The sequence below is a fragment of the Dendrobates tinctorius genome, unplaced genomic scaffold (assembly GCF_039654945.1).
Source record: "Dendrobates tinctorius isolate UK_male_01 unplaced genomic scaffold, ASM3965494v1 ptg000029l, whole genome shotgun sequence".
Lineage (NCBI taxonomy): Eukaryota > Metazoa > Chordata > Amphibia > Anura > Dendrobatidae > Dendrobates > Dendrobates tinctorius.
This window is the reverse complement of record NW_027361697.1, coordinates 13,281,380-13,425,558: the sequence shown is the minus strand read 5'-3', so window position 1 is coordinate 13,425,558 and position 144,179 is coordinate 13,281,380. Positions and strand designations below refer to the sequence as shown.

Here is a 144,179-nt window from a genome sequence, read left to right as displayed (position 1 = left end):
TGCAGCGGTTCCACAGTGGATTTTACCGCGCAGAAACGTTGCATATCCGCATTGTGATGTACAGTAGCCTTAAAATCAATGTAAAAAAAAACCCGCTGTGCAGACGCTGCAGATTTTTCCGCGCGGTTTTCCCGCGGTACAAAATCCGCAGCATGTTACTTCTTTTGTGCGGTTTTCCATCTCCCCTGTCACCAAATCCGCAGGGGGAAAACCGCGATGGAAAACCGCACAAAAACCGCATGAAAACTGCATGAAAAATGGAAGAAATCCGCAGGAAAAATGCAGGTCATTTGACCTGCGGATTTCTTCCATTCTGCGCGGAAAAATCCGCAGGGCCAAAAAGTACGTCTGCACTCAGCCTTATCCTTAATGACTTATGTTTACTGATATGCTAATTATGAATTGTCTAGGCCAGATAGTTTGTTGATTTATAAAATAGAGGAAAATTTATGCAAATAGATTACACAATCAAACAAGGTGACTTGGTATTCACCATTCTTCCTCTTATCTGTGATACTAGATTGAAGGACACTTGCTAAACATAAAAAGAGGTGATATGCCTCTATGAGACAGAGAGAGCCAGAGATTCAGCCAAGACATCCAGACATCAAAAGAAAAGAGAGAGAACAGCAGCCACAACATCATGGCTCCATCCTGAAGGACACAGATTTATTATTCTACAGGATACCAGTTTAGTGGATTTATGACCCAGTTAGAAGAATACAGATCTGCTCCATTGACCATCGCTGAACCATGGATACATTTGGAGAAAGCCAGGATTGGGACCCAGGGATCACCTGGCTGCATGGAGATGTTTGGAGAAGGCAGGTTGTGACCCTTGGGTCAACTGGCCTTGCACCTCAATGGACTTTCATCTTCCTAAGCTTGTCTTTACCTCCTTTCTGTGTGCATGCTACAGGTGGGGTAATGACCCTAGAGGATGAAACCAGGTTGTGACCCTCCAAATGTAATGTCACTGCCGGCATCACTGCATGGGTTTCCATCTCCCATCAGACAGATGCACCATCTTACTTACCACCCCGGGCCATGCTGTGAGTTCTGTCCTCTGCCTGCTCCATGCTGTGGGCCTCATGTCCTTGCTTGCTGCATACTTCCTAGCTGTATGCTTAGGGCGGCAACGCTGGCGCTTCCTGAGTCTCATAGAGACAGTGTGAATGCCCCTAATTTGGCCCCAGCCTATTGCCAAGAGGTATTGGGTACTTAAGACATCTCCACCCATAGGGAGATGCCTGAGCAAAACAAACTCTGTCAGTCTGTACTTTGCTGCTGATTTGCCAGGTCCTTTCCTGTGTTCTGCCTCTCTGGGGGTTGCATACACAGCACCACACAGATCAGTCAACCCATGACCAGGCACTGCACATCCCTTATTGATTTGAATAGTGGAAGGATATGCAGTACCCAACACAGCCACCATTCCGTAGTCAGATCTGTGTTGCACAGGTCTGCAACTCAGCACATCTGGCTGCTGCCAGCATCTGGGGCAGCTTATTGGTGGGAGTGCTAGGTGTCTGTCCCCCACCAATCAGATGTTGATGAGCTATTCTAAGGATAGACTATTGATATAAAAAATGATAGGCCATCCATATTTAAATACATAAACTTAATGAGTGGTATAAATAAAAATGTTAAAATATCTAAAAAAAATAGTTAATGATAACTAGTCTCCAAAGTTTGAATCAAATTACAAAATGATAAAGTGACATGTGCTGCAATACATAAAGATAAAAAAGCCTCAGAATAAAATACATAAATATAAGATAATGAAATTACCAGGACAAAAGATAAAAAAGGTGACAAAAAAGTGATATGTGAATAGAATCTGTGAAGAAGTGTTAAAAAAGACTCATATGCAGTGATACATTTATATACTCTTTGTACACTCCTTTACCTAGTGTATTTACATGCATATGTGCACAAGTATGAAAAGTTCAAAATGTGAATCCACATACTGTATGTGTATGGGAAACAAAAGGGTAGTGGGATACGTGGCTAGACAGCAGTCAAGAATGTAATATAATATTAATTGTTATATTACTGGTTGTTCCCCATGGTGCTATTTGGTATACTTTTATTCAATTACATGGCTCTGTGACATTACTCAACTGTACGGCAGTTATTTATACAGAGTTACTTATTGCTAATATTACAAATGTCACTTTTCTGGTCCATCATGTGTCCTATTTTTTCAGTTATCTTGTTATTTTATGATTTGTTAGGAATTAGTGTTTTCATTACTTTGAAAGAAACTATTAAATTTAAAGGGATCATTTGTTTCGCTCTCTCTCTGCTTGAGTTAATTTTTACTCCAATGTGGTTTTGATATGTTATATATTCAGTCTGACATTTAAAGGACGTTTTCATGATGTAATAAATTAATTACAAGTGTAGATAACTTTTTGGACCACAGTGTTGCACTGAATATACGCCAGCCATGATGTAGGCAAGATTTAAATTCGTCTATCTGCATGGATTTTCCTGGGAAAGTCAATTAGCAGAGAAGATATTCTTGGTGAATTTAATGTCCCTTATTATGCTCCAATGTCGGTCCAGATCCCAGAATATAATAAACTTAAGAGGTTAAAAAAGGAAATCTTTATACTCACCGTAATGTTCAAATCTCTGGCCCTTCTGCTCATCACCGCCACCTGTCCGGTCTTCGCTGCATCTTCTTCCCAATGCCATAAGCACTGAAACACTGAAATCCTTGAGCCTCTCACTAGTTGGCTAGGATGATAATGTTCGGGGGGGGGGGGGGGTTCTACGTAAGAGCACAAAAGGTCATGCGCATAGTCTTCCTAGGCCAGGAATTTCAGAGTTTATAGCAGCAATCAGAAAATGTTACACAGACTGGATGGATGATGGATGATGGGTAAAGAAAAATACTTATACTCATCTTACTGCTCACCTAGTAGAGAGGTCAAAGAGGTTAGCAGTAAAGTGAGTATAAGTATTTTCTTTACCCATACAGTTCCAAAAAATAGCCAATGGCCGCCAATTTGCCGGATCTAAGAAGAAGCAAATTACAAAAAATCTGCATTTTGGTGAATATGGATTTTTGTAAAATTTAAGTAGATTCAATTCCACTCAAATATATTCACTGATCTCTATCAGCCATGAGTTGGTTTAGAAAAAAAAGTGAATAGTATGCTTTGTGCGCCACAACAACTCTACCATGCAGTACATCCTTCAACACTGTTGATGAACTTTTCCATTGCTTTGACACCAAGGGATTTACACCTTCTGCAGCTTTTTGACCTCTCTTGTAACAAAGAATAGAATATAAATTTTACCAACCTCACAAACACATTCCCTCACATGTGACTTTGTGATATCAGAGAGAATGCTCTATAAGTCTCATCATAATTTTGGCTCTCAGACAGAAATTTGTGTATACAAATTGAGTCAGTACATCATTCAGCGCCAGGGCTGCAGTGCAGTTTCTGCTTTGATCTCATGTATTATCCTGTTTTCTCTAACAACTGTACTCTGATTATCTTCCAACATCTACTTACTTAGTCTGTCATATTTGCCAGTTTTCTTGTCACCGGATTATTTAAGTCCCTTGTCACAAATTCAAGGTTCATTTTATTGCCACATCTTCTTACTAATCCTAATCAGCATAATATTTGCACCAATTTTTCATGTTCATTGTCTCTCATTTGATTAATAAAGAGTAAGCGCTTGGTTTAATACCTATCGAGGCAAGTTTTCTTTAACAGTTCACCTTGTATTTACCCACCACTCCCTGCAACACTGAGGAAATTCTACTACCCACACAATGCAGGTGCGGACATATGATTGGTGCAATCTGTGCAGCTGCACAGGGGCCCAAGAGCTAAGGAGGCTCACTTCTACCTACAGAGCAGGTGGAATTGTACTGTATAATGAGCTATTGGACAGAAAAGGGCCCATATATTGTTCTTGCACAGGAGATGTCTTTAGTCTATGTCTGCCACTAACACAATGGATGGACACAGGCCATGCATGTACCACTTAACCTCAAGATTTTTTCTTTTTAAAAGCCAGAGATCGTGCTCTCAATCAGAGTGCGCTAAAAAAGTCACTAAAGTTGCCACAATAGTGTGCACTTGGATGCTGGTCTCTTAAAACCCTCTCCAATAGGAAAACTGTCACCAAAACTATTTTCATCCCTCAAAAGCCAGAAGGCAGCATTAAGGGTTAGGGACTCAGTAGTCTCCCTCAGCCAAAGCAGTCTCAGTTGTGCTCCAGCTTCTGCCCAGGCTTCCACCTAAGCGAGAGTTGGGAACCTTTAACTGTCGACTCCCCTACCAAAAGAGGAGGATCAGTGACGAGTGGAACCTAATGGCCACACATTGCTCACCATGACCTATTAGAAGGGAACCCATAAGGGAACCGCATCCAACAAATCGAAGTGCCAGACTCGCGTGAAAAAGTGAACACACAAACAGTGAAAAATGAAATAAGTTGAGAGAAGGTTTCCACAGCGTAATGCTAGCCAGATCTTCCACCAAAAATGTAAAAATTACCCTCCCCTTGCCAGGAAGCCCGTACTAAGGGTATGTGCTTAAAAAGTAAGAAAAGTTGAAGTGCAGTGCAAAATGTGCTAGAACTCGTGGGTTTCCAAGGCCCAGTGAGTTAAAGCACCCCAGGGTCAACAGTCCCAGTGCACTACGTACCTTGGATTTTCAAACTTACCCGGCTCAATAGCATCGATCCTGAGGGGCTATGCTTTCCACCAGTTGACTATATGAGCCACTGGGCATACTAACAAACGCACCAAACACAGAGTGCATTGTATCAATCTACTAGGGCGGCCTCCTGCAAGTCGCCTTTTCAACAGATACTACACTTGATCTTAGCCAAAAGGCCGAAAAGCGACTCAACATCAAGATGCTGCACTCAAACACTGGACAACGCCACATATGCCATTGGTGAGTACCAATCACACACATATTGTACATGGTGTACACACACTATTCACAGCCTAGACACAAGCTTCTCATTTTAACGGGGTTGTCAACTACTCGGTCAACCCCTTAGCAATCCATATTTTGCCACCTTGTAAAAAATGGAATTAGACCTACCGGTAATTCTGTTTCCTGTAGTCCCTCAGGACAGCACCATGGAGGATGTCCTTCCTTGCCCTATAGTGGGACAGGATCAGAGAGAGGTTAAAAGGCCCCTCCCACCTCCACCCTCCAGTGTTTTTTCAAAGTACCACCGAGGATGGATGGAAATGGTATAAACACACCCTTACAAACGCGTATGTAAGACCCTTTAGCGGCTCCATCCCAATCTCGAGCCACGATGACCTGATGGATGAACAATATGCTGATCGATCCCATGCAGGCCTAAAGACAAACATAAGGGAGGGAACTAAGGGTGCTGTCCTGAGGGACTACAGGAAACAGAATTACCGGTAGGTCTAATTCCCTTTTTCCCTTACGTCCCTCCGGACAGCACCATGGAGTATACCAAAGCAAAGGTCTCAGGGTGGGTACAGAAGCCCCCGGATCAAAGTTCTAGGTAAGAACCAGGCTAGATCTAGAAATTATCTATAAGATGAGAATATAGATATCGAAAGGGATCTACAAAGGTGATCACCGTAGTGAGTGTCTGATATACAGTGGGGAAAAAAGTATTTAGTCAGTCAGCAATAGTGCAAGTTCCACCACTTAAAAAGATGAGAGGCGTCTGTAATTTACATCATAGGTAGACCTCAACTATGGGAGACAAACTGAGAAAAAAAAAATCCAGAAAATCACATTGTCTGTTTTTTTTTTATTTTATTTGCATATTATGGTGGAAAATAAGTATTTGGTCAGAAACAAAATTTCATCTCAATACTTTGTGATATATCCTTTGTTGGCAATGACAGAGGTCAAACGTTTTCTGTAAGTCTTCACAAGGTTGCCACACACTGTTTTTGGTATGTTGGCCCATTCCTCCATGCAGATCTCCTCTAGAGCAGTGATGTTTTTGGCTTTTCGCTTGGCAACACGGACTTTCAACTCCCTCCAAAGGTTTTCTATAGGGTTGAGATCTGGAGACTGGCTAGGCCACTCCAGGACCTTGAAATGCTTCTTACGAAGCCACTCCTTCGTTGCCCTGGCGGTGTGCTTTGGATCATTGTCATGTTGAAAGACCCAGCCACGTTTCATCTTCAATGCCCTTGCTGATGGAAGGAGGTTTGCACTCAAAATCTCACGATACATGGCCCCATTCATTCTTTCATGTACCCGGATCAGTCGTCCTGGCCCCTTTGCAGAGAAACAGCCCCAAAGCATGATGTTTCCACCACCATGCTTTACAGTAGGTATGGTGTTTGATGGATGCAACTCAGTATTCTTTTTCCTCCAAACACGACAAGTTGTGTTTCTACCAAACAGTTCCAGTTTGGTTTCATCAGACCATAGGACATTCTCCCAAAACTCCTCTGGATCATCCAAATGCTCTCTAGCAAACTTCAGACGGGCCCGGACATGTACAGGCTTAAGCAGTGGGACACGTCTGGCACTGCAGGATCTGAGTCCATGGTGGCGTAGTGTGTTACTTATGGTAGGCCTTGTTACATTGGTCCCAGCTCTCTGCAGTTCATTCACTAGGTCCCCCCGCATGGTTCTGGGATTTTTGCTCACCGTTCTTGTGATCATTCTGACCCCACGGGGTGGGATTTTGCGTGGAGCACCAGATCGAGGGAGATTATCAGTGGTCTTGTATGTCTTCCATTTTCTAATTATTGCTCCCACAGTTGATTTCTTCACTCCAAGCTGGTTGGCTATTGCAGATTCAGTCTTCCCAGCCTGGTGCAGGGCTACAATTTTGTTTCTGGTGTCCTTTGACAGCTCTTTGGTCTTCACCATAGTGGAGTTTGGAGTCAGACTGCTTGAGGGTGTGCACAGGTGTCTTTTTATACTGATAACAAGTTTAAACAGGTGTCATTACTACAGGTAATGAGTGGAGGAAAGAGGAGACTCTTAAAGAAGAAGTTACAGGTCTGTGAGAGCCAGAAATCTTGATTGCTTGTTTCTGACCAAATACTTATTTTCCACCATAATATGCAAATAAAATGAAAAAAAAACAGACAATGTGATTTTCTGGATTTTTTTTTCTCAGTTTGTCTCCCATAGTTGAGGTCTACCTATGATGTAAATTACAGACGCCTCTCATCTTTTTAAGTGGTGGAACTTGCACTATTGCTGACTGACTAAATACTTTTTTTCCCCACTGTATGTCTATAATGGTCAATTTCAGTATGAATGTGGCAAACAAGATTTGCAGTGGAACAACCTGTTGCACCCCAATACCACTAATGAACTGCAGTGAATTACAGTTATTGTGATAGATACTTATGAACACCGCAGTCACCGAATAGGTTTAAAACCTTATTGCCAAGCAAAAGGTATGGTGATAACCACAGCCATAATACAAAGAGGACTGTACAGACCATTAATTTGCTGTATGTGCTATAACACAGGATAGTTCCTTCGTCGGTCCTCCTGGGCTCGGCTTAAACCTTGGCTGGAGACCACCTTACCATACTACAAGGAAACCTGCAAGCCAGAGACCCTGCTCCGCTGGAAGATCAGAGCAATAACAGTACATGGAAAATAGCGGAGCATTGAGACGTATGTACCTTACTCATCCAGGAGATCATGTGTATTCTGAATCCTTTACGTGTCTAAACCTCAAGAAAGGGTTCGATACTATTTAAGACTAAGGAAATACTCCATCTGGCAGGTAACCTCTCCTGCCACTACCAACATTGGCTTTTCATTAGAAGCATTGAAAGGGAAATGTGGATCCTCACCCCTGTTTTACTGATGTTAGACACAGGGAGTCTGGACTTTGGAACTGAGGAGAGTAAGTGTGTGTGTGCTTCTATACAAGTCATTAACCCACTGTAAATGTGTCAACTTATTTATATGTTATATCCTAAAAGGCAATCTTCTTAGAGATATTTATACCCCTGACTGCTATGGTGGGAGGAACCACACTAACTAGAGGGAGGTAGGTTTCCTCCCATTGCAGAGGGGATTGACTACTGCGAGGCAGATGGACTATGGGTTCTCGACTGCAAGAGTCATGGATACAGCTTCTTTAACTTAGGAGCCCTGACTCCCGTAAGAGCAGCGAGTATGGGATCCTCTGCCCCCTGACGCAGAGCTGCTGAATCGCCATCAGGTACAAAAGTAGTGATGCCACCCCTGCTAAACATAATACAACGGATTCATGGGACAAGAATCTGTCTACCGGGTGTCTATCAAGGAAACTAGTCCGACTGCTCTATGTGGAGTCGGGAAGAATTGTTTTCTCCCACCTTATGGGATTTTCTGCACCCAGAATATGTCCGCTTAAAGGATGAACCCCAGAGACGTATGTCTCCCTTTAAAAGCTAACTATGAGAGGGACCTGCCTTTAGCCCTCAAGACAGTAACTCACTTGAGAGTTCTGTTCCAAATAGAAGAAATGCTAAGTTACTAGGCCAATTCAAGCATAACTGTTCGTCTGGCTAAGTCCAGTTGCCAAGAATGAAGCAACAGAAACTGGGTCTGGGCCCGAAACACAAAGACCAGAGTTGGGGCCTGAGACAAAATGTGAAGTGGTAGGCCGACCATACAAGGTGTGGCCCACAAAAATGCCAAAAAAGTCAGAAGGTCTAAGCCAGAGGCACAAAGCCATAGCGCCCGAGGTACTATGAAGCACAGAGGTATTAGGACCCATAAATGACCCCCTGAGGCGCAGGGGTACCAAAGCCTTATGACACCATATGATGCACAGAAGACTTATGCTGTACAGAAGCGCCATGACGCAATATGATGTGCCAAGACACTATGGGGCGCTATGAAGCAATATGATGCATAGAGCCACTATGAAGGCTTATGATGCAATATGATGCACCAAGGGACTATGAAGCTATATGATGCAGTATGACGCACGGACACAATAGAGCTCTATGATGCAGCACAAAGGCAACATGAAGCCACATAGTGGAATACGCTGCATAGAGGCCCCATGATGCCGCATGGTGAACAGAGGCACTATGCAGCCGCATGATGCAGTCTGATGCACAAGGGAACTATGAAGCCACATGATGTACAAAGGCACTATGAAGCCATATGATGACGTATGATGTACCAAAGTACTATGACGCCATATGATGCACAGAGGTACCATGAAGCACAATGATGCAACCTGAAGCACAATGATGCGACATGAAGCGCAATGATGCAATATGAGGCACAATGATGCAATATGAGGCACAATGATGCAATATGATGCAATATGAAGCACAATGATGCGATATGAAGCACAATGATGTGATATCATGCGATATGAAGCATAATGATGCAATATGAAGCACAATGATGCAATATGAGGCACAATGATGCAATATGATGCAATATGAAGCACAATGATGCAATATGAAGCACAATGATGCAATATGAGGCACAATGATGCAATATGATGCACAATGATGCACAATGATGCACAATGATGCAATATGATGCAATATGATGCAATATGAAGCACAGTGATGCAATTTGAAGCACAATGATGCAATATGAAGCACAATGATGCCATATGATGCACAATGATGCCATATGATGCACAATGATGCCATATGATGCACAATGATGCCATATGATGCACAGCGGCAGTATGGCGCACGGCGGCAATATATCGTGCGCAGCGGCCATAGCAGCGGCCATATATCGTGCGCAGCGGCCATATATCGTGCGCAGCGGCCATATATCGTGCACGGCAATATGATGATCAGTGATACGATGTTCAGCGGCGATATGATGCACAGAGACAAAACGATGCCCCTATGATGTAATATGATGCACAGACTACGGCCCTGCTTGAAGGTGCCAAACAAGAGGCCAGGTCCCCAGCTACCTCCAAGAGAGCAATCAGAGATCCGGATAAACCTCCGCTCTGAATAGTATATCTCAATTGTCAGACCAGCTCCACCTGAAGGAGCTAATTAATGAGACTCAGGTGGAGAGCAGTCTCCCTGGAGACCATGTGCTGCATTCCACCATGTGTCCAGCCATAAGGCTCTGTGCAGACCTGGTCTGCAACTAACTGAGGTCCCATTATGAGATGTAGCTTGGACAAATGGCCTTACTATAGCCTAGAGGTCCAACGCCTAGCTGCTTATATGTGAAGCACATCTCAGCACATGAGGCTCTAGGCCAAGCTTTGGCACCAAGGCATGAGGCTAGTATCAACCCAGAGGCCAGGCCCTGAACACAACATTCCAGCGTGCACTCACCTGTGCTTGCTCCACACCTGCTAGAAAGACAGGGGGAGCTGGTAATGCCGAGCCTACCATGGAGGGAAGTGACGTTCGGTCAGGAATGTTGTATTACTGCCAGTGATTTCCTTTCCTGTGCCCCACGAGATCCAAGAAACTAGGCTGTTGCCTGTCTTGTTCTGCACTTCCGCGTTCTGCCGTGGAACGCACGCCAACCTTATGCTGATGTTGCCGGAGGCGCGATGGCCTTCTCCACCGCATGTTTTCCGGAATTAGCAATGTTTTGCCGGCCGGCGTCCGAGCCGAGAGCCTCCCACCGGGTGGAGCGGCTCAACCCAGGAGCACGTCCGCTCGACTGGTCTCTGGGGCAGAGGGACTCCCCACTGGGGAGTGTCGGCCCTGGGCCCCTTGACAGGGTGAAGGCTTGGACGCGCCGCACGATCCCCCTGAGCCCATCATGCAGGCTGGCTGAGGAACTTCTCCAAAAGGTGTCAGCCACGGTCCACTTGACAGGGAGTAAGAGAGGGCTGAGACCCCCAATCCCGTCTGGTACAGCGAATGACGGCTGAGGGACCTCTCCCAGAGAGGAATCAGCCACAGACCGCCTGCCAGGGGAATGGAAAGCCATAAACGTCCACAGGCTATCTTCGCTCTAAAAGCAACCTCTCGTACAACCGTCCCCTGCCGGGACAGGAAAAACACTAGAGGGTGTAGGTGGGAGGGGCCTTTTAACCTCTCTCTGATCCTGTCCCACTATAGGGCAAGGAAGGACGTCCTCCATGGTGCTGTCCGGAGGGACGTAAGGGAAATAATAATAACGCTTACACTCCACTCTGGTGCAGGCGCCATTCTAGTGGTGTCGGTACTGGCTCTCCCGGGGGGATCCCATGACACTGTTATGTCACATGATCCCTGAGTCCAATCAACATTGGCTTTACTCTCCCCACCTTCAGATAAATTGCCTATATCTGAAGAAAGTGAGAGCTGCAGCTCTTTCATTACATTGGTAATGTGAACAACTGGTGTTCAGTATGACCTCGTTCTTACTGTGATGTTTTTTCGGATTTGATGTCCTTTTTTAGTGAATACGTTTTCATTTATACTTCGTCAAAGCTTTCCTAATAGGGTATGCAAAAGATTCTAAGACAGTAAGGCAACCAGCATATGTGAGTTGATAAAATCAATGTTTATTCCAAAATTATTAAAAACATCTTTATCGGTGTATATTCCATGAAAAGATTAGGCAAAAAGGTCTATAAGACATGGAAGTTAGACTATAATTACAAAAGCTATTCATACAAAATTGTGTCTTACACCCCCTAAGATCAAGGAAATTACCATGCTGGCCATAGAAATGGGCTCCTCTGCAGGGTCACATCTTGAGGTTGAAGGTCATTGCATCTTTGTTATCAGTTTCTGCACAATCTGAAATAAAGTGAGAGATGCAGAGCCAAAATACCAAAAGGGTGCTATAGCAAAAAGCAATATATAATGCACAAAAAAGGAAAGAGCTTAAGAAAGCAATAAGCCCACCTATGTATAGTATAACAATTTTATTAAATATCAAAGAACAGTTTAAAGACAATTAAAACTAAACCATTGTCCATAGCACTTGCATTAGTATCAAATTATGTATAGCCCATAAAAAATGAGTCCTGGGAAATAGGATCTGGAATTCAAGAAAAAATACATAACCATGCCAAATGGGCATATAGTGAAGAGGATTCCACGGTCAGTACATGAAGATGGTACTTAATATGTTACCATAGTAGTGATCTAGTGGAGACAACAATGACTTGCCCCCAATTGTGCAAATGCCCTGTTCATAATTCCAGCAGGCTCCTCAGGAGAATGCAGCTGCATAGAGCCACTTGATAAAACTGCTCCCAGGTAAGAAAATAGCAAAAAATGTAGACTTCTGTCACAGGGTCCTACTCAGGTATCACACAATCAACAGAGCAAGAGATGAGTGAACAGTCCCAAGAACCTTTATTACATGCAAAACGAAAGGTCCATGAAACAATCCACCACAAAGAGGATAATACAGATCGGTAATGGGATGAATGCCCCTTGAGAGAAGAGTCAAATCCTCCGCTTAGAGATCGATATGTCATTGCGGCTTCAGATACTACTCCGTAAAGGGCTACTCCAGCAGTATCTTCCTGGGTAATCTGCGTTTCTGCAAATCTCTCTGGGTTGCTGACCCTAGCATCTGCATCCCACAACAAAAGATCTATCTGAGGTTGTGTGCCCACGATGCGATTTTTAAGCATTTTTGCCGCAATTTTCAGCTCGAAAACGCTGCGAAAACGTTTAAAAATCTGGTACAGAATGCACCCCATGCATTCCTATGGCATTCCGCACATGCTGCGCTTTTTTTCCACGGCGGAATCGCATCGTGGAAAAAAATCGCAGCATGCTCATTCTTTTGTGCGGAATCGCAAAGAATTGCCGCGATTCTGCACCCATAGGAATGCATGAGAATCACTTACTTCCCGCATGTGGCTATGCCCACCATGCGCGAAGTTAAGCATCTCATGTGCGGTTGGTACCCACGGTGTGGAGGAGAGGAGACTGTCCTCCAGGCCCTGGGTACCATACCCCTGTAAAAAAAAGAATAAAAAATAAAAAAATCGGGGTAAATTTACCTTCTGACGTCCCGCGCTGCCTTCCCAGGCCACAGCGTTCCCAGTAATGCCTTGCGGCAAGGTCCTGTGATGACGTAGTCTCGCGTGACTCTAGCGGTCTCGTGAGATCGCTATAGCAACGCGAGACCAACATCATCACAGGTCTCGCAAGGCATCGCTGGGAGCGTCGCTGAGACTGCACGGGACGTCGGAAGGTAAATATACCCCGATTTTTTATTTTTTTATTATTTTTTACATTCTTTCTTTTACTATTGATGTCGCATAGGCAGCCTCAATAGTAAAAACCTGGTCACACTTGTCAAACACTATGTTTGACGAGTGTGACCAACCTGTCAATCACTTTCCAAGCGATGCTTCAAATCGCTTGGAAAGTGCTTGAATATCGCACGTGAAAATTGTGGCAAAATCGCGAACATAGTTGCGGTAAAATCGCGTGGAAAAAAACGCGCGATTTCTGGGAAGGAGTCCGGTTTTCAGTGTCCGGATTTAAACGCAACGTGGGCACATAGCCTTAAGGTCCCATTACATTTAGCGATGCACCAGCAATCCCGACAACGATACCACCCTGTTAGGATCGCTGGTGCATCGCTAAATGGTCGCTAGTGAGCTGCCAAACAGGCAGATCTCACCAGCGATGCAGCAGCGGTCAGCGGTCGTTACTTACCTGTCAGACAGCAGCTCTGCTGAAGACTTCCTCCCGCGTCCACGGAGTCGTTCGTCGGCACCAGCAGGAAGCCGACGACGAGAAATGGACCAGGACGATCTTGCGCGATCAACGATAGCCAGCGGGGGGGCCGGTTGGAGGTAAGTGTCACAAGTTGCGAGATAGCTAGCGATATCGCTGTTGCGTCACATAATCAGTGACGCTTTAGCGATATCGCTAGCGATCTCGCTATGTATGAAGGGAGGTTTACTTGTCCATCTGTCCTCCTCAGACCCCCACCTTATATCCAGTGTTAAGCAGACAGGATGGATGGTTTTCAGGCCACCTAGACCAGGAAATGGTGCCTCAGAGATCAAGTCACTACAGGGGGTGCTTTGCGGCATTTGGAGAGCATGAATGGACAGTCAGGAAATGTCAGCTGGGGTTCATCAAGACATATGGACACATTCAGGCTGCAGATGGTAACTGAGCTAATTTAATTATTGTACCTTTTGTAAGGTAATTAAGACTGTACACAGGATGAGGAATACACAGAATGATACAGAGAAACAAAACAACACTCCTAAAATCAGTACAAATATGAACATAGTCATATAAGTATGTCCATCCACCCAGCTCTCCTGCTGTCTGTCTATGAAGGGCACACAGTGCATCACCCAGCTTTGCACATAGACTTGCCTCTGCACCTAGCATTCACATGGTATGCCTTTCAGCTAACCCCAGCTTACCCCAGTGTTATTTATGACCTTGTTTGCTCTGGCTTGATCATATGCATCTGGTCCACTCTTAATTGTCTGACCAAGAAGAGTAGAGACCACTCCTCTCTGCTTCACACCTGACTGCACTTAGTTGTACATATATTGCAGAGCACAAGTCTGCATAAAGACTTCAGTCTGCAGTGTAATTTCTATAAGTGTGTTCTAGAAGTGTGAAGATTAATTTAAGAATTAAAACCAGAATTGAACCAGAAGGGAACTGAAGGTAACTGTACACAGTCACTGTAAACAATGTTTCTGTTTGTTTTCACCCCTATAATCCTTCACTTTCTGCTAATTCCCCTAATCCCTACTCTTAGTAAGGAACTGTTCATCTCTTCTTCAATCCTCCCCATCCACCTCATCTCCGCCTCAAAACTGTTCCTTAACATACAATCCTCTGTCTCCAAACACAGACAGCCCCCTCATTCCCTCTCCTGCTCCCACCTGCTAACACTTTCTCTGCTCCTTCTCACTGCTGGTGATATCTCCCCAAATCCTGGTCCTCCTCACCACATTCCCACAGTCATTTCTACCTCCCATCCACGCTCTATCACAACCTTCCGTAACCTCTCCAACCTTATACCCATTCACCCAGCCCCCGCTTCCCCAGTCCCACTAACAGGAGCTCTGTGGAACGCTCGCTCTGTCTGCAACAAGCTTTCCTACATCCATGATCTTTTTGTTACTACCAAACTTTCCTTCCTCGCCATCACCGAAACCTGGCTCACCCCTTCTGACACAGCCTCTCCTGCTGCATTTCATATGGTGGCTTCCACCTTTCTCACACCCCCCGCCCCAGCAGCAAACATGGCGGAGGAGTTGGTTTTCTCCTGTCAGATACCTGCTCCTTCACCCCAATCCCACTGCCACCCTCTGTTACCCTCCCTTCCTTTGAGGTGCACTCTGTGCGCATCTACTCCCCCTCCAACCTCCAACTGGCTGTCATCTACCGCCCCCAGGGCCAGCCACCACCTTCTTTGACCACTTCACCACCTGGTTACTTCATTTCCTTTCCGCCGACATCCCTACTATCATCATGGGCGACTTCAACATCCCCATTGACACTTCCCCCTCAGCTGCCACTAAACTCCTATCTCTCACTTCCTCCTTCGGCCTCACTCAATGGTCTTCTACAGCCACCCACAAAGATGGCCACACACTGGACCTCATCTTCACCTGCCTCTGCTCCCTATCTAACCTCTCTAACTCACCTCTTCCTCTCTCTGACCACAACCTTCTCACATTCTCTTCCCTCTTCACTCCATGCCTACAATCCCCACCCCACAAACTCTCACACCCTCACAGAAATCTTAAACACCTTGACCTACACTCATTCTCTGAATCCCTTCTCCCTCTCACAGATATAAGTTCCTTATACAATGCGGATGACGCTGCCGCTCTATATAACACCACAATAGCTGTAGCTTTGGAATCCGCTGCCCCACTTACACATACCAAAGCTCGCAAAATCAACAGACAGCCCTGGCACACCAGCCTGACCAAAGAGCTGAGGCGAGCTTCCAGGGCTGCTGAGTGCAGATGGATAAGATCCCACTCCAACGAGCACTTCATCGCATTCAAACAGTCCCTCACTACTTTCAAGACCACACTCGCCACAGCTAAACAAACCTACTTCTCATCTCTCATATCCTCCCTGTCTCACAACCCTAAACAGTTATTCAACACCTTCAATTCTCTCCTCCGCCCCCCAGCACCTTCTCCCTCCCCACTCATCTCAGCTGAAGACTTTGCCTCATTTTTCAAGCAGAAGATTGATAACATCAGAGAAAGTTTTGGTCAACAACCCCCAGAACCCTTCCTCCCGACTTCCCAGCCCTCCACCTTCAAAACCAACTTCTCCACCATTACAGAAGATCGACTCTCTACTCTACTCTCAAGATCACATCTCACCACCTGTGCACTCGACCCGATCCCATCCCACTTCATACCAAACCTCACCACAGTCTTCATCCCAACCCTAACCCATCTCTTCAACCTATCACTAACAACTGGTGTTTTCCCCTCAAGCTTTAAACATGCCTCCATCACACCTATCCTCAAAAAGCCCTCTCTTGACCCATCCTCTGTATCTAGCTATCGCCCTATATCACTTCTCCCCTACGCCTCCAAGCTACTGGAACAACACGTCTACCTTGAACTGTCCTCCCATCTCTTCTTGCTCCCTCTTCGACCACTTACAATCTGGCTTCCGGTAACACCACTCCACTGAAACTGCCCTTACTAAGGTCACCAATGACCTCTTAACTGCCAAGAGCAAGCGACACTACTCTATCCTCCTCCTCCTGGACCTGTCGGCTGCCTTTGACACAGTGGACCATTCCCTATTATTACAGACCCTATCATCCCTTGGCATCACAGACTTGGCCCTATCCTGGATCTCATCATACCTAACAGACCGGACATTCAGCGTCTCCCACTCACACACCACCTCCTCACCTCGCCGCCTATCTGTCGGAGTCCCACAAGGTTCAGTCCTTGGGCCCCTGCTGTTCTCTATTTACACCTTTGGCCTGGGACAGCTCATAGAATCTCATGGCTTTCAGTATCATCTCTACGCTGATGACACACAGATCTACATCTCTGGACCAGATATCACCTCCCTACTAACCAGAATCCCTAAATGTCTGTCCACTATTTCATCCTTCTTCTCCGCTAGATTTCTGAAACTCAACATGGACAAAACAGAATTCATCATCTTTCCCCCATCTCACGTGACCCCCCCCTACAAACCTATCAATTACAGTAAATGACTGCCCACTCTCCCCAGTCCCACAAGCTCGCTGCCTCAGAGTAATCCTTGATGCTAATCTCTCCTTCAAACCACATATCCAAGCCCTTTCCACTTTCTGCCGACTTCAACTCAAAAATATTTCACGAATCCGTTCATTCCTCACCCAAGAATCTGCAAAAACCCTAGTCCATGCCCTCATCATCTCTCGCCTTGACTACTGCAACCTCCTGCTCTGTGGCCGCCCCTCAAACACTCTCGCACCCCTCCAATCTATTCTAAACTCTGCTGCCCGACTAATCCACCTGTCCCCCCGCTATTCCCCAGCATCTCCCCTCTGTTAATCCCTTCACTGGCTCCCAATTGCCCAGAGACTCCATTACAAAACCCTAACCATGACATACAAAGCCATCCACAACCTGTCTCCTCCATACATCTGTGACCTCATCTCCCGGTACTTTCCTGCACGCAACCTCCGATCCTCACAAGATCTCCTTCTCTACTCCCCTCTTATCTCCTCTTCCCACAATCGCATACAAGATTTCTCTCGCGCATCACCCCTACTCTGGAACTCTCTACCACAACATATCAGACTCTCACCTACCATCGAAACCTTCAAAAAGAGCCTGAAGACCCACCTCTTCCGACAAGCCTACAACCTGCAGTAACCACTGATCGACCAAACCGCTGCACGACCAGCTCTACCCTCGCCTACTGTATTATCACCCATCCCTTGTAGATTGTGAGCCCTCGCGGGCAGGGTCCTCTCTCCTCCTGTACCAGTTATGATTTGTATTGTTTAAGATTATTGTACTTGTTTTTATGTATACCCCTCCTTACCTGTGAAGCGCCATGGAATAAATGGCGCTATAACAATAAATAATAATAATAATAACATAGACAGAATGACACCCCACACACCATATCACACCATCACAACTTCATCTTGGCAGTCCCGAGGGACTGTAGGCTTCCCTTCAGTATTGAAAACCACAGTGAGGCATATGGAGAGGTCTGAACTTTATATTAGGTAACTTTCTTCTTCATGGGTGTTGATCCTTCTCTATCTGTGGTGCCATCAGGGTATAGGGAAACAATCACCAGGGAGAAGGGTTCTACAAATCTTTTCGCTCCACTCTACTCACAGGTGATCTCTATTTTACCAATTATGTAATTTCCACAACCAATTGGCTGATCTGGGTATAATTTACAGTATGCATTGTTTACACAATTTGCTGGCATACCACATTTTAGCCCGCAAAATGATAATACATCTACAGGAATCTTATTTTCATTTTGGCACAAAAATAATCTTTATTATTTAACCTATTAAACAGCATTGTTAAAGCTTATCCACGTAGACCAGACATATTCCCAAAAACCAGAAAGGAAAAATACCCAATTCATAATCAATAATTGCTTTTACATAACATTATGTGATGATAACTTATTAATATAAAAATGTGCTGTTTTCAATTTTCCAGAGGACTGCGGTTAACTGTTAACTTATTGAGTTATCGTGAACAAAAGAAACAAATGAAACAAATGAAACAAAATCAATTCAATAAAAGCTGGAGATTCATAGATTGCCCACTATTGCTTGGCTCCAAAGATATTCTCTTAAAATGACTGGAAACACAGGGTTACCTAACAATACAGAAAGTGGAGTTAATGTTATACTACGGAAAGATTCAGCAATTCATCCCTCTTGGCCTTACTTTCTAATGCACTTGGCAAAACACAAAGTATTAATGCAACCGTTAAAAAGTCTCAAAACAATGAATAGGCTTACTAAAGCTAAACACAACACAGGCTATTGGCAATCAAATGCAATGTTCGCCAAAAGAATCATCATCATTTATTATGAATGCCAAGAGGCAACAGCTCGGTCACAATGCTTTTATTCTGTAGCTGGTCCAAATCCCACAACTGGTCAGATGTTCATCTCGGATTAATGGTTTGATTTTGGAAGATTGTGTTTCTAAATCAAAATCTTTATCTCCGTAGAAAGTGCTACTTTCTCCCAAGTAGATGCATTTTACATGAGCTGAATCAAGAGCAAAACTGTTCTACGATATCCCATCTATTGGAATAATTGTGTGAGAGAAACAGGACTAGACCGATGGAAATAGTCCACAACCCTGAGGAGCGATCTGAAGAATAAGAAAGTAAACTGTAATTAGTGCATGTCTTTATAAAATTAAATCTGAATATATACATGGGATGATTGTGTGCGAGATGCTTGTTTAATCAATAGTTATCTCTCCTGATAAACTCCATAAAACAAGTAAACAAATTTATTAAAATCTTCGAAGGAAGAAAGATCACTATGTTAAGGCCCTGATCATACATAATATTGGTGGGATCAAACAAACAATCTTCCCTCCCCACCTCTTTCCTTACGTAACAGATAAGCAGCTTGAATTAAAACACTAGACCCTTTTGTTTGCCACGAGATAAGTCACTACCAGTTAGCGGTTTTCTTAACTCTCCACAATGAAAGCTCAGTGGAGCATATTTGAAAGTCGAAAAACACATCAATTGTCCCTCCAAGTGACCATCGAGTATGGCCAGCTTTAGGTTTCGTGCAGCAGCTTACTTTACGACTCAGAACAAAAGATTTACAGGGCAGTCTGGAGGCTCCTAATCTCAACAGATTCATTTTGATGAAATCTGAAAGCAATCACAGAACATTGAACCTAAAAATCATGGTGTTGACTACTTGACATTCACTTTAACAGCGTTATGATCCTACCCGGCGCATGCACGCAGCCGAATGAAATGGGGCGAAAATGATCTTTATTCCCCCACCAGCATTCAATATTCAGTCATGGGGGAAGCGCCGTTCCAGTCACTCTCTGAGTATTCAGAGCGGCCAATGTAACTGTTCCCCCGACCCTGACTGACAGCCGGCCGTAATGTAGACTTGGTGTTAGGCAGGGTCGGAGGCGCAGTTACATTGGCTACTGTCACGCCGCTCTCACCTGGGGCCGGGAACTCGCAACCGACGTCACCACTTCCAATGCCGCAGCTGCTCTGGGGATCCCGTCAGGTGTGCACGTGCACCTCTCGCACCTAGTCCCATGGCTGCACAATGTTGCTAGTGCGCATGCGCGCTCTTCTCGGCTCTGAATGCAGCCACGTCATCTCTATGGTCCTGAAGGACCTGATCCGGAAGTCCCAGCGCTCATGCCCTATATCAGGCTACCTCTTCCTATGGGAGGTGCCTGATTATTATTATTGTGCTTCGTGGCTTGGTCTGTTTGGTCCTTGCTTGGCTGTGTGCTGTACTCAGGTCCTCTGCCTTGCGCTCTGTCATGCCTCCTGGCACATGCTCCATTCCTGCACTCTGCCTTGCCGTGCCACCTAGCACACGCTCCATTCCTGTACTCTGCCTTGACGTGCTTCCTAGCACATGCTCTGTTCCTGCACTCTGCTCTGCCGTGCTCCCTAGCACACCCTCGGCTCCTGTACTTTGCCATGACCCAGAGGGTCCACTCCAGGAGTTGTCACAGCCGCTCTGTATACTCAGAGTGTGGAGAGGACTCAAGAACTGAACTCTTTCCACACTTGGCAGATATTGTCTATATGGGTCGGCATCTTTCTAACAGCGGTGGAAGGAGTCGAGTTCTGTCCGTGGCTGCTAGCCATCTAAATGCTCTAAATGGATTGCACACTGGCTCCTATTGTCACCTTATGATGGGACTGCACTGTGTTGATGAGTTTTCTGAAAGTTTGTGTCCAAATTATTATGCAAATGCTATTTTTTCTGATTTTCCTAAATGGTCGATGCAAATAAGTCTGTAGCGCCCACATCTCTGCATGCAGTCCCGCTCTCCCTGCAGAGACATCAGGACATCAGCGTACTCACCGCCTGCTGCATCCGACAGTGCTTCCTTCAACGGAAGTTGAGTCTACTGCACCCATCAGTGCTTCCTTCAATGGCAGCTGAGCCAGCTGCACCTGCCAGTGCTCACCTTCAATGGCAGCCGAGCCTGCTGCACCCACCAGTGCGCACCTCAACAGCAAACGATTACTCTTCATGTCCTGTCTAGTCTCTATTATCCTCTACTTCTAGGTCTCCTGTGGCTGCAAAAACACGAACCTGTTCTGGACTGGAAGTCTGGACAAATGCTCCATTGGGGCTCAGGATGTAAAGAAATATGCCTTGCTCCCCTTCTTCTTGTCCGGTCTCCTATTTCTCCTGCTAAGTTGCCTGACCTGCCCATTGCATATTGGACATATGTGGACGTCTTCGACAAACAGGAGGCTGAGACCTTGCCACCTCATAGGCCATATGACTGCTCAATTGACCTTCTGCCGGGTACTCACCTCCACGAAACCAAATCTACCCCCTGTCCCAGGTCGAGACTCGCGCTATGTCTGAGTATATAGAAGAGAACCTAGCTGGGCAATTTATCCAGAAATCCTCATCTCCAGCCTGAGCTGGGTTTTACTTGGTGAAGAAGAACAGCTCTCTGCGACCCTGCATTGACTACAGGGGCCTTCACCAAATCACGGTAAAAAATAAGTACCCCCTACCCCTCATCTCTGAGCTGTTTGATTGCCTGAAGGGTTCCAGAGTCTTCACGAAGCTTGACCTACGAGGGGCATACAACCTGGTTCGAATTTGCCAGGGTGATGAGTGGAAGATGGCTTTAACACCCGAGATGGCCATTACAAGTATCAAGTTATGCCGTTTGGACTCTGTAATGCCACAGTCGTATTTCAAGAACTGGTGAACAACATCTTCCTTGACCTGCTCTATATGTGTGTGGTAGTATACCTGGATGACATATTGGTATTCTCTCCTGATCTGCCAACACACAGGAGGGACATTCGCCAAGCTCTACTAAGGTTTAGCACTAACTGTCACTACTAGAGAAGAGCGAATATGTCAATGTTCAGTTCGGATTAGGTTAGCCGAATTTGCAATATTCACCGATTAATTCATCGAATATTCACCAAACATAACCGAATGCCATTCACCTCAATGGGAGGCAAAAACAAACACATGCAAAACACCTTATAACGGCACCAAATGGTACCAAAACACACCAAATTAGGGGCAGACACCAGGAAAGTGGCCTCAATTCACCCACAGTACTAATTGTAGCATGGCACTGCAGCAATCAGCCAGACATGAGGTATCGGGGTCTGGGACAGTATTTACAGCTTTCAATTAAACGTCACAGTAAGACGAAGTGGTTGTGGGATCGGTGTAGGCCCCCTTTGCTGGGAGCCCTGATACCACATGCAACACCTTTACCTGCTTTCATGCTGAACCACTCTCAGGTAGCACAAATATCAGTTTTGTAGACTACCATTGTCAGAAAAATTTAAGGATAGTAACAAGAGTAGTTGAATCCAAGGAAGTGGAAGCCTGACGGTCTCGGAGGCCTACTGCTACAGGTAACGCGCATGAAGGAGATCAAACCGTTAGTGTTCACATTTCCAAAAATTATTGGCAGACACCACCAAAGTGGCATCAATTTCACCACGGTAGAAATAGTATAATAGGGACCGACAGGTCTTTCACTATACCCAATCCAGCAGATGGACACCCAACCAGAAGTGTTCACATTTCCAAAAATTATTGGCAGACACCAAATCTTTATGTTGCTGTCTTGGGGAAAAGTTCTCTTAAGGTTGTATAAAAGAATGTTTCGATACTCCATCATTCGCGGGTCCCTTTCTAGCGTGGAAATCATCTGGCAAAATTTGGTTTTATAATGTGGATCTCATAAAGTGGTAACCCAGTAGTCAGCATTATTCCAAATCATAACTATACGGGGATCATGCTGCAGATAATGCAGCAAGAAGTCACTCATATGTCGGACTCTACCATGAGGTCCAAACCCATGCTTTGTTGGTGGCTGGATAACAATGAGGCTCGTTTTCGCCGTCTCTTCCCGTCAACCACGAACAACAGAAATGTCTCAGATCTTGCACCTTTGTCAACAGTTTGTTATCACCAGCCCCCTCGATTGCAGTAATCCACCCTCCCTTGGCAGCCACCTTTGTGACGACAGTCTTGAACTGTTATCCCTTCCGCAGCCTCCTCCTCTTCTTCTGGGACCACCATCTCTTCCCGCAGGCTATTCAAAGTCTGCTCCAGCATATAGTTGACCGGAATAGTGATGCTGATGATTGCATCATCAGCACTAACCATCTTACTAGCCATTTCAAAACTGTGCAGAAGGGTGCAGAGGTCCTTAATCTGTGCCTACTCTGTAAACGTGATATGCGTCACGTCCATACTGCGTTGTCCCAGTCTATACGACCTGATCTACTGCATCAGGGCTCATTGCTGCTGCCACAGTCGCTGCAACATGTGCAGAGTGGAATTCCACCACGTCGGCATATCAACCTGTTAAATGGCATGGACAAAGACCTCTGTATTGATGCAAGTCGATGAGCCAAGTGGTGCGAACAGCGGAAATGAGCACACAGCTTACGTGCTTTCTGGAGCAGCTCATCCAGTGGCTAGGAAAAGCTTTACCACCAGGTTGAGGATGTGAGCAATGCAAGGCACGTGTGTGAGCTTGCCTCGCCATAGGGCCACCACCAGGTTCGCACCATTATCAGACACAGCCTTCCCTGGATGCAGGTTCAACGGAGACAGTCATTGATCAAGTTCAGCCTGGAGAGCTGTCCACAACTCTACAGCTGTATGACTGCAATCTCCAAGGCATATCAATTTTAAAACTGCATGATTGTGGTAAGCCCTGGCTACACAGTATGGTGATGGGGGGGTTGCTCTGCACTGTTAGAACACGTGTCTCATGAAGGCAGAGGTTGAGGGCATAGTTGAAGGCCATAGAGGAGATAGAGAAGGCAGAAGCAGTGGAGGAAGTGTTAAATGTAGAGGTTTGTCTTGCAAGCCTTGGGGATTCAAAAACTTGTGGAGCAGCCACCAGAGTCACACAGTGCCCAGTCCTCAAAATGTAACACCCTTGGCCATGCTTACTCGTCCAAGTGTCTGTGGTGAAATGCACCCTGGCAGACATTTTGTCAAGGAACAGGTGATGTCTGCAAAATGCTGGTATAGCACAAGCACAGCTTTCTTAGAAAAGTAATGGCGACTGGGTAATTGGTACTGGGGGACTGCGACGGCCATCAGCTTACAGAAACCATCTGCATCTACCAGGTGGAAAGGCTGCACCCGCCAGTGCTTCCTTAAATGGCAGCCGATCCAGCTGCACCACCAGTGCTCACTTCAACGGCAACCGAGCCAGCTGCACCCGCCAGTGCTCACCTCAATGGCAGCCAAGCCAGCTGCACCTTCCAGTGCTAACCTCAAAGGCTGCCGAGTCAGCTGCACCCGTCAGTGCCCAACTCTACGGCAGCCAAGCACTCCTACCTGGCACATGCGCCCTTTCCTTTGACACAAGAAATGTTTCTTCACTGCTAGCGTCTCTGCGGGAGACGTCACTTGCCCGCCTTTTAAGTCGATGTTGCCTGGTCTACTTTACACCGTGTCTCCAGATAATCTCATTTGTTTTCCTTTTCAGATGTCAGCTCCGTAAAAAAGGAAAAGGAAAACAAGGCATACTTTGGTCTGCCTGCAATCAACCTTTAAATTCAACAAAAATCCAGGGCAAATGTGCATATCAATTTAAAGTATACATATTGTGAAGTGGAGAATAGGGCTATCAGATTAGTGCACAAATGGACAAGGTCAAAAAAGAAAAGGACAGATCAGAGATTTAAATAAATCAACTACGAAAAAAACGAACAACATGTGTCCAATGATTGAAATAAAATAAATATTTTATTCACAAAATTTAATAACATACAAAAAATGGTGGGAACACAAATACCAAAAGGAGAGGGCAAAACTAGGAATCAATGTAGCACCTCTATATTGTACATGAGTATAGCAAGGATGATTGCAACCAAAGAAAATCAATAAATCAAAAATTGAACAAAGTAAAATTTGCAAATATAGCTATAATAATAAAGTACCAGAGTGCAAAAAGATATATTAAAACAATGACCAGGTAAAAGTAGACCAATTCACAAAAGATACTGATTCAGTAAGTGCAAATGCAAAAGTCAGCAAACTCAACAATTGAGGTACATGTGTACTTGTGAAGTGTCACTATAGTAAGAAGAGGACTGGAACATAACACTATGTACTGGTATATAAAGTGCAAATGCAAAAAAATCCCTTTAGGAAATACCATGAATAGTGCATATACATTATAGGCTTATATAGTATAGGCTCAATGGCCGCTTGAATGCCTATCTTAATGCATTGCGCTAGACATATATCAATATATGTTCAAAAGAAGTGCCCAATCAATACCTGGCGCCCGTGGTGCAGGATTCCTAGGATGCGCCCGACCCCGACGTGCGTTTCGTCATCTGCCTTCTCCAGTGCTCACCTCAACGGCAGCCAAGTCAGCTGCACCTTCCACTTCACACTACTTTACACCATGTCTCCAGATAATCTCATTTGTTTTCCTTTTCAGATGTCAGCTCCGTAAAAAAGGAAAAGGAAAACAAGGCACACTTTACTCTACCTGCAATCAACCTTTACCTGATGACTGGGCTCAGGATGCATGTTCCTTCTGTGTGGCCCATGAATTGGCACCCTCACTTTGGTCAGAAGCAGCTTATTTCCTCTGCTGACTTAAAGATCAACTGCAGAGACCTTTCGAGAGTTTTGGAGCTCTGAAAAAAGGGGGTCAAAGAAAAGTAAGGAACTCAACCTCCCAAGTAATGTTTTCTACATCATCTTCACAGTTTGAAAATGGTAGCTCAAATTAGAAGAGAAGAACGGTACTCCTTTGATGAATAGGTGCACGGAAAGGGTACCAACCCATATTACACAAAAATTAGTGGAATCCGGCACTCTAAAAGATGAATTTTATTGTATTCAAGGAATATAGTGTATAAAAGTTTTGTTGTTTTGTTCTAATCGACCTTCCTTAGATATACATTGAAACAACAAGAATTATGTACACGAATATTGGAGCGTCACAATCAGTAACTAAGAAAAATAATAAACCAAAACATTAATCGAGGGCACAAATCAGATCAGGTGCACAGACCTGTACAAAAGGATGCATAAAGTAATGCAGCAATATACATATTTACTTAGAGACATATAATTTTATTAATGTATGGAAATTAGACTCCGGCTGTATAAATTTCAAATAGCAGCTTACTAAAGAAAAAAAAGAATGGATGAGAACCAATGAATAGAGCTAGTATGCAAACACCCCTAGTAACAATAATTTAATGAGAGACCATGTAGCTCCATATGCAATGGGGAAAATGACTATTTGATACGCTGCCAATTTTTAAAGTTTTCCTACCTACAATGAATGGAGAAATCTGTAATTTTTATCGTAGGTACACTTCAACTGTGAGACAGAATCTAAAAATGAAAACCATAAAATCACAGTGAATGATTTTAAGGGTATGTGCACACGTTGCAGATTAGCCTGAGAATTTTCTGCAGAGAATCCGCATCTCTTGGCAGAAAACACAGGGCAAAACGCTTATGGATTTAATGCGAAATTGATGCGGTTTTCTTGTGGATTTTAATGTGTTTTTTGTTGCGCAGATTTGTTAGGTGGTACTGGGAATGGATCCGAACTGTGAAATTTCTCTCTTGTGCTTCCGAAGAAGAGAAAGAGAGAGAGAAAGAGAGAGAAAGAGAGAGGTGCCAGACTAGAAAACTCTGCTGCGGATCCACAAAAATAATTGACATGCTGCGGAAAAAAAACGCTGCAAATCTGCAAGGATTTTTCAGCAGCATGTGCACATCAATTCTTAATTTATCATTGACTAAAATTGGCTGTTCACTACACTGCAGATTTGATGAAATTCCGCGCATCCAAAAACACTGCGGATGTGCATCAAAATCAGCAAAGTGTGCATATTGCCTAAAATAATTACATTGCATTTTATTGCATGAAATAAGCATTTGATCCCCTACCAACCTGCAAGTTTCTCTTTAAGAAGCCCTCCTACTCTGCATCCATTACCTGTATTAATTGCACATGTTTGAACGCATTACCTGTTAAAACACACCTGTCCACACAGTCACATTCCAACCTCTCCAATATGGCCAAGACAAAAGAGCTGTCTAAGGACACCTGGGACAAAACTGTAGACCTGCACCAGGCTGGGATAGGCAACAGGACAATAGGCAAGCAGCTTGGTGAGAAGGCAATTGTTGGCTCAATTATTAGAAAATGGAAGAAACACAAGATCATAGAATGTTAAGAGTTGGAAGGGACCTCAAGAGTCATTGTGTCAACCATTCTCGGTCTGGGGGTCCATGTAAGATCTCGCCTTGTGGAGTAAGGATGATTTGGAGAAAGGTCAGGAATCATCTCAAAATTACATAGGAAGAGCTCGTCAATGACCTGAAAGAGCTGGGAGCAGTCTCAAACATGAACACTAGTAACACATTACGCAGTCATGGATTAAAATCCTTCAGGGCATATAAGATCCCATTGCTCATGCCAGCATGTGTCCAGGCCCATTTGAAGTTGACCATCTGGACGATCCAGAGGAGACATGGGACAAGGTCATGTGGTCAGATGAGACCAAAATAAAACTTTCTGGGATCTACTCCACTCGCTGTGTTTGGAAGAAGCAGTAATGTGGAGTCAGTAAGGCAATCCTCTGACTCAGACTCCTCAATTTCCATGACACCGATTCTGACTCCATGACTCCGACTACCTGATACATGTCTCATGTTTAAGTGATAAACTTACTGTAGTAAAATGGTAACATCAGGCTTTTAGTCATTATTATGATACAATAATTAAGCCATTTAGATAGAACATAAAATATATTTATTAGAATAGAACTTTAGAACAAAAAAACTTGCATATTTACAATTTATTATACAATATGCAGTAAGTAGGAAAAAAACAATTTTCAACAAAAAATGTACTGAATAACATTTGTGCAGTCTATGAATTTGTTCTGAGAAATAGTAGCGCCTCCATCAGATCCTCCTTCATAGATTACCTCAAATCTGACCTAATTATTTTAAGGCTAGAGAGCAACCTCTCTACACTGGGGTTGGTGGCAAAGCAGTAACCACATGGGCAACATCTATAACAATTTCAGGGTAAAAAGGAATTGCCTCGTTTTGATGAACGATTGAACTCTTCTACTCCTTTGAGACCAAGTGAAAAATGTTGCTGAAGTATGGTCATTCTGTCTCTATGGGAGTGGAATCTTTATCCCTGCGGCAATGTTTTGCCTCCTCCATGTCATCCAAATGCTTGTTGAAATCAAACTATTCATCTGATGAGGATGAAGAAATGGTAGCAGCAGCACTGGCAGGACCCGAGTTCTCTTGCTCTTGGCCGTCCTGTAGCCCACTCATCCTAACTGCTACCTCAATTAGAGCTTCTTCTACTTTAGTAAGCTGTTGATCGTCCAGCAATATACAATGACTCGGGTCCACATAAACAGCTGCCAGAATTATATTTTCTAATAGCAGTGTCTCTCTCCGTTTCATTGAAGCAGCAATGCCATCTGCGATTAAATCTACTCTTTGGGACAGGCAAAATAGCAAGTTCTTCCACTCCTTTATAAAAATGCCAGGAGTTACATCCTCAGCGTGTAACATTTTAGTCACTGTAAATGGGTGATGAAGCAATTCCTTCAATTCAGCCACCTGTGTCCATTGACCTTCATGTAGTGTTAAGGCCCTTTTACATTTAGCGATGCACCAGCGATCCAACCAGCGATCCGACCCGGTCAGGATCGCTGGTGCATCGCTAAATGATCGCTAGTGAGCTTTCATACAGAAAGATCTCACAGCGATGCAGCAGCGACGCAGCGCACGATACTTACCTTTCACACACAGCGATCCTGCGTCCTCCCGCCCGCATCCAGCGTCGCTCGTCGTCACAGCAGGAAGCCCAGCAGGAAGCAGACGACGAGAAATGGAGCCGGACATTCTCGCGCGATCAGCGATGGAAAGCGGGGGAGCCGGTCGCTGGTAAGTATCACACATAGCGATATCGCTAGCAATATCGCTATAACGTCACAAAACCAGTGACGTTTTAGCGATATTGCTAGCGATATTGCTTAGTGTAAAACCCCCTTTACCTGAGGGTTGGCGATATCTACAAGGAAGGGTTTCAGTTCAAGCAATCGCTCAATCATTAAATAGGTGCTGCCCCACCGAGTGGCTTAAACCACAATTGCCCCTTTTCCAGCACGTTTGTTCAAGATGGAATCAATTTTAGGGGTTCTGGCAGCAATAGTCAATTTCCTCACTTTGCTAATCAGAGTTTCAGCATGTCCCTCTTGCAGACTGTCTCTTATTGTCAGCTGCAGCGTGTGCACAACACAGTGCATGTGATGAATAGGAAAAAGGTGTGAAGCAGCTTCAACAAGATCATCTAATTGTAAAGAATCATTTTGCTGTTCTTCTGTAGTAATAATATCTGTTTGTCCCTTCGTGGCCTTCAGAGTGAATCTACAATTTTCACAGTCCCGCCGTGGCCTTCAGAGTGAATCTACAATTTTCATAGTCATGAAAATAAAGAAAACTCTTTGAATGAGGTGTGTCCAAACTTTTGATTTGTACTATATATATATATATATATATATATATATATATATATCTCCTCATTGATCCTGTTACTGTATTTCTGAATTTGAGATGTTAGAAAACAGTTTTCCCCTTATATTCTATAAGTGTAGTGTATATAAGTCTTAGTGTATATAAGTTTTCAGAGCAGCTAATTTCTCCAAACAGGAGCTAAGAGGAAAAACAGTCTAAAACATCAAGCATACAGAGAAAAGATATACTGGACTATTGATTTATGCAGTTTATTGAAAGTTTAGATATGCTTTAGGAAGTACTTACCTTCTTTAATCCTGCTTTCCTGTTCACTCCAGAAATTCTGAGATGAATGTAGGCTTTCCTTCCCTGTGTGTTTATTTTTCCCCATATCTGTAGAGGAGCCTCACTACTTATGAACATCAACTGTAGCACAGATTCATCTTAGCTAAAAGGCTAGACCTTAGATCAGGAATAGGACAGACATTTATAGGACATTCATAACTTTCCCAAATTTTTAAGAAAAAATCTTCAACACAAACTGCATTGAACTACTGTAGCCAATTTATTATATATTTTAGGAGTCGGAATCGATCCATTTTATACCGACTTCAACTCCACCAAAATGGGCTCCGACTTCGACTCCACAGCCCTGGGAAGAAGTATGAGTAAAATCCCAAGAACACCGTCCCAAGCGTGAAGCATGGTGGGGGAAACATACTTTGGGGCTGTTTTTCTGCAAAGGTGAACAGGATGAATGCACCATGTTGAAGGGAGGTTGGATGGGGTCATGTACACTAAGATTTTTATTTTATGCAATAAAATGCAAATTCATTATGTAAAAGTAATATAATGTTATTTTCTGGATTTTATTTTTAGATTCTGTCTCTCCCAGTTAAAGTGTACCAGTGAAAAATATTACAGACCTCTCAATTCTTTGAAGGTGGGAAAACTTGTAAAATAGGCAGTGTATCAAATACTTATTTTCTCCACTGTAGACGAGATTAATGTAGAGCCATCATACAATAAGGTATACACAGCATATCCTTTACGAAATTTACACATCCAAAGTTAAAGTAATTCTATTTATACACTATGTAGAGGCATTAGTAAGTGCTGAGTATTCTGCTGTTATGTTTTAATCTGCTAGTATATAAGTGTATAAGGGAGAGCAGAAACTGCATGGTTTTCCCCCAAAAATAAAATGCAGCTACTAGATAGGTGGATATGATAATCAAGGATAGCCAGATATAGTCCACAAACATGTTTTTTTCTTTAACAGTCTGCTATTTTAAATTTATACAGCCACAGTCTAATTTCCATACATTTATGAAATGTCACTAAGCAAATATGTATATTGTGGCATTACTTTATGAATCCTTTCATACAGGTCTGTATACATGATTTGTGCCCTCAATTTCCTTTTTGCTTTATTAATTTTTCTTAATTACTGATTGGCCAACTATGTCCAATATTCATATATACAATTTTTGTTGTTTCAGTGCATTTCTGACGAAGGTCAAAATGTCAAAACTTTTATAAACTATTGCTTGATTTCAATAAAAATTAATTGTGCCAGATTCCACTAATTTTTTAAAATGGTAGCTCCTCTGACAGCAGCAATGATTTTCCTATGAATGACCTATACTTCTTTAATGAGTCAGTCCTTTCTCTTATAAAGGCTGATAAATAAAGCTGTTAAATCAGTCAAAGTCACAGACCATAAAAGTAAGAAACAAATGGTTTTATTTTCTTCCACTGAAAGAGCTTTTTTGGTGCATCCAATTTTAACCAAATGCTTTAAAAGTGAGTTGGCGAAACCTGAGATTCAAAAACATCTAGAGTAGACCAAACAGTCCCTGATCTGGGAACACCCTCCTAAGGCTGTGTGCACACGCTGCGGATTTTGCTGCGGTTCCGCAGTGGTTTTGGCCGCTGCGGACCCGCAGCAGTTTTTGCTGCAGTGTACAGTACCATGATTCCCTATGGGAATCAAAAACCGCAGTGCAGACGGTGCGGAATTTTCCGCGCGGATTATCTGCGGTTTTCAATCCGCAGAAAGAATTGACATGTCAATTCTTTCTGCGGATTCTCCTGCGGTTTGCCATCTCCTCCATTGAGGAGATGAAAAACCGCAGGGCAAAACCGCAGAGCAATCCGCAGGTAAAACCGCAGGTCTTTTGACCTGCGGTTTCACCTGCGGATTTTACAAAATCCGCGCGGATGAATCCGCACATAATCCGCAGCGTGTGCACACAGCCTAAAGGTAGATCTTGCAGTTGCCAGATTAGCAAGGTCTTTTTTTTCCTACAGAGGAATCCTCCCTCCTTAACCCCTTCATAACCGGAGCTTTTTCGGTTTTGTGTTTTCGTTTTTCGCTCCCCTTCTTCCCAGAGACATACCTTTTTATTTTTCTGTCAATATGGCCATGTCAGGGCTTATTTTTTGCAGGACGAGTTGTACTTTTGAACAACATCATTGGTTTTACCATGCCATGTACTAGAAAATGTAAAAAAGACTCCAAGTGCGATGAAATTGCAAAAAAAGTGCAATCCCACACTTGTTTTTTGTTTGGCTTTTTTGCTACATTCACTAAATGCTAAAACTGACCTGCCATTTTGATTCTCTGGGTCATTACGTGTTCATAGACACCAAACATGTATTTCTAGAGCCATAACTTTTTTGTTTTTCCGTCAATATGGCCATGTGAGGGCTTATTTTTTGCAGGCTTGTACTCGAAAACGGGAAAAAAAAATTCCAAGTGCGGTGACATTGCGAAAAAAAAGTGCAATCCCACACTTGTTTTTGCTAGGTTCACTATTTGCCAAAACTGACCTGCCATTATGATTCTCCAGGTCATTGCGAGTTCATAGACACCAAACATGTCTAGGTTCTTTTTTAGCTCAGTGGTGAAAAAAATTCCAAACTTTTCTAAAAAAAAAAAAACAAAAAAAAAAAAAACTGCTCCATTTTCCCAAGACCCGAAGCGTCTCCAGTTTTCATGATCTCAGGTTGGGTGAGGGCTTATTTTTTGTGCGCCGAGCTGATGTTTTTAATTATACCATTTTGGTGCAGATACGATCTTTTGATCTCCCATTATTGCATTTTAATGTAATGTCGTCGCGACCAAAAAAAATGTAATTCTGGCAGTTTGATTTTTTTCCTGCTACGCCATTTAGCGATCAGGTTAATCCTTTTTTTAATTGATAGATCAAGCGATTCTGAATGCAGCAATACCAAATGTGTGTATGTTCGATTCTTATTGTTTTATTTTTAATGGGGCGAAAGGGGGGTGATTTGAACTTTTTTTTATACCTTTAAAACTATTTTTCTTTAACGTTTGGCATGCTTCAATAACCTCCATGGGAGGCTAGAAGTTGCGCCCAATCGGCTCTGCTACATAGAGGCAATGCTCAAATTGCCTCTCTGTAGCAGAATTACAGAGTCGCTATGAGCGCCGACCACCGGGTGGCGCTCATAGCAATCCGGCACCAACAGCAATAGAGGTCTCAAGGAGACCTCTGGTTGTCATGCCAACACACCGATGACCTGCGATCATGTGACGCAGGTCACCGTTGTGTGTATTTCCGTCTGGTTGGCCAGAAGCGCTGAGTTTAACAGCGGCATTTAACTAGTTAATAGCTGTGGGTGGATCACAATTCCGCCCATGGCTATTGCGGGCACATGTCAGCTGTTCAAAACAGCTGACATGTCCCAGCTTTGAGGTGGGCTTACCACCGGAGCCCACATCAAAGCGGGGGATACTGACATCGGCATATTAGTACATCCAATGTTAGTAAGGGGCTAAAGATCCCATGGAAAGAAAAGTGGATTCTCTGTTAAAAAAAAGAATTATGTACCAGCTGCCTCCATTTGTAAGATCACTTTGGTGTCTGTGCCAGTCACTAGAGCAGTAAAATTATGGCAGAGTTAGTTGTCCAACCACCTGGAACAGGGGTATCTCTGAAGGAAATTTTGGATAAGCTTCCACTCCTGAAAACAGCTGAAGACTTCTTATGGGACTCTTTGCTTGTTGTCATAAGATGCACCTCACAGTCTCTAGCCACCGTCAACTTGGCAAGAAGGGCACTATGGATCAAGCAATTGTCATGGGATGTCCCTTCAAATTTCTATTTTGCACCTTACCCTTTTGGCCATCTAGTCTGTTTGGTTCCTAATTAGAAGACATACTTAATGTCCTCGCTGAAGGCGTTCTATACCATCAGGCAGTAATTGTTGGCTCCAACAATCTGACTTCAGTTAATTACATCAACAAGCAAGGTGGGACCAGGAACTGTTTGCTAGCAGCAGAATGTCAGATCTTCATCTAGGCAGAAGAAAATCTCCACAGCATTACAACCGTCCATATTTGGAGGGTATGCAATTTCAGAGTATACTGGCTGAACCACAGCAAGATTTTTCCAGGGGAATGGAGGCGCAACACAACATTTTTCTTCAAATCCTCAGCAAGATGGAGTCTCTCGATTTGGATGCTATGGCTAAGCATCAGAATGTGAAGACCCTCCATTCATAGTCTCTGGACGGTCTCTGTTCATTGGACAGGCATGGTAGGCTATGTATTTCCACTGCTGCCATTGATTATGAGGGCTTTTATCAAGATCAAGAATGAGGGGGCAGAATTGATAGCAATCATTCCCTTAAGGCCTCGAAGAAATTGGTTTCCTCTCCTGTGGCATCTATCAAAAGGCAGATTGGAAGCTACATCTGTTGCCGAATCTCGAGCCAAGGAAACAACTTCCACTCAGACCCAACCAAGGTACAGTGGGGCAAAAAAGTATTTAGTCAGTCAGCAATAGTGCAAGTTCCACCACTTAAAAAGATGAGAGGCGTCTGTAATTTACATCATAGGTAGACCTCAACTATGGGAGACAAACTGAGAAAAAAAAATCCAGAAAATCACATTGTCTGTTTTTTTTTCCTTTTATTTGCATATTATGGTGGAAAATAAGTATTTGGTCAGAAACAAAATTTCATCTCAATACTTTGTGATATATCCTTTGTTGGCAATGACAGAGGTCAAATGTTTTCTGTAAGTCTTCACAAGGTTGCCACACACTGTTGTTGGTATGTTGGCCCATTTCTCCATGCAGATCTCCTCTAGAGCAGTGATGTTTTTGGCTTTTCGCTTGGCAACACGAACTTTCAACTTCCCCCAAAGGTTTTCTATAGGGTTGAGATCTGGAGACTGGCTAGGCCACTCCAGGACCTTGAAATGCTTCTTACGAAGCCACTCCTTCATTGCCCTGGCGGTGTGCTTTGGATCATTGTCATGTTGAAAGACCCAGCCACGTTTCATCATCAATGCCCTTGCTGATGGAAGGAGGTTTGCACTCAAAATCTCACGATACATGGCCCCATTCATTCTTTCATGTACCCGGATCAGTCGTCCTGGCCCCTTTGCAGAGAAACAGCCCCAAAGCATGATGTTTCCACCACCATGCTTTACAGTAGGTATGGTGTTTGATGGATGCAACTCAGTATTCTTTTTCCTCCAAACACGACAAGTTGTGTTTCTACCAAACAGTTCCAGTTTGGTTTCATCAGACCATAGGACATTCTCCCAAAACTCCTCTGGATCATCCAAATGCTCTCTAGCAAACTTCAGACGGGCCCGGACATGTACAGGCTTAAGCAGTGGGACACGTCTGGCACTGCAGGATCTGAGTCCATGGTGGCGTAGTGTGTTACTTATGGTAGGCCTTGTTACATTGGTCCCAGCTCTCTGCAGTTCATTCACTAGGTCCCCCCGCGTGGTTCTGGGATTTTTGCTCACCGTTCTTGTGATCATTCTGACCCCACGGGGTGGGATTTTGTGTGGAGCACCAGATCGAGGGAGATTATCAGTGGTCTTGTATGTCTTCCATTTTCTAATTATTGCTCCCACAGTTGATTTCTTCACTCCAAGCTGGTTGGCTATTGCAGATTCAGTCTTCCCAGCCTGGTGCAGGGCTACAATTTTGTTTCTGGTGTCCTTTGACAGCTCTTTGGTCTTCATCATAGTGGAGTTTGGAGTCAGACTGTTTGAGGGTGTGCACAGGTGTCTTTTTATACTGATAACAAGTTTAAACAGGTGCCATTACTACAGGTAATGCGTGGAGGAAAGAGGAGACTCTTAAAGAAGAAGATACAGGTCTGTGAGAGCCAGAAATCTTGATTGCTTGTTTCTGACCAAATACTTATTTTCCACCATAATATGCAAATAAAAGGAAAAAAAAACAGACAATGTGATTTTCTGGATTTTTTTTCCTCAGTTTGTCTCCCATAGTTGAGGTCTACCTATGATGTAAATTACAGACGCCTCTCATCTTTTTAAGTGGTGGAACTTGCACTATTGCTGACTGACTAAATACTTTTTTGCCCCACTGTACATCTGATGGCATAGATTGTCCAGGAGAATTTATCTGCACACAGTCTATCAGAACTGGTCATTCTTTGTGCGCAGCTAGAAGACCAATGACACTCGAAGTCTTTGCCAGAATATGGAGAATCTATAAAAGGTCTGGTGCTTGTCGTACCAGGTATAAAAATCCATAGCCTCAGTATTACAGTTCCTTCAAACAGGGCTTGAAGCTCAACACTCTCAAAAAGTATTTTTATGACATCAATGCCCACCAGAATTGCTCATTCTCAAGACATTATCTTATAAAGAAGTTTTTAAGGCTACAAAAACCCGAGACTGACTTTTGTAGCGCCTGTGCCCTCTTGAGATTTAACATTAGTCCTTAAAGCTCTAAAAGGCTGTCCCCTTTGAGCCGGTGGAAGTCTTAGAAACCTGTCTTGGAGGGCCTTGTTTCTAGTGGCAATCACAACAGCCAAAAGTGTGGGAGAATTCCAGGCATTGTCGTCCAGGGAACCATACCTATATATATTGCCACATCATGTGGCTCTAAGGCACATGCCAGGCTTTGTACCGAAAGGGGTCTCTTCCTTCAATATCAACTAGAAACTACTCTTATCGATCTTATGTTCTAATGCAAGGAATGAAGAGCGAAATCTTCACTTGCTTGACCTCAAAAAGAATTCTGCTTTATCTTTACAAAACTCAGCCATTTAGGAAAGATGAAAATCTGTTTCTTCAATATGGAGGACGTAAGCGGGGACACAAAACTAGCAAAGGCACTTTAGCCAGATGGATCAAGAGCTTAATCTGTGATACTTGATGAATCAGCAAGATCCACAGTTTCCTGTCAGAGTTCATTCCTCTCAGGTAGCCTCCACATCCTGGGTAGAAATTCTACATGTGCCACTGGAACATATTTGCAATGCTGCTACCTTTTCGTCAGTATCCATTTATGTGAAGCATTACCATCTAGAATTCTCTGCTGGAGATGGTTCAACCTTTGGCAAAGAAGTTCTAAAGCAAACAGCGGGGTCCTGTACCCAACCTTAGAAATTATTGCCTTTTGCTTGTCAAATCCCATTGTGTGCTGTAGTAGTCAACCAGGAAAGACTACAAATTTACCTAAAATGTTCATTTCCTAGAGTGCACAAGCAGCACAAACTTCCCTCCCTGTATTAATTAAATATATCATTCCAGCAATAACTTTATTGGTATAGTCGCTCCTCACTCATTTTATGTAAGGGTATGTGGGAGTGCTTACTTATGTTTATCTCTCATTAATTTATCTACTGTTCCAGCTAGGAATAGTTTTAACCCATTGTGTGTAGCCTACGAACTCCAGGAAATGAAAATGTCAGGTAAATAAACCCGTAGAAGCGAGTAATCGCGAAACGGCCGTTGTACGGCACCTCCCTCCCCTAGCATTCCTCTAAGGGTGGTTTCACATTAGCGCTTTTTAAGCGCACGGCCGGGGGTAGCTCCGCCCCCGAGCCGGCTCTCTGCCCGGCGTGCCCGCCCCTTGTTTGTAGCGCCGCCTCCTAGTGCACAGTGGCGCCTGCGATCGGCGCACCCTATCTTTAGCATAGGGTGTGCAGATCGTGCGCAGGCCGTGCGCTAGTTGCGCTTTGACCTGCGCTGCGCACTTTTGATGGTGCGCCGTGCGCGCCAAAATCCGAAAAGTTTGATTTTGGCGCGCACGGCGCACCGTCAAAAGTGCGCAGCGCAGGTCAAAGCGCAACTAGCGCACGGCCTGCGCACGATCTGCGCACCCTATGCTAAAGATAGGGTGCGCCGATCGCAGGCGCCGCTGTGCGCTAGGAGGCGGCGCTACAACCAAGGGGCGGGCACGCCGGGCAGAGAGCCGGCTCGGGGGCGGAGCTACCCCCGGCCGTGCGTGCGCTTAAAAAGCGCTAATGTGAAACCACCCTAACGTCCTGCATGTCCACATATCCATTGATGAAATTCATGTGAAATAAAGACGCAGTTTTTCAGCTATATTGGTGAGTGCTGCATATTTCTTCTTTTTTCATTTCACATTGAAATAAATTTAAACCTATCCTCACCAAATTGGGATCACAAAACCCAACAACTTCTAATGCAAAAATCGAAAAACTTTCACAAAATTAAAATCAACAGAAAAATGGCAACATAAAGCCCAATTTTCAGTTAACAACTTTCTAATTATTTTTCCTCTCTACTTAAATGAATAAGAAAAGTCTATACAAGTTTAGTATTGCTGAAATCATACTGATTTGGAGAATCATGATTCAAAAGTAAATTTTTCTACAGAATGTATGCCATACAAACAAATCTTAAAAAAAAAAAAAAGAAAAAAACATGAAGGAATTGCATTTTTTTTCACAATTTAAAAAGAGGGAAGGGGTTAAAGTTTCTTGTGTCATACAGACAGCTGGTGTGACAATCAAAAGGCTTGAAGAAATGGGGTGTCCTTACAGTCCTTAATTTCGTATTCCACAGTATTTGAGAAGAGGGATAGATGCATAAACATTGTGCTCATCTTTGTGCTATTTATTCATGTTTGAATACAAGAAAGGATTAAATGTTGATTTTTGCTTTTGCAATCATTCTATTGATGGAATACATGTACACATTAACATGGTTTACCATGTGGGATATTAAGCCTTGACAGTGGTACTGTCCAATTAAATGATAGTTCGAGTATTGCACATATTTATAAAAACACTATACTGTACAAAACAGTGGAGTAATGCTCCATGTACACCAAAAATAAACCTCATAGCAAAGGGTCATTTTATAAGGGAATACTTACTATAGATCTCATTATTACAACATGATAGATTAATACTGACTCCACACAAATATAATAAATTACAAAATAAACAACAGCCAAAGGGCAATTTATACCCAGGAAAACATTTCAATAAATCAATCAACATTAAAGCTTTGCTCTTCATCAGCTAAATTCATGGGATCTAAACCTATTTACATTTTAAATGGGCTCACCTGGTTGAGCAATGCTATTCAGTTAATTACCATAATGTCTACTGACATTGCAGAAGTTACAAAATTGTTGATTTAATTATGTTACCTTAATGGACGGTGAATAAAAAGTCAGAGCAAGGGATGAATTTTAATGAAAAAGGTGAAACCCACACATGTCCCACCATCACCTCCAAATATGTGCCTTATAGCACAACATAAGGAAATATTGAGAAAGTTACAACTGGGATTAAGAAATAAAATCGAACAAACATACAAAAAGTATTTTATTTCGGCCTTCCAGAAGTGCAAATAAGAGATTAACGTTTTTGCAAATGTTGTTTACAAAGTATTAGGACCAAAGAATGGTTTCCAAAGGAAATGATTGTTAGTAATATGAAGCTGTCAAAAAATATTTGCAAAAATTAATTTTGCTGGGAATGTTCATTAGCATAATGCTGCAACAACCTCTTTGTAGATTCCTTAATAGTAAAGAAAAAAAAACAATTATTAATATAATATTCTGTTGTGCTTACGAGACTGTAATTGTGGGCCATTATTTTCCAGAATATTCAGTAAAACAGTAAAATACTTTGCTCTTCCCAGGGCTCCTGAATCATCATGGACCGTAACTTCGTAGATGTTTGAAATCTATAATCTTCTGCCGTCTTTTAATTCAGAAGCAGGATGGGCTAGTCATTGAAGATCTTAATGAATGAGTGAGTTACTTGAGCCCCAAGTCCTTAGGGCTGGAATTTACTTATCCCATTCTCTGACAATCACAGTGTGAGCTGATTTTGATTGAATTTGGAGTGAATTAAAAGCTTTACAGTTTTTATTTTTAAACCTAGCAGCTTTCCAACATTTTATCAATATAGCTAAAATCTAAATTATTCAATCCCCAATGCAAATTAGGCTTATTAAGAATATTGACAAACTTTCTATTTGAAACAAATCAATGCCCAAAAAAAGCTCAATATAAATAGTTCAACAAAACTAATATAACAAGTGGTTTTACTTTTACGAACTGCAGTCTCACAACTATTCAACCCATACATGACAAGTGTCTTTTGTACTCAGTAGAGCCTCTGACTGTTATGATCTGCATTATGACCTGCTTCTGGTAGTGTTCCTGATTAATCTTAGTCAACTTGAAGCCATTACCCATGTGGAATGGTCTAATATTCTAGGGTTTGTCGGGTGCAACGGTCTTTGAAAAATCACCCCAAATTTTCTGTTTCAAGTCAGTCAACTGTGACGACTCCAGAATTGTTCTTAAAGGGAACCGGTCACCCCTCCCAGGCGTTTTTAAGTAAAAGAGCCACCTTGTGCAGCACTAATGCTGCATTCTGTCAAGGTGGCTGTTACTTAGCATCCCTTCCACCGCAGAAAGTTTATAAAATTGTTCAAAAATACCTGAAATTTGACGGGGGCAGGTCTTTCCCCCTCTGACAGACGCCTCGCATCCATCAGTCATTTTGTATTTGGCGCCGCCTCCTCAGTTTTCTTTTGAAATACTGGTGCCTGCGCTGTACTAGTTTCGTGGGTACGCGCAGTTAGCGCTGCCCGACGTGCCCGTGCTCTCCGATCACATCCTGGCCTTCATATCGCGCGGCTATAGATCCCGCCCTGCAATCGCTTATGATTTATTCACACTGCAGGGCTGGGAATCTTGGGCATGAGAGCCTCAGAAGAAAACTACTGTGCATGCCCAAGATTTCCAGCCCCGCAGTGTGAATAAATCATAAGCAACTGTGGAGCGGGATCTGTGGCTGTGCGATATGAAAGTCAGGATGTGATCTGAGAGCACGGGCACGTCGGGCAGCGCTAACCGCGTATGCCCATGAAACTATAGTACAGCGCAGGCACCAGCATTTCAAAAGAAAACTGAGGAGGCGGCGCCAAATACGAAATGACTGATGGATGCGAGGCGTCTGTCAGAGGGGGAAAAGACCTGCCCCCGTCAAATTTCAGGTATTTTTGAACAATTTTATAAACGATTATTTCTGCAATGGAACAGAAGCTAAGTAACAGAGCCACCTTGACAGAATGCAGCATTAGTGCTGCACAAGGTGGCTCTTACTTAAAAACGCCTGGGGGGGTGACAGGTTCCCTTTAAATCAAGCAAGAATTTGAGATGCTTTGGATTATAGTCCTGTTGGAAGGTCCAATGATGCTCAGGATTCATCTTCCTCACAGAAGACGTGACATTTTATCACAAAGATTTCCTGATACGTTATGGAATTTATCTTGCCATCCACAAACGTCAGGTTTCCAGACCCAGAGCATCAACAAGCCATTGCCATGCTTCACTATAGGCAGTGTGCTTCCCAGTGTATGCATCATTCCTCCTCCTGCAGACATAATGATGATCCATAGGTAAAAAAAAAAAAAAAAAGTTTCAATTTTATTTCAATGCTCCACAGAACCATAAAAAAAATCCCAAGTTACGTTGTTTAATGATGATTGAGAATATTGTAGTTTTTTTGTGCTTTTGAAACAAGATGCAAGTTGAGGAAGCTCAGTCACACAGACCGTTGAAGTTTAATATATTCCTTACTGTGCAAACTGAATGCCAACTACCAAAAACTTACTGCTTTTGCTGTCACTTGATGTTTTTTTTACCACATGCCTTTTTAGGAAGCTGGTGGCAACAGACAGCTTTTTTTCTTGCACATCCATGAAATGTAGCTGGTCTTTATGCAAGTTTGAACTATGCGCCCATCTGAATCTCTAGGAACATTCTACAACCCCTGGCAAAAATTATGGAATCACCGGCCTTGGAGGATGTTCATTCAGTTGTTTAATTTTGTAGAAAAAAGCAGATCACAGACATGGCACAAAACTAAAGTCATTTCAAATGGCAACTTTCTGGCTTTAAGAAACACTAAAAGATATTAAGAATAAAAAATGTGGTAGTCAGTAATGGTTACTTTTTTAAACCAAGAATAGGGAAAAAATGGAATCACTCAATTCTGAGGAAAAAATTATGGAATCATGAAAAACAAACCCACAAAAAAAAAACACTCCAACACATCACTAGTCTTTTGTTGCACCACCTCTGGCTTTTATAACAGCTTGCAGTCTCTGAGGCATTGACTTAATGAGTGTCAAACAGTACTCTTCATCAATCTGGCTCCAACCTTCTCTGATTGCTGTTGCCAGATCAGCTTTGCAGGATGGAGCCTTGTCATGGACCATTTTCTTCAACTTTCACCAAAGATTTTCAATTGGATTGAGATCCGGACTATTTGCAGACCATGGCATTGACCTTATGTGTCTTTTTTCAAGGAATGTTTTCAGTTTTTGCTCTATGGCAGGATGCATTATCATCTTGAAAAATGATTTCATCATCCCCAAACATCCTTTCAATTGATGGGATAAGAAAAGTGTCCAAAATATCAACATAAACTTGTGCATTCATTGAAGATGTAAAGACAGCCATCTCCCCAGTGCCTTTACCTGACATGCAGCCCCATATCATCAATGACTGGGGAAATTTGCATGTTCTCTTCAGGCAGTCATTTTTATAAATTTCATTGTAACGGCACCAAACAAAAGTTCCAGCATCATCACCTTGCCCAATGCAGATTCGCGATTCATCACTGAATAGAACAGCTTTTCCAATCTCTGCTCTGAATCCACTCCTGTGTTTCTCCATTCAATGTCAGCAAGCAGTTAATCCTGAATGCTACCTATGTGTTTTCAACTATGCAAGCTTATTTCTGGTAATCAGCTTTTCCAATCTCTGCTCTGAATCCACTCCTGTGTTTCTCCATTCAATGTCAGCAAGCAGTTAATCCTGAATGCTATCTATGTGTTTTCAACTATGCAAGCTTATTTCTGGTATATAGTTTTTTCAACTTACTCTGCTTGTCCCCTTATGTTGTGAGGTCAAGAAACTTTTCAAAGTGCTTTATGATCCATGTAGTGCTGGACATGTGTTTATTTGACCACAACATTTTATTGGGTCCTGGTGTCTCAATTTAGTGTGATTGATTAACGAGAAGGGAGAGAGCAAAAAAAAAAATAAAAAAATAAAAACTTAGCCTTAACGTCCTATATATTCAGACATAGCTTGGGGAGGGCATTTATGCAGGGGGCATTTATGCACATGTAATCTAAGTACATGTATCAAAGTACTGGCAGTTATAACATGGCAGTTAGACAAGGCAGGAGACAGGTAAGACAATTATATACATCTTCTCCCTGTACATTTGGATTACAACAAATATATACAATATGCATTTGTGTAATTTATATCCTGGCCGCTGCATTCACACACATCCACCGCCCTGGCATTAACTCTCTACACTCCATCCATATCAGCCCCTCGCTCCTTTCCTCTCCTATGTATAGCGCTCACGCTCTTTTCACATTGCTACACAGCACAGATCCAGTCAGTCCCACCATTCAACATCAGAGACGCTCTCACAAATCACTTAACCATCTGCTCACTCTTTCTATCCTCCTTCTCCTAGTCGCAGGAGACATTGCTCCCAACCCTGGCCCCCCATGTTATAGAACGTCAAACCCCCCATCTGCTACACTCAGAAACCCCTCTAATCTTATCAATATTCCCTGCCTGCCATCTGTCTCTCTTAATTGTGCACTTTGGAATTCTCGCTCAGTGTGTAACAAACTCTCCTTCATTCATGACTTTTTCCTCTCTAATTCTCTTAACCTCCTGGCTCTTACTGAAACCTGGATCCAGCAGTCAGACACTACTGCTGCTGCTGCTGCTGCTGCTCTTTCATACGGGGGACTACACTTCTCTCATACCCCAAGATCAGACAATAGAGCAGGTGGAGGCATTGGTCTGCTCCTATCACCAAAATGTACATTTCAAGTTATCCCTCAACTACCCTCACTAGTCTTCCCTTCTTTTGAGGTCCATGCCATCAGACTCTACACCCCATTCTCCATGCGAGTGGTGGTGGTGTATCGTCCTCCCGGCCCCTCCCATCAGTTCCTGGATCATTTTGCCACTTGGCTTCCACATTTTCTCTCCTGTGACATCCCTACCCTCATCATGGGCGATTTCAACATCCCCATTGCTCTTCCCCTCTCACCATCTGCTACTCACCTTTTATCTCTAACCTCCTCATTTAGCCTTTCGCAGCTTACTAATTCTCCAATGCATGAAGACGGAAATTCCCTTGATTTGGTCTTCTCTCGGCTTTGTGAAGTGGATGATTTTGCAAACTCCCCTCTCCCGCTCTCTGACCACAACCTTCTTTCATTCTCTATCAAGAACTGCCAGGCTGCTCAGGTCACCCCCACTGTCCAGACTTATAGAAACATACAGGCCATTAACACCCAGAAACTTATGAAGAACTTGCAGTCTTCATTGGCCCCTATCTCCTCCCTCTCATGTCCTGATTCTGCATTGAAGCATTACAATGAAACACTTCAAAGTGCCCTGGATGAATTTGCACCCCCTATAAATAGAACACCACAACGCAGACGGCGACAACCCTTTCACACGGTGCAAACACGTTTCCTGCAGCGGTGCTCCTGGTGCGCCGAACGTCTGTGGAGAAAATCCAATCTAAACGAAGATTTCATCCATTTTAAGTTTATGCTTAGAACATACAACACTGCCCTCCACCTCTCAAAACAAGCCTATTTCAACACCCTCATCACGTCTCTTTGACACTTTTCATTCTCTACTCAACCCAAGAGTACAGGCCCCAACCACGGAGCTCCGAGCTGACGATCTGGCCAATTACTTCAAAGAAAAAATTGACCAGATCCGACAGGAAATTATCTCCAAATCCCCTCATACCATGCACTGTCCTCCCTCCCCCACTGCATCTAGCTCACTCTCTGATTTTGAACCAGTCACAGAAGAAGCAGGCTCCTTGCATCTTCTCGCCCAACCACTTGCACCAGTGACCCATTTCCGTCACATCTGCTCCAGTCCCTTTCCCCTGCTGTCACCCCTCACCTAACTAAAATATTTAACCTCTCTGTCTCTTCTGGTATTTTTCCCTCCTCATTTAAGCATGCCATCATACATCCACTACTTAAAAAACCATCCCTCGACCAAAACTGTGCCGCTAACTATAGACCTGTCTCTAATCTTCCCTTCATCTCTAAACTCCTGGAACGCCTGGTCCACTCCCGTCTGATCCGCTATCTCTCTGATAACTCTCTTCTCGACCCTCTCCAATCTGGTTTCCGCTCTTTACACTACTGAAACTGCCCTCACTAAAGTCTCTAATGATCTACTAACAGTTAAATCAAATGGTCATTACTCCATGCTAATTCTCTTGGATCTCTCTGCAGCATTCGACACTGTGAATCATCAGCTCCTCCTCACTATGCTCCGTTCCATTGGCCTCAAGGACACCGTTCTCTCATGGTTCTCCTATCTCTCCGACCGCTCCTTTACTGTATCTTTTGCCGGTTCCTCCTCCTCTCACCTTCCCCTTACTGTTGGGGTTCCTCAAGGATCGGTTCTAGGCCCCCTCCTCTTCTCCTTGTACACTGCCCCTATTGGTCAAACAATCAGTAGATTTGGTTTCCACTACCATCTCTATGCTGATGACACCCAATTATACGCTTCTTCTCCTGACATCACGCCAGCCTTTCTAGAAAACACCGGCGATTGTCTAAACGCTGTGTCTAATATCATGTCCTCACTATATCTGAAACTGAACCTGTCAAAGACTGAACTCCTGGTGTTTCCTCCCTCTTCTAATGTACCTATTTCTGTGTGTGGTTCCACTATTACTCCCCAGCAACAGGCCCGCTGTCTTGGGGTCATACTTGATTCCGAGCTTTCCTTTGCCCCCCACATTCGATCACTGGCTCGCTCTTGTCATCTGCACCTCAAAAACATTTCTAGAATCCGACCTTTTCTTACTTTTGACTCTGCAAAAACTCTTACTGTTTCTCTTATTCACTCTCGTCTTGACTATTGTAACTCTCTTCTAATCGGTCTCCCTCTTACCAAACTCTCCCCTCTCCAATCTGTCTTGAATGCTGCAGCCAGGATCATATTCCTCACCAATCGTTACACCGATGCCTCTACCTTGTGCCAGTCATTACACTGGCTACCCATCCACTCCAGAATCCAGTACAAACTTATTGCCCTCACCCACAAAGCCCTCCATAGCTCAGCACCACCCTACATCTCCTCCCTTTTTTCAGTATACCACCCTACTCGCACCCTCCGTTCTGCTGATGACCTGAGGTTAGCATCCTCAATAGTCAGAACCTCCCACTCCCGTCTCCAAGACTTTACACGTGCTGCGCCAATTCTTTGGAATGCACTTCCCAGGTCAATACGATTAGTCCCCAATCCCCACAATTTTAAGCGTGCCCTGAAAACTCATTTATTCAGACTGGCCTATCGCCTCAACACATTAACCTAATCTATCCCTGTGTGGCACAGCCAAAAGTTTTACCATAACCAGGTTCCCTGCATCATGTTCCCACATGCTTTATGCATCCATCAGCCCTCTGTGTCTGTACTGTTACACACTTAACATTATGGCTGATCCAAACAATCAGGGCAACTGTTACCACCCACCTTTCGTGTCTCCCTTTTTCCCCTCATAGACTGTAAGCTTGCGAGCAGGGCCCTCATTCCTCTTGGTATCTGTTATGATCTATGTGATTATTGTTATGCTGTAATGTCTATTGTCTGTACAAATCCCCTCTGAAATGTAAAGTGCTGCGGAATATGTCGGCGCTATAGAAATAAAATTTATTATTATTATAACTTTCATCCAGTCATCCACAGGCCACGATTGCTTTTCCTTAGCCCATTGTAACCTTGTTTTTTTCTGTTTAGGTGTTAATGATGGCTTTCGTTTAGCTTTTCTGTATGTAAATCCCATTTCCTTTAGGCGGTTTCTTATAGTTCAGTCACAGATGTTGACTCGTTTCCTCCCATCCGTTCCTCATTTGTTTTGTGCATTTCCTGTTTTGGAGACATTGCTTTAAGTTTCCGGTCTTGACGCTTTGATGTCTTCCTTGGTCTACCAGTATGTATGCCTTTGACAACCTTCTCATGTTTGTATTTGGTCTAGATTTTAGACACAGCTGACTGAACAACCAACATCATTTGCAAAATTGCGTGATGATTTACCCTCTTTTAAGAGTTGGATAATCCTCTCCTTTGCTTCAATTGACATCTCTCGTGTTGGAGCCATGATTCATGTCAATCCACTTGGTACAACAGCTCTCCAAGGTGTGCTCACTTCTTTTTAGATGCAGACTAACGATCAGATCTAATTTGATGCAGGTGTTAGTTTTGGGAATGAAAATTTAAAGGGCGATTCCATAATTTTTTCCCTATGCTTGGTTTAAAAAAGTAACCATTACTGACTACCACATTTTTTGTTCTTGATTTCTTTTAGTGTTTCTTTAAGCCAGAAAGTTGCAATTTGAATTAACTTTAGTTTTGTGCCATGTCTGTGATCTGCTTTTCTTCTACAAAATTAAACTGAATGAACATCCTCTAAGGCAAGTGATTCCATAATTTTTGCCAGGGGTTGTATGCCTTTGTACCTGGCTTTAAAGACAGCAGAAAGGCTATGAGGCTGCACGTTTTGGCACTTCATCCAGGAAATGTAGTTCATATATGGACCATGAAACATAGCCGCCTGAATTCGCCCTTAGTTTGGGCAAGGCAATGATCTCTTATTTGGTTTTTGGACTACTTGCTTGAGACAGCACTTTGCAAATTTATTCTCTTATGAGGGATTCTATTCAGGAAGTTTATTTCACACTCCTTGGCCACCAAGATGATGATGATGATGAGCACCAGAAATTTACTATTTCAAGAAAGATGAATCTTAGCAACAGAACTCCAGGAAGTCAAACAATGACATGTGACGACTAAATTTAAAATCACATGGTAGATTCAATTCCTGAGAGTAGGTCTTACCCTTACGATATAATCAATGATACATGGCAATGCTCTGTGCTCAAAGTTTTCGGTCCACACTACCAGGGGATTATGGCTTTGGTTCCAGACTACATTTCCACACAATTATACTGCCACTATCCATCCCTCGTGTTTTTTTTCGCGTCACCAGCAAACTCTAAAATGTGACCTGTGTCAATTAAGGCCCTTTTACATTTAGCGATGCACCAGCGATCCGACCCGGTCAGGATCGCTGGTGCATCGCTAAATGATCGCTAGTGAGCTTTCATACAGAAAGATCTCACAGCGATGCAGCAGCGACGCAGCGCACGATACTTACCATTCACACACAGCGATCCAGACGTCCTCCCGCCCGCCTCCACGCGTCGCTCGTCGTCACAGCAGGAAGTCTCAGCAGGAAGCGCCCGACGAGAACTGGAGCCGGACATTCTCGCGCGATCAGCGATGGACAGCGGGGGAGCCGGTCGCTGGTAAGTATCACACATAGCGATATCGCTAGCAATATCGCTATAACGTCACAAAACCAGTGACGTTTTAGCGATATTGCTAGCGATATCGCTTAGTGTAAAACCCCCTTTAGTCTCAAGCTTAATTTGTACAGTCATAGATTACTATGTGCCACTAGTACATTGCATCATAATACAGGTGAAGGGGGGTCACAATGCCACCCATAAGGTACTGTGGCAAGTCAGTCACAAAACATCCAATTGAATCTGGACTTTTTGCAACCTCCATTACCTGCAGTCTGCTGCCAGACAGCGGCATAGATGTTTGGCAGGGTGTCCTGGGTTATGGGCAAAGATGCCATCTAGTGCTAGCTATACTGAACTTCAGCTCTTCTCTTAAAGATGTTGTCCACTACTAGGACAACCCCTTCTTGATCAAAATGTTTGGCCCAAATAACCTAATAAAAGCTTATACTCAACGCCCGTGCTGCTCTTGAGGTGTCAGCAGGTGCTCTCCCCAGGGTTGTTGTGACAGGTGATGCCAGCGCCTAATCAACGCTGGCCTCACTTTATCTGCATTCAGACATTTTGAACATGAAGTAGTAATCCGGACTGCAGCTCATCCCTGGCTTCCTCTTCATGCTCAAAATGTCCAGAAGCGGAGACAGTGACACCACTGACTGGGCGCCAGCGACATATTTTGTAGCTCATTGCAATCCCCGCATGTTATGGCTAACAGACGCAAATCATGCAGCCGTAGGGACTGAGGCATATTATCCGAGCACATCCAAGAAATTCAGATAACATGTTATCCGAGCACGTTCGCTTATCACCAATTATCACATAAGGAAGTTATAGTAGAAGACTGATGTCTTTCCTGTGGTGTTGTCAATATCCCACAAATGATAACGGAGAACCAAAAAGATAAACACATTTGTTTACTCTGTGGTGTGGATTTATGATGCATCTCTGGTGGGGTTATCTTATCTTGATAACATTGATCTTTGAATAATCCATGAAGGGAGGGGTATTATGCAATCTCAAACAACCCTTAGGGTATGTGCACACGCTGTGGATTGGGGTGCGGATTTGGCCTCGCGGATTTTATAAAATCTGCAGGTAAATCTGAAGGTCAAAAGACCTGCGGCTTTACCTGCGGTTTTTAGAAACAGAAGAAAAATCTGCACCGTCTGCACTGCGGTTTTTAATATCCATAGGATATTATGGTACTGTACACGGCAGCAAAAACTGCTGCGGATCCGCAGCGGCCAAATCCGCTGCGGAACCGCAGCAGAATCCGCAGCGTGTGCACACACCCTTAGGGCCCCGTCACACATAGCGACTCACCAGCGATCCCGACGATATCAACTTGTCAAGATCGCTGGTGTGTCGCTACATAATCGCTGGTGAGCTGTCAAACAGGCAGCTTCACCAGCAATCAGCACCAGCAACGCCGAGCGGGAGCGTCGCTGTGTACGTTACCAGCTCGCTGATGTAGGGAGCTGATAACTAAGGTACACATCAGGTTTCTAAGCGGCACGCGGCACTTAGAAACCCGATGTGTACCTTGGTTACCAGCTCCCTGCATCAGCGCGCTGGTAACTAAGGTACACATCGGGTTTCTAAGCACCGCGCGCTGCTTAGAAACCCGACATTTACCTTGGTTACCAGCGCGCTGGTCGTTGCTCTCCCGCCTGCCACACGCAGCAATGCGTGCTGGCCAGCGGGAGACCAACGACCCAAAAAAAGTGTTGTCCTTTCATAAACGATCAGCGAAATCGCTATGTCTGACGGGGGCTTTAAACTACCGTATATACTCGGCTTATACACGAGTCATTGTCCCAGGGGGTTGGCGGGGGAGGAGGCGAAGAAGCTGGCGGATGTCACATCATACTCTCCCACTCCTGGCACGATCGCTGCAAGTCCTCCCTGCATCTCTGTTGTCCCGGCGAGGCAGCTTCTTCCTGTGTTCAGCGGTCACGTGGTACTGCTCATTAAAGTAATGAATATGCACGCATCTCCACTCCCATAGGCGTGGAGGGCATATTCATTACTTTAATGAGTGGTACCACATGACCAGTGAACACAGGAAGAAGCTGCCTCGCCGGGACAACAGAGATGCAGGGAGGACTTGCAGCGATCGTGCTAGGAGTGGGAGAGAATGACGGGAAGGCGAGGGAAGAGGATGGAGGAGCCATGCATACAACAGGGGGAGGACGGAGGAGCCATGCATGCAAAAGGGGGGACAGAGGAGCCATGCATGCAACAGGGGGAGCCACACATACCAGGACAGGGATGAGCGGACAATGTATACCTGGTTTATACTCAAGTCAATAAGCTTACCCAGTTTTCTGTGGCAAAATTAGGTGGGTCAGCTTATACGCGAGTATATACGGTAAACACAAAAATTTAATATGAATCCTTTTAGTCTTAATGATCTTAATTTTTTTTTTTTTTTTTTGGGGGGGGGGGGGGGAGGGGCAGGATGTAGTTTCTATATGTAACTTAACTAGTGTAAGAAAAATCCACCTAAAAGGGAATATATATTTTTAAACAATTGCTCAGTTTCTTGCGATTTGTGGAAGTCCCCATACTCCGATTAATGTTAATGGGGTCTCTACACTTCAGCACGTTAGAAATATCTTGTACAATGGTCCATAATTGGGACCTCAACCATATTACAATACCATGTATACACATCCACTAGCAGGTTTCCTGCCACTGGTTGTAGTCCAGGCCTGCGTGGCTGGTAATGTTTCTTTGGGGGCGCAGTGTTACCTTGCGTGTAATTTCTGGGCCTCCGCGCTATCATCCCCTGCCCGGCGGCTTCTAAATTTAGGCCACGGCTTCAGTGCGGCCTAGTTCTGGCACTTTAGGCCCTGCCCCCTTCCCTTCATATCGGCGGGCTTTTCTCCTGCTGGTCACGGGTACGCCCCTCTCCTGTCACTGTCTGGTGACTTCGCCTCCCTCACCTCGGGGCCTGCCTTCCCGTCTCTGGCGGTTAACTCCACCTCCTGGCCGACCATCATTCCGGCGGTTAGACCCGCCCCCAGCAGCCTACTCAAATCGACTTTTTTTGGGTAGCATCCTCCTCTCTCTTCAGTGCGCGTATTCGGCGCACACCTTTCCTTCTTCCCCCTGTGGTTGCCATTTTCTGGTCTGATCCTGGAAGATGGCGCCTTTCTGAAGGAAACCGAACATCTCCTGCAATCACTCTGTTCGGTCTAGGGGGAAACAGGATTACCTGGAGGTAGGCTTCAGAACATGCATCTTCATGTCAGTATTTCTGCTCTGCAGACAGACCCCTCTCCTCAGCACTAACCTTCTGACATTATTTAGTGGGTCCTGGTGCAATAGTATTCTAGAGCCCTGCAGTCGCTGATGCAGTAGTACTCTAGAGCCATGCAGTCACTAGCGTAATAGTACTCTAGAGCTGTGCACTCACTGGTGTAATAGTACTCTACTGCCGTACAGTCACTGGTGTTATAGTAATCTAAAGTCGTGCAGTCACTACTGTAATAGTTCTCTAGAGTCGTGCACTCACTGATGGAACAGTAATCTAGTCATGCAGTCACTGGCGTAATAGTACTCTAGAGCCATATACTCACTGGTGTAATGGTACTCTAGAGCCAGTCACGTGTAATAAATGCTCTAGAACCGTGCAGCCACTGGTGTAATAGTAATCTAGAGCTGTGCAGTTGCTGGTGTAATAGACACCCCACGCTTCAGTCATCTGTGCCACTGCCCGCTTTACGCCCTCCAGGGAGATGGGCCATTATAAAGCCTGCCTTATGGCACTTGTCTGGTAGACTTGCATATTTCTCCTCGGAGATTTCCACTTCAGTCACACTGAATATTGTGATTTCTGCTGATGCAGATATGTGCCTTGATTTTCAGCAGAGCAAGGATTGGCCATTGCTCTACACAAAGATGCTAGAGCCCTGGTATATCAAAGGCTTCCATATCTCCTGCTCACAGGCACTCGCCCTACATCTTCCTGCAGCCCCCCTCCGGATGCTGGCATTACACTGCTCTAAGGCCGGGGTCACACTGGCGAGGAATACGGACGAGTGAGAGGAGTTAAAAGCACGCATTACACACGGACAAATTATTCTCTATGGGTTTGCTCCCATCAGTCGTATATTTCTCGGGCGTATTCTACCGTCCGTGCCAATCGCAGCATGCTGCGATTGTCAGCGCACTACGCCCGTAATACGCCAATGCAAGTCTATGGGTGCGCAAAAAATACGCATTACACAAGGACCACACGTGACCTGCGAGAAATACGCACCAGCCGGCAATTCAGTGCGCTGTACAGTAAACTCACACTGACAGTTTTAATAAAGAAACTAAAGAATAGATAAACACATAAAATACATATATATGCATTCTGTGTGTCTATATCTATTCTTTGGTTTCTGTTATAAACCCTGTCATAGGGCTCCACTATATGTCCATTTTGCAAGCCTGCGAGAAAATCTCGCCATACGGATGCTGACATGCGCAAAATACGCGACCACACCTTGATTACGGATGACCTACGGAGCGCTATTTAGGGGCCATTCTTCCGTATTACGCATGTAAAATACTGACCGTATTTTGCGTCGGTTAGTGTGACCCCGGCCTAAGAGTGGGGAGCTGCTCCTACCCTTTCACTACAGCAGTGTCTGGGCCTGACTTCCAGTTGGATAGAAGTCCGTGTTACCCAGCAATATCTGCTGTGGTTCAGTGGATAAAGTAGCTGACCACAAGTCGCAGGTCCAAGGGTTTTAACCCAGGTGCACAAGTGAGTAGAGTTTAGGTCTCCCTCTGATTCCAAGCCTACTGTTCTGCAGTCAAGAGAAACGTCAGGTCAAAATATACTTCAGGACAGACTTCGTGGTGCGGCTTACTACACAAAAGCTGTTATTCTGCCTAATGCCATCAGGTACCAAGACCGCAACACAGAATTGGATCTCTGCTATACCCTTCTCCAGGTTCTCTCCACGCCGATTTGGTCACAGGATACTGAGAGCCGAATGCAGCTGTGCTCTATCCACTATCCAGCCGCACGACTTACCAGGTACAGTAGGGTAGTTGGAAACTGTCGTATTGCAGTGAACCAGACATGTCTCCGACTGACTGCTGCAGTGGTACTGGTGTTCTGTACCGTATTCAGGCGAGTCAGACGAACTCGCCTTTCATGTTCCTTGCGTTCTATTGCAGCAGTACTCTATCCCGCTATCCAGGACTTCAATGGTCCTCTACCAGACACTCTTAGTCAATACAGGCCATCCTTCCTGTGGCTCAAACGTACCTGAGGTCGATTGGCTGCATCGGTCCGGCTCTTCTGTCCCATTGTCAGGCGAGTCAGAAGCTGGGCCTAGCTTTGGCGAATGCCGGCTTCGGTAGAAAGACCTTGCAGGTGACGATGTTGCGTCCTTCCTCCCGATTGGAGTTGTCTGTTCCCTCCACTTGGGTACTGCTTTTGGATGTCCCATGGTTTCCTGTGTCCCCCAATGAAGCGAGAGAAGACAGGATTTTTGGTTGCTTACCATATAATCTGTTTCTGAGCCATCATTGGGGGACAAAGCACCCTCCCAAGTTGAACAGCTCTGTTTATTGTATTATACAGTTTGAGTTGGTTTTCTCTCTTTCAATTGTTGCTTCTCCTACTGCTTTTTCAAACTGAATGTCCTAGTTCCTATCGGTGGGGTGTACACTGCGAAGGAGGCGCTAACTTTTTTCTGCATAGTGTCAGCCTCCTAGTGGCAGCTTACTCCGGCTGCTCCCAAGTATTCTGCATTCTCGTCTAGTATTACCAGAGTATGGTGGATTTAAAAATACAAAGAGCAGAACGGCCTAAAAGAGACCCCCTTCAGAGACTCGTGTGATCAACACCTTGGCAAAGACCATAAAAATATTGAATAAAAAGGCCCAGATCTGTAGAACCACATGGCAGATGCAACAAGAAAAAAAAAATAAATAAGGAATTTCTCAGGAGCATATATTATAAGAGAAAAACTTGCCACTTAAAGAATGCCAGTTGCCAGGTTAACATAGTGGCCAGAAATATTCAAATTATAATTACTGTTCTAAGGAGTGTCTTTTGTTTTTTTTAATTATTAATCTGATCAATTATCTTGATGGGGCACTAGCCTTCTCAGACTAATGTCACAGATATATCTCAAGTGTACCTGGACCACTACTAAAGGCTAAACAAGATGGGCAGGTAGTGTGCAACCATTCTCCCCAAAAGTTCACATAATTCTGCTGTGGACGTACAGATAATGTGAGAACAATAGAATTAAAAGACAAATATTTCACATTAATTGAAATAAGAGAAAGACATAACAGTAGAGCTCTATGCAATAGGGAAAGTTAAAGAAGAAGCAATATAGGTTTGAGATAGAAAAATAGAGGCAAATAGAGAAAACGGCAAGACATAGTATAAGGGTAAAGACTGAGAAAGGTAGAAATCTACCTAGGCAATGAATGTTGATCATGCTGACAAAGCAAGTTCTATACTAATGTTTCGGGTCATATGGAAAATTAAAAGTGCAGTAAAGTAATAAAATTATGACTAAATGGAATCTGTTTAGAAGAGACTCAAAATAAGCTATAAATCATAATTGGAAAGAAGTTTTCAAATTGTTTGGACATTGATGAAATGTTTGCTTTGAAAGTCTGGATTTTTTTTTTACTACTAGTTTTACAAAAAAGTCAAATATTTTTAGTACTACACACATCTTGAAAAATTATTTTTGCTTTACACTTTTCCATCACTAACATGGTAAGGGGTTTAAAAACAAATTCAATCAAGAAAATGGACGCGGCTCACAAAGCCTTTTAAAAAAAAAAAAAAAAAAAAAAAAAAAAAAAAAAAAAAAGAGGCAACCCCTTCTCAATCACCTATGCTGCCTTTCCAGAGGCATCAGCACTTACTCTTGGGGCTCGTGTGAAATGGTTAGGTGATCACTGTGGCGACTTCACTCCCCTCTCCTTAGGACAAATAAGACATCTGGAGGAAGTGACAGCAATCACAGCTCTCACTTCCTCTTAAAGAGGGGACAATGGAAGCAGCTGATTAGTCGTAGGGATGGCATGACAATTTCATGCAAGCCCTGGGAAATCCAGTGCCAACACAGGAGCACAATATAGATGTTAGTTTATGGGAGGTGGGAGGGAGAGACAGTAATTGAGGAGTTGTGCGCGTAACAGACAAGCCCTTTTAGGGTATGTGCACACGTTGCAGATGTGTGCAGAATTTTCTGCACAAAAAAATGCATCTCCTGGCAGAAACCGCAGCTGCAAATTTCACAAACTTCGTGTTTTTTGTGCGTATTCTATGCTTTTTTAGTGCTTTTTTTACCTGCAGATTTCTAGAATGGAGCAGGTGGAAAACTGCAGCAAAAGCGCACAAAAGTAGTGACATGCTGCTTTTCATTCTGCACCAAATCCACGCGGGGGGAGGAAAAAAAAAAAAAAAAAAAAAGCAGCATGTGCACAGCGGATTTTGTTTCACATAGGCTTTAATGCTACTGTACATCACATGCAGTTCTGCTGCGTATACGCAAGGCCAAATCTGCTGCGTATATGCAATATCCACACTGTGTGCACGTAGCCTTAGACATTGTTATATCTAAGAACAGCTTTCTGTCTAAAAAGGAAACTTTCTGCATTCAACTACATTATATAAAACAATTATGTCTTTATTTGAACATACCCCAATATAAAGTTTTGTAAGATTTTTGACTAATTTAATGGCCACTGCTTTTTTTGTTTTTTTTTTATGAAAAAAGGCCCAGGATCATCAAGTCAATTTTGCCAAAAATCTGTCGTTAATTGGTTTGAAGAGTCACACAATGTTTGCACAACTCAAAGTTCAGGCTAAATTGGCAGACCTGGAGGAAGGGGGCAGGGAGTGTGACACCACAGCTCATCTAATTCATGACAAGCTGGGACTGTTATTACACCAGAAATCTTACTAGTGTCTGGGACTGGAGCAAGTTTCCTGTTGTGATGCATGGAGGCTTGCTCCTCTTATTGAGACTTGTTGCCGTCAGACGCTCTCGATTAATTAAGACACGCATAAAAATCACCGATTTGATGAAGTGGGGCCAGTATCTAGATTTGCTCTTAAAAACGCAAAACATTTACTGTACTTGTTTTACAACTGATGCTAATAATTTAGCAGTGGCTATGCAGATATGAAGAGATTGTTCATTGCTATATAAAAATTTTCTGGCTATTTTGAAAATATTTTTAGCCTCATAATACTTCACTTTTCAAATGAGTACCAACTATTTAGTTTTTTTGTGAAATTTCATAATCCATAAACATTTTTTTACCACCATCAACATAGCTGTATGAAAGCTTTGTGTGTGGGATATACATATTTTTCCCACCCTCAATAAATCAACTTCCCACCCCCATTCACCATTTTATTAACCCTTTATTTTGAGAATGATCTGTCCAAAATGAGGAAAGAAGTGAATTTCTCTAACATGATGTATTTCAAAGTTTATATTCACCTGCACTTTTGTTTAATGAAATAAATTGATACAACATTTACTCTTTGAAAGGGCGTTTCAGCACAAAAACGACTGTTCAAAACCAAGCACAGGCGGGCGCTTGGTGCGGCTAACCAGCTCAGTGCGCCTTCCCACCTACTTGTTTTGCATCTATCTTTACCCCCCACTCATTTGAGTGACATCTTTGGCTTTACAGGAGCTGGAAAGGGCCAGGGGTTAATGGGAAAAAAAAAAAAAAAAAAAAAGAAAGGTGCAGTGAACTGCTTGGCCACACCAAAGTTCACAGAGCGCTGTGCTTAATTCATTCTTTTTGTACTGACAGAATGCCTTTAATTCCTTTATTTGAAGTTGAAGATATAGGTTTCTACACAGATTTCCTAAATGTATTGTTTAAAGAGAAAGTCTTATTTTATAGATGACCCTCCCCAATAGATGCAGAGGGTAGTGTAGGGAAATTAGAGGAGGGGTATCAAGATGGACAATGGGAAGGGAGCTTTAGGGCTCGCTCAGACTAGTGTATAGCATCCAATGATTCTCTCATACAAGAGAATCAGATGCCATCTGCAAATAACCCCTGGTTCAAACTCTGCTGCAAGCGCGAGCAGAGTGTGGGTTTTACTGTGATCCAATTCTCTTGCATGTGAAACATGGATCACAGGTGCGGAGAAGATGAACTTAATGCCTCCATTCTGTGATTCGGCGTATATCGGACTGCACTGGGATGACATTCTAGTGCAGTCCAATGTTTTGCATGCACCCGTAGACTTGTATGGGTGCATGCCGTTTGATATACGCAGTCAATTGCCGCATGCATACATTTTTTTTCTTCTCATGTTGACTCAGCATGAGAAACTAAACGCTAGTCAGACCTGCTCAATAGTATAACGATGGAGCAAATGCTATCCGATAAGCCATCGGATACACTCGTCAGAGTTATACTCTGGCTACTTGCCCTTGCCAGTGTGAGCGAGCCCTTATAGTGAGGCAATTATACCCCCAAAATCAGACAGACAATCCAATGGCAAGTCCATAAAAGTACTCCATTTTAAAACAGGTAGGAAATTAGCATGGACTGCTTGGTTTTCAGAACGTTAGGGCAATTAAGTTAAGGTAAAAGGTAAGCATTTGTCACCTGGTAGAGAAGTGTGAATTTAGAAGCATAGTAGAAAGAAACAGAGCTGAGGAAAGAAGAGGCAGCGAGAGAGACAGAAGAGAGAATACAGAGCTACAGAAGTGTTTATTGAGCATGCTACAGAGGTAAGCAGAATACACACAAGATGAAATCAAAACCACCGTCAAACCTTCCAACTTTGTTAGAAAATTAAATTTTTAATTGTGCCGCAACCAAAACTAGGCTGAATTTTACATTTCTAAAAGATGTAAAAACTCAACTAATAAAAAATATACATGACCATTTTTCCCCCTACATAAACAGAATCTATGGTTTTTAACAAAATACATCACTTTAAAAATGTACTTGTCCAGAAGAGAATCAAGTTAACAGCTCTGTGAAATAAAAAGGAGCTGCTTTCTTGATTGCAGCTTGTAGATTCTGAGCCATGTCTATAAGTCAGGTCTGTTTCTAAAATACAAAATATTTCTGAAGTTCTCCTTTTTATTAAAACAATATTACAATGCAAGAAAAAAAAATTAAGACTAAAGGCACATAAACTTTGGTCCCACCTGGTTGTCAGTTATCAAAAACTGTCACTATTCTCTTTTGTCAAAAGGCTCTCCCTGCCATAGTAGAAATACATGCACCTGTTTCTGAAATTGCTTGACCAGTCTGCACATGCTCAGAAATCCACAACTATATCCAAGTAGAATTACAAACAGATGGCAATATATAGTTAAATGCACATCAGTCATATCAACTTCAAAAACTACAGAAAATTTTCAGCCACAAACAAGACATTACTTTAGTGCTCACATTTAGATGATGCGTCTCACAACAGTGTACAAAAAGGTTAAGAATCAACAAGATTTTCTTTGGGGGGGGGATCCGGATTGAGAGTTTAGGCAGGTGGCAAAAAAAAAAAAAAAAAAGCTTTAGAACATGTGACAAGGGAATTAAGTGAAACGGAGTGGGAAGAATAAAAATAAATGGGAATGGTTCTCGGTAGAAGAACCAAGGCTTAACCTTTTTACACATCAACTAGTGCATAATGCATTTGTACACATGTAACAATGTGCCCATGATGATATACTAAAATGGTAACACTTAAGAAAACAATACACATTTTCATAAGGCACATGTCCATGGATAAAGAAAAAAAAAAAAAAACAAAACAAGTAAAAGCTGAAATGGAAACTTAAACACAAATGGCTTTCCCTAGTCACCCCTTGTACAACCCTGCAGCTAAATGTTAACTGCATTTAAAAATGAATTTCGAAATGAACCAAGGAATGATAACAGAGTGAAGAACAAAAGGCTCGGGGGTCCCCACTTCTCTGAACAGTCTATTGGCGACAATACATTGAACAACGCAAATAAACCAGACGCTCCGTTTTTTTTTTGTTTTGTTTTGTTTTGTCCACCCTCCTCCCCCATCTTTTAAATGGTTGACTTGGAGAATGAAACTCTCAAATGGTGATTATCACTGATGTTGTAGTTGTGGAGGTCAATCAAGGCCTGTATAGCTTCTTCCACAGTAGACATCTGGAGGAGAGCCATTTTATGGTCCCTAAAAAGAAAGATCAGAAGGAAGAAAAAACATAAATAGCAATATGTTATTCTTTAAAGACCTATACAGTCTAAATTACGCAGTTATCTTGTAGTGAAAAATATATACATACATATTTTAGACTCAGGTCTTCTATTTTCTCTATATAAATTACATTATAACTTACTGGAAAAATTTGAACGCTTTGACGGTCCCTCCTGTGTTGGTAAACAGCGTGCGCAAGTCATCTTCAGTAATGGTTTGCCTAAAGAACAAAATAAAAAAAAAAAATAAAAAAAAAAAAAAAGCACAATGAAGGCTTTTTTAAACTTTCCAATTTCATCTTCCACCTTGTTCTTCCCATGATAAGCTGTCCCAGAGTGGGAAATGTGCAATGATCAGGGCACACGTTACTTACGGAATGTTTGATAAGTGAAGAGTTGCCGATGGTGGGAAGATATTCTGAAAATTTTTAGAGCCGGGCTTCTTGAAACGATGAAGAGGAGAGTTGCCAAAATCTTTAGTTAGCCCTTGATCATCAAGCCCTTCTCGAGGTAGCTGTACTGTTTGATGTTTGGATAATGTAACCCTGATAATCTTTCCGTACATCTTCTGTCCATTAAGATGACTCATTGCTGAGGAAGAAATACAAGCATTAAAGCATATCCTGCATGAAAAGAAATCTGCCGCTTAAGCCAAGCACTGTGCTAAATGAAATACCCCATAGCGTAACTAAAGTGGGACCATGGTTCAAAATCAAATCGTAAGCAAACGTCACAAAACCCAAAGTAAAGTTACTGAAATGGACCTACTCATCATTTCTGCCACCATTGTGGTCACGATTTTCATTGGTTTGCCATGTGAGTTACGGTGGCATATACAGCTCTACGTCATTTCCATGACAATTGTTCATGATTCACAAATGTTAATTCAACCTGAAGACCTACAGGTCATGTACACAAGGGTCCCCCCCAACTCCAGTCCTCAAGGCCCACTAAGAGATCATGTTTTCAGGATTTCCTTTGTATTGCACAGGTGAAGCAATTATCTCCTGAGCAATACTAAGGAAATCCTGAAAACATGATCTGTTGGTGGACCTTGAGGACTGAAGTTGGGGAACCCTGATGTACATGACTAGCCCCAGGCAATGCTTAATTTAGCCTGTAGGGTGTATTCACACTACAAGCTGCACTCGTTAAACAGATGCTTTCTCTGATGTCGCTCTCCGATTGATGCACATACGGCAAAAATAAGGACCTCCTGATCCTGTAGAAACAGGCATAAATCAAAAGCATTTAAGCTCTTTAAATGAGCACTACTGGACAGCCCCTCATTATTAGCCCCACTATACTAATTTAGAAAAACCTATAATTAGCTGGCATGCCGGCATCTCTCCTAGCCATGTCGGTCTTCCACAGATCTCCTGACATTGTCACGTGACCACTAACTGGCTGCAACATGCACAATTCCATCGAAGTGGAAGAACAGTTTCTTCTGCTCAGATGGCAGTGTGAAGGCTGATCGGCTGCAGCGGTTGCGAGATACTATGACAGAAGACTGGCAAGATAGTCTCCTGGACCGATGATGCTCCTTCGCCCTCAGCCATGTGTACAGGGGGGTATGGGACACAAGTAAAGATTTATGAAATTTATATAGTGGGGCTAAATATGCCAATTATCTCTTCAGAGAGGAAGAAAATTGAACTCTATAGCATCACCTATTAGAAGCAGTGATCCTAAAAGTCAATATCTACCCTTTAACGAGCCTTTGCAAAAAAGCAAACTCAGAATCTCAATTTGCAGACAGTGTTTTGGGGTATTGCCCCTCATCAGTGCAGAGTATGAGAGCTGATTTGGCTAGGGAAGAGGCCAACACTGATCTAAGCGGTTAGACTTTTCCGTATGGAGAGTGACATGTCACTCCAGAGAAAACGTACCCCTCAGACTATAGTGGGGCTATTACATGTACGGCACAAGTTGGTAAGCAGGTGTAAGGAGCAGGTTCACAGTGATAAGATAAAGGCCGTGTATTACAGCTCGGACCGGCCTGGAACAGCGGTTGTTGGAGTGCCGCCCGAAACTCTTAAGGTACTGTCACACTTAGCGATGCACCAGCGATCCCGACCAGCGATATGATGCGGTCAGGATCGCTGGTACATCACTAAGTGGTCGCTAGTGAGCTGCCACACAGGCAGATCTCACCAGCGACAGCGCAGGGGTCGGGGGTCGCTACTTACCTGTCACACTAGGCGAACAAGACGTCCTCCCGCCCGCGTCCACGCTCGTCTCTCCACAGGAAGCCCAGCAGGAAGCTGACGAGAAACGGTCCAGGACGTTCTCGCGCGATCAACGATAATCAGCGGGTCGGAGGCAAGTATCAGACATAGCGATATCGCTAGCAATATCGCTATAACGTCACAAAACCTGTGTGACGTTATAGCGATATCGCTTACTGTGACAGGCTCTTTAATCTGTGAAATACTGCTGTGAAACTGGCAGTGGCATTAGATGTGCAACAGCATGGGGTCGCTACAATACCACAAAAAAAAAAAAAAAAAAAAAAAAAAAAGGGCTGAAAGTGTGATCAAAATGTCATACCTATCCCAAAATGGCATCAATTAAAATGTCTTGCCTCACAAAAAATAAGCCCTTGCACAAGTCTATCAACCAAATAATGAAACTGTTATGGGTCTCAGAAAATGGATTCATTTGTTTTATTTACAATTCTTTCAAGGGGGAGGGGGCTAATACATTAACATGTTGGGTAACTCTAAAATTGTACTGTGCTAGGCCATTTTTTTAACCACACAACGTACACCCCAAGAACAAATTTCTAAAAAAAAAAAAAAAAACATTTGGCAGAGTTGCATATTTTTTCGCAATTAGACTGCACTTTGAATGACGTGTGTACAAACATTAGATGAGCCTTGATTCAAACTAAATGGTCAGGATCGATCAAATTATACTAAATAACTTGAGCATAATGCTAAAACGTATGCTACTGTGTCAGGAATTGTTGAATTAAAGGAGCTGTGCTATTCAGTAGATACATGTAATCCCCAGAAGACAATTCTGGAGTATCTTTAAACCCTTCATGACCGGAGCTTTTTACGGTTCTGCGTTTTCGTTTTTCGCTCCCCTTCTTTCCAGAGCCATAACTTTTTTTTATTTTTCCCGTCAATATGGCCATGTGAGGGCTTATTTTTTTTTGCGGGACGAATTGTACTTTTGAACGACATCGTTGGTTTTACCATGTCGTGTACTCGAAAACGGGAAAAATTCCAAGTGCAATGAAACTGCAAAAAAAATTTAATCCCGCACTTTTTGTTTGGCTTTTTTACTAGGTTCACTAAATGCTAAAACTGACCTGCCGTTATGATTCTCCTGGTCATTACGAGTTCATTAACACTAAAGATGTCTAGGCTCTTTTTTATCTAAGTAGGAGGAAAAAATTCCAAAGTTTGCTTTAAAAACAAAAAATAAAAAAAAGTTGCGCCATTTTCAGATACCCATAACATCTCCATTTTTCGTGATCTCGGGTTGGGTGGGGGTTTAGTTTTTGCGTGCCGAGCTGATGTTTTTAATGATTCCACCTTTGTGCAGATACGATCTTTTGATCGCCCGTTATTGCATTTCAATGCAATGTCGCAGCGACCAAAAAAAACTTAATTCTGGCGTTTCGATTTTCTCGCTACGCCGTTTAGCGATCAGGTTAATCTTTTTTTTAATTGATAGATCAAGCGATTCTGAACGCAGCGATGCAAAATGTGCATGTTTGATTTTTTATTGTTTTATTTTGAATGGGGTGAAAGGGGGGTGATTTGAACTTTTTAAAAACATTTATCTTTAACTTTTGCCATGCTTCAATAGTCTCCATGGGAGGCTAGAAGCTGCCATAGCTCGATTGGCTCTGCTACAAAAAGTCTCAGATCGTCCTCATGTAGCAGAATTACTGCATTGTTATGACCGCCGACCACAGGGTGGCACTCATAGCAATCCGACATCAACAACCATAGAGGTCGCAAGGAGACAAAAACAACCAGCACACAGGCAAAAGATGCTTACTTGCCCAGGCCACAGAACAAATGCACTAACAAGGTGCAGCGGACCCCAATGAGATGGCACAGGTGAAAAAATTTGGTGCATTATTATACCAAGCGGCCATTTCCTGATTGTAGGCTGGCTGCCTCATCAGGTATTTTTGCACCTGTGCCATCTCATTAGGTCCGCTGCACCTTGTTAATGCATTTTTTCTGTGGCCTGGGCAGGTAATCATCTTTTGCCTGTGTGCTGGTTGTTTTTGTCTAACTTAGGGTGTGTGCACACGTTGCGGAATCTGCTGCAGATCCGGCCCTGCGGATCAGCAGCAGTTTCTGCTGCGTTCTACAGTACCATTTTAGTCAATGTAAAATGAAAAACGCAGTGCACACGTTGCGTTTTTTCCTGCGGATTTAAATCTGCAGCAGGTCACTTTGTGCGGATTCCGCAGCGGTTTGGCACCTGTCCATGACAGGTGTCAAACTGCAGGGCAAAACCGCAGGATAATCCGCAGATAGTGGGTTTACCTGCAGATTTAGACAAGTCTGCATGGAAAAATCCACAGCAGATTCCGCAACATGTGCACACACCCTTAGTCCTTTTTTTTAGGTCTCAAGGAGACCTCTGGTTGTTATGCCAATGAACCCCGATCACGTGTTGTTCTATACCATCCAATGGCAGTAAGGAGTTATGCCTTGCATTGCACATTCCTCAGTTATTCTACCTGGATCTGTATAAAATTAAAATAACTGGGTGTTACCATTCCCCTAGTCAACAGTCCCAGCACTAATTAGATCGTGCAAGACTATGAACAAGTCACCAGTTTGTAACACCCAGGTATCAAATCATTCATAGATTTCCAGAACAGAGGAACTTACTGAACATTTCTAATAAGAGTCACATGTGGAACAGATTTACCGTATTTTTGGGACTATAAGACACACACTGGATTTTCAGAAGGCGAGTAGGGAAAAAAAAAAAAAAAAAAAAAAAAAAGTAAAGAAAATTATAATAGAGATATATATTATATATAATCTCTCTATCAAATGGGGGCCGTCTTACAGTCCAAATTCAGCTTACCAGGGAGGGGGAATCGGCACATGTGGAGGAGTGGTCACGGCTTGTTTGTTGGCCTCTGGGAAATCCCATCCCAGGCTGGTGCGGCGGGGCTCCGCTGGCATTTCGTGAAAGCCCAGAGGCCCCCGCAGATCCAGTGCTGTGATGCGGTGGCTTCTGGGAAAACATCTGCCAGGGGCAGCAGATGCTCAGAGATCTTGTCCCACAGAGGAGCACCACCGCCACACCACACTGGGAAAGGACGCTGCACCGCCCTGCAAAGTCAGACCGGGACCACCGCTACAGTATCTGTGTATATTCCGACTATAAGACGCACCCCCATTTTCCCCAAAAAAATTTTAGGCAAAAAAAGTGCGTCTTATAGTCCAAAAAAATACGTTATTTAGTAAAATTGTTAAGTCAGAAGAACCAACTAAATTTCTTCAGGATTTCACACGGCTGTAAAACTCTACTGGGTTTACACATCTCTGGCATAAACACTTTTATTTGACCTTTTCTTTTTACCTTATATTTCACTACTGGAGAAAAATAAAATGTCCCCTCAGATTCAAGATAACAGGTTTTCTTTTAGAAGGGAAAAAAACAAAACAAAACCTGATACAGTATTTTGCTTATGGCACTTTTTGAAGTGCTTAATGCATTAAGACACCTCTTACCCAGTTGTGACTGGTTGCCATCAGCCATTTGTATGAGAGCGCTGTCTTTCTTATTGTATAAAATCTTCACGCGCTGCACGTCTCCATAAACACCTTTTATTGAATGCGAGAGAAAAAAAAAAAACAAAAAAAAAAAAAAAGTCTTATTAGCAAAATATGAGTTTGGTTAGCAACACTAGATTTGAAAGGTCAAATGAAACAACCAGACATCAAAAAAGTACCATTCAACCAGGCCTCACATACACAAGAATGAAAGAAGATCTTGAACAGTGAATTTCGGATAAGAATATATTTGATATACCCTCAAAGCTATGTGAATGATAAATTAAAAGACCATGCAAAATAAATGCACATGCATTAAAACAATTGTGACTATGGTGAATTTAAAAAAGAAGAAACCAATGATAAGAGAAAAAAAAAAAATATAAAAACAAAACAAAACAAAACAAAAAAAAAAAAATCAAAAAAGAATAAAATCAAATTACTATTCAAAAATTACACCAAAGTGCTAGCTACAAATAAAAAAAAATAAAGTGAAATAAAAATGAAATTAATAATAAAAGTATAGTGCTAACAACATACCGAAGAGGGTAAACAGACTTTGGGGCGAAACCATCTTTAGAAGGAGAGAAGAGCAAGCAGCGTAAGACAAGAAGAGAGAAGAGTCGAGGTAGAGCGGAGATGAACAGATCATCCATAACGAAGGGTGGATCCCGCAGAATGGTGAAGGTGGTCATGGATCATGGTTCAAGGCAGTTAATTGGGGCAAGTTGGTCCGAGGAACAAATTGTTCAAGCAAAGAAGCATGAACATAGGGAGGTGGGGAGGAGAGAGGGAGGGTGGGGAGGAGAGAGGGAGGGTGGGGAGGAGAGAGGGAGGGTGGGGAGGAGAGAGGGAGGGTGGGGAGGGTGAAGATAGACATACAAGATGGGGAAAGTTTGACAGCAGTAATTGGAAAACATTAATAGGAAGAACGTCACACACGAGGAGGATAAGGATGCAAAGGGGAAGGGAGGGAGGGATGGGTTGGGAGATGTTGCAGAACAAAATAAAAAAAAGAAGTGGGGAGAAAATAAAATAAAGGTCAGTACAAAGGAAATGCAGGAGTTTGGTCAGAATAATGGTTGGCTTATGTACTGTACAAGAAATAAAAACTAAAAATGTTGACATCCAAGAAAAAAAAAAAAAAGTCACATTCATAAATTAGAAAATCACAATACTAATCTGTATTGACATGGGAAGGCATGCAGTAGAAATTGTGGGCTTACATCTCACTGCATAAGGCATGGCTAGCATTGAGAGGAGTAGGATGCATCAAAGTGGACGGCCGACTAATTATTGAGACATGTGAAATGATGAGACCTACAATGCACACATTGACTAGCCTTAGCAGAGAGATGAACAGACGCACAGGAATGAATCAGCTTGCTGCTCTCTAGGATCGAAAACTCCTAGACCAACTCTTGGAGAGCGGCAATCTGCTCACCTTCACATGGCAATACATAAAACAGAACATGAGAAAGCGGCCGGCGGGAAATTCACGCTCCCAAAACTTCCCAAATTTCAGTATACTCAGCATCCAGACAGAAAATGAAGGATAGCGCAAATATGGCAGCACTAGGAGAGGAGAGACAGGTCTCAGAGACAGATACAGCAACACAGAAGGTGAGAGTACGGCCAGATACTGGAAAGAATAAGATTACTAAGACAGGAAGGGCACATCATCAAAATCTTTGGAAGAACCTTGAAAGAAAAATGTATTAGAGCAGTCGATACAAAATTGAGAATTGTGGAAATAAACAAACACGGCAAGTATGAAGCATACAATAAAGGAAGCTCATTAACAACAAAAATCAGGAGCATGATAACTCATACAATGTGCATTACAATGAATGGAGACTTAAGCAGGAGAGGTTATAGCATGACCATGATTATCATGGTGATCTCTTCACAATAAACGTCACTTCACATGTGTAAAATAAAACCACATAGTACATTGATAACATGCACCCATGTTAAACTTGTTGCAGATAAAAAATTAACAAAACAATTGACTGTACAAAAAGTAATGTTTCTTTAACATGTATTTGTTGTGAATTTGTGTCACTGACCTCTTCGTTCAGATTGCTTACAAGAAGAACAGTGTTGCCAGCCGTTGTAACGCCGTGCATACTAACACGGCCCGCAGCAGCAGCGGCGGCCGCAGCAGCGGCATTCGGTATTCCTAATGGGCTTAGTGCACCAGGAACAGCTGCAAAATTGAAACACTCGTGAAAAAAAACCTTAACTTTATAAGAATGGGATGAAGGTAAAAAAGTCTCAGGGGAGAAATACAGCAACACTAGGTACCTGCAAACTGCAGCATTAATAGCGCGCACAGCTTCAGGGCTTAGAATCAGCCTCTTTCCATAACTATAGGCTCTTCACATGTAACAACTCAAAACACACCGATGTGCCCGATTTATGCGCAATTTACAAAGGACAGCAGGTAAAAATAAGAACACACTGCTAATGGCCACACAATTATCCAGCAATACGGCAATAAAAGGGAATCAGTAAGTTTTTACTATGTAATCTGGGGATAGCATGAGGTAGGGGTTAACACAGAATTCAATGATGTGTCACAAATCAGGCTGTGTACTGTTTACTTACAGTTAAGGTTTTATCAGTAGGACAATCATTGCTGTGACTAGCTAGCCAGAGCACTGGTCCGACTGACAAGCAGCTCACTATCAATTGACATTGTATCTAGAGAGCCTATTGCGGATAGGGGAAACTTTCTCAGCTCCGAATCAGGCTAAGGCTGAGTGCAGACGGTCTTTTTAGCCCTGCGGATTTTTCCCGCGCAGAATGGAAGAAATCCGCAGGTCAAATGACCTACATTTTTCCTGCGGATTTCTTGCAGTTTTTGTGCGGTCTTCCACTGCGGATTCTCCCCTGCGGATTTGGACACAGGGGAGGTGGAAAACCGCACAAAAGAAGTAACATGCTGCGGATTTTTTACCGCGGAAAAATCCGCAGCGTCTGCACAGCGGTTTTGTTTTTTTTCATTGATTTTAAGGCTACTGTACATCACAATGGGGATATGCAACGTTTCTGAGCGGTAAAATCTGCTGCGGATCTGCATCGTGTGTACACAGCCTAAATCTAAACTCTGTGGTGGTACCGCTGCACCCAATAAACTAAGCGTTACATCGCTGGATTCAGAGTCGCTTTGTCTACATTATGCTGTTCTCAGATGAGTTAAAAACCTGCCAGATTCCCCTCAAAGTGATTTCTGTTATTTTGCCAAACACCATGATCTGTACATTGGAGCAATTTTTTTTGCCCACATCTCAGATGGTGGAGAAACATGGATTTTTGTGATAACTCACCGTAAAATCCTTTTCTCTGAGACACTCATTGGGGGACACCGATACAGTGGGTGTATGCTTCTGCCGCTAGGAGGCTGACACTAAGTGAAAAAAAGGTTAGCTCCTCCTCCGTCGTATACACCCTCGCCCCTATTGCGGGCGGAAATCAGTTTGGTGCCAAAGCAGTAGGACAACAAAATCAGCCTTAATACAGGTACATGTCCAGAAAAGGACCACCCTTATATCACATAAATAAATGCGTATTAACTAAACAAAAACAGAGCCAACTGGCTAATAAGGTGGGTGCTGTGTCCCCCCAATGAGCGTCTCGGAGAAGACTCCTTCTCCTTATTGGGGGACACAGATACTGTGGGACGTCCTAAAGCAGTCCCTGGGTGGGAGATTGACTCACCGATCCAAGCTACATGCACCTCTTGTTTAAAAGGTGCGCCACCGCTGCTTGGAGAATCCTTCTACCCAGGCTCGCATCCACCGAGGCCTGAGCATGGATATTATAATATTTGGCAAATGTGTACAGGCTGGACCAAGTTGCTGCCTTACAAACCTGTTCCGTTGAAGCCTGGTGCCGAAGCGCCCAAGAGGCGCCCCACTGCCCGGGTAGTGCGCGCTCTGATCCCTGCTGGAATCGGCGTGCCTCTAATGCGATAGGACTCCTGAATAGTCAAACGAATCCATCTGGCTATGGTCTATTTTGAGGCAGCGAGTCCCTTCCTGCGCCCTTCGGGGAGCATGAACAGCGTGTCCGTCTGATGAAAGGGTGCCATCCGCGACACGTACCTCTGGAGGGCTCTTACCAGGTGTAACGTGTGAAGAGCCTTTTCCACACGGTGCACCGGTGCTGGACAAAAAGGCAAAACATCTTCATTAATGTGACAAGAGGACACGACTTTTGGCAGAAAAGGAGGGGCTGGTCTGAGCACCACCTTATCCTTATGGAAAGTGAGGAATGGAGCTCGACAGGATAGGGCCGCCAGCTCTGAAGACCACCTGATGGAAGTGATGGCCTCTAGGAATACCACTTTCCAGGAAAGGTACCTTAAAGATATCCTGAAGCGGTTCAAATGGAGCTTCCTGCAGAACACGTAGGACCATGTTAAGTTCCCAGGCGTCCATAGGCGCCTTATAGGGAGGTACTAAGTGGGAGACTCCTTGAATGAAATAAAGTCTTCACCTGCAAATTGGTAGCAATTCTGCGCTGGAACAGGACGGATAAGTCCGATCTGTCTCCTGAGGGAACTTGGGGCAAAGCCAGAGTCTAATGCTCTACTGACTGATCTATCCGGACTCTAAGCCCGACTGGAGAAAAGCCAAGATGTTGGGGATCGAGAATCTCAGCGGAGAAACACCACGGCCTCCATACCAAGCAAATAACACCTTCCAGGTGTGGGGGTAAATTCGTACTGAAGCAGGCTTCCAGGCGCAAATCATTGAGCGACCACGTCGCTCCCAAACCCTGCCTGGGTTAGAATCCAAGATTCAACGGCTATGCCGTCAAACACAGGGTCCCTGAGTTCGGGTGGAAAATCGGCCCTTGACACAAAAGATCTGGGCGCTCTGGCAGGCGCCAAGGAACGTCAGCGAGCAGCTGCATTAGATCTGCGTCCCACGCTCGATGGGGCCAGCAGAATCACCGGCACTCCTTCTGTCTTGATCTTTTTGATGACTCTCGGAAGTAGTGGCAGTGGGGGAAGTAGATATGGGAGGCGAAACTGGTTCCATGGCAGAACCAACGCGTCCACCGCGAATGCCTGCGGGTCCCTGGCCTGAGACATGCGGGCACCTTGGCATTCACTCTGGAAGCCATCAGGTCCACATCCAGAGCTCCTCACAGTTGACAATCTGCTGAACAACTTCGGGATGTAGAGACCACTCTCCGGATGCAAGACCCTGCCGGCTGAGAAAGTCTGCCGCCCAATTTTTTACGCCCCGGAATGTGGACAGCCGAAATCACCAAGTGGTTTGCTTCGGCCCACTGAAGAACGAGCCCCACCTCACGCATGGTTGCTCTGCTGTGGTGCCCCCTTGATTTATGTAAGCCACCGCCGCGGCATTGTCAGATTGAATCCGGACAGGGCGGCCTGCTAGAAAAAGTGATGAGACTTCTGCAGAGCCAGCCGAATAGCACATATCCCCAATAAGTTGATAGGGAGGCATGCCTCCTGTGGCGACCACCGTTCCTGGGTTGTGTGGTGGCGAAACACCGCTCCCCCTCTGAGGAGACTGGCATCGGTTGTCATTACCAGCCAATGATCTGGGGGGGAAAGGTTTCCACTGGGCCAGAGGGGAACTGGCTATCCACCATCCGAGCGACTGCCTGACTTGAGAGGACAGTCGGCACCGCCGATCGAGCGTGAAAGGATTCTTGTTCCAGGCTGACAAGAGGGCGTGCTGCAGGGGGCGAAGGTGGAACTGGGCGACAGGTATCGCTTCCATTTTCCCTAGAATCCTCATCCCGGATCGGATGGTATGAGGGACTGGTTGGCGAAGTGTCCGGACTCTGCCAGAGCTAGCGCCTTTTCCTGAGGGAGAATTACCAACCCTCGGCAAGTGTCGAAGATCATTCCTAGGAAGTAGATCCTCTGAGCTGGCACAAGAGATGACTTCTTTGCATTGCCAACCATCCTAAGCAGGCAAGAGTATCTAGCGTGATGTTGAGCTTTTCCTCGCATGCCCGTATTGATGGGCCCTTGACCAAGAGGTCGTCCAGATAAGGCAAGACGACTATGCCTCAAGAATGCAGTGTGGCCATGACAACTGCCATAACCTTTGGGAACACTGGGAACCGTGGCTAGCCTGAAGGATAGCGCTACGAAATGTTGATCGCCGATGGTGAAGCGTAAAAACCTCTGATGAGGAGAAAAAAAAATGGGAATATGCAGATAATGTGTCCTGGATGCCTATTGAGGCCAAGTATTCTCACTGCTCCATGGCTGATAAGACTGAACGGAGAGACTCCATCCGGAAATGTCTGATCCTGATGAATTTGTTCAGAAGCTTCAGGTCCAAAACAGGCCTGACAGACCCATCCTTTTTGGGAACCGCAAAAAAGGGTTGGAATAGAACCCCTGAGCTCTTTTGTGTTCCAGCACTGGAACAGCGATTGGATGGCTTCCAATAGAGCCCTTGCCTGGGTATCTACCCTAGTAATCCGGGAAAGAAAAAAAACTGAGAATATCTGACAAATCCTATCTTGTAGCCTGAGGCCACCAATTCCTTTACCCATACGTCGTAAGCGACATTGACCCCCGACGTGGTGAAACCAGAGTAGGCGGCCGCCCACCTAGCCGGTGTCGTCTGGCAAAGGCCTCGAGTCATTTGGCCGACGATCTTTGGGATCTGGATCCCCTCGATCTGCGCTGCTGAGTATGCATTCTCCCCAATGGGTTGGCTCTATACGAGACCTGCTGCTCCCTTTCGTGGTTGGGGCGGCCTGAGGCGGAATTGGCCGCTGTAGTCGACCTGGGGTTGCAAAACGGCCCCAAACGTGCCTGAAAACAGGTGATGAAAAAGCGTTTTTCACCTTTTTTTGAGGGAGAAACCCGCTCTTCCCTCCTGTGGAGACGGAGATAAGTTGATCCAACTTCTCCCCAAATAGGTGGCCGCACTGATAAGGCAGGGAAGTCAAGGACTTCTTAGAAGTAGAATCGGCTCGCCATGTCCTTCACCATAGGGCTCTTCTGATAGAAATTGCATTAGGGGCAGCAAGTGCCGAGCAATTGTCCGCATCCAAAGACACATTGATTACATAGTCTCTGGCCATCGCCATCTGACCTGCGACCTCCGAAATCTCTACAGGTAGATCCTGCACAACCTTATTTAATGTTTCTGACCATGATATCATAGCCTTGGCTACCCAAGTTGCTGTGAATGAGGGAGCGAGCGCTGACCCTGACTCCTCATATACTGAGCGAGCTAAGCGCTCTATAAGGCGATCCGTGGGATCCTTAATTGAGGAAACACTAGGGATGGATAGCAGGGTCTTAGTGGCTAGGCATGAAACCGGAGGATCCACCATCGGGGATTCCAACCATTTTTTTTTTTTTTTTTTTTTACAGAGGTTCGGAGCAAACGGATACCCTGTTTCAAGTGACGCTGGAGTATCCAGGTCAAGGGGCTCGTCTGAGTCGCAATCTGAGGTCTGCTCGCTATCAACCACTGGTGACGGGGAGCGAGAAGCAGAACTTATGGAAGCCAAGGCACCGGATGGACTGGGCGACACCGTGTGGATTAGTTTCCCTCGGGTCTGCCTGGAGTGAGAGCGGCCCCTGCAGGCCGGAGGCTTTTGTGAGGTGGAGGTCCCCTCTAAGGCCGGCAAGCCACTGTCCCTGCCCCCACCTGAGGCCTGAAGGGACTCAATTGCATGAACTGAGAGTGATAGGGCCCACTCTGGGGGGCTTGGCACATTGGTCGCGGTCGCAGTGGAGGACGGACACTGAGGTTCTGTTAGGCGTCGGGTTCCGGGCGCTGCACAGCGGGAATCCCGAGTCTTGTCCTCTGCGGTCCACACCAGCATTGTGGGTTTGGTCGCAGGGGAGGGCTCCTGGGCACGTTTGGAGTCACAGGTTTCACATAGTTTTTTTACTCTGCGCTCGTGGAAAAACTGGCCCCACGGGAAATGCATGCGGCATAAAGGAACGTGTGCGATTTCCCTTTTCCGGTCATATTGCTGCCAGGCTCAATAACCCCCCTCTGTTTTCTATAAGAGGTTTGAGAGAAGGAGGAAACAAACCCCCTTTTATCGCACGTAGCGCGGCTCCAGGGTCGGGGGGGGGGGTTGCACTTACCCTGATCCTGTGTCCCCACGTGCTCCTGCCGCTGCGCTCGCCTGCGCTCCCTTCTCCTCTCCTGGTCGCGGCCTACCCTGTAATAAGACCGGGAGCTCAATTTGTTCGCGTCCGCCCTCCACGGGGGACGGCGCCGTAAATGACATCATGCCGGGGGCGGGACTTCCACCCGCGGCTTCGTCACGGCTGAAGCCGCGGGCTAAATTTCTACCCCTTCCCGCCCACCTGCACGCTGGCAGCCCCCCAAACATGGCGATCCCGCCGGCCCTTCTCTGAGCCGCTCCATGGACCGACATCCGCGCTGGCGGCCCCCGTCTGGGGGGGGTAGGAGGGAGGAAAGGAAATGCTGGACCAGGTGAGCACCACCTTCCGCCTGGAGCCTTCACAATGGAGCTCCCGGTACGCTGCCGCAGGGCCCTCCCAAGTCCTCCATACCTGCGATAACCTCCGCTACAGATCCTGCGCATGAGGTAGAGGGGATGGGGTAATTTTCTGGACGGTGCAGGCACCCTAGCTCCGTCCCCCCTGCAGGGGCGAGGAGAGGGACCGTCCGCAGCCATGCAGCACCGCCGTCCAGCGTTGGTGGAGCAGTGGGGGGGCCGCACAGACTAGTCTTGTGCCTCTGTGCAAGCCCATGGTTTCACTACCTAGGGGTGGACAGGGCTAATTCCGGCATAATGTCCCACGTAGCGGGAGAAGATACGTGGAGGGACACTCGCACGTGCTCGCCTGTTGATGGTTTGGGGAAATCAGATCCTTTCAATAGGATGCGTTGCCCCATCTTATCTTCATAAAATAAAAAAGAAAAAATAGAAGTCTGGGGAAAAAGACCCAGATATGTCCCAAAGTGCGGGAAAGGATACGCGGAGACTATACTCAACGCGTGCTCGCCCGTTGATGGTTTGGGGAGATCGGACCCTTTCAATAGGATCCGTCGCCCCTGTCTCATCTTCACGGGAAAAGAATAAAAAAAAAAAAAAATAGTCTGGAGACATCCAGACGTGTGTGCTTCCAATGGACACCAAGCAAAAAACGGAGTTCCGCCCGCAATAGGGGAGAGGGTGTATACGATGAAGGAGGAGCTAACCTGTTTTTTTTCACTTAGTGTCAGCCTCTTAGCGGCAGAAGCATACACCCACAGTATCTGTGTCCCCAAATGAGAAGGAGAAAATGGCGTTATGTATTGTATTTTTTTTTTTTTTTTTTTAAGCTATAAACACCACATCCGAATTTGAGTTGATAATCTTTAACCCCTTCATGACCGGAGTTTTTTTTTCGATTTTTCGTTTTTCACTCCCCTTCTTTCTAGAGCCATAACTTTTGTTTTTCCATCAATATGGCCATGTGAGGGCTTTTTTTTTGCGGAACGAGTTGTACTTTTGAACGCCATCATTGGTTTTAGCATGGCTTGTACTCGAAAACGGGAAAAAAAATTCCAAGTGCGGTGACATTGCGAAAAAAAAAGTGCAATCCCACACTTGTTTTTTGCTAGGTTCACTAAATGCCAAAACTGACCTGCCATTATGATTCTTCAGGTCATTAAGAGTTCATAGACACCAAACATGTCTAGGTTCTTTTTAATCTAAATGGGGGGGGGGAATCCAAAGTTTGCAAAAAAAAAAAAAAAAAAAGCGCAACCCGTAGCGTCTCCATTTTTTGTGATCTGGGGTCGGGTGTGGGCTTATTTTTTGCATGCCGGGCTGTCGTTTTTAATGACACCACTTTTGTGCAAATACGTTCTTTTGTTCACCCATTATTGCATTTCAATGCAATGTCACTGCGACCAAAAAAAACGCAATTATGGAGTTTTGATTTTTTTCTCGCTACGCCATTAAGGCTAGTTTCACATTAGCGTTTGGAGGTGCAGCGGATGCTCGCCGTGAAACTCCGCCCCCTGCCGCGCCTCCTCCAGTCAGCGCCGCCTATGGGGGGGCATGCCGCTGCATGCAGCCTGCGTACCCTATCTTTAGCATGCGTCCTTTTGACGGTGCGGCGACCTGCGCCAAACGCAACGTGTTGCATTTTGGTCCGTCAAAAGGACACATGCGGCGGCAAAAGCATATCTGCGCATCCAATGCTAAAGATAGGGTACGCAGGCCGAATGCAGCGGTATGCGAACATAGGCGGAGCTGACCAGAGGAGGCACGGCAGGGGCCAGAGCTTCACGGCAAGCGTCCGCTGAGCCTCCAAACGCTAATGTGAAACTAGCCTTAGCGATAAGGTTAATCCTTTTCTTAAATCGATAGATCGGGAAATACCAAATATGGTGTGTGATTTTTTTTTTCTTTGTTTTATCTTGATTGGGGCAAAAAGGGGGTGATTTGAACTTTTAGCGTTTATTTTTTTTATTTTTAACACTCCCACACACACTTTTGGCATGCCACACTTGACCAGCTCTGCTACATATGGGCGATGAGCAGATCGCCCATACGTAGCAGATTTACTGCATTACTATGAGCGCCGACCACTGGGCGGCACTCATAGCAATGTGTCTGCAACAACCAGAGGCCTCTATGAAACCTCTGGCTGTCAAGACAACGCGTCGCTGACCACGATCACGTGACGGGGGACGGCGATGCGTTCACTTCCGGCCTGGCGGCCAGAAGCGGTAGTTAATGCCCGCTGTCAGTGTTTGACAGCAGGATTTAACTAGTTAATAGGCGCGAGCAGATCACGATTCTGCTTGCGTTTATTGCGGGCACATGTCAGCTCTTTATAACAGCTGACATGTCGTGGCTTTTATGTGGGCTCACCGCCGGAGCCCACCTCAAAGCAGGGGACACTCACAGCTGACGTACTATCCCGTCAGCGGTCAGAAAGAGGTTAAAGTTCAGCCAGAGCATTGCATGCAGTTATAGGATTGTCTTTTGAAAATATGATCGTTTCTGTGATATGGACATCATGGCCTGTAAACCCAGCCTTAGACATTTTACATAAAGGCTAGCCTTAACATACCAAGCTTTAGCAAAAGGAGACACAATAAGAATCAAGAATTTTTTTTTTTTTTTTTTTAAATCCCTAAAAGCTTATATACTGCTTCTGTTGGCATTTTCTTGGCTGTACGGATATGGTCTATCAGAACTTAATGAGAGCTATAGGGAGGTAGTGGAAGTTGTGCCAGTAACGCTATCCAGTGGTAATTTCTGAAATCTGATATAAAGCAGACTGTACTGTAAAGAAAGCAGTGGTTCAATAGAACACAAGTCTGAAAAGTCTGATCTTAAATAAATATCACTGTATAAACAAAGTTGTTCCAGATGCACAGAACATTTCACATCAGTCTCCTAATTTCTGTAAGCAGACCTGGAAAACACCATATTAGGTTACTGACAAGAACAGGGCTGCAGTCACAAAACACATGACGAGTTCAGCAAAGCTCATCATCCCGGTGAAACAAGCCATATACGGGAAAGCAAGGAGACACGATTGTGGAAAGACGTACCTAGAAGTGATGTTTCCTTGGCAAATGCTGCAGCTATTGCTGGATCCAAAGTCGGCTGCCCATCCCCAGATGGCAAGTCTGGACGTGTATAATCGCGACTTTTGTCATTGTTGTACTTCACATTTAAGTTCACCAACTTGGAAAAATCAATACGGAGAGTACAACAAGCATTGTAGATATTCTGACCATCTAACGCCTGCAAAAAAAAAAAAAAAAAGTTTTTGCAAGTGTTACGTCATGAACCATACTTTAGAGGACAGATCCCAAAAATCACCCCTCACACGATTGCTCTTTTACTCTTTGAACATTAAAAAAAATAAACACCAAATCCACTACAAGGTCACCTACCAGCTTTGCTTGCTGTGCATTCATTGGGTCCGCATACTGCAGAAGGGCTTGAAACTGATTGTTTTTTGTAAAAGTGATTATCTTCAAGACCGTTCCAAATTTGGAAAAGATCTGAAGGAGGGGAAGCCAGGAAACAAGGGATGTTAAACACATCGATATTTGTACAAAAATCAGTTCATAAAAAACAGAACAATTCAGTTCACAAACCTGGTGAAGGACGTCAAGTGTTACGGGGTAGTACATGTTGTCGATGATTATTCGCAGCACTGGGCTCTGTGCAGAAGATAGTGTATTCTCACTTCCCGCAGTATTGGCCACAGTGGAATTGGAAGTCTGAACGGCAGATACCGCCTGAAGCATGGCTTGGGCACGCTGAAAGAAAACAAAACTTTGAGGTGGTGGGAAAGAGCAGCCGCTTTGTACAAGGGAATAAAAGGGAATCTGCAGACGTGCATTATATGAGAGAACGCGGAGCACGCACACAAGGAAGTTTGTGCAAACCAAAAAAAAAAAAAAAAAAAAAAAATATATAGGAAAGAATTACATTTACTGCCACATTAGCATCTGCTGCTTCTAGATTACATTTTGTGATATAAATGATATCTTCCCGAAAATTATCAAAAAAACAATTCACCAATTGTGACATTTAGGGCCAGATTCATTGTGACTGGTGTCATGCACATCATTGCGGTATCTTTCTCCAGCACGTCCATCATCTTAGGGTGGTTTCACATTAGGCTACTTTCAGACATCCGGTGTGTGGGGTCCGGCGGCGTGCGGCGAAAAGCCGAGCCGCCGGATCAGGCCTGCAGCGGTGACACCAGATGTGTATGCGGCGTCTGATACAGCTCGGACAGGATTTATAGGAGCCGCAGGAGGAAGATACATCGGGGACGGGGTGGCGGTTAGAGAGAGACACACGGGGGGGGAGAGGGAGAGATCTTGCAGGGCACTTGTGGGGTTAACCCTCACAGTGTCTGGGCATGCGCCGTGTTAAAAGCCGTTCCGGCGCTGAAAAAAAACATTGCAGGGAACGTTTTTTGCAGACGCCGGACAGGCATTTTTTGCCGTATCCGGCAAAAGCCGGACACGCCGCACGGCCATCAGGCACAATGCGGCAATAATGCTAGTCTATGGGATAAAAGCCGAATCCGGTGGCAACCGGCGCTGGCTTTTACATTTTTCGCCGCTTCGCGCCTGATGCTAAAAAACTGATGTCTGAAAGTAACCTTAGCGTTTCAGGCCGCAGCGTCGGCCTGCGCACGGCCGCCGCTAAGCCCCACCTCCTCCGGTAGCTCCGCCTACGGGCGCATGACGCTGCATGTGACCCCTATCTTTAGCACTGGGGACGCAGGCTGTGCGCAGCTATGCGTTTGCCGGCGCATGCGTCCTTTTGACGGTGCGCCGAGCGCACCAAAACGCATACCTGCGCACGGCCTGCGTCCCCAGTGCTTAAGATGGGGGGGATGCAGGTCACATGCAGTGTCATGCACCCGAAGGAGGAGCTACCGGAGGTGCGGCAGGGGGCGTGGCTTAGCGGCGGCCGTGCGCAGGCCGACGCTGCGGTCTGAAACGCTATTGTGAAAACCACCCTTACTGAGAGTGTGTGCCCATATCAGTAATGCTACTCCAATCAGAAACTTCTGTGTTACGCCACAACTTTTCATTAATTTGTCGTGCTGGCTTTGCCACTTCATATTTCTGGTCTACCCATTGAGGAACATCTGGCTAAAAGTCAGACAATTTTTGAGCAAATCCACGTTGTGCAAGAATTGTGACCTGTGAAGGAGTTTTACACCTTCAAAAATCAGGCTGTTCGAGAATGTTCACACATGGGCAGATACAGCATCAGCAGAGAGCATGAAGTTTTATTAATCTCTTCCACACACTGCGGAAAATATCTGCAGAAGAAACTGACCGGTGATGCAGACCATAAATCTGAAGCATATCACTTTATGCTGTAGAGATTCATAGAATCATAGAATCGTAGAGTTGGAAGGGACCTCCTGGGCCATCTGGTCCAACCCCCTGCTCAAAGCAGGATTCGCTAAATCATCCCAGTCAGATGTCTGTCCAGCCTCTGTTTGAAGACTTCCATTGAAGGAGAACTCACCACTTCTCGTGGCAGCCTGTTCCACTCATTGATCACTCTGTCAAAAAGTTTTTTCTAATATCTAATCTGTGTCTCCTCCCATTCAGTTTCATCCCATTGCTTCTAGTCTTTCCTTGTGCAAATGAGAATAAAGTTGATCCTTCTACAATGTGACAGCCCTTTAGATATTTGTAGACAGCTATTAAGTCTCCTCTCAGTCTTCTCTTTTGCAAACTAAACATTCCCAAATCCTGCAACCTTTCCTCATAAGACAGGGTTTGCAGACTGGTCACCATTCTGGTCGCTCTTTTCTGAACTTGCTCCAGTTTGTTGATGTCTTTTTTAAAATGTGGTGCCCAAAACTGGACACAATATTCCAGATGAGGTCTGACCAAAGAGGAGTAGAGGGAAATAATGACTTCACGTGATCTAGACTGTATGCTTCTGTTAATACATCCTAGAATTGCATTTGCCTTTTTTGCTGCTGCATAACACTGTTGACTCATATTCAGTCTGTGATCTATTAGTATACCCAAGTCTTTTTCACATGTGCTGTCACTTAGCCCTATTCCTCCCATTCTATATATGCTTTTTCCATTTTTATTGCCCAGATGTAGTACTTTGCATTTCTCCCTGTTAAAAACCATTCTGTTTGTTGCTGCCCACTTCTCCAGTTTATTTAAATCTTTTTGAATCCTCTCTCTCTCTTCTCTAGTATTAGCTATCCCTCCTAGCTTTGTGTCATCAGCAAATTTAATCAGTTTACCCTCAATGCCTTCATCTAAATCGTTGATAAAGATGTTGAACAATACAGGGCCCAGGACAGAGCCCTGTGGTACCCCACTTGAGACATTCTTCCAACTGGATGTGCAGCCATTTACGACCACTCTTTGGGTCCGATCACTAAGCCAGTTATGAATCCACCTAACAGTTGCCTTGTCCATACCATACTTAATCATTTTTTCAATAAGGATTGTATGAGAGACTTTGTCAAATGCTTTGCTGAAGTCAAGATATACTATATCTACAGCATTTCCTTGATCCACCCAATCAGTGATACCGTCATAGAAGGAAATTAAGTTAGTCTGACATGACTTATTAGTTACAAACCCATGCTGACTCAGTTTAATCACTTCATTCTTATCCAGGTATTGACATACATGTTGTTTAATAATTTGTTCAAAGATCTTTCCTGGTATAGAAGTCAGACTCACCGGCCTATAGTTACCTGGGTCCACCTTCTTCCCCTTTTTGAAGATAGTAACAACATTTGCTCTTCTCCAATCTTCTGGCACTTCTCCTGTTCTCCAAGAATTTTCAAAGATTATAGAGAGGGGTTCAAAAATTTCTTCTGCTATCTCCTTCAGTACTCTGGGGTGTAATTCATCTGGACCTGGAGACTTGAATTCATTTAGGCTAGCTAAGTGTTTCCTCACTATCTTTCTGTTTATAGATATCCTGGATTCTTCTATTCCCTTAATAGGACAGTGAATAACAGTTGATGTTACATTTCCTTTCTGAGAGAAAACAGATGCAAAATAGGAATTTAAAAGTTCAGCCTTCTCAACATCCTGTCTTACCATTTCATCATTTTCATCCTGTAAAAATCCTATAGCATCTTTGACTTTTCTTTTACTTTTGACATATCCCCAAAATCCTTTATTATTGCTTTTGACATCTCTTGCAAGCCTCAATTCATTTTCAGCTTTAGCTAATCTGATTTGTGCCCTGCAGGTTCTGCAGACAGCATTATATTCTTCTTTAGATATGCCTCCCTCTTTCCATTTTATAAACATTTTTTTCTTCCTTTTTAGCATGTGCTTAAGTTCTGTGTTCATCCATCCTGGTTTCCTTAACTGCTTCCTATTCTTCCCTCTTTTCGGAATTGTTAACAACTGTGCTTTGAGAATTTCATTTTTCACGATTTCCCATCCTTCCTGGACATTTTTGTCTTTAAGGATATCCAGCCATTGGATCCCTCCAATTCTCTTTCTGAATCCCTTAAAATCTGCCTTTCTGAAATCTAACCTTGACGTCTGAGTCTTCACAGGTCTTCCGCCTCTAGTTATCCAAAATTCTAAAATAGCATGGTCGCTACCTCCTAGGGTCCCAGCCACTTTTACCTCCTCAACCATTTCCTCCCTGTTTATAAGGATTAGATCCAAGGTAGCAGTTCCCCTTGTTTTCTCCCTTACCTTTTGGAAGATAAAGTTGTCAGCAAGAGAGGATAAGAATTTCCTTGACCTGTTAGTTTTGCCTGAGAGAGATTCCCAACAAATGTCTGGATAGTTGAAATCTCCCATGACAACTATGTCATATTTTTTGGAGAACTTGGCCATTTGATGCATAAAGAGTTCATCCATAGCTTCAGCTTGCACAGGCGGCCTGTAGTAAATGCCTACAATGGTGTCCTTTCCATTGTTCTGTCCTTGTATTCTTACCCAAACAGTTTCCACAGAACTTCCAGTCTCTGAAGCTTCAATCTCTGTGCAGATATACGCGTTTCTAACATACAATGCGACACCCCCTCCTCGTTTATCAAGTCTGTTTCTTGCAAATAAGTTGTATCCTTCTAGTCTTGTATTCCAATCATGTGTATTGTCCCACCAAGTTTCAGTGATTGCAATGACATCATATTTCTTTTCCTGTGTTAGTAGTTCCAATTCTCCTTGTTTGTTGCCCATGCTTTGTGCATTAGTATAGAAACATTTTAGTTTGTGATTTGTTTCTCTTTCTCCAATATTTTTATTAATTAGATTCTTTCGTCTTTGTTCTTCCTTTCCACTTCTAATAGCAGAGTTCTCAATAGCATTTGTCAGGTGTATGGCTTTTTCTGGTCTTTTGCTTCCCTTCCCATGTTGTTCTAGTTTAAAGCTCTCCTTACAAGTGTAGCAAGGCGACTTCCAAATACATGCTTTCCAGTCTTCGTAAGGTGCACCCCATCTCTAGCAAGTAGTCCATCGTATAAGTAGTTCACTCCGTGATCCAGAAATCCAAATCGTTGCTGACGGCACCATCGACGTAGCCAGTTGTTCACCTGCAGAATCTTATTCCACCTCCTTGTTCCATGGCCATCCACTGGGAGGATGGAAGAGAAGACCACCTGCGCTCCCAGTTCTTTCACTTTCTTACCCAAGTCTTCAAAGTCTCTGCAGATGGTTTCCAGGTCGTTTCTTGCGGTGTCATTTGTCCCCACATGTAGTAGCAGGAATGGGTAGTCATCTGTAGGTCTGAAGAGTCCTGATATCCTGTCAGACACATCTTTAATTTTTGCACCTGGAAGACAACACATTTCTCTTGAAGTTATATCCGGTCTGCAGATAGCGGCCTCAGTTCCTCTCAACAGGGAATCCCCCATGACCACCACTCTCCGTTTCTTCACAACATTTTTCTTTCTCCATCCAGGAGGACTCTGAAGGCGTACAAGGTTGCTGCTTGTTGACAAAGTCTTATCCTGATGTATTTCTTCATTGTTTTCCTGCGTGAGAGCCTGGTACTGGTTTCTGAGCAGTATGGGTGCTGACTGCCTCCTGATCCTCCTGCTTCTCTGGGTCACATGTCTCCATTCCTCTGTTTCTTCAGGTGCACTTCGAATTTCTTCTCTTTCTGTAACATGAAGAGATAATTCTGCTCTGTCCAAGAACTCTTCACCTTCCTTAATGATCTTCAACGTAGCTAACCTCTCTTCGAGATTTTGTAACTTTTCCTCCAACAGGGACACAAGCTTGCATTTGTGGCATGTGAAGTTTGGCTTTTCCACTGGTAAGTCTGTGAACATGTAGCAAGAAATGCAGCTCACCAAATGGCTCCTGGCCTCTTCCATCTTGAGATTTCTTAAAAACGATGAAAGATGAGCCCAAATTCGGGCCTATCGGCGCGCGGTTTTTCCGATTTCCTCTTTTCAGCTGCAACGGCCAAAACCCAGTGATCGTTGAGCTCGCGGAGACTCTTCACTTATCCCAGAAGGCACTGGGAATATGCAAATGATCTCCTCAAGACTCTTCCCCTGGTTTTCCGATTTCCTCTTTTCAGCTGCAACGGCCAAAACCCAGTGATCGTTGAGCTCGCGGAGACTCTTCACTTATCCCAGAAGGCACTGGGAATATGCAAATGATCTCCTCAAGACTCTTCCCCTGGTTTTCCGATTTCCTCTTTTCAGCTGCAACGGCCAAAACCCAGTGATCGTTGAGCTCGCGGAGACTCTTCACTTATCCCAGAAGGCACTGGGAATATGCAAATGATCTCCTCAAGACTCTTCCCCACAAGTTTGCAACGCATAAGGCCTGCATTGAAAAGTTTGCATGTGTGATGGGTTGTCAGACAACCGCCTCTCAAAAATGAAGCTGCTGCATCAAACAGAATAATGTAATGGTTCCAACTTCCGCCACCCGCTTCCCCCAAGTAACCAGCAGATTTTGCAAAGGGGAGCCGCAGCAAGCCGGATACATAGGGCGGAAATGTAGCATTTTATAAAAGCCATTAGGCTAGAGGTTTCCTCAATATCACAAGTTGTCCCCCATCTATGGGTTTGGGGAGAACTTGTTTAGCGGTGTAGGATCAACCACTAAGACTTCCAATCGATCCTTTGAACAGAGCTCTGTACAGCCCACTCTTAAAAAGTAGCGGAGGTGCACGTGCTTGGTCTCCACTACAATCATGCGACTGGTAGAAATAGTCAAGTATTGTACTGGAGAACACTGCAATCGAGGTCTAGCATGCTTCAAGACAGGGCTCTATGGAGTCCCAGCACGCAAGTTATTTCACATGACCAGCGATTTTCAAACTCACTTTAAAGATGAATGTCTGTATGCAATACAAGGAGGCTCATGAATGCCAGAACCAATAAGATGAAATGAGGAATCAGGAGATTAAATTTGAAAAGATCAGCAATCCTTTGTATGCTTTACTAGAGCAGCATTCAGCGGACAATGAGATCACTCGCTATGAAATCCTTACTGCCCAACAGGTAACATGGAGGATTGCCTTCATAAGACAACCACTATGATCAACCTGATGACTGCAGGATACACAAAGTCAAGCGGCCTATCAATACTGTACTGACTGGAAGCAGACTAGATAAATTGGGGTCCTACACTTGGCACATCATACTAGTCAGCTGTCTAAGAGCGCAGTACACATGGTTTACAAAGCACAGCTCTGCACTGTGCCAAGTAGTATAATTCCCTACAGCCCAGTCCCATTCAACACAGATAGTAGAAGTACAAGACTATGGCTGGTAAACAATCTAGGGGTATGAAATGTCAAAGAAATTGCAAACAAATTAACAAAAGAGCTTAAAACAAATACCTGGTTTAAAGCGCTATCTGTTTTCAGTTCTTTATGGTTGGAGTACTGGATATATATAGGTTGGTTACGCAAGTGAGGAGTCAGTGAAGTATAATAGTTAACCATGGTGGCAGCCGCTTCCTCTGTAGCCAATTCCAAAAAAGCCTACAAAAGCAACACACAATATAAAGTAAAAATAGAATTAAAAAGGGTTATTCCCTAGTTGTGTCTTAAGCAGCACACTTCTGCATCTCCTTCCTTAGTTGTTGCTGCGAATAAGAAGGGAAGGGGGCTACACATTTTTGTGACAGTTCTGCTCCTTAACCTGATACTGAGACACATTAATGGTCTGTCAGTGTATGGTTATCACTACATTTACATATGGACATAACAGGGTCTATGAACAAACCGATGGCTTGGGGAAAATGAGAACCGTACTGGAAAATGCCGATTATGGGGGCTGGTGATTTAGCAGAACTAACAACATTAGCTCAGGAGCAGAGATGGAGATTATGAGAAAACTGATGTATAGAAATCTATGGGCTGGAGAGATCCAACCAGGATTTTAAGAGTTAACACTTCATCCTAGAAGGTAACTACTGGACATACATGCTGTAGTGATTAAACAAGCTGTACTCTATGCAAGATAAAAGCTCTCATAGTAAAATGACAGCAGAAGGAGTGACAGTGGGAGAGATTTAACTGTCTTATATTAATAAGGTCATTGATGCCCATAGCAACCAGAGCTCAGCTTCCATATATTAATGAGCTGTGGTAAAATAAAAAAAAAAAAAAAGAGAGCTTTGACTGGCTGCCGTGGACAAATTACATTCTTACTATGAACCGCCAAATCTTCCCCATATGTAGTTGCGTTATGGCATGTCTACCAGTGTTGTCACCAAAATTCCAAACCTTGTACATTGACGATTTTTTGTTGACCTCCAAAAGGAAATGAACTGAAATTTCTCTGATCAGATACTCCAGCATATTATTGCTGATATGAATATCAGACGATAAGGGTCACACACTATTTTACTTGCAAACAATCTGTACTATGTAAATTGCCTTCAACCTCTGGGTTGGATCACTCAATGTTCTGATGGATATTCTTTGAAGTGTATTAACAATAACTGAGTCATTGTGGGTATCAGAAAGAGCCTTTTCTTTGAATGGTCACATCCCTCTGATATGGTGGCTACACGTTGCTTACATCTGGTGTTTAGAATCATCAGAAAAACAAGCAGAACAACTGACTGGCATATCCGAAAGCATAGCAATGGACATGCATAATTTATAGTGAAATATGTAGTGTGTTTCCATACTACCCCAGATTTGCACAGTGACCTTAGTCATTATGTTCACATTGATAAGTCTTGCATGAGTTTTAAAATTAATGTACAAGATGGCAAAACATGTCTTTGGCATGGTGGAAACACCAACAATTGGCAGCTTTTGGGTATATAGAAGTTGCTCAAATCAGAAGTGCTGAAACCATTCCCATCATTATTCATCATGTGATGTGCTCAGGTTAAAGGGTGCTCAGCAATTCCTGGGCTGTCTGCACCTAAATTTGAGTCATGAACATGTCAACAGGGCTATGGAGTCAGAGTCTGTCCGTTTTGGTGCAGTCAGAGTCCGAAAATATATAATAAATGTTTGTTCTTTTCCTGATCTAAGGATATCGGCTTTTAGTCAAGATGAATCTGTGCTGCATTTTATGTACAAGCTCAATAGTGAGTTAGTGCTGTGGAGTCGAAGTCGTGAAGTCAAAGAAATTGATGATTTGGAGTTAGAGTACGTGGTTTGGCTTACAGACTCCACAACTCTGCATGTTAGTCAGTGATCCACATTTTCGATTATTTTCTCCAACTAGTGCCCACATACAACAGTGATCTCCCGGAATACATGCAAGTCTCGTAACAAGACAAAAAGGAGTGTTCTACGCAACTTGTTGCCAACGCATTTTGCAGAATGCAGGCAGAAAAATAGGTTTGGCAAAATGGCATATTGCACAGCAGTTTACAATTTAGGATAATGTAGTATGATTACGTTCAAAAGTAAAATCACCAAAAATATTGGCAGAGAACCTATACTACTATTTAGGTCAAGTTAAGTTAGTCTCCTAGGGGGACATGATCTTGACTTGATCTGAAAAAAGCAAGTCAATTGCAAACTTGCTTATTTTCATGCTGTCTAACAATTTCAAAACACAACAATGCCACTTTAAATGGGAAACATATTACACTAGGTTGGTATTCAACAGTATATGCTTCGATCGTGTGGAAAGGTGATTTTCCCGGCTTCATATGTCATGTTTAAGAGGGCTATATGGGAATAGAAATCAAGTTCTGCTTCCAGATTATCAAACAGCTACACTTCATTTGAGGCACAAAATACTAAAAGTCACAGTACCTGATTTTTTCCTTTTAGCATTAGAATATTTGTCACTTTTCCAAAAGGTAAACCCAATGCGATAACTTCAGTTTCGGTTACTTCACCAGGAAGTTTTCGGATATGAAGCACCCGGGAAGCCGAACCTTCCATTTTATCGTCTCCTTTAAATTTTTTATTATCGTTGCCATTGGCTGGGGAAGCAAAAAAAAAAAAAAAAAGAAGCAACATGTAATAATCACTCTCTGAAAGGCAAGAAGATACACAATCCCATCTTAACTTGTGATTTTTGGGAACAACCCTTTATCTCTAACAATCCAGAGATTCCAGTGGGATAGTTGGGAGTCCCAGCATTTATTTGCACTCCCCAAAGTCAGCAAGTTATTCCCTATCCAAAACATACGTGATAACGTCCTAATTTGGGAAAACTCCATTAATGGCTTTTATGTAATGCTACATCTGCAATACACCTGGCTTATTGCAGCCTCTACCAGCAAAAAACAACACCTCTGCTCCATTCAAGACATTGCTGCAGAGCCCCAATCTCAGGATTGATGAGGGTCGCAGACGTTGAACCCAAAGTGATCACCTAGTTACACCCAATCATTCTCTTAGAGGATAAACCTTTAAAGAAATCAAGCAATCTATCCACCCTGCTAAATACACAGCATTGTGCAAAAGTTCAAGGCAGGTGCGGAACAAAAACAGCTGGAAAGCAAGAAGGTCTTTTAAAAAAAAAAAAAAAAAAATAATTATGCATCAATTCTTCTAGGTTCACTTGCACAAATTCAAGGATTTTGTAGGATTAGTCAGGTGTATGAGTAACCAATTATAACAAACAGGTCATAATGATCATTATTTTCATATATAAGCTGGAACAAAAGTGCTGTGTAGGAAGCTTAAAACTGGGTGATGAATAGTCAAACTCTGCCCAAAAGTGAAGCTGTGGAACATATGTATGACCTGGGACATGAAACTATGGAAACCGAGCTCTGCATCAAGACATAAGATAGTTATACTGGATCAGCTAGGTCTCTCCCAGGCAAAAACTTCAAAACCAGAGTGGGGTTTCACCATGTGCTGTTCAAGCAATTTTGAAGAAGCACAAAAAAAACAAAAAAACAGGATTTTTGGGTTGCTTACCGTAAAATCTGTTTCTCGGAGCCTTCATTGGGGGACACAGAGACCTTGGGTGTATGCTGCTGCCACTAGGAGGCTGACACTATGCACAAAAAAAGGTTAGCTCCTCCTCCGCAGTGTACACCCCACCGACCGGCAGAGAATTCCTCAGTTAGTGAGAAAGCAGTAGGAGAAGTAACAGAATAGGTTGACAACATAAACAACTCAACTGTAACCATTCAACCAAAGTAAGAACAGGAGCTGTAAGACATGGGAGGGTGCTGTGTCCCCCAATGAAGGCTCCGAGAAACAGATTTTACGGTAAGCAACCCAAAAATCCTGTTTTCTCGTTCGCCTTATTGGGGGACACAGACCTTGGGACGTCCCAAAGCAGTCCCTGGGGTGGGAAACAAACTCCCATCAGGCCAGCGGACTCAACACCGCGGCCTGCAGAATCAGTCTACCTAGGCTGGCGTCCGCCGAAGCGTAGGTGTGGACTCTGTAGAATTTCACAAACGTGTGAACCGATGACCATGTTGCAGCTTTGCAAAGCTGCAGTGCGGAAGCTCTGTGGCGCACCGCCCAGGAGGCACCCACTGCCCGAGTAGAGTGGGCCCTGATACCCGGAGGGGCTCCGCGACGCTTAACACTGTAGGCTTCCAGGATAGCCGATCTGATCCAGCGAGCAATGGTGGCCTTTGACGCCGGGTGACCTTTCCGCCCTCCATCAGGGATAATGAAAAGAGACTGTCTTTCGCAAGGAAGTCGTCCTAGACAGATAGACTCTTACCGCCCTAACCAGGTCCAGCTTATTCAAGGACCGCTCTCGGGGATGAGTTGGATTCGGACAAAAGGACGGTAGCACGATATCCTCGTTGAGGTGAAACGAGGACACCACCTTCGGAAGGAACGAGGGAGGAGGCCGCAGAACTACCTTATCCTGGTGGAGAACCAGAAAGGGAGAGCGGCACGAAAGAGCTGCCAATTCCGACACGCGCCGGACAGAGGTGATGGCCACCAGAAAGGCTACCTTCCAAGAAAGGAAAGGGAAATATCCCTGAGGGGTTCAAAGGGCAGACCTTGCAGAACCTCAAGAACCAGATTAAGATCCCATGGATCCACGGGCGCCCGGTACGGCGGGACCGTGTGAGCCACGCCCTGAAGAAAGGTCTTAACCTGAGGACGGGAAGCCAACGTTTTCTGAAACAGAATGGACAGCGCCGAAACTTGACCCTTCAGGGAACTGAGGGCAAGCCCCGCATCCAATCCTGCCTGAAGAAACGCTAGGACTGAAGGGAGCGAAAAGGACATGGGCGCGACGTCATTGGTCTCACACCAAGTGAAATAGGCCTTCCAAGTACGGTAGTAAATCTTGGAAGATGATGGCTTTCTGGCTCGGATCATGGTCTGAATTACGTGGTCGGAAAATCCTGCTCGTTTCAGAACCTCGGTCTCAACAGCCACGCCGTTAAATTGAGCGGCCGAGAATTGGGGTGGCAAATCGGACCCCGAGACAGCAGATCTGTTCTGTCTGGAAGCTTCCAGGGGGCGTCCGCGAGAAGGTTGACAATGTCCGCGAACCAAGACCTTCTGGGCCAATTCGGGGCGATGAGAATGACCGGAAGTCCTTCTGCCTTGATCTTCTTCAACAGCTTGGGAAGAAGAGGCAGAGGAGGGAACAGGTAGGGAAGTTCGAACTGGGACCAAGGAACGGCCAGGGCGTCGGCACCCACTGCCAGAGGGTGCCGAGACCTGGACACGAATTGTGGGACTTTCCTGTTGAGGCGAGACGCCATGAGGTCTACATCCGGGGTTCCCCACCGAAGGCAGAGCAGATGAAACACTTCCGGATGTAGGGACCATTCTCCCGCCGCGAGACCCTCGCGGCTGAGAAAATCGGCGGCCCAGTTGTCTACGCCGGGAATGTGAACCGCGGAAATTGTCGGAACGGAAATCTCCGCCCAACGAAGAATCTTGGACACCTCCGCCAGGGCTGAGACACTCCGTGTTCCCCCTTGGCGGTTGACATATGCCACCGCTGTGGCGTTGTCTGTCTGAATCCGTACCGGCAGTCCCTTGAGGAGCCTTTCCCAGTGGACCAGAGCAAGATGGATCGCTCGGATATCCAGAACGTTGATCGGCAGCGCTGATTCCCGATCCGACCATCGACCCTGAACAGTGTGGTTGCGGAACACAGCACCCCAACCGAGGAGACTGGCATCTGTGGTTACTATCTGCCAGTGAATGGGAAGGAAGGATGCACCCGATAGAATGAGAGGTGTCGACAACCACCAGTTGAGAGACCGCTTGATCCAGTAAGAAAGATGGACAGGGCGATCCAGGGACCGAGGCGACCTGTTCCACTTCGACAGAATGGCCTGCTGGAGAGGCCTGGCGTGAAATTGGGCAAAGGGAACTGCCTCTATCGCCGCCACCATCTTTCCCAGGACCCTCATGGCTGTACGGAGGGATGGGAATCGCGAGGTCTGCAGCGATCGTACTTCCTGCTGCAGAGAGAGAATCTTTTCTTGTGGGAGAAAGACCCTTGACCGACGAGTGTCGAACAGAAGACCTAGAAAGACCAGACGTTGGGTAGGAACCAGACAGGACTTTTTCCTGTTGACGATCCACCCGAAATTGGAAAGAGTGTCCAGGACGATTGACAAACTTTGGTGAGCCTGTTGGAATGAGGGAGCCTTGATCAGAATATCGTCTAGGTACGGGAAAAGAACGAGGCCTGACTCTCAACAAAGCCATCAACGCAGCCATGATCTTCGTGAAGACTCTGGGAGCGGTGGCAAGACCGAAGGGCAGTGCGACAAACTGGTAGTGGTGCTGTCGAATCGCAAAGCGCAGGAACTTCTGATGTCCGGAGAAAATTGGAACATGTAAATAGGCATCTTGGATGTCTATTGAGCACATGAATTCCTGCTCCTCCATGGAGGCGATGACTGAGCGAAGCGACTCCATGCGGAAGTGGCGAAGGCGGACCCTCTTGTTGAGCAGCTTGAGATCCAAGATGGGTCGAACTGCGCCGTCTTTTTTCGGCACTACAAACAGGTTCGAGTAGAACCCCGTGAAGCGCTCCGATTCGGGAACGGGCACAATCACCCCGGAACTGAGGAGAGCGGCGATAGCCGTAGAGAACCCCGGGATCAAGGCTGGATCCTTTGGAGGCCGGGATTCGAAGAAACGATCCCGTGGGAGAGAGACGAACTCTATCTTGTATCCTGAGGATACGACCTCCCTGACCCAGGCGTCCTCCACGGCGGCCAGCCAAACGTCCCTGAAGGAAAGAAGTCGACCTCCCAATTGGAAAGGCCCCTCGCGTGCCCGATGATAGTCATGCTGAAGTAGACCGTCCAGGTCTAGATCTGGACGGTCTGCCCTGGGAGGAGTGGGGTCGCCAGGAAGGAGTGGGTCTGAAGGAAACTTTCTTTCTCTCCTGGCGAGCCTGCGGTCTCTGTTGGCTGGAGGAGTTGTCCGCCGTATTGAAACAGCGGAAAGTCCGAAAGGGTCGAAACTGATGCCTTAGTGGGGGTCTGCGAGGCTTGGACTGAGGGAGGAGTGAACTCGTGCCTCCGGTGGCGTCCTTAATAATCTGGTCCAATTGGGACCCAAAGAGGCGCACCCCCTGAAAAGGCAGGTTAGTGAGGGACTTTTTAGAAGACAAGTCCGCTTGCCATGCCTTTAGCCAAATTGTACGTCGAATTGCAACAATGTTGCTTGACGCCTGAACTGCACAGGATGCAGCCTCCAAGGAAGCGGAGAGAAGATAGTCCCCAGCATGGGAGATCTGATTGGCGAGATCGGCCAAATGCTCCGGTTGCGCCTTATCTAAGATGCCCTGCCGAAGGTCGTCTGCCCACGTGGCTATGGCCTTTGCTGCCCAGGATGAAGCAAAGATTGGACACACCGCCGCTGAAGCCGCTTCAAAGGCAGACTTCGCCAGGGATTCTATAATCCTGTCATTAGAATCCTTTAGGGACGCCACGCCTGAAAGCGGGAGAACCGTGTTATTGGATAGCCTGGACACGGGCGGATCGACCGAGGGAGAGGCCGACCAGTTGTCCGTGAGCTCCTTAGCAAATGGGTAGAGTATGCCGAGACGTTTTCCTCTTTGAAAGCGTCTGGTCGGATCCTCTCTTTCCTTGGTAAAAATTTTCCCAAACTCGGAATGGAAAGGAAAAACCCTGGAGGGAGTTTCTGCCCGTCTGAACGAAACCTCCTGATCTGAGGATTTCGCAGGGGAGTCAGCAATATCGAAGGTATGATGGATCGCAGCAATGAGGTCCTGCACTGTGACCTTCATGCTTGCATCTTGGTCTGAATCCAGCTCTAAAATCCCCTCAGATGACCTGTCCGAAAGCGCTTCCCCTGACTCGGGAGAGGAGGCCCGAGAGGGAGGCTGGTGAGAAGGGCTATGCGGTGAGATGGGACTAGGAGAGGATTCCGGCTGGGAATCTTGTCTGGGTCTTTTGCGACTACCGCTGGCTGATTCAGATGGAACAATTTGGGACCTGCTTGGCCCTGCTGAAGAGTCCAGGGGCAACTTATCAAGAACGGCCACCAGGGACTGAGACACCCTGGTGAGGTCTGCCACTGATTGGGATAGCGAGGAGGCCCAGCCAGGCATGGGGGGCTCACTCTCACCTGGGGCCGCAGATGGCTCCTGGACGGCGTCAGGCTGAATTGGATTGCTACAATCCAGGCAGAGGGGAGTGGACTGGCCTGAGGGAAGTTTGCGATTGCACGAAGAACATGCAAAGTACTTGACTAAAGTGCAGGGGGGGGCGGTAGAGCGGGTACGATCAGACTTAGAGTTAGACATAGTGAAAAGCTGAGGTAATGCCGGAAGGTTGGGGGACAGAGGGCGGAGAAGGGTCAGTCTGCAGTGCAGAGCTACTCACGGTCCGGTGTCCCCAGAAGCGATGCTCTTCGACCTGTCAGTGGATGCAGGTCAGAGCGAAATCCGGCCGACAGAACTCCTGAAAAAACCAGCTGGAGAAGATGCTATCCAGTGAGGAGCTGGTGCCCGGCTAACAGGCTGGGAAAATGGCGCCTTCCTGAGAAAAAGCGCGCGTTCAGGAGAGGAGGGAGGGCGGAGCACCACGCAGGGTTAACAATTCACCGCCCTCTAGCCAATAACAGGCTGGGCAGGTGAAGGACAGGCGGTGGGAGGGCCTGGGAAGAGCGGGAGAGAAGCCCGCTTAGAAGAAAGGGGCGCAGCGGTAGGCCCGAACTGAAGCCGGGGCCTAAATTAGTTGCGGCGGCCGCCTGTCAGCAGGGGGTCGGCGCGGAGGTCCGAAAACCGCAGTCGCGAGCCGCTCCCAATGGGAAAAAACTCTGTGCTCCCTGTCCCCAGAAAGGGGGGAAGAAAGGGGGAACCCACTGCCCGGGATGCCCAGGAACATTGAGCTGCCTATAGCCTTGTGGCGACTGCGAGCGACCGCAGCGCCTACAACCGGGGTTCCCCTGACCATTGAAGAGGCGACCGTCGGGAATGGGCAGCCAGGTAAATAAAAATACTCACCCATCCACGATCCGTTACCTGTCTGAAGAAGTCTTGCGTCTCATCCAACCGACAGGCTCTGGTAGGCGAGTGGGAGGGAGACTGGCGACAAGGACCCCTGGAGTCGCTGGCACGTCTTGGTGTCGGCGTCCGTCTGGCTGGTCCTGCCGCGGAGAACTGCAAGGATACGGGGTGGCAGTACACGCCGTACTTGCAGACTCCATGTGGGAGTACAGATGTGACTTTTCACTCTGTATCCCTCCGTAGAACCTGAAAAGGAACGACGCACGACGAGGTAGATATGGGTCTAATAAAAGACCCGTGTCCACCTCCTACTGACACTAAGCTAAACTGAGGAATTCTCTGCCGGTCGGTGGGGTGTACACTGCGGAGGAGGAGCTAACCTTTTTTTGTGCATAGTGTCAGCCTCCTAGTGGCAGCAGCATACACCCAAGGTCTGTGTCCCCCAATAAGGCGAACGAGAAAAAAAAAATTTACATTGAGGATGGTAGGAGTGGTTGGCCAAGGAAACAAGACAGCAGATGAAAGAAACCATGCTTACTTCCATTTGAAAGCAAAAGATGTCCATCAGTGCCATTAGCTCAGAACTGGCAGCAACCAATGGGAACCAACTAATCCCATAAACTGGAGGTCTGGCTAAAAGTGGTCTCCATAGAAGAATTGTGGTAAAATAAAATTCATACCTTGGACATGGAAATAAGGTGAAGTAACTCAACTATGCATGAAAACATAGAAACTGAGGTGCATAAAAAAAAATAAATAAATAAATGGCAGCAGGCGCTCTTGACAGAGGAGTAAAAATTTGAAACCATAAGAGAAGGCAGCTTGTTCAGAAGTTTGAGCCTGCATCTCGGCAAGTGGAGTTTGGAAAAGATTATGTCAATGGTGAGAAATACTATGAAAATGAGGATGAGTGACCTCATGGAGATCAACATCCAACACTCCGGAGACACCATCACATGTTTCTCAACGCAGTGATTCTACAGCAATGCCCCCATCCCGTATGGGAAATATGCAAAAACATGTAAATCAATCAGCCGCGGAGACACCATCACATGTTTCTCAACGCAAGCAATGACTAGCCAGGTCTTTCACCGGGAAGGAACAACCACGGGAAGGGCAGTCTCCAATGAAAAAAACCACCTATGCCAAAACATGGTATCCATCCACAGACAGCTGTTTCGGATGGATACGTTGAGAAACATGTGATGGTGTCTACGCGGCTGATTGATTTACATGTTTTTGCATATTTCCCATAAGGGATGGGGGCATTGCTCTAGAATCACTGCGTTGAGAAACATGTGATGGTGTCTCCACAGTGTTGGATGTTGCTCTCCATGAGATCCTGATCTCCATGAGGTCACTCATCCTCATTTTCATAGTCTTTTACTAGGCATTGCTCCTACTAGCCAGTTTCCTACTCCACACTGATGAGGGGCAATACCCTGAAACAGCTGTCTGTGGATGGATACCATGTTTTGGCATAGGTGGTTTCCTTCATTGGAGACTGCCCTTCCCGTGGTTGTTCCTTCCCGGTGAAAGACCTGGCTAGTCATTGCTTGCGTTGAGAAACATGTGATGGTGTCTCCGCGGCTGATTGATTTAAATGGTGAGAAATACAACCCCTGGCAAAAATTATGGAATCACTGGCCTTGGAGGATGGTCATTCAGTTGTTTAATTTTGTAGAAAAAAAAAAAAAAAAAAAAAAAAGCAGATCACAGACATGGCACAAAACTAAAAAGTCATTTCAAATGGTAACTTTCTGGCTTTAAGAAACACTAAAAGAAAGCAAAAACAGAAAATGTGGTAGTCAGTAATGGTTATCTTTTTTTTTTTAAACCAAGCATAGAGGAAAAATGATGGAATCACTCAATTCTGAGGGGGGGAAAAAAAAAAAACAAAACACCACACTCCCAACACATCACTAGTAATTTGTTGTGTTGCACCACCTCTGGCATTTATAACCGCTTGCGGTCTTTGAGGCATGGACTTAAAGGGAGTCTGTCACCCCTTTTTTGAGATATCATATAATGATATCATTCAATTGTGTGTCACATAAAAGGAGTCTCTTGTACTTTTGCTTCCCCCTGACAGCATCTTTCATGCATAAATACCTTTTATATATCGGTTCAGATGTATGTAAACTGCCACTGCCCGGTCCGATGGGTGGGGCTTATACACCTGCTTCCCCCCTCCCTGTCTACACAAGACTAAATGCATACAGCAAGCCGGGGGGTGGGGGGTGGGGGAGCAGGTGAATAAGCCCCGCCCATCGCACCGGACAGTGGCAGTTTACATACATCTGAACCGATATAAAAAAGGTATGTAAACTGCCACTGTCCGGTCCGATGGGCGGGGCTTATTCACCTGCTCCCCCCTCCCCATTTGGTTTGTTGTGCATTTCCTGTTTTGGAGACATATTGCTTTAAAGTTTCCGGTCTTGATGCAGTCCTTCGTCTACCAGTATGTTTGCCTTTAACAACCTTCCCATGTCGTTTGTATTTGGTCCAGATATTAGACACAGCTGACTGAATAACCAACATCTTTTTCAACATTGCATGATGATTTACCCTCTTAAGAGTTTGACAATCCTCTCCTTTGTTTCAATTGACATCTCGTGTGTTGGAGCCATGATTCATGTCAGTCCACTTGGTGCAACAGCTCTCCAAGGTGTGATCACTCCTTTTTAGATGCAGACTAACGAGCAGATCTAATTTGCTGCAGGTGTTAGTTTTGGGAATGAAAATTTACAGGGTGATACCATAATTTTTCCCCTATGCTTGGTTTAAAAAAAAGTTACTGACTACCACATTTTTTGTTCTTGGATCTTTTTAAGTGTTTCTTAAAAGCCAGAAAGTTGCCATTTGAAACGACTTTAGTTTTGTGCCATGTCTGTGATCTGCTTTTTTTCTACAAAATTAAACTGAATGAACATCCTCCAAGGCTGGTGATTCCATAATTTTTGCCAGGTGTTGTATAGATACTTATCCATCCATCCTGCGATTAATTACCATCAGGTAGGCCTTGTTTTGGCTCCAAATTTATCATGCAGGAGGACAACGACCACAAACATACAGCCAATGTCTTTAAGAACCATCATCAGTGTAAAGAACAAAGTTCTGGAAGTGATAGGACCCCACTGAGCCCATCTAGGGTTAAATGGAGAGAATCAAGGATTTGCACAAGCCTACACACAAGATTAGTGGTTAGTGCTCCAAAATATTTAGTACAAGTTAGGCTAGTTTCACATTAGCGCTTTTGAGCGCAGCGACGGCCGGCCGGCGCTAAGCCACGCCCCCTGCCGCGCTTGGTGGCGCGCCGAGCGCAACCAATCTGCAGCAGGTTGCGTTTGGCGCAGGTCGGCGCACCGTCAAAAGGACGCATGCGCCGCCAACCGCATACTACGCACGGCCTGCGCCCCCAGTGATAAAGATAGGGGATGCAGGACGCATGCAGCGTCATGCGCCGGTAGGCGGAGCTACCGGCGGAGGCGTGGCTTAGCGGCGGCCGTGCGCAGGCCGTCGCTGCGCTCAAAAGCGCTAATGTGAAACTAGCCTTACCTGCAAAGTTCCATAAAAAAAAACAAAAAAAAACTGTGTGAAACTGCACCTAAGAGAATTATGTGGTTCTGAAGGCAAAGGGTGGTCATACCCAGTAAAGATACGATTTACATTTTCGTTTTTATTTATTCATTTTGCATTTTGTTGATTGATAAAAATAAACTTTCAATTTTTACCTAGTTAGAATACTTTCAAAAAAATGTAATGTAGATGTGGAAAAATGCCACACAGTGCTGTATATACCAGAAAGATTTCTGATCCTAGTGTTTCAATTATGGTCTTTCAAGGGATTACAGTAAACTGACAATTGCAGTTTTTTATTACTTTAAAATTTTTCCTTAAAATCGTGTGACAAAAAGCTGACAAAATAAACCCTCCATTAATTAAATATTTAGCCATTTATCAAAGAGCCTGCACATTGGAAATCTGGGGAATATCTATAAAACAGAAAAGGTGAAAACAAAATGTAAAATAAACATTATATGAAAGTACTTCAATTTTCATAACATATGGTAAATACACAAGGGTTTTGTTCTTGCAGAAGAGAAATCTCATGTTTTGTTTGAGAACTGCCAATGTAAAACATTTAGGTCTCTGTTCATGGGCATTTCTGCACCTGCTTTCCTGTCTTCTCCCAGCAGAAAATGACCTTGGAATAAGTAAGGAAAGTACCAATGAATAGATCCTTTACAATGTCATAATCATCGGGAAGAATTCTACACTATGTCTGAATTCCATTTACCGGCTAACAAAAGGCTCTACACATTCTGAACAGCTTTACTTTTAAAGTGTCCTAAATGTAAGCTTTTACAAAACCGCTATTCACATTCAGCGAGAACACGCAAAAGGGAACAAAAAAAAAATAATTCTTTTTGGAGGGCCAGATTATGGCTGTTTGAAGGTAAAATTAAAATAAGTGCACAAAGCATCAGAATAGAGAAATTGGACACTTATCACCCAGAAAGCTGAAACTTATGAAAGCAATCATGGAGCATTTGGAATAGAGGAGTGACAACGCAGTTAGGATTTGTTCCAGTTTCATTAAGACCTCCATCAACACCATATTTCAGAAATCTACACTATCCAAAGTCAGGTTTTGGCCATATATGTACAATATATCACTGCCTCATCGTCCAACACATTTAATGGATAATTTCTAGACCCCCCTCCCCAAATCACATTTTTATTAGTGCATCTTAAAAAGAGGTCTTTCGAAAACCACAAGTCCCCTAATGAGGGAAGAAACTACTGATTGCAGTGAGACTGGGGCTGTGGAACCTTACAAACATCCAGCAGATCATTCATGGGACCACCAGAAAGCAGCGTACATGGTGCGAGTATTTCCAGCAGTCTGTTGACAATAAATGCAGCGAAGGAAGGATGCCGGAGCTCCAATTGAAATATTTTTTTTTTTTTTTAGTTGACCTACTCCCTTCTAACATGTTGTGTGTGGAACACATAGGAGTTTAATTGTGCTGGCTTTGCCAGAAACAAATAGGGTGGATCGTACTGCAGACACAACACCAACCCAACGAGAGCAGTAATAAGACTTATTACACAGCAATTCTTGTTTTCTTTAAATCCATATTAGGGACTTTAGCTCACCAGTTGCATTTTAGTAATTTAGCTAGTGTCAGCATATCACATCAATGTGAAACAATGTCTAATAAAAGTAATGCCAATGGATGTGAAGATATTAGGGGGAAAAAAAATAATGTGTTTGGACAATTATATATGACAATCTGAAATAACTCACTCTGTCAAAGAAAAGGAGGAGATACAGATTTATGACTGAGTCAATGCAGACCTGTGATAAAGATTAAAGGGAAACCGGTCAACCCCCGCAGGCGTTTTTAGTAAAAGAGCCACCTTGTGCAGCACTAATGCTGCATTCTGTCAAGGTGGCTCTGTTACTTGGCTTCCGTTCCACCGCTGAATTAAGCTTATAAAATTGTTCAAAAATACCTTGCAAATTGCCTCTTAAGAAAGAAAGAGGACTTTTACTCTACAGCGCCACCTATTGGTAGTAGCAATCCTACAAGTCACAAATTTGACAGGGGGGGCAGGTCTTTCCCCCTCTGACAGACACCTCGCATCCGTCATTTTGTATTTGGCGCCGCCTGCTCAGTTTTCTTTTGAAATGCTGGCGCCTGCGCTGTACTATAGTTTCATGGGCATGCGCAGTTAGCGCTGCCCGACGTGCCCGTGCTCTCAGATCACATCCCAACCTTCATATCGCGCGGCCAGAGATCCCGCCCCGCAGTCGCTTATGATTTATTCATACTGCGGGGCTGGGAACCTTGGGCATGAGAGCCGCAGAGAACTACTGCGCATGCAGGAGAATTTGTTTTAGAATCCTTTGCCACTATATCACAGTGAAGCAATGCTCACATGACGATTTTGATTTGAGTTCTGAACCTTTAAATAAAAAAAATTAAAAAAAACCAGCAATGGGACCAACATTTTTCATTACAGCTTGCCAGATTATTATTTTTTTTTTTTAATTTAACCCCTTAGAGACAGAGCCAAATTAGTTCTTAATGACCGAGCCAATATTTACAATTCTGACCACTGTCAGTTTATGAAGTTATAGCTCTGGAACGCTTCAACAGCTCCCACTGATTGAGACTTTTTTCATGGCATATTTTATTTCATGTTAGTGGTAAAATTTCTTCACTATAACCTGCATTTATGAAGAAACAAATTTGGCAAAAATGTAGAACATTTTACAATTTTCAAACTTTTCATTTTTGTGCCCTTAACCATTTTGTGTGACACCACTCTCTGGTTTAATAAACAAGATTTTCCACATGTCTACTTTACATCAGCACCAATTTTTTTTGGTTAGGATGTTATAAGGGTTAAAGTTAACCAGCGATTTTTTGTTTCTCCAACAAAATTGACAAAACTTGTTGTTTTTTTTTTGGGGGGGGGGGACCACCTCACATTTGAAGTGACTTTGGGGGAGGGGGTCAATATAACAGAAAATACCTGAAAGTGACACCATTCTAAAAACTGCACCCCTCGGTGCGCAAAAAAAAAAAAAAAAAAAATGAAGGTTTTATTTTTTCACAAAAAAAATTTACTTTGGAACCAATTCTTTTTATTTTCACAAGGGTATCAGTGGAAAATGGACCACAAAATTTGATGTGCAATTTCTACTGAGTACGCAGACACCCCATATATAGGGAAAAGCCACTGTTTGGGTGCATGTTCTCTGGGGTCTCAGCTACCCCCAGTAGCCGGGACTCCGGAAAAATTCAGACTGAGGAGCACTATACACTTGTTTCTCAGCACCATTACAAAGTGGTGCTGAGGCATAAGTACCTTTATTTGCCGCCGTTAAAAGGCGTATCGGCGGTCGCTATGGGGTTGAGGCAGACTGAATAGACACGAGAATAAAAATTGCAATGTCTTCTGTTCTTTCTTCATGAGATTTGCTCATTCAGGACTACTTAGCCTCACAAAAACAAGAGCCACGTGATCAAACTATACCAGTTACTCACCTGTCACAACTTGGCTGTTCATATTAGAACTGGGACCATTAAGAACGCCTCCAGAAAGCAGCTCGTCTGAACCTCTCTAAAAAGAAAAATTAATGGAACAGGTTAAAAAGCCGCTCCCGATTGTCTGTAACCATAACCTGGCAATATGTAGATTGCATTTGTTGTGCCCCCAAAAATCCAGACTACACATTTACTATATAATCGTCTAATTCTGTCTCTCTGTAACGGAAATCCCGCGTCACTGATTGGTCACACCAGGCACAGTCCAGCCACGAATTGGCAGAGTTCGAACGACGCACGCCACCCCTACAGTCGGGAGATCTGCGGCGCTAGCCGCTGATCGAGACGGTTGCCGCGGGTCATCTTCTGCCGCACGGAGGTCAGCGGCGACACAGCCGGGAGATGACCAATCAGCGACAGGTGCAGTCCGCCCACGAATTGCCACGGGATTTGAACCATGCTTTTCTGATTGGTCGCCGGGCGCGACCAATCAGCGATACTGCCGCGGAATTTATCCCTCATTCACAGCGCGACGTAGTCAACTCATCTTTACTGAACAAGTTCTGTCTTAAATCTTCATAAATAAACTACATACATATTCAAGAATACTCGATGTGTTAGAATCAGGCCACCATCTAGTTTACTATAAGAGCCAGATACAGATATTGGACGAGAGGGCCGGGCTCACAATCTCTGTTCTCGATGATCACCAAGGTGTTCTATTGGGTTGTAATCAGGACTGTGTAAGCAATTTAAGTACTTCCACACCAAAAGCACCCAACCATGACTTTATGGAGGCCCTTTTCCGTTCCAGTAAGACTTCACCCAAGTGCAAAAACTGTTCGCACAAGGTTGGGCGTATACAATTGTCCAAAATATCTTGGCATATTGAAGCATTAATACTTATTTTCAGGGGAACTAATGGGTCTAGTGCAACCATTGGAGAAAAAAAAAAAAAAAAAAAAAAAACAGCCCCATAACATTATTTCTTTTTCAAACTTTACCTGCCTGATTGCACTGAACTTTAATGTTCTAAAGACTTGTACAGCCAGACAGAAAAGTTCAGTTAGTCACTCCACTGAACTGGTGTACACAGCTCGGGTCAGGATGCTTTGGGGTGTGTGCACACGCTGCGCATTCTGCTTCGGATTGATCCGCGCTGATTTTGCAAAATCTGCAGGTCAAAAGACCTGCGGTTTATCACCTCTACAATGGAGATGGTAAACCGCAGCGGAATCCGCAGAAAGAATTGACATGTCAATTCTTTCTGCGGATTAGAAACCGCAGCAAATCCGCGTGGAAAAATCCCATTTCCCATAGGATATTATGGTACTGTACACCGCTGCAGATCCGCAGCAGAATCCACAGCGTGTGCACACACCCTTAACATCCCTCCATCCCACACTTGGCATTGTGTTTGGTGCAAGGCTTGTATGCAGTTGCTCAGCCATGGAAATGCATTCCATGAAGCTCCCAATGCAGTTTTTGTGCTGTTAGTGCCAAAGGAGGGTGGGAAATCTGCAGTTAAAGAGCCAGCAGATCATTAGCAACTAAACGCCTAAGCACTTGGCAACCGTGAAGTTACACAACGAAGTCTCCACTTTGTGGCGGAGTTGCTATGGTTCCTAAACACTTCCACTTAGCAATAAATACTACTCACATTGAATTCTGGATTATTTAAGAGATCAGAAATTATGAACTGACTTGATACAAAAGGTGGCATTTTATTAACCCCTTCGTGACCGGGCCAATTTTTTTTTTTTTTTTTTTTTAAATTCTGACCAATGTCACTTTATGTGGTCATAACTCTGGAATGCTTCAACCAATCCCAGTGATTTTGAGACTGTTTTTTCGTGGCACATTATAATTTATGATATTAAATTTAGATTGACATTTTTTATAAATAAACACAAAACATATCAGAAACTTTACAAAAGTGTAAAAAAAATTGCAGTTTTCAAACTTTGAAGGATTTATCCCTTTAAGGCTAAGTGCAACCATTGTAGAAAATTTCTGCTTAAAAACTTTGACTCCCTTCCCAGAAACCGCACCTATTTTTCTGCGGCGGTTTTTGCGCGTTTTTCCGCAGCGGTTTCAAAATACATGGAAGCAGCCAAAACTGCGGAAAAATCCACAAAATTAATGAGCATGCTGCGGTTTTTTCACGGTAAAAAAACGCATCAATGTGCACAAAAAGTGCAAAACGCATAGAAATGACTGGGAAGCTTATTTTTAGCGGTTTTATAGTGAAAACCGCAAAAAAAAAAAAAAAAAAAAAAGTGTGAACACAGCCTAATCCAGAAATTCATACCACAGAAAAACATTAATAAATAACATTTCCCTCATGCCTGCTTTACATCAGCACCATTTTAAAAACACTAATTTATTTTGTTAGCCTTTTAGGAGGTTTAAAAATGTAGCAGTAATTTTTCATTTTTTCAAGGAAATTAACAAAATTTATTTTTTTTGAGGGACCTATCCAATTTAAAGTGACTTTGGGGGTGCTATATATTGGGAAACCCCAAACGTGAAATTTTAAAACAGCACCCCCTGACATATTGAAAACTGCTGTCAGGTAGTTTATTAACCCTTCAGATGATTTTCAGGAATTAATGCAAAGTGGTATAGCTGGAATAAAAGGAGGATTTTTGGTACTTACCGCAAAATATCTTTCTTGGAGTCTTCATTGGGGGACACAGGTTACCACAGGTGTATGCTGCTGTCGCTAGGAGGCTGTCACTATGCAAATAAGAAAAAGTTAGCTCCTCCCCCACAGTATACACCCACCAACAGGCCCAAATTACCTCAGTTGGTGCAAAAGCAGTATAAGGAGCTACTATAAGAATTCAACCTATGTACCAACCAAAACAATGGCACATTGGCCCACACGGTACAACATTAAGGGAGGGTGCTGTGTCCCCCAATGAAGGCTCCAAGAAAGATTTTACGGTAAGTACCAAAAATCCGGCTTTCTTTCTCGCTTCATTGGGGGACACAGGTTACCATGGGACGTCCAAAAGCAGTCCCAAGGGTGGGAAAGAAATGCTGAGAGAAGGGTACTTAGGTCGGCCGGTGGAAGACCGCCGCCTGCAGTATCTCCCTACCAAAGCCTGCATCCGCAGAGGCATGAGTATCAACCTTGTAAAATCTCACGAAGGTATGGAGTGACTACCAGGTAGCAGCCTTGCAAACTTGCAAGGCCGAAGCTTGGTGACAAACGGCCCAGGAACCTCCTACGGCTCGGGCAGAGTGAGCCCTCACTCCCGGAGACTGTTTGTCCTGGAAGCGGCATGCCTCCAGAACCTCCAACGAGCAATGGTGGATTTGGAGGCTGGAAACCCTTTCCGTCAACCCTCAAAGACGACAAACAGGGAATCGGACTGACGGAAGGGAGGAGTCCTAGCAAGGTAGATTCGAATTGTCCTGACCAAGTCCGAATTGTGAAGGGATCTCTTCAAGGGATGAGCTGGAGAGGGACACAGAGAGGAGGACGATGTCCTCATTGATGTGAAAGGCGGAGACTACCCTTGGCAGAAAGGCAGGAACCGGTCTGAGGACTACCTTATCCAGGTACAAAACTAGGAAAGAGAATGGCAGGATAATGCTGCCAACTCTGAGACCCTCCTGATAGAGGAAGGAAAAGGAAATATCCTGAATCGGCTCGAAAGGTGCACGCTGGAGGGCGACCAAAACAAGATTCAGATTCCATGGGTCAATCGGAGACTGGTAAAGAGGCGCTATGTGAGCGACGCCCTGAAGAAAGGTCTTCACCTGGTGAAGAGAAGCCAGATCCCTTTGAAAGAGGATAGCCAGAGCGGACACCTGACCCTTTAAGGTACTGAGGGAAAAGCCAGAATCAAGACCCGTCCGCAGAAAAATCCAGAACGGAGGGAAGAGAAAAGGTCAAAGGAAACAAACTCACATCACCGAAGGAACACTTTCCAACATCTGTGATAGATGCGTGATGACGCTGGCTTCCTTGCCTTAATCATGGTCTGGATGACCTTGAGAGACAAAAAAAAAAAAAAAAAAAAAAAAAAAAACAAACACACCTGCATCCCCCAGGACAGCGGCCTCAACGGCCATGCCATTAAATTCAGAGACCGAGAATTCGGGTGGAAGAGAGGTCCCTGTGATAGAAGGTCTGGACGGTCTGGAAGCCTCCAGGGGACGTCCGAGAGCATGATCATTAGCTCCGCATACCAGGCCCTCCGTGGCCAATATGGAGCGACTAACAGAACGGGGACCACTTCGGCTTTTACCCTTTTCACGAGTCCTGGGATCAAGGGGAAGAGGTGGGAATAGATAAAGCATGCAAAACTGGGACCGCTGGATCACAAGTGCATCGCAACCGACAGCCATCAGATCCCGAGACCTGGCTACGTACCAGGGAACCTTGTGGTTTGTTCAAGACGCCATGAGGTCAACATCCGGAACGCCCCACTTCAGACAGATTTGGTGGAAGACGGCGTGGTTGAGAGACCACTCGCCTAACACGAGCTCCTGACGGCTCAGGATATCGGCCTCCCCGTTGTCCACCCCTGGAATGTGGACGGCTGATATGGTGAAAAAATTGCTTTCCGCCCAACGCAGAATCTTTGCCACTTCCAGCATGATCTGCTGCTGCGAGTTCTGCCTTGGTGATTTATGTACGCCACGGCGTTGTCCGACTGAATGTGGACGGGTACCCCCCAAGAGGATGGACTGCCAGCGGATGAGGGCAAGAAAAATTGCCCTGATCTCCAAGAGATTGATTGGGAGGAGAGCTTCCTAAGCATCCCAGCAGCCCTATGCTGTGAGATGGAGAAAAACCACTCCCCAACCGAGGAGACTGGCATCGGTGGGGATGACCTGCCATCGAATGGGAAGGAAGGATCTCCTGCGTAGGACAGAGGTGGGAAGCGTCCACCAGGTTAGGGATTGCCTCACCTTGAGAGGCAGAAGCACTGGACGGTCCAGGGAGATCATTGTCTTGTCCCAAGCAGACCAGAGGGCCAGCTGGAGAGGGCGGGAGTGGAACTGGGCATACAGCCCTACTTCCATGGAGGAAATCATCTTCCCCAGGACTCTAAAGCAGAGCAGAAGGGTAAGAGGGACCGGGCGCTTTAGAGCTTTGATCCCCTGCCGGAGGGACAAAAACTTCTCCTTTGGAAGGAAGACTCAAGCTTGAATGGAGTCGAATTCCATGCCCAGGAACGAGACGCTGAGTTGGGATGAGGGTCGACTTGACTCTCTGTTGATTATCCAGCCGAGACGGCGCAGCGTGTCCAGAGTGATCTGGAGGCTGTGATCGCAGTCTTGGGGAGATGGATCCTTGACTAGATCGTCGAGATAATTGATTATCAGAATCCTCTTGGAACAGAGAAAGGCCCTGACCACCGCCATGATCTTCGTGAAGACCCTGGGGGCGGACGCCAGACCGAATGGGAGAGCCATGAACTGGTAATGGCACTCATGTATGGCAAACCAGAGGAACCTCCGATGCTGCACACAAATAGGAAAGTGCAAATAAGCATCCTGAATGTCCACAGAGCAGAGATATTCCCCCGGCTCCATGGAGGCGATCACCGAGCGCAAGGACTCCATTCAAAAATGGCGAACCTGAAGGTGGTGATTTAACTGCTTGGGGTCCAAGATCAGGCGAAGGGAACCGTCCTTTTTTGGGGACTACGAAAAGGTTTGAATAGAACCCGGAAAACCGTTCCTCACCACGAACGGGTACGATTACTCCTGAGCTTAGGAGGGAAGAGACAGCCTGGGAAAGCCCTGGGGCATGAGAGGGCTGTTTTAGTGGACGAGAGAGGAAGAAACGTCCGTTTGGGGCGAAATTCTCACGGACCCAGGCGTCGTCAACCGCCACCCACCAAGTTTCCTTAAAGAGTCAAGAAGCCAGCCTCCCACCCTGGAAAGATTCCCAGGTGGGGGTGACCTGTCATCTTGAGGAAAATCTGTGGCCATGCGAACCGGAGTTCTTAGAGAGGCGGCTCCTAGACCTCCATCGAGGGGAAGGTTTGAAGGCGGGTCTCCTTTCCCCTCGTGCGGAATGACAGTCCTGCTGGGAGGATCCGCCAGAGGAAGAGAAAGGTCGAAAGGGCCGGGGACTCATCTGTTGAGGGGACGTGTTGGCCTGGATTGAGGCAGAGAAGTACTTTTGCCCCGGGTGGCATCCGAAATGATCTGGTCCAGCTTGGCTCCAAAGAGCCTGGAGCCTTGGAATGGAAGGCCAGTGAGATTTTTTTTTTTTGGAAGCTGGACCTGCGTTCCACGCCTTCAAACAAAGGATGCGGCGAATAGCAATAATGATGATGTTTGCTCTAGCTGAGCAAGCAGCAGCATCCAGTGAGGCATTCAACAGGTATTTACCCACATGGGCAATCTGCTAGCTCTTCTAAAGGAGCTGCTGCCACAATGCCTCGAAGTTTCTTGGCCAGGCAGATATTGCTTTCGCCACCCATGAGCAGGCAAAGTTTGGGCAGAAGGAAGCGCCTGATGCCTCAAAGGCTGATCTGGCTAGAGCCTCATTCTTTCTGTCCGTAGCATCCTTGAGAGACGCTGCATTGGGAATGGACAGGACTGTGTGGGATGCTAAGCGTGAGACCGGCGGGTCCACCTTAGGAGATTCAGACCATTTGCTGACAAGATCTGAATTAAATGGGTAAAGGATGTCAAGCAGTTTTCTTCCCGGGAAGCGGTTGCCGGGATGTTCTGTGTCTAGAGGTATTGACCTCATACTTGTTGTGAAAAGGATTGGTCCTGAGCAGTAGCATTTTCCTCTTATTTCGAGGGTTTGAACGATAGCCGAAATGAGGCTACCTACCATATCCTGCGTTCCAGAAGTCTGATCTCCATCAGAGTCAGACTGACAGAGAGGCTACATCTGACCCGAAGTCCGCTTCCGAGGAGGGGGAACGGGCAGAGAGGGGCACCCTTGGTTCTGCCGAATCCAAAGAGGAGCTAGACAGAGTCCACTTCCTAGACCTTTCTCCTGATCTGTCCCTCTGAAGGTCGTATTCAGGTGCGTGCAAATCAGTGTGAGGTGTTCAGAGCACTGGTGGCGGCAGAGAGATGCGGCATACGTTCCAGGACCTGTACCAGGGACTGTGATATTTTGGCGAGGTCTGAAACCGACTGAGACATAGCAACGGTCAGACCTAAGACCGACTGGGACAAGGCAACAGCCCACTCCAGAGAGGAGGTGTACTCTCATCCCGGGCAACAGAGTTCTCCTGAGGGGCAGACATGCTGGAAGGACTTCAGGATGGGCAGAAGGGCGACGGATGGCCTGCAGCCTACTTCTCTTACAGTGGGCACAAGAGAAGAGAAACCGTAGAATTGTAACCAGAGGCCCATGTGAGGTTAGGCACAGGTAGAGCCTGTGCGAAAGAGCAGCAGGATGCCGGGAGGCAATATTACTGACTGGAGCTGATAAGAAACAAGTGGCCAGAGAATGAGAGAAGGCAAAGCCTACCTAATACCCGGCACTTATACAGCTTAAGAGTGCAGGTAGCTGTGTCCCCCTATGTACGACGCGGGGATGTGGGCACTACATCACTGACGAAGCTGCAGGGGCTTCGGCTGCCAAGATGGGAGTGGATCCCCATGGCCATGAGACGCGCTGAGGGAATCGGTGGGTTAACATACAGGGCAGTAAGGGATTCCCTGTAATTGGTCCATCGGCCCGGGAGCGCAGTAAAGGGGGCGTGCCCGGCCTCCGAAGGTGAAACTTGTGTCCAGATAGGCAGAGTCGCCTTGAGAGGGCGTGACAGCCTGAAAGTGGGCTCAATGCCAGCGTGGGAGAAACACACAGGCCAGGGGGCGTGCCCGGCGCTGGACATGAAAGCAGTGCGGTGATTGGTTGCAGGGGGTGTGACTGAGACAAGGGACGCGCCAAAGATATGAGCAGGGATCTAAGGCGCCAAGCGGGGGGCGTGTTCGAGAGCCGTGGCCTAGACGCAACACAGCCGAGGCAAGAAGAAGCCTTAAAATGGCGGAGACCGCTCACGAGTGAAGCAAAAAAGAGCGAGAAATTTGAAAGCTAGAAACCCTGACGAGGGGGAGAGAGCAGAGACCTACCACCTGCAACCGGTGAGTAGTGCTATTGCTGCCGCTGGGGGGGTTGACACTTATACTGCCTGCTAAGAGTCCAGCTCCTCTTCTCTTCTTCACATCTGAGGATCTCGTCAGGATCCCTCGGGAGAGGAAGAGGGTCCTGGGATGAAGATCCTCCTTCCCGCACAGTCTCTGGACGGTGCAGAAGACAGCGTCACCCATAAGGAATAAGGGGGAGGGCCACCACCGGTGACCACCGTCTTCCTCTCAGTCCTCTCCGAGGAGAGGGGGGAGGAGGGGAATAGGCAAGGACTGGCCACCGAGTCACCCTGAAACACCCCAAAAGGGGGACAGGGGACAAAGTCCTGCCAGCGGGTCCGAGAGTGGGCGATACCACACTGCTCTCGCGGTCGCTTAAATGTGGGAAAACAGGGTGAGAATTCTGCACCCTGTTACCCGACGAGCTGCATCTGAAAAATAAAGGTGAAATGATTAATAAACACACACAAAACCTGTGAGGAAAAACAACTGCGGATCTCGCGTTAGATCCAGGTCTGCCTCCTTCAGACACTAAGCAAAAACTGAGGTATTTTGAGCCTGTCGGTAGGTGTATACTGTGGGGAGGAGCTAACTTTCTTATTTGCATAGTGTCAGCCTCCTACTAGCGACCGCAGCATAAACCCGTGGTAACCTGTGTCCCCCAATGAAGCGAGAAAGAAAAAGTGTTTGTTTACCACCTAAATGTCACTAACTTCTGAACTGGCCGCTATAGCCGGGAGCCTATAAGGCCGCTATTTGGCCATGAACTGCCAAGGCAAACATCAGGACCACACAATCATGATCTTGGTGTGTCAATTAGATTAAAGTGCAAGCCCCTACAATCTATTACCCATTTATTTGATGTAGTCACTTTTGACAGCAGCAACTAAAGGGTTGAACAGATAATGGATGGTGCCAACACCAATCATGTGATACAGCAAGTTGTCAGCTATAGTGTACAGCCGACAGCTGCTGGATTGTCACCTGTTTGGGGATTATATTCTCTTATATCTCAGGTCAGTAAAAATACATATTGGCTGTCATGAAGGGGTTAAAGTACAACGCTCAAGTCAGCGAACTCTTTAGAAGAACCCATTCTTTTAAAAAGTTGTTAGACGGGAGACTATGGCGAGGCGCTGAATTTTATATACCCGTGGCAACGGGTTTGAATTAACAACTTCACCCCCAAGGGTGGTTTGCACGTTCATGACCGGGCCAATTTTTACAATTCTGACCACTGTACCTTTATGAGGTCATAACTCTGGAACGCTTCCATGGATCCCGGTGATTCTGACATTGTTTTCTCGTGACATATTGTACTTCATGTTAGTGGTAAAATTTCATTCAAATAACTTGCGATTGTGAGAAAAACGGAAATTTGGCGAAAATTTTGAAAATTTCGCGATTTTCCAACTTTGAATTTTTATGCCCTTAAATCACAGAGATACGGCACACAAAAAACTTGATAACTAACATTTCCCACATGTTTACTTCACATCAGCACAATTTTGGAACCAAAATTTTTTTTTGTTAGGAAGTTATAAGGGTTAAAAGTTGACCAGCGATTTCTCATTTTTACAACACCATTTTATTTTTAGGACCACATCACATTTGAAGCCACTTTGAGGGGTCTATATGATAGAAAATACCCAAAAGTGACACCATTCTAAAAACTGAACCCCTTAAGGTGCTCAAAACCACATTCAAGAAGTTTATTAACCCTTTAGGTGCGTCACAGGAATTTTTTTGAATATTTAAAAAAAAATGAACATTAACTTTTTTTCATAAAAAAAAAACTTCAGGTTCATTTTTTTTTATTTTACCAAGGGTAACAGGAGAAATTGAACTGCAAAACTTATTGTGCAATTTGTCCTGAGTACGCAGATACCTGATATGTGGGGGGGAACGACTGTTTCGGCGCATGGCAGAGCTCAGAATGGAAGGAGCGCCGTTTGACTTTTTCAATGCAAAATTGACTGGAATTCAGATTGGACGCCATGTCACGTTTGGAGAGTCCCTGATGTACCTAAACAGTGGAAACCCCCTACAAGTGACCCCATTTTGGAAACTAGACCCCCCAAGGAACCCCAACAGGACCCTAAAAGTTATTGTGCAATTTGTCCTGAGTACGCTGATACCCCACATGTACCCCCACATGTGGGGTATCAGCGTACTCAGGACAAATTGCACAACCACTATTTGGGCGCATGGCAGAGCTCGGAAGGGAAGCAGCGCCATTTGACGTTTTGGGCTGGAATTGAGATCGGACACCATGTCGCGTTTGGAAAACTCCTGATGTACCAAAACAGTGGAACCCCCCCCATAAATGACACCATTTTGGAAACTAGACCCCCTAAGGAACTTATCTAGATGTGTGGTGAGCACTTTGACCCCCCCAGTGCTTCACAGAAGTTTATAATGCCCGGGCGTGAAAATAAAAAATTCGTATTTTTTCCACAAACATGATCTTTTAATCACCATTTTTTTATTTTCCCAAGGGTACCAGGAGAAATTGGACCCCAAAAGTTGTTGTCCAATTTGTCCTGAGTATGCTGATACCCCATATGTGGGTGAAAACTACTGTATGGGCACACGTCGGGGCTCGGAAGGGAAGTAGTGACGTTTTGGAATGCAGACTTTGATGGAATGGTCTGCGGGTGTCAGGTTGCCTTTGGAGAGCCCCTAATGTACCTAAACAGTGGAAACCCCCCACAAATGACACCATTTTGAAAACTAGACCCACTAAGGAACGTATCTAGATGTGAGGTGAGCACTTTGAACCCCCAAGGGCTTCACAGAAGTTTATAATGCCAGGGCATGAAAATAAAAAAATCGTATTTTTTCCACAAACATGATCAATTAGTCCCCAATTTTTTCATTTTCCCAAGGGTAACAGGAGAAATTGGACCCCAAAAGTTGTTGTCCAATTTGTCCTGAGTACGCTGACACCCCATATGTGGGAGAAAACTACTGTATGGACACACGTCGGGGCTCGGAAGGGAAGCAGTGACGTTTTGGAATGCAGACTTTGATGGAATGGTCTGCGGGTGTCATGTGCGTTTGGAGAGCCCCTGATGTACCTAAACTATTGAAACTCCCCACAAGTGACCCCATTTTGGACACTAGACCCCCCACGGAACTTATCTAGATGTGTGGTGAGCACTTTGAACCCCCAAGTGCTTCACAGAAGTTTATAACACTCGGACGTGAAAATAAAAAAATCATTTTTTTCCACAAAAATGATATTTTTGGCCCCAATTTTTTATTTTCCTAAGGGTAACAGGAGAAATTGTTTTGCAATTTGTCCTGAGTAGGCTGATACCCTATATGTGGGGGTAAAACACTGTTTGGGTGCATGGCAGAGCTTGGAAGGGAAGGAGCACCATTTGATTTTTTCAACTCAGAATTGGCTGGAATTGAGATCAGACGCCATGTTGCATTTGGAGAGCCCCTGATGTGCCCAAACAGTGGAAACCCCCAATTCTAACTCCAACCCGAACCCCAAGACGCCCCTAACCCTAACCCTAGCCCTAACCCTACCCCAACACACCCCTAGCCCTAACCCTAATGGAAAAATGGAAATAAATACATTTTTTTTTAATTTTATTATTTTTCCCTAACTAAGGGGGTGATAACGGGGGGTTTGATTTACTATTTATGGCGGTTTTTATGTTTGGCGGCTGTCGCACGCTAAAAGACGCTTTTTATTGTAAAAATAGTTTTTGCATCACCACATATTGAAAGCTATAAATTTTCCGTATTTTGACCCACCGAGTCATGTGAGGTCTTATTTTTTGCGGGACAAGTTAACGTTTTTATTGGTACCATTTTCGGGCACGTGAAATTTTTTGATCGTTTTTTATTCCGATTTTTGGGACGCAGAATGAACAAAAACCAGCGTTTCATGAATTTCTTTTGGGGGGGGGTGCGTTTACACCATTCCGCGTGCGGTACAATTGATAAAGCGGTTTTATTCTTCGGGTCAGTACGGTTACAGCGATACCTCATTTAGGTGGTTTATGTTTTTGTCGGTTTTATGCAATGAAAACTATTTTATATAAAAAAATAATTATTTTTGCATCGCTTTATTCAGCGAGCTATAACTTTATTTTTTCGCTGATGATGCTGTGTGGCGGCTCGTTTTTTGCGGGACAAGATGACGTTTTCAGCGGTACCATGGCTATTTATATGCGTCTTTTTGATCGCGCGTGATTACACTTTTTGTTTGGCGGTATGATAATAAATCATTATTTTTTGCTTCGTTTTTTATTTTTATTTTTTAAGGGGTTCGCTAAAGGGGTTAACTAATGGGACAGTTTTATAGGGCGGGTCGTTACGGACGCGGCGATACCTAATATGTGTACTTTTATTGTTTTTTTTTTCTATTATTTCCAAAAAATGGATTTATTGGGGGAATATTTTTTTTTTTTTTCTAATTTATTTGGCGATTTTTTTTTAATTATTTTTACACTTTATTTTTTTACTTTATTAAATAGTCCCAGGTGGGACATCACTGTCCTGTGACAGATCGCTGATCTGTCACATCACAGATCACTGTGACAGATCAGCGATCTGACACAGGCACTGCAGAAGGCTTCCTCATGCCTGCGCTTTGCAGGCACTGAGGAAGCCAGCTTCCGCAGGCCCCCGTCGCCATCTTGGATTCGGGGGCCTGGAGGAAGGGAGTCCCCTGCAGCAGCGCTGCACATTGCGCTGCCGTGGGGGGGCTCAGGGAAGCACGGAGGGAGCCCCCTCCCTGCCGATGCTTCCCTTTAACCCCCGGTACACCGCGATCGTGTTTGATCGCGGTGTGCAAGGGGTTAACGTGTCGGGGGCGGTCCGTGACCGCCCCTGACACATTGTGCCGGGTGTCAGCTGTGATAATCAGCTGACACCCGGCCGCGATCAGCGGCGCTCACCACGTGGGCGCCGCTGATCGCGCCGACGTACTATCCCGTCCCCGGTCATACGGGCCCGGGTACCGTGGACGGGATAGTACGTCGGATGGCAGGAAGGGGTTAAAAGCCCGATTTCATTAAGATTGTTCATTATACAGACAACCACATTGTAAAATACTATACTCCCTACTGTAAAATAAAACAACAGATACTCACCCTCCCACATCAGCACAGTCTCTCCCAGAGCTCATGTAACATCATTATGTCACATGAGCTCTGCAACCAATCTGCGGTCACTAATGGACTACTGGTCGTCGGCGCTCTAGTGACATTGGCTGCAGCGCTCATGTGGCATAACAAATCACCAGTTGCTGATGGACTGCTTCACTCACACATCAGAAACTTCAGATGTCCAAAAGAAAAGCGAGAAATATAGCTGGTCAGTGGCCATAAACGGGCTACATTTCTCACATTCACACACTCAGTATTTCATCAGTATTTGTAAGCCACAACCAGAAGCAGGTGAAAAAATGCATAAGTGGTGCACATGTTTCTATGATACTTTTCCTCCACTCCTGATTTTGGCATAAAAATGCTGATCATGGCCTCTCTTCAGATGTTTGAGGTTCATCTGAAGGGAGTGAAGCAGTCCATTAGCAACTGACAACTGTTTCAAGCGAGCACTGGGGGACCCAGCAATGAAGACTGTGGAACAATTCCAGTGCTGGAAGCAAGTATAGTATCTGCTTTGTTTTTTACTACACTGGGGAATATTGCATTTAAAAAGTTGTTTGCACAAGTAGTGGACAAAGCCTTTAAAGGGAATTGATCTCCAGAGTTGTTTTTACCTATTAATATGGGCATATAGGTAATCGATCGGTTGAAATAGTCATATCTGTATGTTTATATCTGTAGTCTTGATGTGCAGAAATAGTCTCTTACTAGTTTATGGTACAGAATTCTTCCAGACTTCGGGGCGTGCAGTCCCTTGGAGAAAACTCTGCCCTCCAGTCTTTGTTTGAATACCACGACCCTCCCCAACAGTGTCACAGGGCCCAGTGATGTGTAGTGCTAGCCCCAGAATCCAACACCCTGTAATAGCACGATTATACTTACCTTTTCTGCCCTATTATGGGCATTGGCATCATTGTTGTTCTGTGCAGGCACCTCATTGCTACTCAAGTAGTAGTGACTCACTAGAGCCTGCGCAGAAGAACAATGAAGCCAATGCCAGCAAGTATGTCTCTGAAACGCTGCAGAGGCGCTGTTGACTAGTCATCGTGCAGATGGGTCCTCTGCCGCTTCTCCCTGCATGCTGACAGTGACTGACAAGACTGCCTATACGCGCATATAAAACTTTTAGATACAACACTGAAAATTGCAAAGATCTTACACGCATATATATATATATATATATATATATATATATATATATAAATATAAAAAAAAAAACACCCTTTCAGGAGATACAAGGACAACACTCCAGCAATTGAGAAGTTTTAACTCAAATTCCAACTTCTAATTTTATCAGATTCTTAACATCCTGATTGCTGTATTAGGCCAGGGATACAGTCGCATGACACTGAAGTTGAAGCTTCACATTGTGACATGACATCTAATGGTTTCCCATAGTACTGCATTGAAAACTGGTTGAAAATATTTGCAAATGTTTGCAAGAGTTGGATTTTCTGTTGCTAGGGACTCACTTGCCATAATACTTCAACCGCAAGTTGCAAACATGCGACTGGTTGCAACCTGACTTATTTTACAGCAAAATCGTTGCTCTAAATAAAATAGTCACAAGACAGCAAGTCGCACAAATATTGCCGTGGCACAACTGCAGCCCTAGCCTGTAATCAATATGAATTGACCGTGGACCGGCAGCGTAAACTAAATGCCAACACCTTTTCACCAGGTTGTGCAGCCCGTTTTAAATTACAGTCAAGAATGATGGAGATACTGAAAGAAAATAAACTCTCCAATAAAAATACCAGGTAATTAGAACATGTATACTGAGGTGAAGACTCAATTTGGGAAAGCATGAAGATTCACAAGAGCAACAGACATTATATAAATGAAAAAGGTTTACCTTAACGCCCACTGCAACATCAGTAACAATGCTGTAAAAAAAAAAAAAAAAAAAAAAAAAAAAAAAGATAAAAAGTTAATTGAATTTGTTCAATATTACACATAACTAATAGGAGAAAAAATATTTATGCCTGAGCCACAATTATAAATCTCCATAATAAGAAGCCAAACAAGATTTAAAGCAGATCATATAAACAATGAGTGGGATCAAATCTGAAGAGAGACCTGTACAGGAGCCAAATAATTAAAACAAAACTGTCAAGAAAGGAATGCATTACGTTCACCATATATTGTAAGCCAGGATCACAAATCAAAACTTTGTTTGGCAAAAAGTTCCTAATGGAAATCCCATTCCAGCCAGTATGTGCAGTCCAGAGCCCAGTGTTGTCAGAAAGTCCAGCACATTAACCGGCAAATAAATCACTGTGCAACCAATGAGTGCACAATGGCGTGTCCTCCTGCAGGAGCCTTCACATTCTGACAGGAAGAGACTGGTCAAGACAAGTGTCATACAGGCCAGGCACAGTGGGTTACATTAACAAGTGAGCCACAAATATCTATATAGAAAAAAAAAAAAAACAAAACAAACAGGTCATCGGTTAAATTCACAAGTGGATTAAATGGAGTTGAGGAGTCAAATTCATGGTGGAGTAGGGAGGTAATAAAGCTACGATTGTTGTTTCTCTGCAGCATGTGCATTATACACATAGCTTTACAGTACACTCATTATGTACACAACACTGATGCATACCCTACTACATTTTGGAGTTCTTTCCAGGCGTGTGACCCAAAAGGTCTTTCAGCTACTCAAGATGTGCAGCATCCCTAAAGGTCACGATAGCTTCCTCTCCTGCCATGCACTGATCAACATAGATCAGTGTGGGGCAGGAGGAGAGCGCTGTTCTATCATTCATTAGGAAGGAAACAGAGTCCACGTTCTCCTTGATGAGAGGAAGCTGCTTTCAGACAATACACAAACTTTTTAGCAAGATTTTTCTTCTTTCTGAAAGGTGCATCATGTAGTCTTAAGAATATGGCAAGTCATTTGTGAAAAAAAAAAAAGATATTGGATTTGCCATTATCATTAAAGTGCACAGATGTTTCAGCAGGTGTTACAATACTTATTCAGCAACTATACACAAACTAAATGCAAACATGTTTACCCCCAGTTTTAAAATGGGATATGAACATTTAGGAAAATAAGCTCTTCTGACATGTCTAGTAAAATAAATACTTGTATTCCGAGATGGGAGGAGGGGGTGTCCCAGCGGAGTGAAGCTGCGGGCCCCCTGGGCCTTCATAAAATGTTGGGATGAGCGAACTCCCCAACCCTTTGATTTCCCTGCAATGGGTTTTGGCAAAATGGCCACCGAAGGAGGAGCATGCACAGATTGAGTACTCAGGAACTGAGATCTCGTCTACGATCTCAATCTGCACATGCACCACCTCCATGGCCATTTTCCCAAAGCCCACTGCAGGGGGGGGGGGGAAATCAATGGCACTCCGCTCATCACCAACATTTTATGAAAGCCCAGGGCCCACAGCTCTGCACCACCAGGACACCAACTGCTCCCGGCCTGGGGCCCACAGCATTGACACTGTCTTCTGTGACCCTGCTCCACCAGAGCTAGTAAACTACATTTGGATTATAAAACGCAACCTCATTCCTCCCAAATTTGGAGGGGGGGGGGGGGGGGACAAAGGAAAAAAAAAAAAAAACCACGAACATGATATACAATGACAGCTGCAAGGACACAAACCTTTGATAGAATATATTAACATCCAGTTACTCAGGCGCTGTAAATCATTGCAGGCTGAACGACTGATCATTTTATTCTCCAGATTATTATTCTGCACATATTCAGGAGTGTAATGAGCGGCACCACGTGACCGCTGAAGACAGGAAGGGAGACAGTGGAGAAGCGAGCGAGGCTGCAGAGACCACGGCAGGATGGGCGAGTATAGCGATATTCACCTGTCCATCGCTGCTCACTGCTGTCTCTGCTGCGTCCTGTGTCAGTGACGTTTAGGCAGCAGGGGGCGCGGTGACGTGATTAGTGCGCGCCTCCCATCTGCTGGCGGAACAGTCACCGACACAAGAAGCGGCGATGGACCCAGGAGAGGCGAGTATGGCTTTTTTGCAGCATATGGGTGCATATACTATGGAGCAGCATATGGGGGGCATATTCTATGGATTCCACCCTCAGCTTATACACAAGTCGATAAGTTTTCCCACTTTTTTTGTGGCAAAATTAGGGGGGGGGGGGGGGGTTGTCTTACACGTGGGTATATACGGTAATATTTCTGGACAGATTTATGTCATTGTAAGGCTATGTTCACATGGTTTGTTTTTTTTTGCACAAATTAAAGGGAATCTGCCACCCCATTTTTGCTCTATGAGCTGCGGCCACCGCCATCAGGGTCTTATCTACAACATTCTGTAATGCTGTAGATAAGCCCCTGATGTAACCTGAAAGATAAGAAAAACAAGTTAGATTATACTCACCTGGGTGTCCCGTCCGATGGGTGTCCCGTCCGATGGGTGTCACGGTCCAATGCCTCCCATCTTCATACGATGACATCCTCCTTACTTCTGCCGCAGCTCCTGCGCAGGCATACTTTATCTGCCCTGTTGAGGGCGGAGTAAAGTACTGCAATGCACAGGCGCCGGACCTCTCTGACCTTTCCCGACACCTTCGCACTGCAGTACTCTACTCTGCCCTAAACAGGGCATCATCGTATGAAGATGGGAGGCGCCGGACCGCAACACCCATCGCATACGCCACCCCCCCCCCCCACCCCACCGGTGAGTATAATCTAACTTATTGTTCTTATATTTCAGGTTACAGAATGCTGTAGATAATGTCCTGATGGCGGTGGCTGCAGCTCATACCGCAAAAATGGTGACAGATTCCCTTTAAAAGGTTGCTTTTTATAGTACTAGGAAAAAAGTTCAGATTTCAGAATGCTTTTTTTCCTACTGAAATCTACAGAATGTCAGTTCTTTAATGGCAATCTGCCACCACATTTGACCTACGTAAACTATTAATATGGGTATACAAGTAATAGACAGCTTAGGGGAAAAAAAAAAATAAAAAAAAAAAAAAGTGAAAAACCTGAATCTCATATCCGATGCATTGATGTTGAGAAATCATCTTTTATCACTTTATGTAAATGACCTCTTCCAGGCTATCACCTCCAGTGATTCCTTTACATGAAGGGGAAGCATCATTGTGAAACAAGTAACTAGAACCGAACAGGAGAAGTTTAAATTTTTTTTTTTTTTTCTTCTTGCAAACATTTTTTTGCAGCTTTCTAAGCTCTGCTATATTGTAACAATATTGCAGCTCTGTCTGTCTGTGAGCTGGAAGCTTAAGGCTGTGTGCCCACGTGTTTAAGCGTTTCCGCAGCACTTTTAGATGCGCGTTTCTGCTGCGGAAACGCTTAAGAAAAGCATCCAATGTAATCATTATGGAATCCGCACATGTGCTAATGGTGCATTTTTTTCCGCTGCGGAAACGCCAAGTGGAAAAAATGCAGCATGTTCATTTCCGCATACATTCAATTGTATTACGAAAATGCTTAACAAAAGCGCTTCATAAAACGCATGCGTTTTCCCAGGAAGAGGGTGTGCTTTTTGCGCTCAGGAATATTCTGCATGAAAAACGCTACGTGGCCACATAGCCTAAAGGAACCTGCAAACGTGTTAGGCCAGGTTCACATAGCGTTAACCAGCCCTATCAACGCATCGCATTGACGGGCTGCGTTAACGCTATAGCATAACGCGATATGCGTTATGCTATACCGCTAGCACTGATGAATCATCAGCACTAACTGTGACGGAGCCTCAGACGCTGCAGTCCACGTCTGAGGCTCCGTCAGTACTTAATGGCACATCGCGAACGTGTGCCGCTTTATGGCATACGTCGCAATGCGCTAGTTAATGGGAGGCTATGACAGAGTTAACGGACTGTCATAGCGCAGTGGGAACCCGGCCCTAGGTATAAATCACACACAGCTCTGCAATGAGATCAGGAGCGCAGAGCGCAGTCATTACACAGCACACTGGTAACTCCCCCTTCATGTAAAATAGTCTATGGAAGCAGAGATACTTCCAGGCAGTGTCTTCCCCAAAGCCTTGGAGAGGATATATATATATATATATATATATATATATATATATATATATATATATATATATATATATATATATATATAAATATAAAAAAGTGATTAAAGATGAATTATCAAAAAGGCATCAGATATGAGGCACACACATCACTCTCCTCAGGCTAATTTCACACTAGCGTTCTCGGGCGCAGGGCCGCCGCTTAGCTCCGCCCCTCCGGTCAGCTCCTCCTAGGATCGTATGAAGCTGCATGCGATCAGCGTACCGTATATTTAGCGTTGGGTACACTGACCGTGCGCTGGTATGATTTTGCTGGCGCTGCGCCCAGTGCACAAAAATGCAACACAGAGCGTTTCTGTGAGCAGCGCCAAAAAGGCGCAGCGTCAGCAAAATCATACCAGCGCACGACCAACGTACCCAACACTAAATATACGGTACGCTGATCGCATGCAGCATCATGCGATCCTAGGAGGAGCTGACCGGAGGGGGCAGAGCTAAGCGGCGGCCCTGCACCCGAGAACGCTAGTGTGAAACTAGCCTCAGCTGTCTATAACCTGTATGTCCATATTAGTAGTTTAGATAAAGGAATCTGTCACCATATTTGACCCAAGTGTTTTTTTCACTCACAGAAAGCAACAAGTAAAAAAAAAAAAACCAACACTAAAAAGGGGTTGCGAAAATGTTGCGTGTGAACATATCCTTTAAAATGCTTGAAACCTAGTTAGGCTTACAGACATCACCTTTCCAGACAAAACCAGAGTGATTTGGCAACTGAAAGGCATTAGGAGTTTATTTTATAAAAAAAAAAAAAAAACACTATTTAAGTATTTCCAGAGAATCCCCCCCCCCCCCCCCCAAAGAGAGAAAAAAAAAAAAAAAAAAGTGATTCCCATAACTGAAGACCAAAACACTGACTAAAGTATGATATGGGTGCACAGAGTGTAGGCCTATACTGTGATTAAATTTGCTGCTTGTAGTATGAAAATTATATAGCTACCATGAGCTCCTGGGTTTTTCAGCACATATTAAAATAGCTGCGAGTCTATATGAAATAATTTGCATTATCTATTAAAATCGAGTTTTAATAAGAAAGGAGACAAATCACCATTACATACATGAGCTCAGTTATAACAGTGTGTTTTATCTATATTTTTTAATACAACATGAAACATAGTTATTATAGGGTATTCCCAAAGCCTAATCTCGACCAGACCATTGTTTTGTCTGCCTTTTCACCACAAGGCTCAATTATCTCCATCAAGCTGCATTTAGGAAGGCGGATGCGCTGGACACAATAAGCAGACCCCCTCCTCCTCCCTTCCATCACCAGACAGAGCCATGCAATGTGCTGACTGCTCTCTCTGGATCAATGCCAGGATACAAAGGAACAATTGCATATGGCTGAAAGACCACTGCCAAACTGTCCTCACAACATTGTATTTTTTTTTCCCCTATCACTGTGCTTCAAAGTTTACTGAATAAAACCACTAGATTATACAAATAATGTGGTAAAAAAAAATAATTTATATATATATATATATATCTATATCTATCTCAGAGTGCCAGGACTACAACAGCCGCCCTTCATTTTACACCAGCTACTACAATACAAACAGTGAGGGAAATCCCAGACAATGATAAAGCATCAGAATACAGGGAGAGCTAAACAAATGTTTTATTAAGGGAGTTTCACATTAGCGTTTCAGGGCACAGCAACGGCCTGCACACAGCCGCCGCTAAGCCCCGCCTCCTCCGGTAGCATGCGTCCCCTATCACTGGGGACGCAGGCCATGCGCAGTATGCGTTTGGCGGCGCATGCGTCCTTTTGACAGTGCGCCGAGCGCAACCAAATTGCAACAGGCTGTGTTTGGCGCACCGTCAAAAGGACGCATGCGCCGACAAACGCATACTGCGCACAGCTTGCGTCCCCAGTGATAAAGATAGGGAGACGGAGGAGGCATGCAGCGCCATGCGCCGGTAGGCGGAGCTACCTGAGGCGGGGCTTAGCGGTGGCCGTCGCTGCGCCCTGAAACGCTAATGTGAAACCACCCTTAGTCATGTAGCCCGGGTCGTTTTGTCTCTAATTTGCCTAGTAGGCCGATATCAAAGCGGCACTGATGCCGATTGATAAAGCAAAAAAGATATAGAATGATGTTCATGTGAGCCATACACAATGGCAGTGTTATTCCACAGGTTAGGACAATTAAACAAATCTTGTCTTTAGTTCCTTATAATGGACAATATACAGGTTACAATTGTGAATAGGGGATAAAAAAAATAAAAAACCCACACAACTATCTTTTACTATACCCAGTAAACTCCCTTCAAGTTTACAACGAACGCAAATCATGTAAAAAGTTACCACACGGCCAGTTTCACACATCTGAAAAAATGCATGTCAACTGTTACTCAAAAGTAACAAGAAGCCATCAAATTTTTTTTCTGCAGAATCTACCGTATTTTTCAGACCATAAGATGCACTTTTTTAAATGGGTGTGCGTCTTATTGTCGCAATATACTTACAAATCCTGTGGCGGTCTCAGTGGCGGCAGTCCCGATGCAGGCTCACTTCCCGGGCTGGTGCTGCTGTGGTGCGGTAGTGTCGGGGCTCTATCGGTATTTCATCAAAGCCCAGAAGCCACCACAGCTCCGTTGCTGTGACATGGTGGCCTCCGTCAAGATGGCCGCAGGGGGTGGCGCCTGCTCAGATTCAGATCTCTGCAATGAGATCTGAATCTGAGCATGCGCCGCTCTCGGCGGCCATCTTTCCGGAGGCCCCCACGTCACAGCAACTGAAATACGGGGGCTTCTGGGCTTTGATGAAATGCAGACGGAGCCCCCCACACGCAGCATAGCGAGCCGCTACCGCCCCACAAAGCCCCGCCACCGCACGAGCCTGGGATGGGATTTCCCGCAGGCCACCGCACCTGCCTGGACCACCGAACGACCCTTGTGACCACTCCATCTGTGCTGATCCTTTCCCAGGTAAGCTGAATTCGGACTGTAAGACAGACACCCACGTGACACTTTTTTTCCCCTATATTCCTTCTGAAAATGTGGGGTGCGTCTTATAGTCCGAGAAATACGGTACTCCCCAAAGAGAGAGAAACACTTTAGCCATCAGTGTGGTTCTAGTTGTAGCAACTGCTGTTAATTTCTGGGGGGAAACTGAGAAAAGCTGTTAGAGATGGCTTCACAATAAATCACAAAATAAAAACTAATAGCCCCAGGGCCTGACAAAACCCACTGGGAGACACCAAATAGGCATTACGAGATTTTACAGAAACGCTTTAGACAATACCTATATATTTACAGTATCCCCCCCTCCCACCAACAAAAGAGTAGCCATCAGTTTACGGATCTAAACCTCTGCCCTTTCTAACCTTAGGAGTACGAAATAGCCAGTCTCTGATAAGTACCACATTGGACTCCTTAGGTCAAGCTTACATCAATAAATGACAAGCTACGCTGAATTTTTTTCCAACAAAAATATGTATAGAAATATATTCTAAAAGTTGTGGTAATTAGAACATAGTGGGGTTAAAAACCATAACCAAGTGGAAAAATATATGCTGTTAATGAGGTTGGTACTTTTAAGGTTAAGGGCGTGTACACATCAATTCTTTCAGAGCATTTTTACCCATTCTAATAAAGGGGGAAAAAAAAAAAAAAACCCATCAAAAACACGGCAACATTTTAGCCTCTTATAAGCAGTGTTTTTTCCCTGACAACTAGCAGATTTTTGATCCAGAAACGTCTGCAAACACTTAACAGTGTGCACATACCCAAAAGCCGGTGATAAGCCATATGGAGGATTGCTTTATTGCAGGACGAGTTGTACTTTTGAACGCCCACACTGATTTTACCATATAGTGTACTGGAAAATGGGGGGGGGAAAGTACACTTCCACAATTTCATTATTTATCATGTACACTAAATGCTAAAACTTACCTGGCAATGCAATTCTCCAGATCAGTGCGAGTACGCAGATACCAAATATGTATTTGTTCTTTATTTAAAGTGGTGAAAAAAATTAAATCAAAAGTTTGTAAGAAAAAAATAAAAAGTTGCCATTTTCCAAAGACCTATAGCGTCTATTTTTCGTGATCGCCTGTTACTGCATTTTATTGCAATGTTGTGAGGACAAAAATAAAAATAATAATCTGGAGTTTGAATTTTTTTCTCTCGTTACGCCGTTTACAGATGCAACAAGATGCAGCAAGGACGTGCAGTAAGGGGTAGGATGTCTTCTTGAAGCCGGCAGCACTGTAACGTTAACAGGCATGTAGTTACTAACAGACAACTACCTGCCTGTCGTGCATGGCGCTGGCTTTATTTTAATTGGCTAGTTGACGAGTGTAATTCCATGTTGTGTGACCACAGCAGCTGAGCAGTCATCTGGGCTCTCTTTGCTATTGTCACACAGCTGAACAGCACCAATACAAATAAAAAATGAGGAACTTGGGCACTTGGGCGAGCACAATGCTGTCTGTACGCTGCACTTGCATGTCCTGTTCATTCGAGCAAACTGCACAAGTGGTGACAGCGACGCACCTATACATGCTCATCCTAACTAACATGAACTACTGCAGGACGTCTCCAATAGAAACAAGGCATAAACACACTGCTCAAAAAATAAAGGGAACACTTAATACAATGTAACTACAGGTCAGTCACACTTCTGTGAAATCAACCTGTCCAGTGCAACACTGATTGTGAATCAATATCATCTGCTGTTGTGCAAATGGGAAAACACAACAGGTAGACATGAAAGCAATTAGCAAGAAAACCCCCTATAAATAAGGAGTGGCTCTGCAGGTGGGGACCACAGACCATTAATCTGTTCTCCCCCTTGTTGGCAGTTTTGGTCACTTTTGCATTTTGTCATTGCTCTCACCACTAGAGGTACTGTACAGTAGCATGAGGCAGTGTCTACAACCAACAGCAGTTGCTCAGGTAGTGCAGCTTATCCAGGATGGCGCATCATTGCAAGCTGTGGCAAGAAGGGTAGATGTGTCCAGTACGGGGGCAACAACCCAGCACCATTAACTCCTCCTTTGTGCAAGGAGGAACAGGAGTAGCAGTGACTGAGCCCTGCAAAATAACTTTCAGCTGGCCACTGACATCTATGTGCCTATTTAAACTGTCAGAAACAGTCTCCATGAGGGCCCAATGTCTACAAGCGGGTGTTGTGCTTAAAGCCCAACAAAGTGCAGGGTGATTGGCATTTGATAGAGAACACCATGATTGGCAAATTCGACATTAGAGCCCTGTGCTCTTCTCGGATGTGAGCAGGTTCACACTGAACACATCTGACAGACATGACAGTCTGGAGACGCCGTGAAGAACGTTCTGCTGCCTACACCATCCTCCAGCATAACCGGATTGGCAGTGGGTCAGTAATGGTGTGAACAGGCACTTCTTTGGAAAGCGCACAGTCTTCCATGTGCTAGACAGAGGCACCCTGACTGCCATTAGATACCGGGATGAGATCCTCAGACCCATTGTGATACCACATGCAGGGGCAGCGAGTCCTGGGTTCCTTCTGATGCACGAGAGTGATAGGTATCATGTGGATGAAGTGTGTCGGCAGTTACAGCATGAAAACATTGATGCTATGGACTAGCCTGCCGATCCCCAGATCTGAATCCAAATTGAGCACATCATGTCTCGTTCCATCCACCACAGGCTGTCTAGGAATTGACTGTTGCTTTATTACAAGTCTGGGAGGAGATCCCTCAGAGGAACACTTGCCGCCTTATGAGGAGCATGCCCAGATATTGTAGAGAGGTCATACAGGCACATGGAGGCCACACACACTACTGAACATCATTTCTTTGTCTTGAGGCATTTCCACTGAAGTTGGCTCAGCCTGTAATTTGATTTTCCACTAATTTTGAGTATCGTTCCAAATCCAGTAATCCATAGGATATTAATTTTGCTATACATTGATCATTTCTACGTTTTATAGTTCTCAACGCATTCCACCATGTAATGAACAAATATTTGAAACTTGAATATTTCATTCAGTGATATGTAGGATGTGGGATTTTAGTGTTCCCTTTATTTTCTTGAGCAGTGTACATGGTTGGGGTATTATGAGGGGTCATTGTAGGTCAACTGTTTACTTTTACGAAATGAAACCATTTGACAGCATTATTTAATTTGTAAACAGGATAGATAGAATAAGAGAGCACCCAGGTCCCTATGCATAAATTGCCAAAAGAGTAAGGCCTCTTTCACACTTCCGTTTTTTACAATCAGTCACAATCCGCCAGGTTTTGAAAAAAAAACGGATCCTCAAATTTTTTTTGAGGATCCGTTTTTTTCCCATTGACTTGCATTAATGGCGGATTGTGACGGATTGCTGTCCGTTGCATCCGTTTTTTGTGAGGATCCGCCAAAAGTTGCTGTCCGTCACCATCCTCAAAGATTTCAAAACGGAGCTTGTAACGTTTTTTTCTCTGGCGGATCCTGCAAACACTGATTTAACCCGAATTTCTTTCTGGGTGCCGGACAAAAAAATTCTCTCTCTCTCTCTCTCTCTCTCTCTCTCTCTCTCTCTCTCTCTCTCTCTCTCTCTCTCTCTCTCTCTCTCTCTCTCTCTCTCTCTCTCTCTCTCTCTCTCTCTCTCTCTCTCTCTCTCTCTCTCTCTCTCTCTCTCTCTCTCTCTCTCGGCCAGCGATTCCTTTAAATCATTTTCAGGATCCGTCTAAAAACGGATCCTGTGCCATCCGTTCACATCAGTTGAGAACGGATCCGCTTGTCCGCCTTTTTGGCGGATTATAACTGATGCAAAAAACTGAAGTGTGAAAGAGGCCTTAGACGTTTTAATTTATATTTCATAAATCAAATAGTACACATGAAAATACCGAATATACTCGTGTAAAAGTAGAGTTTTTCAGCACATTTTTTGTGCTGAAAACGCCCTCCCTCGGCTTATACATAAGTCAGTTGTCCCAGAGGGCTGGCGGGGGAGAGGGAGCTGCAGAGCAGTGGGTCACAGGAGGCAGGAGTCGACAGCTACGGCTGTAACTGTGCCCGCTGCTAAAGAGAAATGAATATTCATTTCTCTTAAAGCACGCAGTGACACCCCCAGCCACCAGCTTCCAGAAGACATCCAACTCACCTTCCTGCACGCCCTCGCTGCATCTTGTTGGTTCCAGCGCCAGTAGCATTTCCAGCCGAGCGATCATGTGGCCCCGCTCGTTAAGGTAGTGAATATGCACGCCTCTCCACTCCCATAAGCGTGGAATGAATATTCGTTACCTTAATGAGCGGGGCCACGTGATCGCTCGGCAGGAAGAGCTGCTTACGCCGGAACGAGATGCATCAGGGCACGCAGGAAGGCGAGTAGGACGTTTTTTTTTTTTGTTTTTGTTTTTTAAATAGGAAACATGCATACAAGGACAGCGATGGGGCAGCCATGCATACAAGGACAGCGATGGGGGAGCCATGCATACCCGGCTTATACGCAAGTAAATAAGCATACCCAGTTTTTTGTGGCAAAATTAGGCATCTCTGCTTATACTGTAAGCAACTTTGTAATATATCGTATTAGAGAAATCTGCTTCTTTCTCTGCCAATGTTGATCAGTCATTGTCAAAATTCTCAATTCTGAGGTAAAATCTGTATTAAGTGAAGACAGACTTTCCCATTGCTGAGATAGGAGATGGAAGGTGCTACTGATACAATTCTATGTAGACGGGAGGGAGAAGCTAGGGGCAGAGCTCCTCCCATCTACATAGAATCTCATCAGTAGTAACAGCCATCTCCTATCTCAGTAATGGTAAAGTCGGTCTTCACCGAACACAGATTGTACCTCAGAATTGAGAATTTTGATAACGATTTATCAATTCTGGCAAAGAGGCAGATTTCTCTGATAACATATTACAAGGTTGCTTATTTTCATGAGTTCTATTTATTAAATAAAATTAAAACAGTTACGATTTAAAGAGATCAGGTTGTAAAATCCAACATGCTCAGTCCTTTCCATAGTAGTCATCCACAGACACTGCCAAGCAAAATCAAGTGTTGTCCATGGAAAACAATCATTATCTTCCTATGCATTGGCTAAATCAATGTTTATAGGAGATATAAATGTAAAAGGCAGTAGTAGCAGTAAAGGGTTTTCCAAGCTTCAGATACATTTTGCTGGGACTGAAAATTACAGAAATCCTGACAGAACCTAAATGACAGTCAGAATTCTGCTCTCTACCTAGCTTGAATGGTAGTCACGTGACCACCAATATACACAGCAGAGGTCACATGACAAGTAGCAACTTTTCCTGTTACTCTGTTCTAGTGAGAAGTGGATGATGAGTTAAGGCCCTTTTACATTTAGCGATGCACCAGCGATCCAACCAGCGATCCGACCCGGTCAGGATCGCTGGTGCATCGCTAAATGATCGCTAGTGAGCTTTCATACAGAAAGATCTCACAGCGATGCAGCAGCGACGCAGCGCACGATACTTACCATTCACACACAGCGATCCTGCGTACTCCCGCCCGCCTCCACGCGTCGCTGGACGTCACAGCAGGAAGTCTCAGCAGGAAGCGCCCGACGAGAAATGGAGCCGGACATTCTCGCGCGATCAGCGATGAGCAGCGGGGGAGCCGGTCGCTGGTAAGTATCACACATAGCGATATCGCTAGCAATATCGCTATAACGTTACAAAACCAGTGACGTTTTAGCGATATTGCTTAGTGTAAAACCCCCCTTTAGTCGGCACAAGACTGATAGTAATGAAATCGCATACTCGTGGTCTTACGACGACTGCTCAAGCTACAGAGTAGAATCCTGGCAGACTGCTGCTCACTGTCAGCAATAACAAAGTAACCGCAAAGGATTACGTGGAGCTCGGAAAACTACAGTAGTTAAACATTAGAGAACTATTGAATCAGGTTCAAAAACAGGAATAATCGGTAATATTTAACCACTCCATTCACATATGAGCAGAGGCCAGCGATACACAAGCTTACTGTAACATATTGCAATATTAAAGGGCAATGTACAGCCCGTCCAGAGGAATACATGAAATGGCGTACTGTGCTACCACTCAATTTTTTTTGTGCCAGATTTTATAGTTCTACATGTAGCCCTGGCCTGATGGTCAATGGTGCAGAATTATCAATATTGTCTTATCAGTCATCTTTTTAGGAAACTAAGGGCCTCATATCAATAAAAGTTGGGATCAGCTGCCCTAATGTGTATGGGGGCTCATGTCTATTCCCTGACAGTTGTATCAATGGGAGGTCCTTTAGATAATCGATAGGATCTTAACGGTGTGTGCACACGTTGCGGATTCTGCAGCGGATCCGCAGCGGATTTGGCCCTGCGGATCTGTAGTAGTTTCTGCTGCATTGTACAGTACCATTTAAGTCTATGCAAAATGAAAAACGCAGTGCACACGTTGCGGATTTGCTGCGGTTTTAAATCCGCAGCATGTCAATTCTTTGTGCGGATTCTGCAGCAGTTTGGCACCTGCTCCATGACATGGTGTTATTTTATATAGAAATTGAAGATTATGTTTAAACATGTGATCGATCCATACGTCACTTGAACTTTGACTTCTTGTAAAAAAAAAAAAACATGTGACTATTGGCACCAAATTTCAAATATGGAGTGTATTTAGTCTGGCAACAACGCTATTTTTTCATGTCTGTCATCCCCTGAGGAAGTAGTAATTATTACTTGGAAACGCGTTGGGAATAAAATAATCATCTTTCATCTTAATTGGAATTGTGCCCATCGTTTGGCAGCGCACGAAGTCCATAACAAGTGCTATATGTTTTATAAATCAGTTTTCCAAGCGATGCTACAGATTGCTTGGAAAACGCTAGCATTCTGCAAGCTAATTACGCTTGCAAGTCGCTAGTTTTTCTGCGGGAAAATCGCGGGAAATTAAAATGTGGTTTTCCAGCAGAATGGAATTCCAGAATTCCCGCAGTAACTTCTGCGGGACTTCCGCAACGTGTGCACATAGCCTAACAGCCAAATAACAGTAGCAACAGCAAGGAAGGGTAACGCCGCTGGAAACAAAGGGTACCGTTACACCTAGCGATGCACCAGCGATCCCGACTAGCGATATGACGCGGTCAGGATCGCTGGTGCATCGCTAGGTGGTCGCTAGTGAGCTGCCAAACAGGCAGATCTCACCAGCGACATCGCTGGTGACAGGGGTCGCTACTTACCTGTCAGACGCAGCGATCCTGCGTCCTCCCGCCCGGCTCCACGCCTCGCTCGTCGGCGCCACAGGAAGCCCAGCAGGAAGTGGCCGACAAGGAATGGTGCAGGACGTTCTCGCGCGATCAGCGATAACCAGCGGGGGAGCCGGTCGGCGGCAAGTATCACATGCAGCAATATCGCTGCAACGTCACAAAATCGGTGACTTTACAGCGATATTGCTAGCGATATCGCAGTGTAACGGGGGCTAAACTGAATTCATAGTGTAAAAGTTGCTGCTGATAACATGATGCAATCATTCTAATAGGCCAGTAAATGAGTGCTCAAGGACTCATCTATAGGCTATCAGCAGTTTGTTTAAGCACCTGAAATCTGCTACTCATAAGGCCCCCCACACAATGAAAAAGAGTTGGCCCGGAAATGCCGATACCGATGGGCTCGGCCAGCAGTCCAATGTATACGGCAGATGATGTTGGGGGGTAATAAGGATCCAGAATGTTTGACTTCAGACTGCAGATCATTTTGCTACAGCAAGAGGCTGAGTTCACACGTAGCGTTTTTTTTCGCGTTTCCGCGGCGGTTTTAATCGCGCGATTTTGCCGCGAAAACGCGAAAAATAAGCATCCCATGCATTCCTATGGGATTCCGCAATGCTGTGCTAATGCTGCGGTTTTTACCGCGGCGGAATCGCTTCGCGGTAAAAACCGCAGCATGCTCATTAATTTGCGGAATCGCGGCGATCCCGCACCCATAGGAATGCATTGTTCGGCTTATTTCCCGCATGTGGCTGTGCCCACCATACGGAAAGTAAGCAGAACATTTGCGGATGGTACCCACGGTCCGGAGGAGAGGAGACTGTCCTCCGGGCTTTGGGTACCATATTCCTGTAAAAAAAAAAAAAGAATTTAAAATAAAAAATATTGTTATTCTCACCCTCCGACATCCCGCGCAGCCTTCCCGCTTCTCTTCATGCTCTCGTTCCCAGTAGTCCTTTGCGAAAATGCTCGCGATGACGTCCGTTCTCGCGGGATCGCGAAGTCTCGCGACGTCATCGCGAATTACCGCGAGACGTCGCGATCCCGCGAGAACTGACGTCATCGCCAGCATTTTCGCAAAGGATTACTGGGAACGGATGCGCGGGACGTCGGAGGGTAAGAATAACACCATTTTTTATTTTTTTTTTTACATCCTATCTTTTACTACTGATGCTGCATAGGCGGCCTCAGTAGTAAAAAGTTGGTCACACTGTCAAACACTGTGTTTGACAAGTGTGACCAATCTGTCAATCAGTTCTCCAAGCGATGCTCCAGATCGCTTGGAAAACGCTAGCATTCTGCAAGCTAATTACGCTTGCAAAATGCTAGTTTTTCCGCGGGAAAATCGCGGGAATTTAAAATGCGATTTTCCCGAAGACTGGAATTCCGGAATTCTCGCGGTAATTTCCGCGAGAGTTCCGTTACGTGTGCACTTAGCCTTACTGTCAGAGAAGTCCGTCAGCAGCTCACCCATAGAGAAAACAAGAGGGAGGAGCAAAGAGAGCGCTCCTGTGGAGTGTCGGGGTATAGATGGCTGCTGGACGACCGTCCAAACCATCATTCTGCAGACAGCATCCTATCGCGTGACCTTTAGGCAGGAGCTACACGGCCAAAGATGCCAATTTGGCAACGCTACATGATGAAAGAAAGTGATGTGACAATGCTTTGTGGAGTTGTTATAGAGCTCAATCTGTAGTAAGAGAATGATCTCTGGAGTGCCCCATCTAGACAGGGAGATAGCAGCAATGCTCCAAATACTGGTGACGGCCAAGCGAGCGTTCCCACCAGCACCAGACAGCAAGACCATCGCTGGGCACTTGAGATCCCTGTCCTTTGAGTGAGGGGCTGGGGCAGATCAGCGCACAGCAATAACTTCTATTAATGGTACAACCCCTTTAACCCTTTGAGCACCAAGGCACATTTGTGCCATACTTTTAAAAACTGCCTGCGATGCAACCAAATTAACTTCTGGTCCCTTAAAAGGGATAAAACATTAATTGCAGGTTATAAAAACATAACATTTGTGAACTATCAAATATATCGCGAGGCAAGTTTCCTGTTTTTCTGATGCCCGTTTGTGGCAACTGGTTTAATCAGAAACATGGGCTCAGCCAATCACAGAACGCCGATCGTAGGCAGTGATTGGCTGAGCAGACACTTCCTGTGTGTCAAGAGCTGAGCAATGCGCAACAAAGACAATGGGGAGGAGTTGACGGGTGAAGGCAAGTCAGTCCCAAGAGTTATTCCCGCCCCCACTACATGAAAGGGAATCTGTCACCCCCCCCCCCCTCGGGATGTATATGACCTATTACTATTGGCATGCAGGTAATAGAAATGCTACACTTGTCCTACTTGGATGCCTCATATTAATGGTCTTGTTGCTGAGAAAGGCTATATTCTGTCTGTTAACGATTTCTTCCAGGCTCAGGGGCATGCGGTGCCTGGAAGAAATCCCTGCCTCCTGTATTCATTGTAATACTGCCCCCCTCCCAAGCATGTCAGTTATTGCCCCGGAATCCCACGTCTGCGCCCTGCACTCCCTCAGAAATACTGTGCAAGCAAGTCACTGTGACCTCCGAGGCGCGATAAGGCGCTCACCCCACTTCCTCCCTGAACAGTCATCGCTAGGAACCATGTGTACATGTAGATGACTATGGACAGGGAGGAAGTGGGGAGAGCATCTCATCGGTGCACACACCGGGGGTTCACTGGAGTGGAAGTCGCCGACACAGAAGATCTCTGAATGCAGCGCCCACAGAAGGGAGGAAGAGGTATGGATTTCTGAGGGAGTGCAGGAGCGGGATTCCGGGGCTATAACGGACACGATTGGAGGTAAGTAAGGCTACTTTTACACTTACAGCATTTTTTTGCGGCCCATTATAGCGGCCCGTATTGCCGCACTTTTTGTGGTCTGCTGCAATAGCGGACGGCAAAAGAGTTTGCGGATCGCCTTTTTTTCCCAATACTACATTAATAGTATTGGGAAAAACCGGCGTTATGCAAAAACGGAAGTGACGGTACACCGCAAAAACAAACTTCCGTTTGTTTTTGCGGCCCCATTGATTTACAATGGAGGCCTTGTCCGTAAGCCGTATAAAAGATGAAGCAAGCTCAAATTTTTATCACGTGTGCATAAAACACCCCTCACAGCCGTACGGCACACAGCGCACCGTGGAATTTTTGAGGGCCGATTTTGCAGCCCCATAGAAAACTATTGGGCCCGCGGAAACATGGCGAGTGTAAAAGCAGCCTAAGTAGGCAGGGATTTCTCACCGCACGCCACAGAGCCTGGAAGAAATGATTAACAAGGAAGAACATGGCTCAACAAAAGGACCATTAATGTGAGGCAGACAGGTAGGAGTAGGGTAACATTCCTGTCACCTGCACGCCCCATATTAATAGGTCATACACGTCCTGGGGGGGGGGGGGGGGACAGGGTCCCTTTAATGCAAGTGACAATATGTGAGGACTCTTATGGCTGAATTATCACCTTTCATCATGGCTGTATATAAGCAGTGTCAGTGGCCGCCTCACAAGGCCACGGCCTGGCTGCTCCCAGAGAACAATAGACCGCAGCCAACCTGCCGCCATAGGGGCAGCAGCAGGTCCTCCGTGATGGAGGCCCGGACAATGGCGGCAGCGGGGAAGCTCTCCCTCCTCCGCCCGGACTCACGGCCTGTGAGCTGCCTCGCACCGTCCCCACACAGCGGCCGTGCTGCGTAGCGGCCTCCACGCCGGAGTGTGGACACAGCCCGAGCTCCTTCCCGCCATAACGGCGCTGCAGCCGCTCCTGAGGTAACCGCCGCGCTCGCCACACACCGGTCCTATCTATGGACGATATCAGCCGGGACACACACAAACAACCTCCAGAGAAGCCACCTACCCGTCCATTGCCGGATTGGTCACCGCTCCTTGTGTGATCCTGAACTGCAGCTCCGCGCCGACTCCAGATATAAACAAAATGGCGCCGCCCGATGTGACGGAAATAGCCGAGTGCTGGGCGAGCCGAGCGACGCCACATGACGGAAATTGCCGAACGAGGCGCTGGGAGGGAAGCGCCGTGTGAGGCGGGAACAGCCCTTCTCCTCACAACACTGTGCCGTCACCGTGCGGCGGCTGTGAGGAGGCTGCTTCCTCACGGTTTACATGTTTCTGTCAGGGTATTAGAAGTCCTGTTCACACATGACTTTATTTGGGGGAGAGGTCTAGTACTTTCAGTAAAAAAACGGTAGTGAATGTCAGTATTCCAAGTTTCATTTTTGCACACTTGTTTTTTCCTCTTTTTTTTGTCCAAGCGATAACATTTCTATCTTTCCATATGAGGGCCTGTTGTTTTGTGTGCTGTTCCCAGGCGCTGAAGGCGGCTCTCGTCATTGTCGCCTGGTCTCCCTGCAATCCGCGGCACCAAGCGACGCTGATCGGAGTCAGCACCCGATGTGTGTGTATAGCGTGTAATTAATAAATAATTGACTAATAAAAACAGTATGGGGTCGCCCTTCAGTTTCTTAACCAGCAAAGGGAAAGCTGGGGGCTGATGTTAATATTTTGCGAAGGGGCCAATAGCCTAATGGTTCCCAGGCTATTAATATCTGCTCTCAGGTGTTTGCTTATCCTTTACTGATTATTATAGGGGAGCCCCCCCCCCAAAAAAAAAATATGGGGTCCCCCTTATATTTACTAACCAACAAAGGTTAAACAGACAGTTGTGGGCTGATATTAACAGCCTAGGAAGGAGCCATGGCTAGAGTACCCCTCCCAGACTAAGAATATCAGCCCTCAGCCGCCCCAGAAATGGCGCATCCATTAGATGCACCAAATTTGTCACTTAGCCTCCGATCTTCCCACTTGCCCTGGTGCGGTGGCAAGTGGGGTAATAGTTGTGGGGTTGATGTTAGCTGGTTTATGACCGTCTATGGGTCTATTAGACATTCCCATTACTAACGTCATAGTCAAATGTAATAAAAACACAGTAAAGTCCTTTATTTGAGTTAAACACTCCCCGACCCTCTTTTACCCATTTATTCACCAAAAAATAAAAAGCAAACTTATACTCACCATTCCGCTGATGATCCATTAATGCTCATGTCCCACACCGATCTGAATGGTTTGGTGAATTGGAAAATCCAGTACCAGTGCTATCCATGTCCATGTGTGGCATCCGTGTGCCGCATCAGTGTGACACATACCAGTGCCTTGGAAAAGCAGTACAGTTAGCGCTGTTCCCAGGCGCCGGGTGCTGAATGCAGCTCTCATTATTGTCGCCTGGTCTCCCTGCAATCAGTGCTGGATCACGCAGCGTGAGAACCGCAGCTCTGACCGGCAGTAATAATCTTACTGCTGATCAAAGCCACTGGTGTTTCTCACGCAGTCATTCAGATGCTGAACCCAAACAGTAACACGGACTTCCCGGAGAAGTCCGTGTTCAGGATCCATGACCGAACAGTATGCATTTGGTAGAAACCCCAAACTTTACTGTTCGAGTTTGCCCATACCTAATAAATGTCCATGTCCCGCGACGATCCGGATGGTTTGGTGAGTGATCACATCAGTGATGTGACTTCTCACCACGCCAGCCAGAACACCCTGAGTAGTTGAGCGTGAGAACGCGGCTGCGTTTGACCAGCAGTGACGTCATTAAGGTTACCTCCAGTCACAGGCAGTGGTTCGCACACTCCACTCAGTGTGTTCTCCCAGCACTGATTGCAGGGAGACCAGGCAACAATAATGAGAGCTGCATTCAGCACCCGGCGCCTGGGAACAGCGCTAACTGTACTGCTTTTCCAAGGCACTGGTATGTGTCACACTGATGCGGCATACGCCTGCCACACATGGACATGGATAGCACTGGTACTGTTTTTTCCAATACCAATAATATTTTATTTATTTATTTTACTCATTTATATAGCACCATTAATTTCACAACGCTTTACATACATTATCGGCACTGTCCCCGATGGGGCTCATAATCTAGAAACCCTATCAGTATGTCTTTGAAATGTGGGAGGAAACTGAAGAACCAGGAGGAAACCCACGCAAACATGGGGAGAACATACAAACTCCTTGCAGATGTTGTCCTGGGTAGAATTTGAACCCAGGACCCCAGCGCTGCAATGTAAAGCCTCTGTATTGCCAAGTTTTTAACACTAAGGTTCGGATACGGCTTTAGCTACTACTTGCGATATAATGCAATTTTCTTTCAAGGTACAAAATTAAAGGAATAGTATGATTGGATAGTATGATTGCGTACACTTTTGGATATTTTAAGATACAAAGGTTAAGTACATATAAAGATTGAATACATATAATGATTAAGTATATACTGTATAAAGATTAACTACATACATCATCACCAAGAGGCTTTTAAACATCATCCATCTGGAATATCAGAGAAGCAACACCAAGACAGAGAACCCCTGGGAAATTCACAACACTGCATGGGCGTCCCCAATTATGCAGGTATCACAACACTGTACATGTGTACAGGTATCCAGTCATGTTTCTCTGGTCTTAAATAGTAATTTACACTAAAGGCCCCGTCACACTAAGCGATCTCGGTAGCGAGATCGCTGCTGAGTCACAACTTTTGTGACGTAACAGCGATCTCACCAGCGAGATCGCTGTGTGTGACAGCGATCAGCGAGCGGCCCCCCTGCCGGTATCGCTGATCGCTGAAAGAAACCTCTGGACATTTCTTTGGTCGCTGGTCTCCCGCTGGCCAGCACGCATCGCTGCGTGTGACAGGCGGGAGACCAGTGATCAGGTGTAAAAAATAATAAAAAAAATTAAAAATAGAGTTATTCTCACCTTCCGACGTCCTGTTCAGCCATCCTGCCTCTCTCCACGCTCCGGTCCCAGTGATCCTTTGCATGAATGACCGCGAGACTTTGTTATCCCACGAGACCGTGACATCTCGCGGTCATTCGTGCAAAGGATCACTGGGACCGGAACGTGGAGAGAGGCAGGATGGCTGAACGGGACGTCGGAAGGTGAGAATAACTCTATTTTTTATTTTGATTCTATTTTTTACAGCGATGGTGAGCGATGCCGGGCGCTCGTTATTGCTGTGCTGATCGCTGGTGAAGCTGTCTGTGTGACAGCTCACCAGCGATCACATAGCGACTTACTAGCGATCCTGACACCTTGATATCGGGGTCGGGATCGCTGGTAAGTCGCTTAGTGTGACGGGGCCTTTAGGTGTAACTACTAGTTTCATCCCACCCCTCAAGTGGCCAGCTATCAAGGCCGGATGAAACAGATAACATGGCATCATCAGACAATGGGTCGTAAACCCTTAGAATATAAAAGCCACAATGGATTTAGATAAAACTACCACAGACAAACCTTAAGGTACTGTTACACTTAGCGATGTACCAGCGATCCCAACCAGCAATATGACGCAGTCAGGATCGCTGGTACATCGCTAAGTGGTCGCTAGTGAGCTGCCACACAGGCAGATCTCACCAGCGACATCGCAGGGGTCGGGGGTCGCTGCTTACCTGTCACACTAGGCGATCCTGCGTCCTCCCGCCCGGCTCCACGCGTCGCTCGTCCTCACAGCAGGAAGCGCCGCAGGAAGCTGACGACGAGAAGCGGTCCTGAATGTTCTCGCGCGATCAGCGATAACCAGCGGGGGAGCCGGTCGTAGGTAAGTATCAGACACAGCGATATCGCTAGCAATATCGCTATAACGTCACTAGTTATAGCGATATTGCTAGCGATATCTCTTAGTGTGACAGGCCCTTTAATGTCTTACAACAACAAACCTAAAAACTTAGGCTAGTTTCACACTAGCGATTTTTTGCGCTGCGTTTGGAGCGCACATGAAACGCATGTCAAAAGCGCATGCAAACGCTTGTAAACGCTGCGTCTTTTTCTAACATGATTGTGCGCATAACTACAAAAAATTGCAGCGTTTTTATGCGCGTGTAAGCGTTTTTCATGCGTTTGCATTTTTTATGCGCAATAAGGCTGGTTTCACATTAGTGCATTTTCAGCGCGCGCACGGCCGGGGGTAGCTCCGCCCCCGAGCCGGCTCTCTGCCCGGCGTGCCCGCCCCTTGCTTGTAGCGCCGCCTACTAGCGGACAGCGGCGCCTGCGATCGGCGCACCCTATCTTTAGCATAGGGTGCGCAGATCGTGCGCAGGCCGTGCGCTAGTTGCGCTTTGACCTGTGCTGCGCACTTTTGACGGTGCGCCGTGCGCGCCAAAATCAAACTTTTCGGATTTTGGCGCGCACGGCGCACCGTCAAAAGTGCGCAGCGCAGGTCAAAGCGCAACTAGCGCACGGCCTGCGCACGATCTGCGCACCCTATGCTAAAGATAGGGTGCGCCGATCGCAGGCGCCGCTGTCCGCTAGTAGGCGGCGCTACAAGCAAGGGGCGGGCACGCCGGGCAGAGAGCCGGCTCGGGGGCGGAGCTACCCCCGGCCGTGCGCGCGCTGAAAATGCGCTAATGTGAAACCAGCCTGAACTGGACAAAAAATCCTTGAAAAATTCTTGCAACACACTCCACCAATGGGACAGCAGTGGGCATGTCTTATGGAAATTCTTTATATTGGCCCTGTTTACAGCTGAATTCTTCACATTTGCTTGCATTTGACTTGAGAAACATGGATCTGCGCTGGAAGAGCTTTGACTTTGACTTGGATCTGGACATGAGGACGGCTCAGGCTAATGCCATTGCTTGCCATGAACAGAGGGAGAGAGAGAGGCAGCGAAGACGGCAGCAGCGGCGCTTGTGGATACATCCCATTACTGAACTCCGGGAGAGCCGTGGATCGTACCACACCCTCTACAGCGAGCTCCAGGCAAACCCGGAGAAATTTACGGATTATACCCGGATGACCAAAGAAACTTTTCACTATTTGCTTGGTCGGGTAAAAGAAGTCATCCGGAGACAGAACACGCAGCTCCGGCGTGCGATTACTCCTGAGGAACGGCTCCTGGTCACATTAAGGTACGTAGGTTTGCTAAATCAATGCCTGCTGATTTTTCTTGGTGGTGACATGTACTCTTCCAAATCTGGCAGAATTACAGTTCTGCCATGTCGTTAACTAAAGGCTGCTGTAATTTTTTGATGCCATGTATTTAACCAAAGGCTGCAGATTTTTTTTTTTTTTTTTTAATTTAACGTGTGTAAAAAAAAAATTACGTATACACAAATATTAATTTTTTTTGTTTTCTTTGTGTCACAGATTCCTGGCTACTGGAGAGACCCTCTCGTCACTGCACTTCCAGTACCGGATTGGAATCTCCTCATTGTCTGGAATTGTAGCGGACACCTGCCGGGCTTTGTGGAACGTTCTTTGTCCCGAATTCATGCCCATGCCAACCACAGAAAAGTGGTTGGAAATCGCTGACAGATTCTGGACTGTATGCAATTTCCCTAACTGTTTGGGAGCGGTGGATGGGAAACACATCAGGATTATCAAGCCCAAAAGAACAGGCTCTGAGTTCTATAACTACCATAAGTACTTTTCTACTGTACTGATGGCCATTGCGGATGCAGACTGTATGTTTATTGCAGTGGACATTGGGGCATTTGGCCGAGGTAATGACTCCCAGGCTTTTAAGACCTCTGACATGGGCAGGAGGTTGTATGGCAACAACTTCAATTTCCCCATGTCATGGCCTCTTCCCAACACCGAAGGTCCGCCACAGCCATTTGTAATGGTTGGTAATGAAGCGTTCCAGATGTGCCAAAACCTGCTCAAACCCTACTCCAGCCGGGACTTGGACCTCCACAAAAGCATTTATAATTACAGGCTCACCAGGGCTAGGAGAACAGTAGAGTGTGCATTTGGTATACTTGTATCTAGATGTCGCATTCTTGGCACAGCTATTAATCTGAAACTGGAAACAGTGGATGAGGTGGTCAAGGCCTGTGTTCTACATAATTTTCTAATTTATCGAGAGCCCCCTAACTTAGATCTTGATGATGTTGCTCCTAATCCATTGCCTGAATTTACACAGCACCCTCTCATGTCATCCATCGAAGTTGGCCAAATGAGGGACCAATTTGCGGCCTACTTCAACTCAGATGTAGGACGGGTGGAATGGCAAGAGCAAATGGTGTAAAAAAATTTTATTGCATGTTGTTGGTATGTTAATAAAAAAAAACTGTTTTGATACCTGTACTGAGTGCATTCTGTGTTTTTACACTCCCAATACCATTAGCAAGTAGCCAGGTGTATCAGTGAATTTATGATGCTGTGTTTTGTGCATCTTGAATTCACTAATACTCCTGAGTAGGTGACATACACACACAAGTTGTATTACCTTTATAATCTCTACAGTGTGTTCAATTAACAGCGATGGTGGAGATAATACAACTGTGTCAGGTAAAATACCCAGGCCTTGTGTCATGCTAAATACTTATCACAAATGGCCATAACAATACAGATTAAACTGCAGCATCACTACACTCTTCTGCAAAATATATGGAGAGTTATAGCAACGCTGTAGGTTCAAAATCAATTCACCTGCCCAGGTGTGATAGTGATGCAAGGTCAGGGTATTTGGGAAGTATATATAACATTTATTTTTGCCATCAGTAATGTGTTTCTTCCACAAACACGTAATAGAGTATGTGGTTATTTACAAGGTATATCTATAGTTCCTTGCCTTTTCTCTAATAGTTAAATGCGAACGGAAAAAAAAGGCAAGGTAACAATAGATATGCCTTGCACTCAACACCATCCTCTATGCCAGGGTTTCCAAAATGTAGTCCTAAATGTCAACCAACAGATCATGTTTCCTTTTTTTTTTTGTAACTCAAATGGAATTACACTGTAGTTGGGGAACCCTTCCATAATTTAGTATGTGCAATACACCAGATATCTCCATTACTGATGTTTCTTGTGTCAGTCAAGGAGATATGTGTTGTCAACTAAACCAATCTACATGACTTGTCTTTTTCACAGCAGTCTCTACATTCTTTTAATATTGCACAGACTGTATCCAGCAGGGCTCCCCAACTCCACTCCTCACGGTCCACCAACAGATCATGTTGTAATGAAATACATATCTCCATTGATAACGGTTTCACAAGAGCCCCAAAAAAAAGAGGATTCCATACAACATGATCTTTTGGTGGACCTTGAGGACTGGAGTTGGGGAACCCTGCTGGATCCAGTCTGTGCAATATTAAAAGAATGTAGAGACTGCTGTGAAAAAGACAAGTCATGTAGATTGGTTTTGTTTTTTGGACAACACATTTCTTTATGAGTTTTCTTTTCCACAGCAGTCTCTACATTCTAGTAATATTGCACAGACTGGATCCAGCAGGGTTCCCCAACTCCACTCCTCAAGGTCCACCAACAGATCATGTTGTAATGAAATCCATAGCTCCATTGCTAACTGCTTCACAAGAGCCCAAATAAAAGCAGATTCCATACAAGATGATCTGATGGTGTATCTTGAGGATTAGAGTTGTGGAACTCTGCTGGATCCAGCCTGTGCAATATTACAAGAATGTAGAGACTGTTGTTGAAAAGACAAGTCATGTAGATTTGTTTCGCTGACAACACATATCTCCAAGACTGACACAAGAAACGTCTCAGTAATGGAGATATCTGGTGGCAAAAACGCTAAGTATACGGCGCAGTGTGTGTAGGGCGCAGTGTGTGTAGTCGGCGATTGACACAGTAACCAATCCAAATATTTTGAAAGCACAATTGCACATTTATTTTGTAACAAAAAATAAAAAAACTTTTTTATTAGGAATGACGTTTGGGGGAAGATTGGGATACTTTGGGTGTGTGGAGATCTGAGGAACAACTGGAGGTTGAGGAAGGGGTTCTAGGAGAAGGGGCGACTAAAGTACTGGGGGAAGGAAGCTCTGGAATGGACATGGAGGCAGGTTGAGATACATTATGAGGAGAGGGTGGATGGACGAACAAAGTTTTGTTTTGTTTTTTCTTTGGCGCAGGAATATCCTGCCCGGACCGACTTGCAGCCTGTGACCGCCTTACTTTGGTCGACTGCCTGGTGATGGTGGACTGTGTCGTTGCCCCGTAAAATAGGGAATGCTGATCACCCCTTTGCTCCTCTGTGGTGGCGGTGGCGGTGCTGCTAGAAGTGGCAGTGGCGGTGCTCCTAGAAGGGGCGAAAGTTGGGTCGGTGCTCCGAGCAGGAGGCTGCCTGTGTGGGATCTCAGCCAAAGTTCTTGGGGGACACCGAGGAGGAGTATTGGTGTCGGTGATCTTAAGATGAGGAGTGGTGGTGCTGCTCCTTTGATGAGGAGTGCTGGCGGTGCTCCTTTGCTGAGGAGTGCTGGCAGTGCTCCTTTGATGAGGAGTGCTGGCGGGTGCTCTGATGCTGAGGAGTGCTGGCGGTGCTCTGATGCTGAAGAGTGCTGGCGGTGCTCTGTTGCTGAAGAGTGCTGGTGGTGCTCTGTTGCTGAGGAGTGCTGGCGGTGCTCCTTTGGTGTTGACTGGTGGTGTCTGTGGCCCAAGCAGGTTCTGTGGTGGTTTGGCTCCAAGCTGGTGGTGCTGTGGTGGTGGTGGAGCTCCATACAGGAGCAGCGCTTGCCATAGTGGTGGTGGCGGAGGAGTGTCCAACAGCACTCAGACTTGGGGTGGTGTAGTGGTGTCCGGCTTCGCTGGGAATGCAGGTGGCCGTGCAGTGGTATGCAGCAGAAGTCGGTAGTGTGGTGAAGCGAGTCAGTGGTGGAACTGTTGGAAATGACACCACTGACTGCTGCACATACCGATTCTGCTGCATAGCCTGCAAGTAAGCAGTGTTGCAGGCCTGTAACACACTCAGCTGTTGCTCAGGACTAAGGTGTTCCGCCATGCCCTGTTCAATTTTACTGAAAAAATGGTGCGCTGGTCTGTTGAGGTCGGCCTCCAGACGGTCAAGGTGCTGGTCAACAGAGTGGAAGCGGTGTTCCATGTGGTTAAAACCACGTTCCATTAGGGAAAAGCCGCTTTCCATTCTGGCGGACAGCGCCTTGAGGCTGCCCTTAAAGACCTCGTTCAAGAGCATGAACTCGGGTATGACAGGCCTGTCCGAGGCCCTCTGCCGCTGGCGGGTAGTGTCCGCATAACCAGTGACACAGACCTGGGACAGGGGAACACCTGATGGACCAGCTTCCTGGTCACCAGCTGTCTGTGTTGCTGACCTGCAAGATGCTTCCTGGCTGTCGTATGGTTGGGACAGGTCCGAGGTCGATCGATGAAGAACCGCTCCCGGGACAGGTTGCAGGGTGCTGCTCCAAGTGCTGTGGAAAGAAAGGGAAAACATTAGTATCATGTATTTACAAGAAGCATCACTTGCGGAATTGAAAAGCACATAGTAATAACAAACCAAAAAAAAAAAAGCTTACGCTCTGCTGGCAAGGACCGGTCTCAGGAAAGCCAACTTGCGATGATAACGGTACTTTCTTCTGGGCCTTGCCGCTGAACCACTCCGAACCTGTCCCTCAGCACGAACATCAGTGTTGAAGCTGTCCTTCATCGAGCGCCAATGTGTGCAGATTTTGTTCACTGTTGGGAAAAAAAAAGAAAAAAAAATTAGAAAATGCACTTAAGGCAACTTAATTATCAGCACACACACCGGATAGAACTTTGCAAACAGTCAATGCTGCAGCACAAGTAAAATTCTAGACACAATGCAGTCACTGTTGATACTGAGGACACTGTTATGTTTCCTGCTAGAATATATGTAGCAGCGAAAACAACAGTATCATCCGGAGCAAGAGTGAAAACCGGATCAAGACAGCAGTTGACAAAGCAATCACTTTTTTCCACATGGCATTGGTGTTTTTAATGCACGAATATATCTTGCCAAATAAACACCAGCACCATCAGGACCATAAAGCAATGCAGCAGTTGAAGACAAAAATCAATCACTGTTTTCCACATGGCATTGGTGTTTTTAATGCAAGAATATATCTTGACAAAAAAACACCAGCACCATCAGGACCATAAACCAATGCAGCAGTTGAAGACAAAAGTCAATCAATGTATTCCACAAGGCATTGATGTGTTTAATGCAAGAATATATCTTTCAAAAAACACATCAGCACCATCAGGTCCAAAAATCAATGCAGTATCACAGAGCAT

General features: G+C 45.0%; 1 protein-coding gene across 1 annotated transcript; it reads right to left on the bottom strand.

The window, feature by feature from the left end:
• Positions 1–58,040: 58,040 nt before the first annotated feature.
• PTBP2 (polypyrimidine tract binding protein 2) lies at positions 58,041–134,119 on the bottom strand. The gene is made up of 14 exons (XM_073571400.1): positions 133,999–134,119; positions 115,767–115,797; positions 100,692–100,767; positions 86,994–87,166; positions 84,603–84,746; positions 77,411–77,575; positions 77,204–77,314; positions 76,856–77,051; positions 67,367–67,506; positions 65,838–65,871; positions 65,256–65,348; positions 59,904–60,120; positions 59,673–59,750; positions 58,041–59,506 (listed from the first exon to the last, which is right to left on the bottom strand). Exons 1-14 carry the CDS (start codon positions 134,004–134,006, stop codon positions 59,377–59,379), a joined length of 1,596 nt encoding a protein of 531 aa, XP_073427501.1. The 5' UTR covers positions 134,007–134,119; the 3' UTR covers positions 58,041–59,376.
• Positions 134,120–144,179: the final 10,060 nt, after the last annotated feature.

Coding starts and splice junctions, on each gene's coding strand:
- PTBP2 (XM_073571400.1), bottom strand. Junction 84,747..86,993: donor TGCTAAAAGGAAAAAATCAG/GTACTGTGACTT, acceptor TTGCTTTTGTAG/GCTTTTTTGGAATTGGCTAC. Junction 65,872..67,366: donor TAAGCAATCTGAACGAAGAG/GTCAGTGACACA, acceptor CTCCTTCTAAAG/ATGGTTTCGCCCCAAAGTCT.